General features: G+C 41.4%; 6 protein-coding genes across 12 annotated transcripts; 3 read left to right on the forward strand and 3 right to left on the reverse strand.

The window, feature by feature from the left end:
• Positions 1–11,965: 11,965 nt before the first annotated feature.
• Positions 11,966–18,031, reverse strand: LOC141797459 (heme transporter hrg1-A-like). The gene is made up of 3 exons (XM_074678848.1): positions 17,585–18,031; positions 13,669–13,836; positions 11,966–12,466 (listed from the first exon to the last, which is right to left on the reverse strand). The coding sequence occupies exons 1-3, from the start codon at positions 17,712–17,714 to the stop codon at positions 12,330–12,332; spliced, it is 435 nt and encodes a 144-aa protein (XP_074534949.1). The 5' UTR covers positions 17,715–18,031; the 3' UTR covers positions 11,966–12,329.
• Positions 18,032–19,441: 1,410 nt separating this feature from the next.
• On the reverse strand, positions 19,442–25,162 carry LOC141796938 (uncharacterized). Its single transcript, XM_074678317.1, has 4 exons — positions 24,870–25,162; positions 23,682–24,127; positions 21,788–21,828; positions 19,442–21,694 (listed from the first exon to the last, which is right to left on the reverse strand). Exons 1-4 carry the CDS (start codon positions 25,045–25,047, stop codon positions 20,716–20,718), a joined length of 1,644 nt encoding a protein of 547 aa, XP_074534418.1. The 5' UTR covers positions 25,048–25,162; the 3' UTR covers positions 19,442–20,715.
• A 1,541-nt stretch (positions 25,163–26,703) lies between these two features.
• Positions 26,704–33,024, forward strand: phf13 (PHD finger protein 13). Its single transcript, XM_074669291.1, has 5 exons — positions 26,704–27,153; positions 27,951–28,052; positions 29,578–29,757; positions 29,843–30,263; positions 30,351–33,024. Exons 1-5 carry the CDS (start codon positions 27,109–27,111, stop codon positions 30,581–30,583), a joined length of 981 nt encoding a protein of 326 aa, XP_074525392.1. The 5' UTR covers positions 26,704–27,108; the 3' UTR covers positions 30,584–33,024.
• A 66-nt stretch (positions 33,025–33,090) lies between these two features.
• Positions 33,091–42,025, reverse strand: dnajc11b (DnaJ (Hsp40) homolog, subfamily C, member 11b). Its single transcript, XM_074669278.1, has 16 exons — positions 41,909–42,025; positions 40,398–40,527; positions 40,238–40,311; positions 40,005–40,106; positions 39,724–39,852; positions 39,484–39,606; positions 39,298–39,371; positions 39,010–39,199; positions 38,789–38,874; positions 38,177–38,293; positions 37,909–38,064; positions 37,525–37,594; positions 37,296–37,353; positions 35,433–35,575; positions 35,217–35,346; positions 33,091–35,115 (listed from the first exon to the last, which is right to left on the reverse strand). Exons 1-16 carry the CDS (start codon positions 41,981–41,983, stop codon positions 35,090–35,092), a joined length of 1,683 nt encoding a protein of 560 aa, XP_074525379.1. The 5' UTR covers positions 41,984–42,025; the 3' UTR covers positions 33,091–35,089.
• Positions 42,026–42,063: 38 nt separating this feature from the next.
• Positions 42,064–103,514, forward strand: LOC141789760 (calmodulin-binding transcription activator 1-like). 5 transcript variants are annotated; one of them, XM_074669259.1, is made up of 22 exons: positions 46,743–46,889; positions 48,904–48,999; positions 55,471–55,574; positions 76,069–76,136; positions 80,613–80,748; positions 82,878–82,949; positions 84,787–84,940; positions 86,428–88,307; positions 89,366–89,492; positions 89,902–90,036; positions 93,160–93,308; positions 93,893–94,077; positions 94,152–94,230; positions 94,324–94,591; positions 95,272–95,795; positions 96,131–96,279; positions 96,398–96,644; positions 96,744–96,812; positions 97,926–98,071; positions 98,234–98,305; positions 98,508–98,538; positions 99,053–103,514. In XM_074669259.1, the coding sequence occupies exons 1-22, from the start codon at positions 46,865–46,867 to the stop codon at positions 99,083–99,085; spliced, it is 4,749 nt and encodes a 1,582-aa protein (XP_074525360.1). In that variant the 5' UTR covers positions 46,743–46,864; the 3' UTR covers positions 99,086–103,514. The 5 variants fall into 5 exon arrangements, with proteins under 5 accessions (XP_074525367.1, XP_074525358.1, XP_074525359.1 ...); XM_074669260.1 differs by having other exon boundaries at positions 98,237–98,305; XM_074669266.1 differs by lacking the exons at positions 46,743–46,889; positions 98,508–98,538 and adding an exon at positions 42,064–42,167.
• Positions 103,515–104,792: 1,278 nt separating this feature from the next.
• On the forward strand, positions 104,793–119,636 carry hipk1b (homeodomain interacting protein kinase 1b). Of its 3 annotated transcripts, XM_074669253.1 has the most exons (18): positions 104,793–105,134; positions 107,459–108,189; positions 110,184–110,375; positions 110,458–110,639; positions 110,792–110,915; positions 111,181–111,300; positions 111,495–111,581; positions 111,700–111,884; positions 111,978–112,128; positions 112,218–112,404; positions 112,490–112,608; positions 113,590–113,724; positions 114,706–114,860; positions 115,000–115,071; positions 115,559–115,729; positions 115,917–116,131; positions 116,214–116,326; positions 117,624–119,636. In XM_074669253.1, exons 2-18 carry the CDS (start codon positions 107,461–107,463, stop codon positions 118,080–118,082), a joined length of 3,396 nt encoding a protein of 1,131 aa, XP_074525354.1. In that variant the 5' UTR covers positions 104,793–105,134; positions 107,459–107,460; the 3' UTR covers positions 118,083–119,636. The 3 variants fall into 3 exon arrangements, with proteins under 3 accessions (XP_074525354.1, XP_074525355.1, XP_074525356.1); XM_074669254.1 differs by lacking the exon at positions 113,590–113,724; XM_074669255.1 differs by lacking the exon at positions 113,590–113,724 and having other exon boundaries at positions 114,709–114,860.
• Positions 119,637–121,724: the final 2,088 nt, after the last annotated feature.

Below are 121,724 nucleotides of genomic sequence, written 5' to 3' on the forward strand. Positions count from 1 at the left end.
CATGAGAGGTTCTCTTTACGTAACAGGCTTAGTCAACACCAGGATTAACTTGCATTTGAGTTGGGGGCTTACTGGGAGCTCTGGCGAAGACAGAGGAGGGACAGGAAAGTCATTGTTATGAAGGCTAATCTTGCTAGCTGCCGCTTACCTTTCTGCAAAAGTGTGGCGTCGTGCCACCATCATGGAAAAAATGAGCTAACAAAACGAGTAAGGCCTGCAGGAATGCCGTGGCTTTTGGAGGAACAGAAGGAGAGGGGAAAGAGGGAGAGAATGGGAGAAGAGAAAGAAAAGGGGAAGAAAGGAGAGGGAGAAGAAAAAAGTGAGGCTGTCCAAACAGAACCAGATGCAGGAGTGTGGAGGCTCGTTTGATCTCTGTCCTCATAGGCTGATTGATGTTGCACATTTCATTTCCTTGTCAGAGTCTTGACATAATGTTTCACTAAACACTCAGGCCCTGCTCTCCTCTTCGTTTTATTTCCACAGGGGTTCATTATTAACCTTTTCTGCAGATGAAAATAGATGGTACACATATCAATATATGTTGGTTACAGGTCGTACGCATGCATGGGGGGGTGGGGGCTTGAATATCAAAGAGAGCCGATGTATTGTCTGTTTCTGTCTCTCCAACATGTGGTTCAGTCCTGGAGTACCGCACTGAGGAGCACGCTGAAACTTTTGAAGTCCTCCAGAGGGGAAAAAAAAGGAAAAATTGTTTCTGTTGGTTTAAAACGCAGTCAATTCAATTACCGTCACACACACAGGGGCCGTACTGCAGAGGTGATGTCGTTGGCCAGTAGGAGGGCGGCGGTGGAACCGATCACAAGTGATGTGTTTGGTAAGCGGCGCAGGGCGGACAAAGGGAACTAATCATTGAATTTCTCCTCACCTTCACCCCTGGAGTTTCTTCACCCTCCTCACGGCTCTTATTGATGTTTGCACACTACACCACCAGCACATACCCATCTACTGGCCACGGCTCCATCCCTCCCGAGGAGCCTATAGTGGCACAAAGGCAGACATCTGGGACCCATTTCCCCCCTGGAGAAGTCCTTCCTGTGGGGTATCCATTTAGGGGGTTCTGGAGGAGGGTGGTGGTGAGCAGGAGGGTGAAGGTGTATTATATGTAGGGGGATGGTGGTGATGGGACATGGGTGTAAAGCTGGGAGGGGGGACTCAAAAACTATGTATACAGAGGTAGAAAGGGTGTTTGGTCACTGTGGTGAAAGATTTAACGCATTAAAGTTAAAGATTCATGAAGAGGGCCTGAGCCTACTTTTTCTCATTAATGCCTGGATGAATCAAAGAAAAAGAAAGACACACAGGTTCACTTTTTAACAAGTTTAAGAAGACAACATTTACAGGACTCTTATATCCGTCCATGAAATATGAAGCTGGAGCCAGGAGCTGATCAGCTTAGTTTAGCACAAAGAATGAAAACAAGGCAAGCTACAGCAGCTAGCATAGACACATCTCAAGAAGCAGACACATCTGAAGCTCTCTTTTTAAAAACCTTGTTTCTTCATCCTCATAACTGTGTAAAGCACCCAAGGGGAACTTTTGGTTTGTGTTGATTTCAGATAAAGCATATGCATCTTGAGTCTTTGCTTGCCTTAACTGTACCAGTAGTCATGCTGACAGAGAAATGTGTGTGTTTGCAGAAATTATTCAGTTCATGGTTTGATAAGTTCTAGGGAGATCCATCATTGGGAAGACCTCAAAGTATTTGTGTGCTTCAGGTGAAAAATGTTTAATGAGTGTCAACAAAACTCTGGCAGACAAACATGATGTGATGTCGTTGTGAAAGAAAGAAATGAAACTTGAGTTAAGACTTTTTTAAACAATGTTTATAGGTGCTATTAGCATATGTGTTCTCAAGCATTAAAGTGCACCCCTGCTTTGAACCCCTCCCATCCCCCGCTGCGTGCAAGTCTCTATTATTCTTCTTTAGCTCTGACTTATCTTCTCGTATTAGAGTGTAATTTATCATAATATTTAGTGCTCAAGCTTCCTTCAAATGTTCCTGCTTTCATGTGTAATTTAGCCAATATCCTGCTCTGGCTCTGATTACAGTGTTTAAGTGCTGGGGTTCGTCCATGGCACATTACAAACAGTCCCAGCGGAGCTCACAGCTGAGCCGGGGATACAGCCTGCTGGGCTGGAGTGCGCTCGGCAGCAGGTTATGCCTGGTGAAGATTGGTGTTATCTGTGCCAACTAGAGAGGAAGCAGTGTGTGATGGTTAACGACAAACCCTCACATTTTATAGCTGAATTCATTTAATTTCAGTACTAGATGTTTCTGTCTAACAAAGGTTGTAAAGCTATAAAAAATCCCCATAATACAATAAACAGAAAAAATTCATGGATGCTCTTCTGTTTTGTGGTGTTGTTGCTTAAAGAGTTGGGAAAACCTCACAAAGTGTTTCAAAGTTTAAATCTATACAGCATCTTGGAAATGTGTCTTATCATCAGATGGAGTCAAACTTTCGCTCAGAAGAAAATACAAAGAGTCGATATACTCCTGAAGATTCCAGCTCAGTTTTTGTATTCCTGTGCATCATGTGAGTGTGTCTGTCAGGTTGCTTCACTGTTGCGTCATATCAAGTCCATATGTTCAGGCAGTAGGTCACATGACCTCTGTATTTAGCTTCATGTATTTGAGCAAACAGCATTATAATTTCTATCAAAATCATTAAAGAGAGATCTCTCATCTGATCACTCTGCTGACTCTAATCCCACAGGCGGATAGAAACTAACTGACTGGATTGATCTCTATATTTAGTCAATCATCACATGAAAGTCATTTCCACTGCTGAGTCAGCTTCTCAATGTGTTAGCCTTCTGCTTTCTAAACACTAATATGACTCCCAGTGAGTCAGCAGACATGAGCTGATGGTGGCGAACTTGGCCGGAAATACAGAACAACTGAAATGAGTTTATCGTGGTTTCATTCTGCTGCCGACCGGGGAAACTTTTGACTAAAACTGTGCACCTGAAAGTTGGAACTCAAACATTCATTCATAGTGTAGCAGAGGATAGATCGAAGGGATTGTCCGTCACTTTCTCTTCAATGTGTGCAGGTCATGGATTAATCTGATGTAAAATCATCCATCACGGACAACTCACTCAGTCATCGGGACTGATTAAAGATCACTCCTGTGACAGGAGCCCCAGTGATTTAAAGTCACGTGTAATGGCTCTTTTCAAACAGTTTCTATCAACAGACTGACAGCTCCAACAGCTTGCTTTTCATGCTTTTTATAAATCCAAACTATCACGATATCAAATAGATTGATTGGCCCTTGATACTTTTCAGGCTAGATGCCTGGTTTATACTGTGCTGGAAATCACCCTCTCCTTTTTTTCTGAGCATGGCTCAGGGATGTTATGTGTTATATTAAGATGTAAGAAATGAAAAGTATTAAGAAAAAGATTCCACACCTTAGGGTCTTTCTAAAATGATATTAAGGGACTGCAGGTTCTTGGTTCTTCACAGTTCATGTAAGGTTTCCACTGTTTTCAACTCTGATGTAGTAATACTTTAAGTTCATGCCTAATCATTCGGCTGTTATTCTTTATAATACTACTAATGCTGATTGTCCTTGAACCAGATCATATGTTGCATTTCGTCTTGTGTATGCCTTACATTACACTTGTTTTCCCATAGAACCTCTGCACTTGTCTTACGGTCGAGAAAAAAAGCTGTGAAAAACTACAGCAGAGTTTGGTACAGTAGTTTGGACTTCAATAAAAGAGGGTAGAAACTTTTCTTTTCATTCTTACGCCAGAAATCATAATATTCTCAGACTGGGTCCATGTCACAAATCAAACACTGGGTACTGGCGGAGTCAAACTGGGATCTCCAGGACTGGGCCTTGTCACGCATCCTCCCCCATCAAACATACAGAGGCGCTTTCTCTGTCTGTAAGGTAGAGGAATGCTGTGTTCCTCCAGCAGAGCTATTGCATTAGAAACATCGTCAGAGCCAGCTTCAAAAGGCTACGCCTTCACATTGAATCAATCCCCACTTCCATTAGATTAAATGAATTTAGCAAAGTTACATTGCGCTAACGTTCCTTTATGGTTCCTCAAATCCCTTGCTCTGGTTCTGGTTCCCCCTGTGAAGCCACTTCAAACGGCCTCTGCCATGGCATATCCCTTTGTGCTCTCAAACAGCAAATATGTGTCTCTCTAAAATGTTTCAGATGCGCGCTTGCAGTGGTCCCAGAGGCACAGACAGCATCACACACTGAAACGCAAGAGACAGAGGAGGATGAGGAAAAAAAACAATAGCTGAGTGTAAAGGTAGGGCTGCAGGGAGAGTTTGACTGACTGTTGCATGATGGGAGGAGATGATAAAGACAGATAAATGCAGAGAAAAGAGGAGGAAAAGGAGACTGTGGGAGAAATCCTGCAGCACTAAATCAGTGTGGTAATAGGGAGAGACAGCAGGGGAGGGGGGCAGCAAACATATGTTTCAGTTTGTAAATAAAACAGTAAATTGCTATGGATATTGCTTAAATATCTGTGGGCTTTGTAGCGCGCTTGGCGGAAGTTCCTCGGAAATCATTCTAGGACGGCCTTCTTAAAATGCCAAAGCGGCTTCTTAATGTCAAAGAGGCCATCTGGTTCTTGACCAATTCAAGATGTTTGCTTTTCATTTAGCTTTTTCTTCCCTCCCCATGCTTCTTTTTTTAGATCAAATGCTGCTCTTTTTTTGTTTTATTATTACCATTGTTCATATTTCACAATGGATCCGTGAGTGTGCACGCACGGACACATGTCCAAGCTGTGAGAGCCTTGTAGTGTTTGAGAGTTGCCCAGCACTTTTACCTGAGTATTTTACTTTTACTTTTACTTTTCACTGGCTTTTAGAGCATCTGCTTCAGAGAACCATCAACAAGTATTTCAAACACAGCAGAGAAAATCTATAGTTACGATGAGTATGTAAATGAGTCAGAGCTCCCCTTTAATTTCTGTGGCCTAGGAATATTAGAAATCTTCTCCACTTCATTGTTATTGCTGAAATATAAGGGATAATGTATGGTTAGCAGGTAGTCCATCGAACCCCAACGCTGCATTGTGAGACCCCAGCATGATGAATGCTTTTGTTTTGACGTTAGATATCAGATCACACTGGGGATTGGTGGGACATTGTGAGTTTGCCTAATATCAGTCTTAACTAGTTTTTCCACATTTCATTTTATTTCAAATGGCTTTTATTTTGAAATTCCATATCAGATTGAGTTACTATCAACAGGATCACATTGTGAGGTTGTCTGCGATCTGTCCAAATATATAAATCACTAAATATGTATATTGACATTAACTATAAAATCTTGGTGTGCCCTAAAGAAGAGAGAGAATATGTCACATTTTTATGTCTTAGATTGTTTTGCTGTTGTTGTTGTTGTTGTTGTTGTTGTTGTTGTTGTTGTTGTTGTTGTTGTTTTAAGTTTATATTTGTTTTTTCTATACAGTTATTTACAGTCCCTGTGTGGTGACCCTTCTGTCATACAATTAGTCAGTTGAATCAGACTTTTTTTTCAAACTGTTTTTTTTCTTTCAAATTATTTTTAATTTGAAAATATACCTCAGCATATCCCCCCTATTTTAAACATGGATTTAAAGTAGCAACACTAGCAATGGGTCTATCTAGAAATTAAATCTTCCCAAGATCCTCTCAAGGCTTGCTGAAACAATGAGAAGTTCCTAACTGGCTCATGATATTTTGTAGGGGCAGGTTTCAAACACCAAAGTCTGTCCATAGTTCTGCCCCCAAAATGCCTCTAGAGGGCTGTCCAATCAAAAGGAAGGGGGTCTGTGGAGTGGGGAGCCTTAAAGAGACAGTCGCTAAACTGCAGTGTGACAGACAGAGGTTATAACAATCATTGTATAAAACACTACTGTACTATTTTTTTAGCTTAAGTAAATCATTTGAAGGTACACGGGTATTAGAGGAACAATAAAGTGAAGTGTTGAAAATGAACAACATACTGCCTCTTTAAAGACAGTGGTTCACATTATTTGCAAATTCCATTGTTAGACACTCCTACCATAATCCATATTCTACATGTGTACCACAGAATTCTGTGAAAGCTGCTTTCACAGAGGATAATAGCCAATACTACAGCTACTGCTGAGGTTCACACGACCTGGGTGTTAACATAACAAATACAGATAGCATCTCATAGTGGGGCATGGTTTGATGGTATTTTGATCTTGCAAACAGAGGTAAAGTTATTTGTAGGAGGCTGTGTGCAGTTAAACCACTTCACCAGGGCAATGCCTAACCAGCAGGCAAGCTCACCAGTATAGAGGACCAAAGGCTTATTGTTTTGTAAACAACAGCCACACAGTCTTTTGACATTGCTTTCAACTCTGTGATCTGTTGTGCTATATTTTCACTGCATTTGAAATACTTCTTTGTAGATTGGCTGGGTAGTTAGCATGTATTCTTTCTTTTCTTTCATCAAGAAATTAGGTAAATTAGGAACGTTTCCAGTCTTTGCCCATTTCATTTTATGTAGCCATGTCTACCTTTACCCTTTTTCCTCAGCCCATCCACTCACAGCAGACAGACTTTCAACAAAGATCACTCCGCTCAAAATTTCTGCAGACTAAAGGTAATATTTTTCATGCCACTGATGCTAAATAATGCCACTATCTTGTGTTACTAAGAAATATTTAAGACAGACAGAATGTAGATCTGATGCATGCAGAGGACTTGACTCATGGTTTGGTGGAGGGTAGCAGAAGGATTATTTGATCATTTTGATTCAGCAGTTTTATATCACCAGTAAATATGTCATATGCAAACAGTACTTTAATGATGTAGTTGGTAGAAATATAAAGTATTAATTCTGTCAAGCAGTTTGTTCTTTAATGAAGCATTGTGTCTAAAAAAGGAAAGATAGTGAGCTTATATGCAGCATGTCCCCCTGAGATGAGATACAAAAGAAGTATTAATCGGTCTAAACTGTACCAGAGGAAGGGAAGTAGTTAAAGCTTCTGTGTGTGACTTTGTAGCATCACCTCTGGACAAAGTGGTACCTGAGCCGGTTTAATCCTATATTCACTAAAATATTGTTTTTATTTTCCTGTAAATAAATAAATAAATAAACAAATATAAATAAATAAATAATAGTTGTTATTAATAAATTATATTGTTTTTTTATTGATGATATTTTTAGAAATAAAAAAATCTAATTTTAATAGACAATGTAGCACTTGTGATTACAGGCTGTGAAATAAATTATGCTACTTACCCCTTGCCGTGGTTGCAGGTTGAACTTATATAAAAACTGTCTTGTTTCTGATGGCTTTGTCTTCTTTCGTACCTTTGGAACTTCACATCAACACATTTAATCTTACTTCATTTCATAACTATCTAAAAGTTCCTCAATGGGACTTTCAGTACAGCACATGACAAACAGTACATGCACCAAGTTATTTTCAACCTCTCGCTAAAAGACTTTGAAGACATGAATCTGCTCATTTTACAGTAGTCAGGCGGATACTTGTGTACTTTTAAATACTTTTATTCTAATATAATCTGTGTTAAAGGTGTGTATATGTGTACACGTAGCAATCTAAGGAAATTATTTCCCCTGTAGGTTGTTTGTTAGAGGACAGATTCAGCCGCTGTTGCTCCTTTGTTTCTAATTGTACAGGATGTTTAGGATACTTTTGTTATTTGAATACATAAACTGTTGTTTCCAGTCTCACCGCACTCTGCCAGACTGCCAGTCAACACTTGAGACAACTTCCTTCCTTGATTTGGGTAGAAAGGAGTCCCATAATTGAATAAAACCAGACCCCTCCCTCTCTTTACATACCACCCAACACACACACACACACACACACACACACACACACACACACACACACACACACACACACACACACACACACACACACACACACACACAAGTTTTACAGGCTAGTGTATAAACTTAATAGGACGCATTTGGTTCCAAAGCCCCCAGCTTGCTCAGTGGAAAGTGAGCCGGATTGTTTTTCAGTTTCTTAATGTCGAAGTTTATAACAGCCAGATAAAAAATGTTGCCATGGTGATTTAACCACAACATTGCAATTACCTTGATGCAATGAGACTCTCAGGGCTTACAAACAAACCAGTGTAATGCAATTAAGATATAAGTACCACCAAAAATGTTCTTTAAACACAGAGGACGGATGCAGGAAGGCAGAAAAACAGTGAAATAATGATAGTGGCTTCTCGAGGATCAAAGCTCCTGATGGTTCTTGTAAATAACAAAACACTTTACGCCAGAGTCACTTTCCTTTTTACTTTGAATGAGCAGAGCTCATAACAACTGCAGGGTGGACTCAACAAACCGTCAGATATCATCCTGTAAATGAATATCTTAATGACTTGTAATGCATCAAACCCTGATAACCAAAAAAAAAAAAAAAATTCAGTCACACATTTTTTGAATCAACTTCAAAGTCTTCCATCAGCCTGCTGCCTTAACAAAATCATACACTAAAATTCCTCTGCACCCAACCCCCCAGATCTTCCCTTTGAGGGACAAAATAAAAACGCGGATGGATGAAATAATTGCCTGACTTCAAAGTGCAGGTTATTGACCTGCATTTACTGTTTCTATTGTGTAGCTGGAGGGCATTTTTCCTTCATAAATGTGGCTCAGGGTGGGTGGGAAATGTGGTTTGTTTCTCTTATGGCGCAAATCCCACTTTAATGCCAAACACTGACCCTCCTGACCCAGACTTAGTATGAAGAAGAATGTGTGGCACCATCATCAGCCTCTGTGGCACTTATTTTAGATGGAAGTCACATGGCCTATGGAAAAAAATGATTAGTTGTGTCTTTTTTTGTCATTGATGTTTTTGCCTGTGTCATTCCTTCGGAAAATAAAAGCAACAGGGGAAGAGAAACTGTCAATTTTTTTTTTGTTAGAAGAGGAAAAGTTATTACCTGCGCAAAAACAGATGTATTAATTTGATACTCAGACACATTTATATACAAACACACACTCCTTTATTCAATTGTGTGAATACACAACACCTTATCATTTTTGACATGATAATGTACCGATATGCACATTACAAGAAAACATGGTTGATAATCTCAGTAAGCAACAAATCATGTGTCATAAATGATGCATATGAAGACAAAATAACATAAACCAACAGGCATGCACTTTAGTGACATTACTACTATCATGGATATAAACCATAAACACGGCTTCAGCTCATACTTTCACCCACATTTCATGACGCACGGATAAAAACGTTATAAAAATTATTTTTTGTATAATTATAATGCCCATTTATGGTTGCGAGATATGCTAAACCAGGTGCTTATTTGGAGGCGCACATAAAAAAGCACGTATTGATATGAAAGAGTTTTAAACATTACAACGCTGTTTTCTCTGTGGGATCGTTTCTTTGTGATTCACAGGTGGTATCATATGATCATGTGCTGGGAAAAAAAATGCCTCATTCATTAAACTGTAAAATGACCCTAATGTGTAGATTTTAGTTTGGATGTTGAGCAAAAAATGTGAAAGGCATTCTTTTTACTGATAAAACAATAGCACTCTCCAGTGGCCACAACGTAAAACTGCAGCTGATAACTAGAAAAGCAATTTCTGAAGAAATTGCGCTGTGAATGCAGAATGCTGAAGCAGCTTGCGCTGAACTGCTAATGCAGAATGCTGAACATGGATGACTGAAGATATGTCTGAAAATTGCTAAATGAAGTCTTAAATAACTCATGCTGAAATGCTACAGCAGAAGCTAAACATGAATGACTGAAGATGTGTCTGAAAATGGTTGAATGAAGTCATGCAAGGCTTGCACTAAAATGCTAATGCAGAACGCATAACATGAATGACTGAAGATTTGTCTTAAAATGGTTGAATGAAGTCTTGAAAAGCTTGTGCTCAACTGCTGATGTAGAATGCTGAACATGAATGACTGAGGATATGTCTGAAAATTGTTTTAAGAAGTCCTGTAAAAGCTTGCGCTCAACTGCTAATGCAGAATGCTGAACATGAATGACTGAGGATATGTCTGAAAATTGTTTTAAGAAGTCCTGTAAAAGCTTGCGCTCAACTGCTAATGCAGAATGCTGAATTAGCCTGCCATGAACTCTTGGATGAAAGGAAATGAATGGTCGAATAAATGGAATGGATGAAGAAATTTAAAGTTGAAATGGTTGCGTCTATTCAAAAATTAAAGGAATAAATCAAATTTTAAAGAACATTGATGGAAATAATGACCTGACTGAGGGTAAATGTAAGTCGGCTTTATTAAACCCTGTTAAAATGTAATCCTGTGTGTCCTGTGTGTGAGTTTTTTAACCATGTAAGCCTGTAGGCTGAGGCCCATCTGAAGCCAGATGTTGCCATGGTGATCATTGTTTACCAACTGCCATCAGAGAGCTGGTGGAGTCTGTTTATTCCCAACACATTCCCTTTGAAATCAGGGTGTAAAGGTGCTTGCAATTCTGACAAAAAGAATGAACATGAAGCATGAATCAGTGTAATCTAAAATTGGATTTAAAAGTTTGAATGGCTGAATCAATTCAGAAATTAAAGGAAGGAATTTAAATTTAAAGAAAAAAATCTAGGAAAATAAGGAGCTGACTCAGGGAAATGGAAGTCAAATGCTGTTAAAGTGTGATACTTTCTGCCCTGTGTGTGTGTGTGTGTGTGTGTGTGTGTGTGTGTGTGTGTGTGTGTGTGTGTGTGTGTGTGTGTGTGTGTGTGTGTGTGTGTGTGTGTGTGTGTGTGTGTGTTCAATCATGTAAACCTGTCTGCTGAGGCTAATCTGAAGCCAGATTTTGCATTGGTGATCAATGATAAATTAACACACACATGCTTGTCTTTGTTCCTGAATGTTTTGATGAGTTACTATAAACAGCTGCATGAGATCAAAGGTTACCACGGTGACCAGCTCGTCAAGGGCAGCAGGTGCAGGTGCACAACTTTGCCCTTGTTACTGTAATCTTCTGAAGATTTTGTGGCAAAGCAAGAGTCCGAATCTCCTGTCACCTTGCCAAAACCGTGAGGGCTAGAATAAAAATGAACACACCGTAGGAATCCTGAGACCCAGAGGAAGCTGTCCGTCTAAATTTCATGCATGAAGGTCAAGAAACGAACCCACGAGAGCGATAGATAGATGAGGGAAATTTTACTGATCTCTGAGAAAACCCCTCAGGAATTAACATGGAGGTATATGGGGATTTTTTTGAACTTCTCATGACAGTTGGCCATTTTGTGAAAAAGTGCTCCATCCTTTTGCTTTAAAAACCACTTTTTCAGAAGCAGGACAAGCCCTCCTCCATTTTGATATATAATATGCCTATGTGGAGTGAAAATTGTGACCAAAAGAGCAGTTTACCCAGAAATTTTTCAGGTTTGGTTTCACCCTCTCCCTGCTCTAAGCCGAAACATTCCGTGCAATACACACCAATGTTAAAACGGCTCGAAGAGCTGAAATGCATCATGACCTTTGAAGGGTCATTGTGAAGAAACTATGAATGCTAGGAAACATTTGAAACCAACTGAATGAAGCCAAAAGGTAGCTTAATATTTTAAAGTTTGAATGGAGTTTGTAGCTGAATGTATGACTAAATGAGGAGGGTTTGAAGCAGGCTGAAAAAATGTCCTGAAAGGAGAAAATTTTGAAAATTCCTCATTCATCTCTATGAGACCAAAAAACGCACAAATTCTGAAATATCTCGAAAAGTATTTGTGAAAAGTGTCTGAAGAGTCATAGCCCCCTTGTCCCAACTGAAACACACGTTTTGAAGTTTGAACGGTGAAAATCGGTTGAAGTTTGCCTGAGTTTTAGCGGTCCAAAAAAGCGGGCGGAAGAATGAAGAAGAAGAAGAAGAAGAAGAAGAAGAAGAAGAAGAAATTTTTTTGTCACAGAAGAACATATACTGTGAATGCATTGCTGCATTCACAGCAATTACCTCGGAGTGTGTTGCAACACAGGAGTTCCCTCCACTGTGTCGAAGTTAATAATGATTCAGTTCGTCATGAGAGAACTGTGCGGATGCATGACTAAAGCAGGCTGCTACGGTAGTTAAAATATGAAATCAAACAGGGGTCATATAAAACAGGACTGTGTAAAGTGGCACTGTGGACAACAAATCCCATATACACAATAAAAATGTGAGGTTTCGAAGAAGTTTGGCCAAGCACTAGGGTGCTCATCCGCCACTTGAAGTAATTTAAAATCTCCTCTGATTCCTCTCAAAATGTCCTTCATCACTTCTTGGGAGGCCAGCACAGCAAGTTCTCCTGAAGCCCACGTAGTGCAGGACTGATGTGTTCTTAAAAGTCACTGAGGATGCTGATATCTGCAAACTCTTTGCGGTAGCGGTGGGCGCTCAGAGAGAGCAGGAACGACCACTTGAGGCTCATGAAGCTCCACACACAGGACAGGTAGAGGCTCCTGGGGTCAGTGAGGGCTGTGAGACGGAGACACACAGACCATTATTCACACTCTTTGTATTGGTGGTCTGATGAACAGTAAGTTAAATGTGTTAACCCCTGTTTGTGTCCAAATATTTCAGAAGGAAACCCACATGTCATGAAACTGGTCATTTCAGTTGTACCTGCCAATTTATATCATTTTAACTTTTTGAACCCAGATTTGTCCTGTATCCCTTTTTTTGTATTTTTGTGTCTATTAAGACTTGAACACTGCAACACTGAATAAAACATAAAACTTAGCTTTGTGTATTCATGAGTGGTTGATCTTGTTCTTCCTGTTTCACTTTTTGTTTATTTAACCCACAAATGTAGGTTTACATCAATATTGATGATTCCAGTCTTCATCTGGATGGTACCAAGCGCAAGAGGAACATAACTGGAAAGTTACTCTTCCAACTGAAACCTGAACAAAATAGCTGTATTTGAAAATAAGGATGGATTTTACTCTTCAAAATTGAAATTCTTTTTCTCTAAAATCTCTGGAATATTTTCTTTAACACTTAATAGTACTTTTTTTCACTTTGACCTCACAATGTTTCTCTAGTTTGAATGTTCGCTTCCTAAAAAACAGAGTACACAACTGCTAACTGTTTAACTTTGATATGATGTCTTTTTTTTAAATAAAATTCAAATGTATTCATTTTTAAATACTGCATTGTTTACACCCACATGTACTTGCTTGTTACTTGCAGGACATGCATGTCTAAGATATTAGGATGCTGTATGAAATGTTGATTACAACAGAATTTGATAGTCTGCAAATCATTCAAACCCAGTATTTAAATGAAAATAGTGTTAAGACAACATACCTAATGTTAAAACTAAACATAAACATATTACATCCATGAACAAAAATATACATATAAATGTACACATATGACAAAGGGGACCATGAACCTCACTGCTGTGTTGTTGTTTTTCCTAAATGGTTGTGTATTTATGCTTTGCTAATCTGACAAACTCTTGTTTTTAAAGGTGTTACATATAGTTATTACTATCATAGAATAGAGTAGAATAGAATAGAATAGAATAGAATAGAATAGAAAAGTGGTATTCTTTGCACCATTTACAATTGATAATAGGGTTTAAACGATTTATAAGTCTTCATGTTCTGTACATATTTAACACAGTAATCCAACATTTGGAGACTGCATGACAGACATGAAGAAGAACTCACACTCCTTGTTTTGGATGGCAACAGACAGGAAAGTGATGAACGCTACCACAGCCAGGACAGAGAAGAAAACTCCGATGAAGAGGAAGAACTTGAGGCCTTTCAGCCAGGTCCTCCAGTAGTCCTGCAGGTACATGATGTGGGTGATCAGGGTCCAAAGTGCTAGGACACCTAAAGGTTACAAACAGACCAGGAGTTAGCTTTCAGAAATGTTTTCTGGCAGAAGATAGGGATTGATTTTTTTATCATTATTATTATCTCTGCAAACACTGCATTGTGAAGCATTTATAGAAACAACTTGAATGCTCTGAAGGCAAGAAACAATCTTTGTTATCGCTGTAGATGTTATGACGGCTTGTGAAGCTATTTTGAGACAATGGAAGAGAAAAGGGGTCCCAGGGCTGAAAGAATGGTGCAATGTTAGAACCTATGACTTCTGGATGTATATCTTGCAGAGTAAGTGAGCATCAGGATAAAGGAGGTCTCCACAATTGGTCCTGAAATGACAATGGAAGAGTCCACACTATGACTTATAGGGTATGTATGTAAATGAAAAGTACTTATCTGTCTTGATTTATAGATATTAACTAATCTGTGCAATGTGTTTGTGTCTCATGGACACAGTAACTAACACACTAACAAACAGATACAATAACCTTTGTGACTCTCACAGAATGAGAGTGGCAGTCTGAGGTTTGATTGTGAAACAGACTGCAGGAAGGTAAGGTAAACATAGGGTCAGAGGCAGAGCTCAGCTGCTGACTTAAGTGTTGACAGCCGTGACCTGAAGTGGCCGGCACATCATGACTTAACAAAAGAATAACTGCTGAGTCAGTGAATCACACTTCTTTTAATATTGTTGCTTCCTCTATTTATTTTTTTTTTACAGCTGCTGAGTTATAAGAAAATCATCAACTCATAGCAGTAACTGTTCAACAACTGTTTATAAATCATTTAAAAACCTGATGGAGTCTAAACAGCTGACATGAAGCTGAAAGGAGTTGTTTCTATTTCAGAGTTTCCTGCACTGGTTTGTGTGCACATTGTTCTGTTAGTGCTGGAGAGAGAACACCACAATGTTGGACCAGCTTATACAACAACAATTCCCTTTGTTGTTTAACATAAACATTACTTGTCTTTATTGTAAAAAGTTAAAACCAATCTTGCGGTGATCTTTGTAAGGGAATTCTTAAATCTCAGTAATATTTCAGACTGGTGCCAGTTCAGTCAGGGAGTGGTAATCGTCAGGTCAGGTCAGTTTTCCCCATCATGTATATCATAAAAAAGCTACCTAGGGACATTTTTAACAGCTAATAAAACTGATTGCTGTACATCCTGAGGACAAAAGAATATCGATGCAGAGTCTATGAATCAGCAAACTTCAGACATGGCTCAGAGGTCATCTCCATGAAAACAACACCTAGCATCCTGTATTGCATAATGGTGCATTAAAAGTGGCCTTTTCCTGTCCTTACAAGACAACTGCTAATGTAGGATTGTATAATTTTATTACCACAGCAAAGTTTAATCAACATCTATATTTGTATGAGCCTTCACTCGTGTGCTATTTGTGCCTGCTATGCTTTGTATTTTTTTTTTTTTTTTAGGAAAAATCAGTTTGCAGAAATATGAAATGATTATTAATTCAATGGTTACCCCCCCTAAAAAAATCAGAGTCAAAGGCTGAAACAATAAATGGGTTTTTTAAGATCTTTCAAATATTGTGTATGAGTGTAACCTTGCCCAGGCAAAAGTAAAAAAGACGAAAAAATAAAAAATAAAACAGACTGGGAGCCTTACAGGATTAGGAGAAACATACGCACGGTCTAAAACCGGAAAACCGAAGCAGACTTTTCTTTATAAAAACACAAAACCAGCCAAATAATCCATCCAAAATCTTGATTTTTAAGCTTTAAGTATGTATGGGAAATGACTCATACAAAATTACAGATGAGCCAGAACACTTTATTTTAATGAACGTTTAATAACCTAGGGTTTTATTGGAGTCTTTTTATACTTCCTGACAGGTCAGGTGCTCTTCCTTTAAACTTTGTTCCTGGCCAGAGCCCTCCTTTTTTTTAAAAACATGCCGCAGGTTTTATATCCTCACCTCAAGCATATTTTTAAAAGAAACTTTTCTTTATAACAAACATCATCCCGCATTGTTGGAAGCTGGCTTTTGTTTCCCACTGCCCAAAGGGAGTAAACTCTCAATCTCAAACAACTACAGACAAATCTCTTAAGTTGTCTGTCCTGGTCAAGGTTTAGGTAAGTCAGCGAAAAGAATTCTGTTGCAGTAAAAACATTTTATCTGGCTTTTAGTCTGGTTTTAGAATACAGGACAGCACAACCACAGGAGCTGTGAACGTTTTCAATGATTTTATTGGATTTATAGACAAAAACCAGAAAAAACAATTGGTTGGTTAAACAACTATCTGACAGACTCAGTGTATCTTAGCAGAGGGTTGCACCTCTAGATCTCTGACGTGGGCCAAAGGAGTGCCACAAGGATAAGTACTGGGCCCACTGTTGTAAGTTCTTGATATAAATGATGTTAATCAAAGCTCCTAAAAAGCAGTTTTCATTTCTATGCTGAAGATACTGTGATTTACTGCTTGGCGTCCACTATCGCTAGCCCTCTCCCTGTTACAAACTGCTCTTAACACTCTCCATCAAAATGTTTTTTTGGTTTATGACTGGTTTTTAATTGCAACAAAGAAAGGAGCGAGCTGTTAAATCAATCTCTACCTCTCAGGGTACACATACTGAGTTTGTAACTCGGTATAGATATCTTGGTATTCTAAATGATGAATCTCTCTCTTTTACACTTCATATTGTGCAGCTAGATATCAGACTCAAGCTGCAGCTGGGTTTTAACTCAGAATGTAATGCTGCCTTCAGTCCAAAATGAGAACTTTTCAGTGCTTCCATGATCTTGACTCAGCGTATCATGGAACACTGAGGTTTGGAAAACTATCGGCTTAATGAATTTGTTGGTTGGTCCCCACTGTCAGCATGTAGACGCAAACACTGTTGTGTCCTTATTTCCAAAGCTTTAGTGAATCAGCTTCCTTCATACCTTCTCACCTTTATCACGCAGAAGTGTACAGGGACTTACACTCCATGATCCCACAATCTTTTCTTACTGTATGTGCCAAAGGTCAATGAGCTGGTCTCACTGAGTGAGTTTAAGATAATGTCACAAAGTTTGGAGGCAGACACATCAGACTGCCAGTACTCTGCCTGATGTGCACAAAATAATGAACTAAATAGATTATTGTACTATGTTTGTATGTGGCTGCTCTTTTTCTGTGGGAAACTTTGTAAAATGTACTGATGTCTGCCTCAGCCTGGATGCTCTTTACAAGGAGATTTTTAACCCTATGAGTAATGTCTTGGTTGAATTAAGGACTTTTTTTCTCAAACTACTCATTCACAGGTGTGACTAATTTTGTTTTAGACAGTCTATGGATTAAACTGGAGAAACACTTCTTGAGTCGTTTAAAGTGTTATTGCTAACATTATGAGATTAAACAATAACCTGCTAAAATATGCCACTTGCAAGACAGTGACAGTGATTTTCACACTCTGCACCTTTAGAAGCTTATTAACTTTTTCTTTTGTGGTAATATGTGGTCAGAATGGATCCTTGTACACAGTTTATAATAAAATCCTAAGCAGGGTATTTTAAATTTTTACAAAGTTTTACAATGTCACATGGTTGGCTGACACTGTTTCGTTAATATTTAAGCCTTCTCTGTCTGACTGAAGTCTGAGGAAGGGGTCACAGCAGGAACAGTTCAATATGAAAATAACCGCAAGGATAAGGCAGAGTACATAGCGTTTATCATACACAAACACACAGAGAAGGAGAGAAAAATTGCGACTGTGACAGAGAGATACCATATTGTTTACTTACCTGACAGTCCTCCCATGGCTCCAGTCCACGGCTGCTTGAACACGATGTTCCACGTCAAGAAAGCAGAAAACCCCATCAGCATCCCAAACGAGGCATAGCCGATACTTATATACGTTTTATTAACAGCCATGGTCAAAAAACACTAACGTGTTCGCAAATCAGGGGCACGAGCGCGACAAGACAAGAAGCCCGAGAGTGTTTGTGTAAGCGAGCGCGAGACAGCAGCAAGCTGCTAATTTCAAAACAACGGCATCCGGTTACTCTTCAACACCGCGAGAGGACAAAGTGTTAAACTGCGTGTCCGGATGAGTAAGGATAGCTGACCCATGCAAACAGGGAAAGTGCGAAACATGACAAAGCAGTCTAGAAGTCAAGTGTTTCGGTTTTTTTTTATCATAGGCGGCTACAAAACACATCGCCTCACTCAACGTCATCTGATATATTAACCAAAGAAACCCCGCTTAGTACTGCCCATTGCGCGGCACAGCGCCCCCCACAGGAGCAAACTGAAAACACCGGCCCCACCAATTAAATCACATACCAAATCAACGGCTGTTTTCAGCCAAAGCTTTAATTATTGAACACGTAAGCGGTGTGTCATTCCTCATAATAACAAGGATTAAAGGCTTTGCTATGTATGTTTTGAGCTACATCTGAAGCTACTTATTGAATAAAACAGGTATTTTGGAATCACCCACCAATTATCAGGTACACAATCCTTTGTTTTGAGTGATAAGACCTAAAGCTTCACATCTTGTGAGTATGTTGAGTGGTTTAAAATCAAAGTAAAGGCTGGAAGAAAATTCTTGAATCTTAAAATCAAATTCATTAGACCACCAGTCAGTGAAAGGTGTTCGCCAACACTGCCCTAAATTAACAGTATGCAGATTACAATGTTTTCTAGTGTTTCTGTAATGGTAAATCCTCTAGTTTATGCACTCTTTTAATCTTAACGGCTAAAATATTATTATTGTTTTCATCCATAAATTATAAAAATTAGTTTTACAAAAGGTAGAGAAGCACATTTTTTTGGTTGTCATATTAGAGTTTTTTTTTTTAACTTTAATTCCTGAGCAGGAAAAAGGTTTGATGGCTGAATGTTATTGGGGGGGGGGATCAATACACAATATATCAGGATCTTTTGTTTGACAATATCAAAATCCGGCTTCTTTGTCAATTTTTTTTTTTTTTCAAATTCAAATTCTTCATTTCAGTCTTTTTTTATAAACTAGAGTGGAAAAAGAACTTTTCTCCATCAAAAGGTGAAATGTTTCGCCTTGACTCAGGTGATGGGATTTTTATGGAAAAATATATCTACTGATATAGTCTGTAGACATTGTCATCATCATTTACAACTAAAAAATCATAAAAATCGTGGATTTTAAAGAATCCCAATTTAAATTAAATCAGCACCCCAAAAATTGTAATAAAAGCAAATCATGAGAATATTGTCCCGGCCTTCAAAGTGAATGTGCTGGCTAAAATTTGAGTATAAAAACAGTAATTCAGTTTGAAATTATTCAATTGTTTATAATTGGTGAAGGGTAGGAAACTCACAGAAAAAAGGAATTAAAGAGTTAAAGCTCTTCATGATCCTGGATGGTTTAAAATTGTTAAGCAGTGTAAATTTTGGTCATAAACCACTGGTTCAAACAATGTTACTGTTTCTAAGGGAATACAAAGATTTTAGGGTTTACAAGACCTCAAAGGACAAGAGTGAAGAGAAAACTTGCTTAAGAAAAGTAAAAGTATCCTAGTCAGTTGACATCATTTGCTGGGACATCACTGTTGACCCAGTGGTTAATGTAATTTGAATATCTACAGCTAATTAACCTATTTCAGCTTCGCAAACAGTGATCATATACAAACGTGGCTGGTGACAAGTTGAAAACTGAAGCAGAGTTTTAAGAGGAGAAAAACAAATTTAACTATTTAAACTGTGTAAAATGTTTTATTTTTAAACTTTATGTTTCCCTTAACACCATCAAAAATATAACTGGAGATAAACATTCAGAAAATAGGGTACAGCGGTTAACAGCTACATTGATTTCACTATCATCTCACTTTTATCTCATGTAGCTTTCAGTTTTCCACAAAACTTCCTTTTTCTTTTACAGAGCAGTTTGCAACATGAGACTCAAACATGTTCAGATCAAAAATAAAGCAAACTGTGCTTCTTCAGATATGTCTCCAATACAAACAGCCACTTCCTGGTTCATTACATGCCTAAGAGAAGCATTTGTACACCTGTTTCCAGTGACTCTTAGTTCCAATGTGAATGAGAGTTCACAGAGGCTTTATGCTGGCTTCTTCAGCAGTAAAAAAAAAAACAGTCAAATGAGACACAGAAGCTCAAGATCTGTTTGTAAGACCAGGGTTATAAATGTACCAAAATATTAACAACCATCTGAGATTTTTGATTCAAAATAAAAAAGCAAACTGGATCAGGTCTGCTCCTATAAGAAGAGAAAAGCCCATCATGTATAAAGTGTTTTCTTGTTGAGTAGAGGTTGCAAAAACTTCTGATGGAAACAGGGCAGATGGGAAACTCAAACACTGACTAGCTAGTCAGTGTTTGGGTTTCCCATCTGAAACACTGTGTCAAGTAAATTCACCTCTGGACTTCAAACAGTTGATTAAGCAGCTGCCTATTTTCAACTGACTACCTCAGAAGGAAGCAATGATGTCGTACAGCACATACGGTTTCTCTGCTTTTGCTCTCCACACTTGCTGTTTTTCCTGACTACACCAAAGCCTGTTGATTGGGCGATACTATTAGGAACTATAAATATACCAAAATGCCTGAAAACGTTCATCATTCCTCTGCTCATAGAGTACTCCTTTCAAGTAGAATCTCTCATTGTTTCATACCTCAATTGTCAACCTTTTTCAATGTTTAAGCAGAACAAAACAAAAAAGTCATGGGGGTAATAAAAACATATGAACGACAAAAATTGAACATGAAGCATGACTTGAAGCTTACACCTTTTCTTTACTAAACATATTGCAAATAAAACATAAAGCCCTTTTGTGTTTGACAAAGTAGTGTTCACATTCACCACCATTCAAAATTGCCACAACCCTTCGATGAAAAATCTCAAACACTGTTGATCAGCAGGGTGACATTGGTCTTAGGCCAGACTTGGTAGATAGTTGTAGAAGAAGAAGTTATCCAGCTTCTTCTTCATGATGTTAATGATGCTCTCGTCTCTGTAGATGCGTTGAACCAGCATGTCTTCTTTGGAGAACACCAGCAGATCGCACCAGGACATGCCCGTGACCATCATCTCTCCTTGTATGTGCCAGTACAAAGGATTGGTCTTCTTGAGTTGCAAGACCCCCTGCTTGCAAACCAGAAACCCACACTCAATGAAGCTCCTGAGCTGGATGCATCTAACGTGCACCAGCCCATACCCGGGATTCTCCTTGGGGTCATACACCAACCCATGAGGCAACGCCCCTAGCCACGGGGCATCAGGGTGGATGATAAGGCCACAAGGTGACCAGTTGACAAACACATGGCGACAGTATTCCCGAAGTGCTTCAGATTTCATCTCTTCATCTACCGGTGAGTTCTTGCACTTGCGACCTCCCTTCTGGATCTTGAATACCAGGTGATCAGCATTACTTTTTCCTGATCTGAGTGTGCAGATTTCCCGAAAACGGCTTGTCAGACGCGGCTTTAGCATCTCCGCAGCTAGCGCCTTGTGTCCATGTGGAGGACGTGTAGAGTGTTCCAGACGTTGCGCTTCCTCCCAGGTGATCTGCATAACATTCACATGTTCCTGCTCTCGAACACTAAGGGATGAGGCAGGAAAATCCAGCACTGGCCCCATTGTATGGTGTGACGAGGGAAGCAGTGGGCGCGGCGGAGCATCATCATGGCACTGATAATCTTTATTTGATGGCAGAGGGTACTGGTAGGACAAGGGGGAACCTTTCGGGAGTTTACCAAAAGCACAGTCCACATACTCTACATTCTCTGAGAGGCCCATCTTTGTTATCAGTGGCTTTTTGTCCTCTGGAAAGTCTTTGAAGGCCTCGGTAAGCCTTGACAAAAGGGACAGGCTTTCAGATGGGGTGGGAATAACCATTTTGCAGGGCGTCATCCTGCATAAAAACATTGTCAAGATTATTATCTCCACAGTACAAGAAAATAGGAGGCAGCAAAATTATTACCACATAGAATCTTGATATTCTTACCTTGGTAATTCTAGCACAGTTTTCTGCAGGGAGCGCTTTTTCTGTGTTGAGGCCAGATTTCCAACCAAGAGAAAATACGAGACAAGTCATTTGAAGCTTCAACAAACCAGACTTTTAAATCTAACGAAACAATCAAACAGACAGGTTGGACTATCTGTTTTCAAAATGTTTTTGGACAATAAATTGCAAAATATTGCCATGATATCTTTACAATATGAGCATCTATGCAGTTTTCATTTTACAAAGTAGAAAGTTTGGTTGGTTAAGGCTGACAATAGGCCCAAGCACTATCATAACAGGAAGACACAATGAAAATCAGGTTGTAGCTTGCACTATTCAGTGCTTAAGCAGGAAAGAGCTTTTGCTTTTGTTACAGAGCACACAGCTAATAAATGGCACAGATATTCCAAATTTGTGAATATCACTATTTTACGAAAGTCAGTTGTATTTTTACTGACAGTGTTGTTTTTTTGCGGTTTGATTAAATTCATGTTTCCCTCTGGTGTAAAAATCAAGCCTTCCAAAAAGCATTGATCTGACAGCTTCATATTTAAAGCCTTTCTCAAAACAAAATCCAGTGTTTATGACCAACAACAGATACTCACCTGGGCCCTGTTCTACGAAGCAGGATTACTGCCTAGCGAGGTAGCTTTGAGGATAGGTTCCAGATTCCCTGTTCTACAACACGGGATCACTCCTCAGCGAGGCGAGTCTCCATGGCAACGTACGCTGAACAGCTAACCTGCCTCGGGGCAGGTTAGGTTCCAGATTGAACTCGCGGACAATAAGAACCCCGCCCACTGACCAATGAGCCCTCACGAAAAAATGGCTTGTCTGTTCTTAGAGGATCCTGTGGACATCGGAGCTTGCATTGTCCGAGGAGCACTCTGGCGCGCGAGAGTTTTCAGGGACCGCACCGACCCACTCTCTTTTTCGGATGACCACCTTTATGAAAGTTACCGGTTTTCCAGGGAGGGGTTGGTGGTACATGACACTTTCTACAGGCAGTTAAAGGGAATGAAGAACTCTCATTGCCATAATAAGATCTTCAATGCCAACACTTCTGTTCCATGATGATATTCTATTGCCCGTCTTAAAATTGTGACAGGAATTCATGTAGGGCTCATGTGGGCTACATATCACACAAAAAATGTAAACACGATAGGAATGAACAAATGAATAAATTCATCTAAGAAATAAATTAGGTATGTTGCATGTTACAGTAAAAGTGCATGGTGAACAGTGCTATTTCAGGATGATAATGGCACAAAAGATTTTTTTTTTTTGCACTACACTTACGCATTTAGACTGTCAGAAATTTTCTGCCAGCACTCCTTCTGTGCTTTAGCAGCAAGGAAGGTGTTGCTTTTAACGTTAATTACATGTTTCACATCGTCATACTTCCTCATGATCACCTCCTGCTCCTCCTGTGTGAAGTATGCGGTCCATCTCTCTCCGGCCTGCTCTGACCCTCCAGACTGCTCCATGTTCGCAATTGGTCAGATGCAGCAGGCTCTGTCTTATGTGCGTGCACGCGCTCATTGCCTAGCTGGATCCACTTATGAGGTTGATAACCAGCGTCGTAAAACCATGTAGCGAGACCGCCAGCTACCGCGCTCAGTTCAGCGAGGTAGCTCCAAGGCTATCTCGCTAGGCTGAACTTGCTTCGTAGAACAGGGCCCAGGAAGAAACTAATGATCTTGCTAAAGTCTCTAAAGGACTTGTGAAAGACCCTCAAGATGGTTTATTAGGTTCAACTTTAGAACACTTTACTACAATATCTCCCCCCAGGCCCTGCACAATATTACTGTTTGGGACTTTTTCATTGAAATCTGATAATTGATCAAATGCTTTGTTTGAGGGATTTTTAAACATTTCATAACAACAAACTTACCTTTTCATGTGTCTCTCTTTTGTGGTCTTGAGTATGACTGGTTTCACTCATACTTTCTACACTTCTCCGTGGCTTTGGATAATCTTCAAGTGGATCAAAGTCTACTGAGGAATAGGCATCAGTGTCATCAGTCATATCTTCTTCTGCTGATATTGTGGCAGAAGAGTCTTTACCGACACCCACAACTCCCAGGCTGCGGGAGTCAGTGATGGAAGGCATGCTTGAATTTTCTTCATCTGGGTCACTTTTCACCAAATCTGGAGCAACCAAGTCATTGGTTTTGTCCAGTGCTTGCTGTCCAACTGATACCGAGCTTATATCGAACTCTTCTTGTTCCTCTTTAGGTCTTATTTGCGGTAACTCTATGATTTCAATGTTAAATTCTCTTGTCTGCTCAGGGGGTTGATGTCTAACACCCTGGGGTGCTTTGGTGTGATGTACATCATCTGTAAAGGTGAAGAAGAAAGCAAAATTATAATTCAAACAGTACAGTTTAATGTTTATGAGGAGAATGAAATCTTACTATGAACCAATGCTATCAATTTATGATTCAGTTCTTGTTCCATTGAATGTAGGGCTGAACAATTTTGGAAAATTATATAATTGAGATTTTCTTTAGACCAGTGTTGCGATTGCAATTTAGCATGCAATTTTTTGGGGGGAGGGGACATTTATCTTCTTTATTATTCAGCAAACACAAGCAATAAATCGTTCTATAGTATGACAAACACAACCAGGATACTATAAACATATAAATAATACTTTCCTGCATTTTTTTAATTGAAAAAGAAAAAGTAACTTTGTGAAATTTTTCAGCCCTCCTATTGTCAGTAAGAGTAACACTATACAAAATACATTAAACAAAGGGTGTGGCTCTGTCAGCCTCAATATTTCTATTGTATGTTTCTCTGTAGCTCAGAAAAACCTGCATGTTGACTTTTTCAGGTTTAAGGGGAGACCGATTACAAGTTACTATACTCCCACCAACTTTTTTAAAAATTGCATTCTATTACATAGCAATGTCGGTCTCAATTCGATTAATTGTTCAGCCCCAATTAAATACACAATTATATTGGTAATCATTAAAAAGTCAAGCTCCGCTGGTCAGCTAGCTTATGTGTGCATTACAGTCTACAGTATAGCTCGTTTCACGTTAATGAAGAGACATGATCAAGTCCCATTACATACCTATTCTCAGTAACTTTATCTCGGGGTCGAGAACCATGTGTAGAGCATTCCGTAGACGTTTGTTTTCCTCGAAGTACGCCTCCACGATAGCTTCAACTTCTCCAAAAACTTCCACTGCAAAGGCGGTGAGACGTTCTGTCAAAAAGCTGCGAAACTTCTGGTGACGGGTATTCGACATTTTGGACACTCCAGTCACGTAAAGATTAAAAAGAATGGTTTAATCGAGCGTCAGCCACAGAGTAAATCGCGCGCGAGACCTTACAAACAAACTGCAACGGAAACGAGGGTGTCACTTCCGTTAGTCACATTCCAGAGGTGTGCTCATAGCGCCCTCTTTCGTACAGTGTTTGGCATTTACTTAAAATTTTATTAATTTTATTCACAAAATATCTAATAACAACATTTTTTGAGAGAATGCTGTACGCTACCCTTATTATATATCCCAAAATACTTTTAACGTTTACCTCGGACAAATTGTTTACTTTTGTTCGTTTTTTTTGGATCCACACAAAGGTTAATAGGTAATGTTTGATGTGTAGACCGATTTACTCCATGTACGGTTTAAAGACGCTTTATCAACTACGATTAAACAGCATTTCATCGGCGCTAGTATTTAAGAAAAGGGTTTAACATCAAAATAAATAGATAAATAAAACAGAATGAAAAAAAACAACAACTTTAAAATGAATATTTACGGGGGTTAAGAGTCTAAATGTTCTCTTTTCCCTTTAGACACTTTTTCAGCTATTTATCACTTTTGTCATGTAGCCTAATATTCATTTCTTGCCCAAAATCAGAAAAATATACATTTGAAACCGTGTATTTGTTTATGACAATCGCTTTCAAACAAAAAATTCCAAAAGAGAAATCATACTTGAAAGCTGGATGACGCTCTTCCTGAGAAAATCTTAACATTACCCACAACCAAGGCAAATTTGGCCAATTAATTAACTGACAATCAGTAATCATAGCCTATGTTTAGAGAGAACATATAATAAGTGCATCTGCAGCAATTTAACCCGAACTGAATAAAATGGTTTGCTTTGGTAAATAGTAAATGTGCCTACTGTAGTCAGATACACGTAGGCTTACATCAAGGACTGCTGCTCAAATTTTAATTAACTTAAAACAGGAACCAAATTTGGGAATACTCAATCTGTACTGTGCAAACATTCAATAATATCTTCAGCTTCAGCCCATTATTTTATCCATTTATCCGTTATCCGAATTTGTTGTGTTGGCCGATATTCGACATTTTTTTTAAGCCAACATCGGCTGATACCCACAGCGTACCAATAATATCATGCATCCCTGAAGACAAGATAAGCATGCATTCTCAGACACTCTTTAGACCATTGATTCATTCTATGAAGCAAATCTTTTATTATCAAATTTGGAGTAAAAGACATTTCTCGTGATCCCATTCTTTGTTATTTTGGTGGCAATCATTAAGAATTTGACATCACTCTTATACAACTTTTTTTGGGGTATACAAAGGGAAACAATGGAAAATTCCCAGGACATGCTGTACAGTGGACAAGGAATTCCCCCAAAAGCGCAAAAATCAGACAAAATGATATTGCTGAACAAATTTAAGTGCACAATAGAGGTTGTGATGCCAAAAAATACTGCTGTTTTTTTATGTTGATGCATTTAGGAACTTTGTGTGGCTGACACTTTGAAAAGGTCAATCTTCAATAAACCAAAAATAATTTGTTATCTCAGTGTGAAATCAAAGTTAAAATTAAATTGTCATACATAATGTGAGCGCCGTGTTTGACTCTTTTGCTGATGATGCGCACCAGATGAGGGCGGTATTACACCGTTTCCATCACCAGCCGCCATGAAGAAGATGAAGAAGAACAGTGGGCAGGCAGGCAGCTGGTGACAGCCAAAGTGAACCGCTCCCCCTGCACCGAGTTAACTGGATCAAACGGAGACATTACCGGACAGCTCGGTAGAAAGACAGCAGTAGTGTAGTACGTCGTTTTATCTCCATGGAAGGCACGATTTATTACTTTCAACTGACTCTAAAACTTGTATCGTTACCGTCGTCGCTGATGGCAAACTGATTGAACACTGTTGCTTGGAGTTTTAGCATAAGCATCGTTGACGTTAGCAATAACGATAGGTATCTGGTGAGCATAGCTAGGTAACCTCGGTGTTTACGGTCGCATCGAGTAGCTTGTTTCAGTCTGTCACGGTAACACAACGTCAGGTTGTCGGACACGCAATAAGGATGGGTGACTTTAACCCGACGACATCTAATGCATTTCAGCCAGAGGTAAGTTGTTTTAGACTTATTAGTTTGCAGTCATGGCTAACGGTGTTAGCAAACGTCAACTTGTCACCACACGATGTAGCAGCTGCTGATTAGTTAGCCCTAGCATATGAAGCTAATGTTGACATACTGTTAGCAACTGGTGCAGAAATTAGAGAAGTTTTACACACTTAGCATTTAGACAACAAAAATTTAAACTAACAGTGGTCCTAAATAAAGCTTAAATTGGCGAGGGAATGAGTCGGTTATTGTACTTTGGACATTGCTTTCGAAGATTGTTAGTTACATCGGAGAGAAAACATTCCTTCACCATCGCGGAGCATGCTAACATTAACATTGGCTACCTAAAGCATCTTTATTACGCAATCCGCCTTTATCTGTCAGTTAACAGTTATTAGACATTATGACTATTATAGCTTTCAGTTAATCTCTGGTATATTTGGATTATGTTCTGGTGGTTTTTGTTTACTACATCGTTATTACCATCTACTAGCTTCTTAGAATTAGTTACTTATATGCTGTCTGTTGCTAGCTGTCCTCGCTAACGTTAGCTGCCGTTCGTAGTGGAGTTAATCAGTGGGGGTTGGTAGGGCGATTCACTGACTGTACCAGAAGGAAAGGTGTCCAGTGGTTAATAAAACTATAACCGATGTTACAGTGATTACAGTCGTAATGGCTGTTCGCACAGATTTGTTACGAGCCATAGTCGAGTGACAGTTTGCTTGTGCAGATCATGTCAACGCCATGTCGGGGTGAGTTGGTCCGATGCATCTAACGTCTCTATTGCTTTACTGTTTCAGGGCTTCAGTCCGCCATACAGGAGGAGGAGGACAGTAGAGGATTTTAACAAGTTTTGCACTTTCGTTTTAGCCTATGCCGGCTACATCCCATATCCCCAAGAGGTGAGTAAAGGAGATTAAACAGACGTTACACATGTTTTGTCGGGTTAAATTTAAAACACTTATTTTGCAAAGTCAAACTAACATGAAAAACCTCATCACAAAGAAAACCTTTTAAAACATGGATGGCATTGGTCCATCATTCATCAAGATGCAAAAAAAGAACGCCCTCATTGTGTCCATAGAAGTTAATGTTTTGAATGTACTTTCTTGACCCCTGAGTAAACTATAGGAAGGCTTTAGAAGGAGCTGCTCGTTTAAACTTGAGCATATACTTACAGACCACATCGGTCAGGTAATGAGAACTACACATTTGTTGAAATTAGATTTCAATAGCCTAAACTTCATGTTGCTGTAAGATGCTATCCGACAATATAAAGTGGATCTGTACACATAGTGTCATTTGTAAGCCCCTTTTTGTCTCTCCTTAAACTTTGTTGACTCAGCGCATTGAATACTTAACTGGTAATTCATGTGGCATTGACTTCTCTTATTCTCATTGAACTGCATCAGCTGTTTGCAGACAGGAAAGGAAATGAAGACTGCAAGCTTATCTAAAAGTGATTCTTTTCTTGCCATACTTTCCCTGGATTTGGTTATTCTGGTTTATAAAATATTTCAGCACGAATTGTGGCAACAGTTCTCTGTCCGGTTTGCTGGAATACTACAGTTGCTTGTTAACTGTTTATAGCTTCTTCGGCAGCAGTGCATTTTGCTATCTTCTTACCTGAGCTGTCTGTTCTACAGCATTGTCACATGGTCCATCCATATGCATCCATGTTTCCCCTAAAATATTAAATAAAATAGGGAAATTCACATTTTTTAGATTTTAAACTCTTTTTTTTTTTTAAGAATAGTGATCAAAACAAGGACACTTATTTTCTTTAAATCTTCCATATTCTGTCTTGTTATCAAGGGTGGCTACATCCACAGTGTTTGATCCACACTGTCAAAACATGTAGTGATGCACTCCAGTTCTGCAACTGTGGCAAAGTGTTGCTTGTAAAAGACGTGCTTTGTTCTGTCATCCTTTCTTTAAAGCCACAGACAGCCAAGTGTGACACCTTTTGTCAGTGTATGCATAATATCTCTTGTCAGGACTGCTGTTTGACAAATGTGTGTCTCTTCCCCACCATCAAAGGAAAAACCTTTAAGGCTCTGACTCATTTTGATCAAGTTGTTTTTTTTCTTCAAAGGTTACTCCTTCACTGTTGATGTTCTTTTTCCTCGTGAACACATGGCAGAGTTGTTTTTATTTCTATCCCCCCATGTGCGCATTTTACCACATGGTGTACTCAATGATAGGTGTTGTATGCCAAGTCTTTGCATGAATAGATACAGCAAATTTTTTTCTGGTCAGCATTGGCAGTGTCATCTCTGATCTCTTGCTGTAATTGATTTATAAAACTAGCTATGATGCATTGTCTCACAAGGACATTTCTGACAAAGAAAACCCTTTGTTGTTACTTTGTATCAGTTATTAACCCTGTAGTGTCATTTGTTCTCACTTCTTCATTTCTGTTTCCAGGACTCTCCACTGCGCAGTAGTTCCAGCCCTCCCAACAGTACAGGCAGCACAGCTGACAGTGATGGCTGGACGCCAGGACCCCCAACCTCTTGCCCCCAGCGGTCCCCAAAGGCCCCTCAGGACAGGAGCAGAAAACGTCCACAGCCAGGAGCTGCTCTGTCCAGCCACACCAAGAAAGATGTAAGCCAACTTAATGTCACATCATTTGTCTTGTGTGTTTGCCTTCATCACTTTTGACTCACAATCTTGTTTTTTATTTCTGCAGCACACATTTACGGCCCTGCACCCAGACGACCGCCGGAAAACAGACAAGCTGAAGAAGAAGAAAAGGAGAAAGGAGAGGGAGTATTCGGGTGGGGAAGAAGGCGGGGTCCAGCAGGCCCACTCACCAGTCCCAGATCTGCAGTACCACGTCCCCTATGGTGGCAAAATGATCAAAGAAGAGCCAGAGGATGATATCAGCATTCCCCTCCATCCCCAGCATCTGCACAGCCCCGCCCCCTGCAAAGAGGAGCCCAGTGACGAGCATCCACACTGGGAAGGTCGAGACCTGGAGGAAGGGGTGGTGAAGGTACAGAAGGTGGAGGGATTTTCAGGGAGCAGAACGGTTTTCCGCCAGGGGAAACAGGTAGTGTTCAGAGACGAGGACGGATCAGGAGAGGATGAAGACATAATGGTCGACTCAGGTAAGGACTGTTGGTGCATCTTTAAAGTAAAACGTTTACCAAATTGGAAAAGCAAAACTTATCAAGTGTTCTCTTTTGTTGCTTCAGACGACGACTCGTGGGACCTGGTAACGTGTTTCTGCATGAAGCCCTTTGCAGGCCGGGCCATGATCGAGTGTAACAAGTGCAACACCTGGATCCACCTGTCGTGCGCCAAGATCCGCAAGAGCCATGTGCCAGAGACATATGTGTGCCAGAGCTGCCGAGAGACAGACAGAAATTCAGACACCCGGCGCTCCCACCGCTCTCGAGTAGGCCCACGCAAGCATCTGTTAGACTGACCCCAGGCCAAACCCTGAACTCTGACCCTTTCCACTCCTGCCCCCTCAAACACCTGCTGGACTGACCCCTTCCTCAAATTCAGGTCTTGCACCCTTCAGTCTTTGTCCTTCATGGTCAGCCACATTTTCTATGAACACTCTGGTGGACCTATCTCAAGCCTTGATCCCGTTTGTAAACAGTTGGAGTGCTATTTTAGATTTCCTAAGGTTTGTTTCTGCTTCCCTACAGACTCTGTGCGTAAGGCAATCACTGAATGGATGTTTGTCTGTAGATGACTTTAGAATAGCAGCAAACCGCTTGCAACTAAGGACTTTGTGTCTTGTGAACACTGGAAACATTTGAACTGCCATATGTAGAGAGAGTAACCCTCACAACTGCCACCCCTTATGGTGCATGCTGGGATTTATGGGAAAGACGGTTTGCACTTTTTCCCCCTAATGTTTTGAAACAATTTGACCTTTTGTCACACGGACAGGCATTCTGGCTTTCAGACTAAACTGGATTTGCTTTTGAGTCAATGCCTCCCGTTATTGTTACATAGTTTACCGTTAAATGAAAAAACAAGATAAGCCTTGTCTCTTGCTTCAGATGGTGCTAAAGTATAAAGCTGAGGTATAACCGAATAGAACAAAGATGTAGGAAGAGACCACAGTCTGCATCTGCTTCATCTATTTCCTGTTTTGTTTTGTTATTTAAGGAAATATGGAAAGATATTGTGGCTTAAAGCCTGTACAGTGGAAACAAGCGCTTGTTCTCTCTTCCTTCTACTTAGAACCGTCTTCCAGCCTCGGCTTCTCCTCTGAATCAAGGTGTTGACTTGGCCACACATCGAGCTTATCAAAAACAGTGTTCTTGTTCCACCAATTTTTTTTTTATTTTTGTTATCCTCACACTGAAAAAGCCAGACAAAATAACAGTTCTTAGTCAAGTTGTTTTTTGAATTCTGATACCAGTATGAAAAAAAGGCTTGATACTGCAAATTGTGCAGCATAAAGTATCCACAAATACAACAGTTGTTGCACTGATTTGATCAAATTATTTTTGCCCCCCTCCCACGAAACAAAAACAGAAAGTCAACTTAGTTTTTCTATGAAAAAGTAGCCTACACTACAAGGATTTGCTACCCCTGAAGCTGAGAAGAAGAGCAGGGTTCAGTTATATTCCTGATAACAGCGAACAACAGTTGCATTAATAGTTAGTGCTAGCAAACTGCGAGCAATCAGTGTTTTTACACCAGTAACATAAATGTGTTTGACCTCACTTGTTCTTGGGGGCTACTTTGTATAAAATATTTGTATTGGAATCTCGATCTGGAAGGATAAAACAGTATTGAAGCATCTCTAGTTGTATAAGTTTGTGTTTTCTGTTGTCTGGTCAGCATTGCTGCATTTCATGACAGGAATGAACAGCCTTATCGTTCATGAATATTTCTACTTTTTTAAACTGCTTTTAGTGCTCATGACAAAGTTTTCAGAGACGAGCATATTCACAGAAGGGAACTCATGACCGTCCTGTTGTAGTATCGACAGAATCAAAGCTATTTTGACTGGAATAGTTTTGCTCTGAAAGATTCTGGTGTTTAAAATGATGCATGTGAGTGAGTGTTTGAATGGTTTACACTGTGAGGGTGAAAACAATGCATGTGCTGCTAAGAGTTGTCTCAACTAAGCTCCCTGGTTTTTTGGTCTTTTGTAGGATGAAAAAAAAGGATTTCTGCAAAGTACCTTAGGTAGTGTTTGGGAAAGTTTTAGTCTCTGACGGGTCTGATCAGAAGAACAGATATCTATCACCTCTCACATTTTACAGCAGTATTTAGTTGTTTCTGTATGCAGCAGGTTTGTTGGGAAAAATGTTTTATAAGGCACAAGAAAAAGATCTTAAGCTGTTCTTTCTGTGCCATCTGCTGTTGTTTCTGAGTATATAAAAGCCATACTGTAGAGTGACATGTTTTAGACTCAAAGCCTTGGATAGTGGTCCAGGATGGGATTTAACAGCAGAATCAATGACTTGGACAGGGAACGTGTAACACACACACACTCACACACACAATGAATGTTTGTTTTGTAAAGAACACAAGACTTTTCGGAGAGTTTAAAATGCTTAAGCTCATCTCTGCACTTGTCTTCTGGGATTTACAAATGTTGGATAACTGGTTGATACCCAGCAATCATCCAAGTTGTGGTGATTTGAAGACGTATCAAGTCCCCAATAACTTCTCAGGACATTCGTGTCTTGAGAAGAACCTGAAGTTGTCTTCTGGAACAAGTGTCGAATTTGAGTCTGCGTCTTTAAGACATCGGTGTAATTATTGTTAACAATGCTCATTGTGATACAGTTTATTCTGATCCTGGGTCGTCCTACCCCCTTATTGAGAAAGCGTTGTCTGTTCTGTGGTGCAAACTGTTTCTGTGAAACTATTGTAAACTATTGTAAATAAAGAGTTACCATTTTAACAGCTGTTGTTTGGGCTTCTATCACTTCTTTTTATAAGTGTCATACAACCCACAAGAAAATGACACACAAATACTATGGGCTCATATTTATTGTAGTCTTTACAGGATAGAGAAACAGAGCTATACATGACAATGACATACTAATGTGGGTCAGTTTGAGTGGGGGTCTAGAGTTTGGCAGCTGGATAGCAGTCTTCCTGCTGGCCTCATGGTGGCACCAGAGCAGAAGCAGCCAGCTGACCTTTCAGATACTTACAGCACACTTAAAATAAACAAGTAGTAAAATTGAATCAGTGCAAAATGGCTTCTGTAATAGTGACCCCAACTCGACACTAAAACTGATCTCACTGTGGAGGAAGGTGACGACATGTTTCCGACTGCCGATCTGACACCCTCTGTTCTACAACTGCATTTGTCAAACCAAGACTATCTGAGGAGGAGACCATCGAAAGTAAACCATGGAGTCACTTGAGGTTAGGTTCAGTCAAAGAATTCAGCACCTCCCAATGACCACTAATGGCTTTAACATTAAATATACTGTACATTTTGTGCAAACTCTTACCTTTGTGTTTAATAAAATAACATCTGAGTTCTACATGTATGAGTTTGTGTTTTCAGGTATTGCCTCTCGCCCAAGATAGGATCAACACACCAATGTTTTTTTCACATTTATAACCACATCTTTACTACTATGTGAAGACATATTAAAGTGGTTCATATTTTAATATGAAGGAGATGTTTAAACCAAATAGATCTCTGAGCCATTTAACTTGTTTGTACCTGAAAAGAAAGTGCAGTGACCTCAATGAAATGCCCTTATCTCACCCTCGACACTCTAAAAACAATATAACTACAGCAGAGGCAAACTGGTGTTTGGAACACCACGTCAGAGTTTCCTCTACACATCTCAAACAATGCACTAATGTTTAACAAATTGGTGTTTAAACTCATTTGATGTTTAAATTCTAAAAATTGGGAAATAAATCATAAAATTAAACATATGGCACATAATTCTGTACAAAAGAAACATGATAACATCAATAAATGAAGCCATTTAAATGTGCCAAAATCAGTAAAATGGTTCAAAGTGGCTCAGGTCAGCTCCAGCTACATATTATTGTCAGCAGCAATCACAACCATCTTGGGTCAAAGTGTCAATCAGTGCCCTCTAGTGGACACATCTCAACTATACGCTTATCTGTTCAAATATCAAAACCAATTCAAATCTAAAAATCAAGTCTGGTCTGAGATGTGTATATCTCTATCGATAGTTCAAGCCTGTCTCCCTTCTGTTAGGACAACCATCAAAGCATGCCCTCATCCTTCCCCTCCTGTCCACTCCCTCCTAAACCCTATTCTCCATCCATCACCGATGGAAGTATTGAGCACCAGTTTACAGCTGCTGACAGGCACCCATCATCAGCAGACATGTCACCAAAAGGCAATTAAAAAATTGCTGAGGGTCACTGAGACATGATCCTGCATAGTGTTGCTCTGAACATTTGCATGAGTTAGTGTGATGACTGTTATGTTATAGTATTATTGGATTCAAAACCTAGCAGGGTGACAACACAAGGACTAACACAGGACAAAGACTACAATGATATGGAATAAAACTACAGCGCAGCTCATTTGTATATACTCGACTTAAGAAATGTCAAGAAATACATTTAACTGTGCACTTTGAGCTCAGCATTGACAGGAGGGATCACCAACTGTATGGTGACTATCAGTTCTTCTGTGCAGTGCATATATAAACTATGTACAGGAGTCGGGTGTCCTGTAGCTGGAAGAGATTTCAGTAGACCAGAGACACAAAGGGTGGCACCTTGTAGAAACTCTTGCTGACCTCTGTTCTGTGCTGAACCTCAAAGATGGCCCACAGGAAGGGGACAAGTGTAGGAGCTGGATAAATAGATTCACTAATACCATGACAGAAGAAGACTGGGGGGCAGAAACAGACATATTGTTGATGTGTCCCCTCCAATCTTGGATTCCTCTGATTAGAGAAAGTCTATATTTATCTCTGGTGTTCCAACGTTAGCTGGGCTCCTAAGACTCTGACTCGATTCTGTGAGCTGAAATGTGAAAAAAAATAATTCAGTATGGATGCAAAAACAAAGCACAGACTTCCGTTATTAGAGTGCTTGTACTGTACATCAAAATGATGCATACTGACATTGCTTGGGTATCCGTAGTGGTTCAGTGTCTGCTGAGATGACTTGGTGCATGACTCCTCTGAACTGGTACAGTAATTTAAGACTCTTTTCTTCTCCCACACAGGGGTCATAGAATCCTGGCAGTCCAGCCTGAACACAGAGAGAAAGGAAATGAAGAATATTCTGATTCTATGCATCCACATATTTGGTTAGTCAAATGGGATATGGAAACCCACCTTGGAAGATTCAGTGAGGATGAGTTTAGAGTCTTTGACCAGGCACTGCAAAGGCACAGTGACGTCGATCACCTTTGCTTTCTCCTGCTTCTGGCTGGTGTCAGACACAAACTTCCCATACCAGGCATTCAAGATGATCAGTCCTACACAGAGTGACATTATGGGTGGGAATCACAGAATTACACAGGATACAGATGAAAGGATGCAATATAGTACAATATGAGAAGGTAAATTCTGTAAACACTCTTTTAATTAAAACAACAACTGCTCTGTCCCAGCTATCTTGACTTGTTAGATGGATAAGTTTACCAAGGGGACTCTAATTAAAGATTTTTAAAGTTCTACTTGAGGAGTATGGTAAAACTGAACACATCAATCTCTTGCAAGAGATTTAGATTCAGTCAATTCAATACATCTCTCCAGTGGCATGCACAAGCTTTTTGAAGAGCAGGGGCAAGAAAAAAAAACCATACAGATTATCCTGGCCACTGCACACTTGATGCTCAGTGTTTCAAGCATTAAGTGATCATCAGAGACCCAGTCATAAGTTGACAGCTTTGGGTACTACTGTTACTTTTTTGTTTAATTTAATAGAATCTCTATTTAATATACAATGACAAAATACAAAAGGAAAACATACAACATTTCATCAATGCTAAGATGACAGAACACAGAATCAATACAACACAGAAGAAAAGAACAAATTCAAAGGTTTAGGATGTCCCAGGGTGAAGGACTTTCCTTCTAATAGTTCCTTCTGTATGTCTCCCCAGTTTTAACTCGAGATAAACTACCCCTTCTTTCTCCAATATGCAAACAATCGTGTGGTCTCAATCCATTTTTACAGTCTAAAAATCATCAGCTGATAAAACAGTGTTGAGAAAGTGAAAGACAGAAAATGAAAGAGGAATAAAGAGGATGTGCTAGAGAAAGATCTGCTACAGTTATTTGTTTTATCTCTGAGTATATTAACTACACAGTGGACTGGGGTCTCTTAATTGAAGGGTAAAAATGAACAGAAAGGTCTGTGTGATGTAAGCTCCACTCCTCTGCCAACATCCACATTCTCATTGAACTATATTACTATAAAACATTGAGAAAAGCTTAGGGCTCACATCAGTCATCCCTATCCAGGCACTGTTTTGTCTCTTACACACACCTCGATGCAGAATCATCCAGTACTGAAAAATAAATGAATGTGCCCTTACTTCTATTGTGGGTTGTAAATTCTCTGTATTACAAGCACAGGCCAAAATAATGTCTTTGCAGAAGTTTGAAATTAAATTCAAAATGGGATTAAAGAATTTCAGAACTGAAAAAAAGCATGAAATCAGTCAAATATGACGGGCAAGCGGTGTGTTACTCCGCACCAAAGTGGATAGAGAGAGTAGGCAGTCCTTCGCCGTAGCCCTGTACACATTAGCATAAGCCCAGTTTAGAGCTGCTATCAACATGTCTCCTTAGTGACCTGATCACAGTTTGTCCTCAAAGCATCCTTGGCATGTTTACATCTGTACTTAAGGCTGTCAAGTCATGATCTGATCACCACACAATATTACACAGTGTAATCAGGGCCTATAGTGGGGAACTTATGTTCAGACAAAGAAGTTCTTTGGGCTACAGAGTAATATGCTCTTAAAGCCAGCTATGAAGTATGTGTTTGAACTATGAACACACTTTGGTTAATTTGGCTGTCTGCAAGCTAAAAAAAAGTCTCTATTCCCACTCTGGTGTAGTTTCTGTGAAAGTGTGTGTGTGTGTGTGTGTGTGTGTGTGTGTGTGTGTGTGTGTGTGTGTGTGTGTGTGTGTGTGTGTGTGTGTGTGTGTGTGTGTGTGTGTGTGTGTGTGTGTGTGTTCTCTCACCCATCTTGGATTCCTCGGCTTCTATGATTCTCCTCACAGACTCCTGCATCAGCAGAACCTGCAGAGGAGCCGGGGGAGGAAGAGGAGCAGAAGGAAGAGGGGGGAGGGGTGGTGGAGAACAACATAAAACAGGATGGGAAAAAATAATTTAAAGACATGATGAACCTGGAAAGAATGATCAGTGATCCACTACAAACACCCAATGTAATATGTGCATGCCCGTACTCACAGCTGACTCTGCCTCTTGCTTCTTCTTGGCGATGTCTGTAGCTGAGCTCTTCCTTTGCAGCTCCAGCTCTCTAAAAAGAACAATGAAGCAAAAATCAACAACAACAACAACAATGTCATAATTATTAATAACAATAATAATAGTAATAATAAAAGTAAATAATGAACAATTGACCCACTCATTCACTTTCGATTATATATTTCTTTTAAATGATAGTGTAAGTGCGAAAAAGAGCCCCTTTGGTATATTTCAGTGTCAGATATTAGGAAAAAAAAATAAAGTGGATACAAAAAAAATAAACATAAGTGTTGTTAGTCCTGAGTCCTTTTTGACAAAAATATTCAGTAAAGAAAGACATAATGAAAAGTTGGCATGTGTACTGACTCCTCTTTTTGTGCTCGTGTATATGGAATGATGATCAGTCTGTGAACAGCCATATAGATCATCAGGGGTCCAGCAGTGGCGTAGAAGACAGCGCTGGGCAACAGCTGATCCGTTAGGTGGATTGGAAACAGGTACGTCTGACTGGCACGGGATAACCTAAGTGGAAACAAGACCAAAGTATACACACACACACACATACGTCAGATAATTACGCAGTGAGGCACAGACCCACAGAGGTATGAGCTCATTTTTTGGGTTTGGCCAGTACTTGATCTTGAGTGTGACTCCCTGAGGGACCCCGATGCTGACAGTCCCTGACAGGACACTGTGTCGGCTGATCTTCCTCTCTGCTCCATATTCCACAACAGTGCCAAACCAGCCTGTCCTGGAAAGGGAAGAGCACACAAACAACAACAGTAAGGCAGTGACAATTGGACCCAGCAAATAACATTTAAATTGATTTAGGAATATATATTTGTAGCTTTTTCCAAATGTTAAATTTAATTTATTGAAGAGTTCTTTTTAGATTATTGTCCGTTGGTTAGCCTAACCTCTGTTTTTTCCAAACATGGAGCAGAAGCAGAAAGTGTTTCTCCACTAGCTTTTTTTAGTCTGCACATATAGTGTTTATTAACTCTTTCTAAAATAATATCAAAATAGTAACGTCTGTCTACAAGTTATCTGATGGGAGATTATCAGGTCATGTAATAAATTGGTCCTTAGTTAAGGACATTGAGGTTACATCATAGACTGCTAAAATAAATCCCCACAGAATAATTTCATATCAAGTAGTGTTTACATCTAGCATTGAAATATTTTTCCCAAAAACATTTTTTTTCAAAGTGTACATCCTTTCACACATAAGAGCAGATAAACGTACTTGACTGAGCCTTTAACTTTGGTCTGGTCTTCATCCTGGAACTTGTATTGGTAGCTCATCATCAGGTAGGAGTGAGGCACACCCAGCTGTAAGTGTTGGACAAATAAATACAGGATAAAATTAATCTCAAAGATACAATATATCCAAGACTTTTAAAATCACTTTTACAACAATGGCAGCAAGTATACTACACAAATTGTGAACACAATACATATTTCTACCTGCAGGGCGAGAGTGAAGTGGCTGCTCTTTGTGTCTCGGACCAGACTGGTTGTCATGGCACTGTTAGGCCCCCAGCGCCACTGCAGGTATCCCATGGTGTTCTGGTCCAGGTGGCGTGCTGTCATCAGAGAACAGCTCGGCCGCAAACCTCGAGGAGAGAACTGCAAACCACACTGGGCTGTCAGGAAACTAGAGAGAGAAATGACAGAGAAGGGATGAAAAGAGGAGCTTGTTCACATGTTGAAACAGTTTGTTAATGAAAAATTGATCAAAGAGTGCATCCTTACCAGCGTGGGGTGAGGTTGCGAAACACCTTTAACCCAATGAGAGGTCCAAGTATATCTCCTGCACCAAACTCCACCTACAGAGACAAAAACAAGTGATTGCTGATGGAAGCTTATCAAAAAAGTCCCTAACGTCTGGCACTGAATGTACTCTGTAGTTTGTCTTTAAGTATGTGTTTATGTGCGTACCTCTCCCCAGCCCTTTGCTGATGTTACCCTTCGTATAGTCATGTTAATGTTTCCCCCTCCGTTCCCGTTGTGTGTAGAGAGTGAACCAGACAGAACAGCTGTGTCAGAGTTTGTCAAAGGAGCCTGAAAATTAGAATAGAAAATTACAAACCTAAAACGGGATGTACTGCTGTGACACTGATTGATGAGCAGCTGTGCAGACAGTAACTGCTCAAAGAAAGAGTGTGTCTTCTGTTTCACCTCTATAGACTGAGAAATGTGCATCTTGTTGATTTCAATATGAGGAAACCCTCCACCTGGCATCTCTTCAAAGTCCTCATCGTAGCGGTCGAATAGATCTGTTGCGTCCACACCCACACTGATGGTGCCCTGAATAGTGAGAGTGTAAGAAGGAGATTGCCAGAATTTGAAAAAAAGGGAGATATGAGTAAAGGGACATAGTGAAATGTGTGTGAGAGCCATTCAAAGTCACAATGTGTTTTATTTTATATTGATAAAGGAATATTTGTGACTGAGAAAACCTTCGGGTTAGTTCTTTGCTGCAGTCTCCTCTCTTCTCTTTCTCTCTGAAGCCTTTCATACTCCTCCCGAATTTCCGCTGGTGTTCTCTTTCTTTCCACCACCTACATGTGACCCAAAACAAAAGACAGATGCAATGAATACATGTTTTAACTGTATTCTACTGTATACTTAAGTGTAAAGAAGTAAATGCTTATCTTCAAAATAAAAATGTTATGTTAGACAGAATTCTGACCTCCCAGCCTTCCACCTCCAGCCCTTTCTTCCCGAAGATGTCATAGATAGCTCTGGAGTGTTCGTCACTCAGCACTGAAGATTAAGAGTATGCATTAGTGCTTGGAAATCTGTATGGAGTTTTGTTTGGTGATTTTTTTTATTTGTTTATAAGCTCTTACCCTCATATGCCTGGTGCACTTGATTGAACAGCTGCTCAGCCTGACTTTTCAGCTCAGGGTCTCGATGTTTGTCGGGGTGGTAGAGCATACACAGTCTACGGTATGATGCCTTCAGCTCCTCCAATGTAGCCTGTGACAGTACAGAGAGGGGGCAGCTAAAATTCACCAGAATGTCAACTCTTGAAATAGCATCTCTTTGCTTTAGTGATTCATTTTAACTGTACGTTACACAGACAAACTAAAACTCTTCACATTTTAATCTGAAACCATCAATTTCGAGTCCCACTTTTGCATGAAAAATAGATAATCAATTTGGCCAAATATTTTGCTTGAGGAGTGTTGCAACAGGACACCACTGACCATTTTCACTCCATTGACATGAAACAAGGGCTTTGAAGGGTGTGGAAACAATTGCAGCAAGGTGAGAAAGCTGTTTTAGGACTAACTTCAGGTTATTATATTTAACGTCTAAGTTCGAGTCCAAACTAGACCTTTAAGTCTACCCATTTCTTTTTCCTTCATAAAACTTGTTAATTCCCATTATAATAATGCAAATAAATAAAAAAAGAGGGTGACAACATGACCCTGCAAACATGCAGTTTTCATAGCCTGTCCCTCCCCCGCCCTCCCCTCCCCCATGGGTCTTGTATTTCAAATATACATGCAATCATTAGTTGTAAGTCTAATAAGAATATAGGCAGCTCAAATTAAAAAATATATAAATGATAAACAATAATGGGATCAAACACATGAATATCACAGTGTAGTGGGACAAAATGGGATCACAGTATAAATCTAGCAGGGTGCAAGCCTGTGTTCTGTTTCCTGTTGTTGTCTCCCCTGCTTCAATCTTGCTGCCAGAGCGCTCTTTGGGTTTGGTTAAGATTCTGGTTAAGTTCAGGATAGCAGGTGATGTCATTTGTGGCTTTTCAGTTCCAACTTCTGTAATTTGCTTCCAAAACTTTTGAACAGGACACTCTCACATAATATGCAAGGATGTGCCTACTTGATTTATCTCAGACAAGCGTCAGTGGGGTAAACTATCAATATGCATTCCATAGTTAAATACGTTTGATAAATAAAATAAAATTTTGTTAATTTTGAATTCAGATTTTGTGATAAATTAGATGGTTTTTTCCCCAAACATTTTCCTAGTTTAGGGATGCTCAGAGCAGTATTTGTTCCATTTTGATGCAGTTAAAGCAGTCTACCTTGTCCAATGTAATCTGAGATTTAACATCACAAAAAATCATATCTTTGCACATGCGTTCAATTGTCTTTACTACTTACTGTATGAAAAATGACACTATATTATCTTTTAAAGTAATTTTCCTGCAGAATCAGCCGGTAACAAACTGCAGGGAAGATGGTGCATATGAAGAAGACCGTTATTCATTTGAAGGATGGTGCACCGACTGCACTCCACTTCCCCGATAGAAATACGAAAAACAACACCCACAGCTAATAGTCATGAGCTATTCGGCCTCGCTTGATATTCGAATGGACCTTACCTCTTTCCTGACGTTCAGTAGAGAGTAAAAGTCCTGATTATTAGACTCATAATCATCATCTAAGGACGCCGCCATGTTTGCGTTCTGTCTTGTCCCACCCACTCCTCCGTGCCCTGGAAGCTCATTGGTCAGTCGAACTTGAAGCGGAAGTTCTTGTATCGTCATCTTCTGGTCGGAGGAATCTTCACATCTGAAAAAAAAGAAACACAAACTCAAACTGAAGGAAAGAAGACGGGAAAGGAGTGTGCAATTGTGAAAGGTACTGTATAATTAGCCTCAGTAGTTTTCACAAGCTATTCTCCTGTCTTCCTCTTTCCCTTCTTTTCACTAAAAGCACTTCCAAGCTGTCTGGCCGGACAAGTGCTAAATTACTCATTGTAAACTTTGGTTGGCTGGCAGTTCATTGATACGTTTATGACCTCTTACGAGTGACAGTCTACAATAAATGCACATTATCTTTCATGGAGTAAGAACAGAAAAAACACTAGCTGGAAGGCTTATTCATATGACCAACTTAGTACAGGAGTACATCAATTGCTAGATTTACAGATGTTTTTTTTTTCTGTTGAAATCTCTATTTGAATCGACAAATTTGTAAAATGTGACTGTCCGCAGCAAACGTTGAGATACATAATCTGAAGTTTTGTCATAAAAATCAGTTTATGAGTTTAAGTTGTTATACCTCTCATAGATGACTGAAAACTCTAAGTTGTATGTTATTTTATTAAAATACAGAGTAATTTACAACTGTCCTGAAGTTTCCTGTTAGTCCTATCTGTTTTTATAAAGCACATACCTTTAAGGCTTTAACCCAGAGGACGTGCATTATTTGGATAGATGAGCAGATATTTCAACCCTATTTTTAGATAACTTTTTGAGTGGTCAAGCAATAAAGTCAGGCTATATCCCATTAAAATGTCAGAGAAGAAAAATATTATTTTAAAAAAAGTGTCTAAAAAAGTTAACTAATGGTCCAGTCTTTCATGCACGTATTAGCATGCATGAATATATAATGAGTGATGTTAGGTGAAAGGCTGACTCTCAGGCCCTGTCACATCCAGCTTGTGTCAGGCCCTGTGATACAGGAGTGTGCCAGCTGTATGATTAGGTCCAAATGTAAAGTTTAATTTGAAGAGTAGTAATAGATGTGCATTTCAAAAATGTCAAATGATAAATTAACAATCTTGTATTTCAATTATTTATTTAAGTTGAAATATTATTTCATCTTAAAATATAACAATATAATTTTTAAATTCTTTAAAAATATAGCTAAAAAATAGGTGTTTGGATAGGACATTGTGCCATTCTTACAGTTTAAGAGCCCCTACATATGTCTTTATATTCAGATTATTTAAAAAAAAAATGAAACTAAGACCCTTAGAGATTTTCATTAAAAATATATGTTTCTAGTAGAATGACTAAAGGGCGGGTCACACTGGTCATCTGAACTGGGCCACTCTCAAGCATCCTTCCTGCTGGACCATTGAATACTAAATGAGTTGAATATTTTAAAACTGTGGTCTACACAACAATTTCTAACCGCTTCATATGCCAAGTTATAGGTAATTTTTTGAGTCGCTGGGTCTGCTCTTCACGACTAGTTACCCTTTATTCAATGCTCATTAAGTGTAGTGTCAAAGTGCGTCGCCCCTCACCCTGACCTGTTTGATCTGTTTGGTGCTCCCGAGGCAGTAATAAGCTTTGGGGCCTCTACGGCCCTGTTTCTGACTCCCTCTAGACTTCTGTACAACACTACTGGAATAGTTACCACCCACCCCATGGTGTGTTATTGGAAAACAGATCACACAAATAAACTAGGTATCATGACACCAGCAAACCAATATCTGATGAAATACTGGCGGTCTTACTCTGCAGTCTGTCTCTAAGCCCAGGGTACTGTGCTGTGTTTAAGACAACAGTAAAAACAAGTCAGTGGATCTGGAAAAGGAGAGATACTGTGAGTTGGGGGCACAAACAGAAGTACAAGGGAAATCTATTTATCTCTTTTTTGCCCTCTCCTTTTCTCTACTCTCTTTCCTCATTGGAAAGAGAGGAGTAAGAGGCAAATAGAGTGGACAGCTTCGAACTTGAGCCCTCCCTCAAGGCTTCATAACCTGACTTCTCCTTCCTTGTCCCCTTTCCGGCATCTCCCTTCATGCTCTTGTTTTTGTTGTCTCTACCTCCTTCTCCTTTTCCCTTTTTGGACTGAGGAAGTTGGAACCCCCTGTCACCCCCTGCCCCTCCAGACTCTACTCTTCACTGTGTTTTTAGTTGGAGGGGTGATTAGTGGTGTTGTCACTACTGGGAGCCTGGGTCGATTAAACGAGGCAATGCTGTATGAGTTGTGTTGTTATATAAAGAGGTACTACTCATGGTTATGATGAGAATGACCCATGAAAACCAAAGCAAACTGCTTAGCCTCCCTGGGGTGTCATGGGCCTGACTTAGCATAACACCATCGAAGGTGGGCGAACCCTTGATAGCCCCAGTGACATATTGGTTTTCACTGCCTATCTTTCCCTGTATATGTTGGGTTGTAGGAGACACTGGGAACCATATGGTAGCATTTGTGTCTTATAAATAGAGAATATTTTTGAGAGCATGATGGGACAGGTTTCTTCAAGGAGTTATTCATTCATTCATTCATTCATTCATTCATTCATTCATTCATTCATTCATTCATTCATAAATTCATTCATTTATTCATTCTTATCCTGTTATAAAACACAATTGCCATGTGTTGATTTTGAATTACTCCCATTTAGTTTGTCTGATTGTTATACTTCAAGATTTCTTATTAAGATTTAACCAGCAACACATGTCATATACTGAAGTCTTGCCATGAGATGAACAAACGATGGTTGTTTTTAGGATGAATTCAAGAATGTGCCTGCTCTTCTCATGTGTCAGAGCCTAGATCAGAAACATGACAATACACGGCTGGGGTCACCCAGGAGATATGTCTACTTTTATTACTGAAATTATATTTTGATCATGATCATGATACTTTGAACTTTTGAAATATCTTTAATATATTTATCAAAGGGAAAACTCAGATTTTTTTTTTGTTGAAAACTTGGACCCTGCTTATGGATTTTCTGAGTCTTCTCTGGTAGGAGCTAAGGTCCATAATCTGCTCTGATTATAGCTAATTTGCTCTGAAAAATCTTAGAAAATCTGTACATGGTCTAAAAATGATGATTTTATAGCATGCACAATCTTGTGGAGTTAGAATAGAAAATACTTTATTTATCCCAGAGGGGAAATTCAGGATTTAAGATTATATATATATATATATATATATATATATATATATATATATATATATATATATATATATATATATATATATATATATATATATATATATATATATATATATATATATATATATATAAGATTTTCAGGAGTTAAGAATATGGCTAAAATTTGATTGAGCACTTGTTAGTTAATGTAATAATTAATTCGTTTGAAATATGAAATATCAAATTTCAGATCCTCCAAACTTGTGCTTAAGTACAGTTAGTAATTTTTCTCACCACTCACTCAAATTAATGTTTTTAAGTTTTTTATAATCATAAGATTTTATTTTTCGAATGCTGATTCTGCAAGCCTTTATGATAAACATACACTTTAGTCTACAGATAGATTTTTTCATGAAATGGCCATTGTCGTGTGTTTGCACGTCTTGTACAGCATCATTCTTTCCATTGGACAAAGACACTCAATTCTTGAGGTTTAAATCTATTTCTTGGCAAGATATGTGCACATTTTGTATTGCCAGTCATCTTGCCTGAACTCTGTGGATGCCAAAAATCCCTGAGTGCCTCTGCTCTTACATGCCAAGCATATGTAGCTGAGGAGGAACCATTCAAAACCCCCAGCTAACCGTGAAGCGTGTCTACGGAGACTATTGTCTCTGTCAAACACAAGGCTTTTTGGTGCAAAGGCGATATTCTACCCCGAGGCATTAAGTGACAGTGTGGGCTTGAAACAAGCACATAATAGTCCCGGTTAAGCCGAGCTGTTTGGAAGGGATAGCCTGGTGGAGAGCGGCAGTGTCAGTAAGAATACTATTGTAGGGTATAAACTTCACTTCCTGTTTAGAGAATCCTCGGTTTTCTGCTGGAGCCAACATGTATAACAAGGGGACCGGGTGCCATGTTTTCCCAATGTATTCTCTAAGTTTCCACCTGAACTGTCTCCACTTCAGCTCCAAAACACGACTCAAAGCCAGGCTGTGTAGGCGCGTGAGGAGCTGTCCTTTCAGCACCGTGAGCTTCAGCACCAAAGCCAGTGACAGCAACCGCGAGCCCGTCTAAAAATCTATATCGCGCTTCTATAAAGTCTCTCTCGAGCACTTCTTTGTATTTGCATTCACGAAGGGGTTCATGATTTATGTCGGGACGCGACCTTACATCGCTTTTTTGCAACAGTCCACCGCTTGTGAAGAAATGAGCGCGTGCGTTCGAGTGTGTAATGTATACTTTGTGTACAGGCCTTCGTTGTGTGCGCGAGAGAAAGAGAGAAGACGATGATGAGCATGATGATGATACTGTGGGAGGCTGTCAAGGTGTCCTCGAATACAGACGTCGTTCAGTGACGTGTGAGGGGAGAGAGAGCGGGAGAGAGCGGAGAAGAGTGCGCGTGTACGTCAGGAAGGCGGAGCCAACGTGAAAAACGGAGGGATGGAGAATTCTGCGAGTCACCATCACGGATCCCCGCTGTCAATCCTCACCTTTCGGTCCAATAGTGTCTTCTATCGCGGCAGGCTCGCTCCCCCCTCCCCTTCTTCTCAGCCCCGCCCCCCTCCTTGAGCTGTCCTCCCTGTGCACGCGCGTTGCCCCCCCTCCCTCCCCCCACCACCACCACCTCCACCACCACTAGGTCGAGTCGAGGAGGAGGAGGAGGAGGAAGAGGAGGAGGAGGAGGGATGAGGCGCGCGGCGGAGGGGAAATGGCTGCCGAAAACAAGCCGGAAGGTAAGAGAGAAATAACGGTTTTTATTTGAGGTGGCAGAGTCCCGCTATTCGGGGTTCGGACGAGGCGATATAGGGACGGAGGCATGGAGGGGGACAGAGATAACGGCAGGGCTTTCCCTTTCTGCTAGCCCGTCCCGAAAACACGGACGCTGGTGCTGAACCAGCGACTGTGTGGAGCACGGTTAACCGACAACAAATAAATAACGGAAGGAGAGTTGTCCTGTCGGTAGGCTCTGAACCGGGATAGGGTCGTTTTTCACCGCCCGATACATGCCAACGTTTCCCGCGAGCAGCTGGTTTCTGAGTGCTTTTGAAGCGTTTAGTATAAAAGGGATGAGGATGAGAGAGGATGAGAGTGGTTCACGCTGAAGGAATTCAGATGCTTTCAGTGTGTGTGTATGTGTGAGTGTGTATGTGTTTGCGTGTGTGTTTATCTGTCCCTGAATCTCTCTTTAAGCATAAAATAGACCATTGAATCGTAGATTTCCTTGCCTGACAGGCACGCAACCTCCTAGACCAGCTGTGCTTTTATTTAGTCACAATCTTGTGTGTGTGTGTGTGTGTGTGTGTGTGTGTGTGTGTGTGTGTGTGTGTGTGTGTGTGTGTGTGTGTGTTTATGTTTGTGTATATGTGTGCTTATGGTTGCTAAGGCAGTGAAGGTGAGAATATGACTGCATTTGAGTATGGTGGTAGAGTGTGTGTCAGTTTTAGGTCATATTATTATGTATGAATCCAGTTTAAATTCCCTCTCCTTAACTCTTGCAATTCATTCATTCATGAATGATTTGAGAAGTGACCAAAATCACCATGGTGATATTATTTCATGGTGATGCTGTTGAATTTTTTTAGTTTGTACGCGCTGTTTATAAACATCCCCTGGTTGTTTCTTTGCTCTAGTTATTGCCTTTACGTTCTGGCTGGTTCAAAGTGCTGACCTTACATATAAACACAAAACTGTTTCACAGCGGACAGGCCGTTTCTAAGCTTCTAGGGAGGTAGAATGACATAAAGAGAAGAAATAGTGCCTTCGACATCAGTTTCTCTGATGTGATTCTTCTGATCTCTCATTCCAGCCAAGTGACACTGATTATGACAAGAGGAGACTTTACCCCTCTTCCCACTAGGGAGCGATGCTGAGCAAGAGTTCTACAGGGCAAATTTTGAGATAACTTGAACTACTGAAGAGGTATCCATTCACTTGTGAGGCGTATTTCCAGGAGTGCCTTTCTTATAGTTAGGCAAACACATACATATTTACACGAGTGTGAAGGCAAGCATGCAGAGTTTAGCCAGAGGCAGAGAGAAGGCCCAGGGTTGAGAGTCCCGTTGCGTGAAAAGAGTAGAACTGTAGATGAGACAGATGGCCCATGGGCTGATCAGCATGCACTGAACCACATAAATATAAAACCATCCCCCTGCCCATACTGTGCTTTACCTACACACGCTAACAGAATCACGCATTCACAGCATGAGGAGTTTTGTGTTTATTGAACCCTCAGAGCGTGGATGTGCAGTGAGGATGTAATAATTTACGAGCGTCAGACGTGCTGAATGAAAGCCAAATGAATTGAAGGCAGGAGGCAGTTATCCACTCTTCCTCACAGATGTGCGTGGCACTGATCAGCAGAGCACACTAGTGGGCATAAGAACAACATCCACCATATAGCATGGAAGACCATCTCCCTCTGCGCTGGTTGGTCTACTTTGTATCATAGCAACAGTGGTCAGGGAAACAGAGAAATGATGAGAGAGAAGAGAAACTAAAGCTGGGTACAAGTTAGTCACACACATGGAGGCAGTGTTGCTACTGTGGCCAATCGATCGGGGACACAATGGATGCAAGTTAGTGGATCAGAAAATGGATCAGCCCACATGCATATCACTTGGAGTTTTGTTTCTGGGCTGTAAGCAGAGGAGGAATGAGGTGAAGTGTGCGACCGCCAAGAAACAAAATTCTGAGGTGACTCCTAAATACATCTCTGCCCCTTTTCTCGCTCCTTTATTCTCCTCGTAGGACTGAAGAAGATAAGAAATCCAGAGCGGATGGTCAGGATCGCCGTTGGCTACACAGGACACACCCCTCCCAAGAGTGACGACACTGACGCCAACAGTAAGAGACACACAGACACTCTTCACACTGTTTGTGCATGTGCGCACACATTTGTCTGTAGCACAGGGTGACTCTGGGAGCAAGTATAAAAGCCTTCTGGCAGAATGATGTGATGCGGGAACTGAGGTCTCCTTCTCATCTGCTCTGTTACAGATCACACTTACACATACATTCACACACTAACACACACACACACACACACACACACTCACACACTGACATACACAAAACAAACACACACTCTATCTCTGTGTCTCTCTGCTGAGATGTCATTCCAACTCAGCTCTGTTACACATCATGTTTATTCATGCATGCCAGTACAGTATTAGTGGGTGCACACACACACACACACACATTGCCACACACAGCTATAGAGAAGGCAAAGCTTACTTTGGCTATCAGTAGTTTATTGTCATACCTAATCTGTACACATGGCATTATGTATCTATAATCCTCAATGGGCCTGGTTAAACTAGAAGTGAGATGGAGTGTGTAATCTGGGGTCGCCGCATGGTCGTGTGTGCGTGCCATGGTGTCCCTGGCGTGTGTGTGATTGCTGCTGCTGTGTTAGAAGGACTATAAAGGCAATGATTGCTTTGATTGGTTATTGATTCCAGAGGACGTGGCGCAGATGCATGACTCTGCCTCTGTGTGTGTGTATATGTGTGTGTGACAAATTGAAGGAAAATAAACAGATGTGAGGAGGAGCAGACAGACACGCTGCTTAGTGAGGTGGCAGGGGTTATGGGAAAAGGAGGAGGGGGGGGGTTAGTATGTGGAATCACACACACACACACACAAACACACACACTTACTTAAATAACCTTTTTCATTTCAAAAGGAGCAGATGGCTTCATACCTGCTCCAGACCCTCTTATTTTGTTAAGAGGGATGAGCCAGACTGTCACATAACAGCAAATAAAGAATTAAGAGAGCGTCTGAAAAACAATGGAAGAGAATAGAACAGAGAGTTCTGTTTGGGATGGCTGTTTAATATGAGCTGAGACTTCCCGAGCCTATCCCTGTCTCCTATCTGTTCTCACGTCCCAGCTGGAGGATTACTGGAGGAAAAGTTTATCAGCAGAATGATAAAATTAGCATGCACGCCCATCTCTCTACCCCCCTTCCCTCCACCCATGCCTCCTCTCCTCTCCTTCCCTCTCCCTCTCAGCTCTGCCTCCCTCTTCCTGCACTCTCGCTCATCCCAGGCTATGCTCCCCCCTTTCTTTTCTCCCTGCCCTAGCTCCCTCCTGCCCTCCCTCCCTCCCATCCCTCTATCTGGCTGCTGTGCAATGAGCCTTTCTTACTGTCACATTAATTTCATCCCGAAAAAGGGGGGAAAATGTGAAAATTTCCCCTGACGCCTCCTAATATCAGAAGGGGGGTGAGTTAAGAGTTGCATTTGGAGCATTTTTCTCTCTCTTTACTGAGGAGAGTTTTATAATTAACTGACAGCCATCTCACAAGGGCATTGGCTTGTTTCTGTGTTAAATATGGAGATGACAGTTTTATGAGGTAAAATATTCATCAGTCGAAGGCCGCACTTCTGTGTGATTCCACTCTAAATTATGGTATTTGATAGGCTACTAAAGCAGTGTTTCACTTTAGTCTAACATTTTTACTTTTTAGCACGTATGCCGCTATATGACTTAATGAGCCAGCGGCTCCACATTAGCATTCAGGCTTTGGCTCTCATTTCGACTCTTTTTACAAGATTAGCAAGTGAGTGAGTGATCTTTGAATTTGCAGCTTACTGCTGAGGGACCCACATGAAGCAACGCAGGTATTGAAACAGTTTTATTATTTCAAGTATAAATGAGAACAGCACTGAATTTCCATATTTAGATATGTTTTCTCCCGTGTCTCAGAATGGTTCATTTTCCAGGGTAGCCAGAGAGGAAAGAGAAGTTTTTGCCCCATGTCACACCATGGTACAGCCCCACCGAGAGCCATTTGGAACAGATGGAAAAGACGATTGCGACAGCACCCAGGCTGATTTTTTTTTAAGACAGGGACACATTCTCTGGTTCAGGATTGTTAGAAATACAAGATACAAGCCTTTGGGTGTAAAAGCTCATCAGCATTCAACAAATCTGCAAAGTTGGGTCTTCTGTTCCTCGTCAGCAGGGAGAGTGGGTGTGAGGAGAGGTGAGGACGATGGCCGTGTCCATGAAGGTGTGCTTTGAAAGGGATTTCAGCACCAAGGTCACTGGTGAAAAACGCCTCTCTTGGACAAATACTGTGATGTGCGTTCTTTGATCGGCAAGCCCCTGTGTGTGTGTGTGTGTGTGTGAGTGTGTGTGTGTGTGTGTGTGTGTATGTGTGCGTCTGTTTGCATGTTAGAGTGTGCATGTGTGTGTTCGGGTGTTTGCGTGTGTGCCTATGCATGTGCAACGAACAGGCTTGTTTGATGTGGTGGTTCTGGTATATTTCAAAGGCGAGGCTCTGATGAGAATTCTTCAGAACAGCAGGGGGAGGGGAGGAGGAGTGGGGGTATAGCCAGGAGGGGAGGGGTTTAAACGCTGATTGGCATTCATAGCAGAGCGGCTGGAGTGCTGCTAAAAAAGAAATTAGGCTTTAACTAAGCTGCACCATTCAGCTGTTTAACTAAGCTGCTGCACCGTTCAGCTGTTTGAAATTTTGTCTTCTCAGGCCTTCTATTAATAAATGCATAATTGATTAGGGAGAGCATACGTGCCTGAACACACTTCCTACTGACACAATCACACACATGCTCGGGCACCTACACACACACACGAACAGACCCCCTCTCCTGTCCTGTTACACTACTTTCCTCTTTTTGTGTGTTACCTTGTTCCATCTCTTGTCCTTGTAAATTTCTCACTTTGTAGATCTTCTCTCCCAAACTTTTTTTTCTTCATTAGCTGTCTCTCTCTGGCTCATTGTCTCCCTGCGTCTGTCTGTCTCTCTCTGACCCTCCCTACCCCACCTATCTCTCTCCTTTTTTTCTTGCTCTGTCGTCTGCCCTCAGGTAGAGTATAATTCCTATCTTCCCAGGGGAGTCATGAATGGACGCCCTCTACTCAAATGCTTATCAATAACCTTTGAGTGCTTGCTCTCTTTGACTTCTGAGCCGTACACCCGTTGGGCTTACACTCACAAACAGGCACGCACACACATACACACACCAGGGGCTCTATCTTTGTGTGGACGCTATCCACTGGTGAAGTGGTATTCTCCAGAGGCTCAGGGAGATTTTTGCCTTACCTGCAGCTTTCTCATAGTTTGTTAATTATTTGCACACCACAGTCAAAGGAGACTAATATCTTATCTGTTTAGCAGCATGTACACATGGTGAAATCACTGTCTTATAGCTCCTTACAAAACTCGACACACAGCTATCATTTATGCTCTGCTGTCTGCTGTGTTTGACTTTATTCTGGTAAAACAAAAAAGGAAACTTGTGAGATTTGTGTGACTACAAATTTAATTAAAGACTAAAACAAACAACAAGTTAGTCCATTTTACATTGCTGAAGTATTTCATTGCCCTGTTTGTTACTTTAAGTTTAAATCTTTAAAACACTAAAGAGTTGTTTTTAAACAGCAGAGCACAGGAGGTTTAGTCATGTGTTACCAAAGGATGCAAAAATAGTGCATTTGACAACTGTTCACTGCTGCAGCTTTGGTAAGTCTTTCCAGAAGCAGGACAGTAAATGTGAAAATGACTCAACATTAAAGTGTGAATCTAATCATCTTTGATAAATAAATATTGCAAAATAAGCCAATTTGGGCTTTGGCTTCTTTGCCCAAACAGGTGATACAGACTAGGGTTTGCAAAGGAGTGGAAAAGTTCCAGTAAATTTCAGCTCAGGAATATTGGAAATTTTCAGGGTCTCGTTGCTGTCAATTAAAACTAACTTTTCTAGAAAACCCTGTGACGTTTTAGCTCAGAAATGTTGGAAATTAACATAATTTTGTTCTTGTTACCACATTAAATGTCACCTTTATGACACTAGATAATGACCATTCAGACATCGTGAAAGCATGAACATCATTTGACATTTTCGAAAGGGACTTTTTGGGGTTCTGAGTAGACATGAGGAATATGTCTGGGCTAATGCAAATATCTTAAATGGCTTTTATTTTTTACCACTCATGGTTTTTGTTGTTCTGTGAAAGAAATCAATAAGAACTGATTAGTGTCATCAATAAGTTTTGTGTCAGGCATATTTACATGTATGTTTGCTTATGTTAAGTATTTTTGCCAAACTTCATGATAATTAGACTCAGTTAGGGAAAATTCAAGAAAATTTTCTGAAAATGAATGTATAATGTCAGTTTAAAAAAAACATTGCGTTAGACATGTTTGCATGCATGTCTGCTTATATAAAGACAAAGTGTTTATATTTATGCATGTAAATGACCAGGTAAATGCAGTTAATATAAATTCCCAAAATCTATGTTAATTCCTGTTCATTTCTGAAAATTTCAATGGAAAGTTTCCAACTTTGAAAACTCCTGGAATTTTACAACCCTATCAAATACTTGATTGTAAATAGGAATGCTCAATATATTGGTATCAATATCGGTGTCAGATGATGTTGGTCTTTTTTAACATATCTGCATCAGCTGATGTGTAAAAGTAGGCTGATATATACTTATTAGCTGCCAGCCATTTTCAGAGCATCTTGAACGATCTTTCAAGACCCAAATAATTTTGTTTTCTATGACCATGTAAACACCTAACCTGACATGCCAGACGGACAGTTTCATATATCCGCCACGGAATTATTTCACTTTAAAAAAAATCTGCAGCTGGTGATTGGACGACCATTCTGGTTAACACACTCACCACGGACTAATCCACATCAAGCCACAGTATGACATAGCTTATGTGAGCCGATGCTTCTAAGAAACAATAGATGAACAACTACTGAATCACGAGAAACAGCTGTGAAAAAGGCGTTAGACGACAGCTTCCATTTTTATAAATTGAACTTAAGAATCAAAGGAACGCTGACAAGTACGAAAGTCTGCTGTCGTCACGTCTGCTCCCACAGCTCTCGCCTCTCTTCCCTGATTGGGCCGGTCAGAATTTAGTCGAGTAAAATCGTTGGTTATTGGAGCTCTGCAAGATGGACCAGCAGGAGTTCAGAAACTGAATCAGGCAGGTCCGTCTGCTCTGCAAGGTTAGTAAACACAAAAACTACCTAAGAAGAGTGGAACCTCTTCTTTTATGTCTCTCTTCCTGCTTTTGATCCAAAAAAACAGACAAAACATACTTTTTTGATCGCGTTCATCTCAGGCGCTCCATCCTTTGATCCTCTTTATAGTTGTCTTTTTTCACAATTGCGCCACTCTTTTTCTCTGAATTACCTCTACACATCTTTACCGATGATTTTATTTAATTTTTTTAACCAATGTTCACATCAGTAAATATTGGTTATCGGCCATAACAGGCATATTAATATTACTTATCAGTATCGGCCAAAATTTTCATATCGGTGCATCCCTAATTAAAATGATGGGTGGACTTTATTCTTCAAAGCATCATTCAGTCAGGCTGATGTTATCTGATGATATTTCAACTTGCAGTATCTCTTATCAAAGTTGTACATGATTTTGATCATTATGAGCAGAAACATGTATTTTAGTATCGCCAGAACATCATCCCAGCTTTAAACTGAACAGCACTTGTGTGTATCAATATTTGGTATCTTTATATTTGAACTTGTGCTTCCACACCAGTGTGTCCTCTGGGGGGAAGCTCGTCTTGAGTTTCTGTTCCATTACCAAATTGCCTTGTATTACACTGTGGGGAGAGCGCAGCTTTTAAAGGGGATAAGAGATGCCCAGGTGATCAGCCTCCATTGTTCCCAACCCCAAATGCACTGTTAATGTATGTTAATGGATTCTTCTTAATCCAAACATGTCTCCAGGTGGGCCGCAGGTGCACTGTGCACCTCCACCTGCTGTCCAAAAATAAGCAGTGCTCCCTCCGGCACTGTTCTGTTAACTCTTGACTAACTGTGTACCGTGAACGACAAACTTATCAACCACACTTGTGTATGTCATTATGAGTCATCCATGAGTGAGTAACTTATGAAGAGTCAGCTTACATAAAGATGAGATGGAATTACAAATAGTACACAGTTAATTTGCTGTATTTCTCCTTTTTTTGTTATAATAACCTGTTCATTCCACCACAAAAAAGCCACTGACTCAAATTTTTAAAATATTTTACACTCAGGTCATTCAAAGGCCCAAATTTATCTGTGTAAAATCACTTTCTTATGGTCACATCAAGCCATTAAAAATGTCCCACAACAAACATTTGTTATGATTTATTCTTCAAGCTTACAAAGATGCTATGCTTTTTCGTATTCTTCTCTCACCACGTCTCGGTGTCTGATGAAAAATTTCTCTCCTCTTCCCACTCATCCCTCATTTATCTTCCTTTATCTTCGCCCCCCTGTCCTTCTCCCCCCCACCTCTGATTCTGCCCCAGATGAGCCCGGCCAGCTGAAGATCTACCTTCCTAAGAAACTGCTCGAGTGTCTGCCCAAATGTTCCTCTCTGCCCAAGGAGCGCCATCGCTGGAACACCAACGAGGTGAGAATGAGACACACTCAAGAGGGAAATATCTGTGACAGTGAAACGAACTCAGTGTTTTCTGCTGGTGACTCATCTCTAGCTAATGTCACATTGAGAGATGAAGAGGAGGTAAACAAACACAATGGCAGCTTTTCATTATGGGACACTAAAACTGTGACACCAAGAAATAAAAAAGGAACGAAAAGCCAAAAAATCCCACTGACTGTACATTCCCTCTTTCTCTTTCACTTTGTAATCCAAACAGCTCGGTGTAAAGGCGTAGGAATCAGGGGGGCCAGGGTCTAAAACTATACATGGCTTAGAGGCTGAGAAACAAGAAATGAGGCAACAGATTGAATGTTTCCACTGCTGATTGTTACTGGGTTCAAACACCCTGTGGTCAGTAGGATAAAGATTGTTATCTGAACCTAACATTGTTGCTATGCAACCATAGAAAGCTGTGAAATGTGTGGCACATTTCAGCTCTAGTTGCTTTTTCTGCTTTGTTTGAAAATGAGGCTGGAGTCGAATTGTGTAATGTTGTCCTCCAAAATAAGAAATGGAGAAAAAAGATGATGAAAAGCTGTCTGTGAAGTGTACTCCACAAAAGCAGCGAGCATGCACACAGAGGATTTGATCTTGAAACAGTGACGTTGAAGTAATCCGACAGAGTTTTGTTCACCAATTTACTCAGTGCTGACCGCATTTGAAAACTTTTAGTGGGCTTTGACTTTGAAGGTTTAACACAAGCGTTTGCCAACCACTCATTAATATAGGGCTGAGTTTGCCCTGCTCTGGGCCAAAATTAGCATCGTACTCGCAGCATGAACAATAGATGACTTAAACTGCGCTGGTGGCTAAGTGGTAAGATGTAAAAATGAGGCCAAATAAGGTTGGGACAACCCTTTACTCATGGCCAAAGGTTACCCTGGGCTAAATATTTTTGGGTGTAAAAAGCTTTTCAGAGTCGCATGTTGTTCCAAACTTAAGCTGCTAGCTTAGGGAAGTGTTTGATAGCTGGAAATGGATGCAGGCATTTATCGTCAATAGCTCCTTGTTTATGCATCACACAGCTCTCCACTGGTGGTTTGCTCCATCCATTGTGATGTGGTCGGCCTCTGCTGAGACATTTTCTCCATGTGCAGGCTGTGCACTCCATTATGGATGTGTGTTTGTGTGTTTGTGTTATTGATTACCAAGTCGGGCATTATTATGCAATGCAAAGCTGATTTGGCCTGTGGTTTTTCTCTCAGGAAAGTCATTACATTTTTCATGCAATCCATCTCAATGAAGGTCATTCTGGGAGTTAAGCACAGCGCCTACTGAACAGTGTGCTCCCATGAAGAGTGTTTGTAACCCTGTGTGTGTGTGTGCGTGTGTGTGTGTGCGTGTGTGTGAGTGTGTGTGTATACTGTTAGGAACAACATGACCGCTGCTGGTTAGGGACTTCCAACACATTGGCCTAACCAAGACCAATTGTGCACAAGTGCAGCAACAAGACCGGAGCACCTTGTTGCTGCCCTCTCTGTCTCCTGCTCCGTCTTTTTCTCCATTTGTCTCCCGTCCGGCCTACAATCTCGTCCTCTCTATCCTTATCTTTTCCTCTCCTCCCACTTCTCTCTTTCTCTCTCCATGGCTCTGTCTTCCTGATGAGGAGGTACAGGCTCAGTTCAGGGGGAGGTTGGGTGTCCCTCAGCGGATTCCTTCAAAGCTCCTCTTCCACCCAGGCATAAAGTTTCCTGCATACTTAAACACCCCATTGTGTCTGCCGCTCCTCTCTGCTCTGTGCTTTCATAGGGGGAGCTATGTGTATGCTAGCTGTGCCTCTAGTGCATGTATGTATTTCACTGTGTGTGTGCACTGAAGTAAATCTGTAAGGAATATGCATGACTCCAGATAATTGTATGAGATGTTTTTTTCTTTTTCTTTTTGTTTGTGTTTGTGTTTGTTTATGTCTCTCTGTTACAAACATTTGAAAAAGTTTAGTAGCCCTTATCAGCAGACATGTTACACAGTGAGATCGTAAGTTTTCATCCCCTTGGACATTTTTACTAGGGATGCAGGATATTGGATTTTTGCCGATATCCGATGTGCCGATATATTGATACCCCTTTTGGCCGATACCGATACCGATAATCACAAGTTTGTTTGTTTTTTTCACTGTAAAGAAAGCTAAGTCTATCCTGTACTGGAATTTATATGTTACTCTAATTGTGACGGTCTTATTTGTTTAAGAAACACACATAAAACAAGACAAAAAAAAAACATTTTATTTTACCATAAATAAGAAATGTATTATTTTGTCAAACTCAAGACATTCAGTATTGAAATACAGAAAAATAATTTCTTTAGATCACATGAACTTTAAATGTACAATGCATTTTTAAACATAACCAAGTTGCATTTGATTATTTTAGAGCTACTGTAACAACCTGGTGACAGACACAGAGCTCTGCAGTGCAAATAAATGAAGTGCTACATTTTATTTAAGGAACTTATTTTTCAGATGGAAAATCATAATGATCCTAACTGAATAGCACCTTATCGGCTGTGCTTATCAGCAGAAATTTTCATATCTGCCGCTACCGATAAACGTGTTTTTAAGCTTTTATCAGCCGATACCGATATTGTGCCGATAATATCGTGCATCCCTAATTTTTACCCTTTTGTCGCTTTTATAAATCAATCACTGTCAATAAAATTTGACTTTTTCCACACAAGAATTGATTGAAAAGAACTCTTTGATATCAAAGTGAATTTTTTTTTTCTACAAAGTAATGTCAATGAAATAAAAATATATCACAAAAAATAATTGTTTGTATAATTATCCACCCCTTTAAGTCAGTATTTAGTAGCTGTACCTTTGGCTGCAATCACAGCTCTCAGACTGTGTGGATAAGTCTCAATCAGTCTTGTGCATCTGCAAACTGCAATTTTGCCTCATTCTTCTCTGAAAAACTGCTCAAGCTGTCAGGTTGTGGTCTGGCCTTTTACTCAGCCACTCCTGAACATTAACCTGTTTTTTAACCATTCCTGTGAAGTTTTTGCAGTATGCTTCTGGTCATTGTCTTTTTGGAAAATGAATCTTCTCCCAAGCTGTAGTTCTCTTGCGGACTGAATAAGATTCTCTCCCAGGATTTTGGTGTATTTTGAAGTATTCATTCTGCCCTCGACCTTTGCAAGCCTTCCATGGCCTGCTGCTGAGAAACATCCCCCCAGCATGGTGCTGCCACCACCATGCTTCACAGTGGGGATGGTTTGTTTTTGGTGATGTGCTGTGTTTGGTTTCCCCCAAACATAACGTCTTGTCTCATGGCCAAAAAGCTCAGTTTTGGTCTCATCAGACCTCAGAGCCTTTGTCCACTTGTCTTTTGGCGAACTCTGGTCGAGATCTAATATGAATTTTCTTCGACCGTGGTTTCTCATTGCCGTTCTGCAATGAAGTCACTGGTCTCATACTTGCATGGCCACCCTATCTAGGCAGATTCTAACATGTGCCATATTCCATTTCTTGATGATTGATTTCACTGAACTCCAAGGGATATTCAAAGCCTTAAATTTTTCGAAACCATCCCCTGACGACTTTTCACTAACTCCTCTCACACTCACTACTTCTCAGTAACCCTTTCCTTGAGTTACCTGAAGTGTTCTTGTGTCTCCACGGTGTAATGGTTACCAGGAATACTGATCAGCCAGTCTCTGGACCCTCCAGACAGCTGTTTTATACCTCAATCACTTTAGACACACCCACACCACTCAGTTGATTTTTATTTCACAAATTGTGAGACAGTTGGCACCAATTTGATGGATTTTCATTTTGACGTGAAGGAGTTTCTTTCTATTAAATTTTTGTGAAAAAAATCAAATTTTATTGAACAGGATTGATTGATGAAAGCAATAAAAGGGTAAAAAAATCCAAGGGGGTGAATACTTATAATAGGCACTGTAGCTTGGATGGTAGCAAAAAGGATTTCCATATCCCCTGACTTATAGCTATAACATATACACTCACCGGCCACTTTATAAGGGACACCAGTCAAACTGCTCGTTAATACAAATTTCGAACCAGCTAATCACATGACAGCAACTCAATGCATTTAGGCATGTAGACATGTTTAAGATGATCTGCTGCAGTTCAAACTGAGCATCAGAATGGGGAAGAAAGGTGATTTAAGTGACTTTGAACGTGGCATGGTTGTTGGTGCCAGACGGGCTGGTCTGAGTATTTCAGAAACTGCTGATCTACTGGGATTTTAACCAACAACCATCTCTAGGGTTTACAGAGAATGGTCCAAAAAAGAGAAAATACCCAGTGAGCGGCAGTTCCGTGGGCGAAAATGCCTTGTTGATGCCAGAGGTCAGAGGAGAATGGACAGACTGGTTCAAGCTGATAGAAAGGCAATGGTAACTCAAATAACCACTGGTTACAACAGAGATCTGCAGAAGAGCACCTCTAAACGCACAACACGTCCAACCTTAAGGCAGATGGGCTACAGCAGCAGAAGACCACACTGGGTGCTACTCCCTAAGAACAGGAAATTGGGGCTACAATTCCCACAGGCTCACCAAAACTGGACAATAGAAGATTGGAAAAACGTTGCCTGGTCTGATGAGTCTGGATTTCTGCTGCAACATTCAGATGATAGGGTCAGAATTTGGCATCAACAACATGAAAGCATGGATCCATCCTGCCTTGTATCAACAGTTCAGGCTTGTGGTGGTGTGATGGCGTGAGGGATATTTTCTTGGCCCACTTTGGGCCCCTTAGTACCAACTGAGCATGGTTTTAACGCCATTGTCTACCTGAGTATTGTTGCTGACCATGTCCATCCCTTTATGACCACAGTGTACCCATCTTCTGATGGCTACTTCCAGCAGGATAACGCTCCATGACATAAAGCTGGAATAATCTCAGACTGGTTTCTTGGACATGAAAATGAGTGCACTGTACTCAAATGGCCTCCACAGTCCCCAGATCTCAATCCAATAGAGCTCCTTTGGGATGTGGTGGAACGGGAGACTCTCATCATGGATGTTCAGATGGCAAACCTGCAGCAACTGTGTGATGCTATCATGTCAATATGGACCAAACTCTCTGAGAAATGTTTCCAGTAGCTTGTTGAATCTATGCCACCAAGGATTAAGGCAGTTCTGAAGGTAAAAAAAGGGTCCAACCAGGTGCTAGCAAGGTGTACCTAATAAAGTGGCTGGTGAGTGTAGAGTTGTCAGTGTATTTATTAAGTCTTATCCCCAAAACATGTGAGTGTGTGCTAAATTAAAAAGTTATTCTGGTCAAGATGTGGTTCATGAATTGTTGGTGGGTTATCGATAAAAGGTGAAGCTGAAGCTACCCTGTAATTATTCAGTGTGTGGACACTTTATCTGTGTCGGGTCCATGTTGCTCCCAAAGGATTCGATAGAAATCTTCGTTTCAACATGTTTCATGTATGTTACATGTCCGTATGTAGAGTTATTTTTGGTGTGTGAAAGATGAAGAGATTACCATACTGTGCATGCTCCTGATGAAGTCACTCTCGGTTTTTACGCATGTTTATCTGAGACATCCCCACAATGATTTTTTTTCCTTGGCATACATCTTTACAAGTGTATGGGTATCTGTGTGAGTGTGAGTGTGTGTGTGTGTGTGTGTGTGTGTGCACATGCATGTATGTTTGCTGTCAGATGTGTATGATTGCATATGATCTCCTGATCTCTGTTTTGTCACGCATGGCTCCCCTCCGACACCTTGGCCTCCCACCAGCACTGAGCTGAACTGAGTCCATATAATTTTACCCCGTCCATCCCTCCTCTACCTCCTCCTCTTTGTCCTTTTCTCTCCTCCTTCCCTCTCTCTCTCTTTTGTGTATCTACTGATGTGTGAAATTATTCCGGGATGGAGGGATGGATTCCTCCCTGAAGGGCTGAGCGGAGGCGTGAGCCTTTTGTTCAATAATAGATTGGGGGTGTCTGTGTATCTGTCCATGGTAATAGACTGTAGACTAGTTTTAGATAACAAACCACACTCAGGTGGACAGACTGATGGTAGAGCGTGTTTTATCCACCCATCGGGAATGACTTGTTGTTTGGATTCAGCAAATTCTACGGAGTGCTGTAATAAGGAGGCGATCAAACTTTTTGAAATGTAGACAAAGACAAACTTTAGAGCCTGGGACTCCAGCTCAGGAGAAGATATGATTACTCTTTTGGGGACCCCTGACATCCTGATTCATATTTTTAGAGCCAGGCAGAGTTGAATTCTGGGTAAAATTGGCTTTGCGAGGCTCAAATTAAAAGTAGAAAATATGCACACACATTGTGAATGTGCCCCTCATTGCATGATTCTCATGTGCATTTTAAAGACTCCTACTTCAGAGCAGCTCCCCCACTATGATTCAAATGACGCAACTGTCAAACGGATTGGTACAGACTTCAGAAATCACTCAGACGACAGCCGTCTGTGCCACAATGCCTCTGCATGCAAGTCAGACCCACATATCATCTCTTAAGACGAGGAGAGAATAGGAGATGAAAATATTTTGGTATAAACGTTTTTAGATAATACTATATGAATCACAGTGTTTCCGTGTCACTCTCCTTTCAGAGCATGCAGTAATAAATTGGTATCTGCATACTGTGAAAGCAGCTAGTTAACAGTTCACACACGCTCATGTCTGGCTGTGCTGCTGCAATGACACTAACATGATTGCCTGAATGAGAAGCAGATCAAAAAGCATATACATTTTAGACCACTGCCCCATCTGCCCACTCTGTGTGTGTGCATGAGCATCAAGGGGAGGTGTTGCCAGGGCAACAGATTGGAACTGCGTGTGCGTATGTGTCTGCAGGTGTGCGTGTTCCTGCTAATAGTGTGATCGATGTTGCACGTGTGACACAAACGCCGCTCCTGATTGTTTAGTTCATCAAAAGGTGAAAAGACAGATGTGACACGGTGCGTTCGACTGCTTGTGATGCCGAACATGTACGAGTAAACAAACAAAAATTATATGTGAAGGACAAAAGCTCCAGATATTTCATGTTGTCGTATCAGGTATCCAGTCACACTCACCTGTTCGGCTGTGGCATCTCCGGCCTAAAACAGCTATGTGCGCAGTGTCTGTGTCTATGTTTAATTTATTATTCATGTCATTATTGTTGTTTGGGAGCTATTAAATAGATACATTGAATTAAATATGCATGTTCTCCATCCCTTCGTGTCTGCATGACACTATTTCACATTTTACTCCCTGTAAGTTCAACAGAAGAAGTGTATAAGAGGAAGTTACACAGGAGGGATAATGTTAAATGTCAGACTACATGAAAAAAAAAACTAGAGTGGAGTTAGCAGACAGCCAGTTTCAGGCCCTCTATTCATTTACGCTGTGGCGAGGTGCCCTTGATTTATGAATCTGATTTGTGAATCGCTAATGTCCGGCTCACGCTGGCACGAGTCCAGCAGAGACTGACCCACTCCATTAAGTTTGCTGCGTCAGAACAAAGACAGAAATAAAACACATTTGGAGACTTGCCTGAATTTTCAATTTTGGAGATGCAAAGGGTGTGCCGTTCGTATATTTGTTCGACAACATGTTCACAAGAGAGTTGGTGTGAGCGCCTGTGTGAGTGTCCCAGAGCCTGCCCATGGCGCTAACCTCTCCAGCTGACATTGAGCTTTGCGCTGCTGCCGTTTACCAGAGTAAAGTATGGTTTAATGAGGGGCAGGGAAGACAACACACACTCGCGCATGCACACACATGCTCACAGACATGTATATACACACACAGAAATGCACACACACAAAACCAGAGGGGTGTTTCACAGCTCCTTATATTTGATTCCTATTCTTTTATCTTTAATCATTCCTCTGTCTTTTGGGTTGAGAGATATTTTATGTTTGGAGTGCGCCAAGTTATAATCACTAATTAGTCCTCCAGGCTCTTTCTCCCTCCCTCCCTCTCTTTCTCTCCTCCTATTTGTCTATTTCTCCGTTCCTCTCTGAGCCAAGCCTAGCCCAATTAACACTCCACGTCATCCCGTGACTGTTGTGACTTCCATTTCCGCTCAGACTCTTAACATCCATTCTGTCTTGCTGAACAAACTGGCAATATGAAGCAAATGTGCTGCAATGCAAAGAATTAATTAGAATCTTTCTATTCATAAAATGTAATTTCCTTGTCGATACATGTAATTATCCAGCAGGCCTTTCATTTTAGAACGGGACTGTGCGCAGTAAATTAAACATGTGGAAAGATGCTTCATAGATGCTGTATTTCCGTTGGTTTTAGACATGCAGATATCTCAGCAAACACAAGTTCACAAGAGGCCAGGATTAACCAGGTTTTACAAGTCTAGTCAGGCAAAGCCAGGTGTCTGAGGGAGGAGTTAGTGTTGCCTTGCCTCTCCTCTCCTCTCCTCTCCTCTCCTCTCCTCTCCTCTCCTCTCCTCTCCTCTCCTCTCCTCTCCTCTCCTCTCCTCTCCTCTCCTCTCCTCTCCTCTCCTCTCCTCTCCTCTCCGAGAGCCCCACATTTCCTCCTGTTCTATTTTCTCCCTGTCGTGCAGACCCACTATTTATCTTGCCCACTATAATTTGACACAAAATATTGTTAACTGGAGACACAGAAATATATTAAACAGTGGGAATGTGCGACTGAGATTGTGGGGGTGTTGTGTATGTGCCTGAGCTCGTTAATGTGCGCCCGCCCAGCGTGTGTGCGTGTGTTCGAGTGTGTCTTTTCTGTTAGGTTCTGAGTCCGACCAAAAAGAAGTGAATGACCGGCAGAGTCTGCTGTAATAAGAGCCAGGCTGTGCGGCGGAGACATTACTTTCTGTATCCTTAAATGTTCCCACATAGAACCTCTGTAATATCTGAGTCCTGTGTAAATTAGATTTAATTCACTGGAGACAGATAAAGCATTAAAATGTGGATGTGTGAGCATGTGGGCGCACATATAGGTGGACCTTGCTCTCTTATTTCCAGGGCTTGTTCTGCATGTGTAAGGATTTGTCTGGATAACTTTATAACTCAATTTAACTTTGATTACTCCTTGCTTCTCAGACAAAGAGAGGACTCAAGAGCGAGCATATTTTACACCAGCGCAGGACAATGTTCCTTGTTTACCTCCCTAAATAACTGTGAGATGTCAAGAAAACATCTCAGTGTAAATCAAGAACTGCAGGGGCTGAAACCCTGTCGAGTTGAAGTTTTTCTTAAGCATCTGTTTGTTTTCTTCCTTAATAATATCAGAAACTTTCAACTTAATATTTCTAGAGCAGCAACCATCAGTAACCATCTTAATTCAGACTTTACTGCCTTGCTTACAAGTTTGGTTTGATGCACATAAAGGCCCCACAACTCCACATGTACTATACATTTAAAAGATGCTGATCATGCTCTGCATCTACAGATGATGGTCAGATTTTTCAAAAGGTTTCTTTACAGATGTTTTCCATTGTTGTGTGAGGGTCACAGAGTCTTCCATGGGAGACTGCTGCTGCAAAAGCTTTTACTTCATGGCAAAAATGTCATGTAAATATTTGAACTCTCTCTGACTAACTTAACAGGCCTTTCAGAAAATAAATCTACCAGCCACTGGCACCCTACCAGGAGTCCTTACATATCGATCACTTACTTATAAGTTGAAGACAAGCCCTGAAATTCTTTAACTCATTAAATCAAAATGCACTGGGTTCATTTTTGCATCGATAGCATTCAGCTACTTTACATTTTCTCTGCTTTTTCAGAAAATTTGGCTGATGCCTGCAAAATGTTGACTCAGTCTCCACAGAATTTTCCCACACTGCTTATTTTGAGGGTTTTTAAATTACGGCTCTCTTAGTTCTAAAGCAACATAATAATTATTCTCATGAAATCAGAGAAAACACTTTTCACACAAATAAATAAAGCATGTTTCTCAAATGGGTACACACTTTTATTTCACAAACAATAGTTTGAACTTGGTTTGTGAACTTTGAACAGAGCATCAAACATGGCTGCTCTAGCTTCATGTTATGTTAATCTTTATATAGGACATAGACGTGAAGCTGGTTGCAAACATGTGATGATATAAAGTGCATTATGATCAAGGGTAGGCCTGTCACGATAATCAATAAATCGATTAACTGAACGATAAATAAAAATGTCCTCGTTAAGTTTGCCAGCCTCAATAAACTGACACCTGCATGCATGTTTGTTTTCCTCCTCTCTTTCGACCAAAGAGGCTGAATGAGAAGATGGCTCACTACGTCTATCTCTCCTAACATCGGGGTGCATAGGTTCTATAGCGGATTTTTAGCGGAGTGAGCATCTGTCAAAAATGGGTGAGAAGGAAACACACGCTAATATGAGTGATGGCACGAAAGATACGGTTCTTAAGCCGCCTGCCACAGTCCCAGTGTGGGAATATTTTGTTTTTTATCAGAATGAACAAAGTGTGAGCTCATGAACACCAACGAGCTGATATGTCGCATTTGTTTGAAAATAGTGGCGATGAAGAAGAAGAAGGGGAGGTGCAGCAGAGCCTTGTTCTTTGACAATCCCCTCTTACTGAGGCTTTTGGTCGGCAAAGTAAATAGAAATAAAAGGGCCAAATGGTGGGCGCTCAAAGACAGCTACATTGCTAAAGAAATGCAGCCCTTCAATACGGTTAAAAGCCAGAAATGTTAAAAATGTTTGACAGACAGTACGGATTGACTGGGAAAAAAGTACATGTTACAAACAATTCAGGAACTGTATAAACTCCCTTTTATTTAGGCTATAGTTTTTATTGTTGTTTTTTTTTTTTTTTTGAGTTTCGTTTTTTCTTTAGAGACAGGGTCAATGTTTTATTGTTTTTGATTAGTTATAATTATTTTCATTGACATGTATTTTTTCTCTAAAAGAGAGTCCATTTCATTTTCATTGTATTTTTTTCTGTTTCTTGTTTGTTAAATTTATTATATTTTTTGTTTAATTTATTTAATTTAAAAGATCCTGACCTTTTAATTACAGTTGAATACTCTTAAGAAATTAAAGTTTCTTGCTTTTGATATGGTGTGCTCACTTTATTATCCCATTTATCATAATTACATCTATAAAAAAATGGGTAAAAATCAAAATAATATTGACAATAATATTGTTTATCGGCAATAATATTTTGGAAAATTATCGTCTGGCAAAATTTGTTATCGTGACAGGCCTAATGAAGGGGCTGCAAATCTTATCAGAACACTTTGTTTTCTTAAAAGTTGCACAGATGTTGAATCAACACTTTTGTTTGATGTGTTATTGCGAGGATGAATGTTTTGGCCTTATAGCCTTTAATCCACCAACGGCCGCTTTTTGACTGCAGCTCTATTTTTGATTAAAACCAGTAGGATTATGTGGTAGTGTAACTGCAAAATCAATGTTGTTTAGTACTGAGCAAAAATACAGTATAATCAGCCATTTCTGCTTCAGAGCACTTCCATTTTCACCCACCTGTGATAAACTTACTCTGTATATTTTGTGTGTTAGGGAAACATTTACTAACACACAGATGGAAACTTTTTAACCTTCACATGTAGTATTAGGCAAGTTAAAGCTGTTAATACCTGCTGTTAATGAGTGGAGAAGTTATATTATCATGGGGCTCTCCTGCCGTGTTCACTGCACACTGTGAACACTGTTCATCAACAGCTACTCGGCCTCATGGAGCTTTCTTCCCAAACAAAGACTTTGATTTTGAGGGAGCACTGCTCATGACTACGTTTTTACACATAGATGATACCCAGAAGATGTTTCTTCAAATCTAAAATAAATGGAGCTTGCATTTATTGGTCATAGAACATTAACCGATAATAAAAGTTCACTCTACCTGCTTCTGTCGAGGCATTCAGGCTATAGAATTGAATTACATCGCTTTGGAAGTCATTCATTCCTTATTAAATTTTGATGCAGGTTCAACTTTTGCTGTGAATGAAAAAAAAATAAAAATAAAACATGATTTTTTTCCCCCTCCTTAAATGATAACCATTTTCAATCAGATCTGTGGTGTCTCTCACAGCTCTGTGTATTACAGGAGCGGTAAATTGGCCTTCACTGTGACTCTCTCTTTGCTGCAACTAGCATTTCCACCACCGTTACCCGTATATGAACACATTTACAATATTTACCCAGGGAGGTATATGCTGACTGCTAAATATACCATTTCCAGCATTTCCTGTAATAGACACAGAATCCAATGCCATGTGCACATATGTGTATATTGTGTGTGTGTGTTTCTCCTCCCAAAATGCAGTTCAACCTGACATCACATACTCCTCTGTTCCCCTGTCTCTGCCCTCCTCTTCCTCCAGCCCCTCTCCTCCTCCTCCCTCCTGCTGATGTATGGAATGTCTACTCTCATATGGGGTGTGTTTGTAAAAGTCACAGTAATCAAATTTCACTGATTCCCAGGGGATTAAACAGGGTGGCATTTGTGTGTTTGTGTGAGTGTGTTTGGTGCCTATGCACAGGCAATATTAACTGTGTAGCAAGTTGTGTATTGTAATGCAGCTGTGTCATTAGTCGAAGACCAGCTCAGCTGCTATATATCATCCATCATCTTGTTCTCTGAGGAGGAAACTCTTGTCGGGATACTGATGCTTCATTTGCATACTGACAGTGCATGTATTTAATTGTTTGAATGTATAGTTTATATAAAGTGTTGGTCTAGGGCGTGATTAACACCTTATACACTCCTTATATACTCAGAAACACCTCTCACTTGTTTCTTGGCAAAGTGACAGAGACAGGGTGTTCATTTATGCTTGGTAAAGTTTGTGCTAACATGATCACAGTCTTTTCTGAATCTCCTCTGTAACACATGGAGCAAAACATCTCCATCCCAAAAAAATGTGATCGTTATCCTGTGAAGTGTTAGCTCACCACTCCAAGCAAACAGCAACAAACATGGCAACAACAAGATTCCCCAGCCCAGAAACAGGTATTACCAAGTGTTAAGCCTATAACTGCATGAGTGCCTCTTGTTGGCAGCATGTACTCTGGCTTGAATGTTTTTTATATGCAGCTTGCCAGCTTGCTGGTCTTAACAATCTCCAACACACAACATCAGCATCGCTCTCTCAGTGAGGCTGTAAGCTCCTCTCTCTGCCTGCTCGAAGGTGCTGTTTGCCATGTTGAAGTAGAAAGTCACACACCATTACAGTTTATATGAGGTGGAAAGTTACTAGGACAGCACAGCAGGCGATGACTGATGTCTGTCTCCTCCATCGTCTCTAAAAGTGCATCAAATTAGAACAATTACTAATTAGCTCTGGCAGAAACGACGGTAGTTAGGCAAAGAAAAATATCTCCAGAAGATCAGGATAAGCCAAACCCAATGCAACGAGCTGATGTCCGACTCAAAACAATAAAAAGGATTTGTTACATTTTTTCTTTCCCCTTGTTATCTATTTATATTCATGCATCTTACAGTATGGAGAAGTTTAAAGATAGCTAACATACTACTGCGCCCACTGCATGAGTCACAGTGTTTGCAGAGAGGGTGCTGACACCTTGCACAGTGCATCATCACTGTAAATACACTGTAGCCTCAGTGAAGAGGAGTCCCTTTGGATCTATTGATTCACTATACAGTACACTTATAAACTATTAATGGCATGGATTACGTTTATCAGACGTTAGACTGGAAAGCTGCTCACCGCTCATGTAGTTTTCAGGCTGAGGAATGAGTACAGTCAGTCCTTCATGAGGCGGTTCGGGATGAGTGAAAGAGGAGGAGAGGGTTTTTAAATTGTTAAAGTTAGATTTAAGATGTAGGAATTGGTAATACTTTCTAAAAAAAATGTAATCAAGAACTTCCTGATTCTGCTCAAATTCTGCTGACTTCATTTTATAAAACATTTCACAGTGAATTTAGCGAAAGAAAACAAATCATTTTAACTGAGTGCAGCTGCAGTAAAAGTTTATTCTGAGGGGACTGGACTAGATGAGAGTCTACTTGATTTTCCTGCTTCATGTGCTTTTATTTAATTATCAGTGATCAATGGTAGTTAGCTGACTAAAAGTGCATTGAGTTGTTAGTTTTTAAAGTGAAATTTCTGAGCAATACAGGCTTTTGCTCTCTTGCTTCTTGAAGCAGAAGCTTGCGATCATCAGAATTTAAAACCTATGCATTTGGGAATCTTTTATTAAATCATGTGAAAGGTACATCAAATTTTGCAATACCCTGAAAGAGTGATTGCAAGACCCGCACTAACAGTCTATTCCGGTCGACAGCCTAAGGCTTAATCCTAGGAGGAGACTCATCAAACTCCACAACAGAGGGTTGAAACCTTTAATGTTTACTCTCACTGAGGACTGTTTTAACTCCACCTGCGAGTGCAGCCTCCTGGTCTGAGAATATAAACCCAATATTGCAGACAAATGGTGCATCTTTAAATTGATGCTTGTCTTTGCCAGTTTGTGTTTGAGGCTTGAGGAGAGTTAAATATGTATGACTTCAACATGGGTGGCTCTGAGATTTTCTTCCAAAACAACAAATAAATGACATGAAATCTTTATTTGGCGGAGACAAACAGAATTCTGAATTGATTTTTACAGACAGAGGAGTCCACGTGAGCTGCGGCAGTTAACTAGATTTGTTTGTTTCTTCTGAAATGGAGCTACAGTGATATTTACCGAGAGCATACACACACACACACACACACACACACACACAAACAAACAGGTGCATCACCTCGCATGCCAGCACATGCACACACACACACACACACACACACACACACACACACACACACACACACACACACACACACACACACACACACACACACACACACACACTCACACGCTCTTGTCTTCTGTGTGTAGAGGAGGAGACAAACCTAAAGATCGCCACGGAGACCCATCTTTCAAATTTATTCATTAAACTCCCAAATGCTCCCCTTAACGAATGTAATTAGAATATGGTAATGAGAGAGGGCTGAACCAGGGAGTGTTGTAATACGCTTAGCAGCACAGAGGGAGAGACGGAGAGGGGGAGAGACAGATAGAGACATGGAGGGAAGGAGAGTAGGAGAGTTAAAGGAGAGGGAAATAGAGAGACTGACTGACAGGGTGCCAATTTATGTCTTGTTGTAAACAAGTATTTATGCCAATGAGAGGTGGCACACACTATTTCTTTTCCTCCCTCTCTGCCACTACCTCTGCCTCCCTCTTTCTGTGCATCTTTCTCTCTTTAGCATAGCAAACCTCCTCAACACAATCACACCAAGAATAGCAGAGCGGAGATGAGCCTGGCAGGGCGGAGTGACTCACAGAGCGATGAGGAATCAGGGGTTAACACAACTGCTGGAGAATCCTTCAGTCAGACCTCCACCTGCTCCTCACTCCTGTCTTCTTCCGCCCTCCCACTGGAAAACACACATTCGTCATTAGAGATTGCAAATATACCTCTGTGCGTGTGTGTGTGTGTGTGTGTGTGTGTGTGTGTGTGTGTGTGTGTGTGTGTGTGTGAGTGAGAGTTTCTGTGTGTGTGTGTGGTTACCTGGTTAACTTTGTGGGAGTTTTTGAGGATTCTGACAGGCTTTATCCAAGACGCCCCAGCGCAGCAGGGGTCCTGGCATTGTGTTTGACACCACACACCTGTTGGCGCCTTTGATGTGCTTGCCCCCCTGCTGAGACAGAGGGGGCCGTCTCCACAAATGCAAATACAAGGCGAGGGGAAGAGGACAGGTAGGGTGCGCAACAGAGAGGAAGTCTTAGAAAAAGATGATTGATGTTCCCTCAGTGGATTGGAGCTGACTCGTCCTCACTCTCAGGTCTGTGCTTAAAAAGTTTGTGCTACTTTCTCTACTTGGTGTGGGTATATATATATATTTGTATATATGTGTGCGTGCGTGTGTGTGTGTTGCAACCTTCACCATTTGAACTTCTAGATATTGGTGAAAGAAGAGATGAGAAGGATGGAAAAAAGGGGGAAGTGGGTGAGCTGGGGGAGAAAGTAAAGAGGTCAAACCAAGAAGGGAGGTAGTGGAGGAGGGAAGGAGAGGACAGAGTGACTATTTCATTATAAAGCCGTCACTCAGCCAGGCAGCAGCCAACACACACACACTCCTCTAAGACCAAACCTGTGTGGCTGTGTGTGTGTGTGCACATACACTCATTCATGCCTTTGCAACCCACCATGCATTAGCTTTGACATGTGAGCTATTTCTGTATGTGTACGTTTGAGCGTCAGTGTGTGTGCACATGCATTTGTGTGTGTGAGTGTGTGAATGCACTGAGAATCACAGTGTGACAGAGATGGATGTAACACACACACACACACACGTCTCTCTCCCAAGCAGGTGAAAAGGGGCGAGTACCCTCTGAAGGTCAGACCCTGTCCTCCAATGATAATCCAAGCACTGAATGTGTGTGTGTTCATGTGTGTGTGCTAAACAAGTGGAGAAGACAGTAGAAGCAAGTTTTTCTGTTTATTTATTTATTTACTCCCCACGCAAGCGACTTTGTGTATTAATGGACAACCTATTTGTATGTGTGTGTGTACAAGTCTTCTATGCGTGTGTGTGTGTGTGTGTGTGTGTGTGTGTGTGTGTGTGTGTGTGTGTGTGTGTGTGTGTGTGTTGCCCAGTGTGTGATGAGGTGTTTATATGATAAACATGAGGCAAGCTAGAGAGGAATTCTGATCAGGGGCTTTGCAACAGTTGTTATGGAAACAGCATTAAGCAGTTGTATTAGCCAGTGGAGGTAATATAAAGGCTGTTGAAAGTACCACACAGTGGGGAGTGAAGCAGTTTGGGAATATAATACAAACTACACATTATTGCTCTGGTTTACAATTGACTTGATGGAATTTTATTGTGTGGTTAGAGCAGAACAGAATTATGCTTTGGTACTCATTGTCGGGCTGTGTTTGTGTTGAGAGCCAAACATTTTAATTAGCCAGGTTATAGAAACAAAGTGCAAACAAGACTTTGTTTTCCTGCTTTACAACAGGAATCACATTATTATTTACACAAGCTTAAAGCCAAACACAACAAAGTCCTTCCTTCTATTCATCATCAGTTTTGCTTAAAGCGGCCACAGCTCCATCATATCAGGGATTTTAGAGGTCGCTCAGGACTTTCTTGAGAGCCTGGCCCTGTAACATTTCTGTCAACAACCCTGGATAATAACATCCCTGCAGGCTTTTCTCTATTCTAATGGATTATTGATTATCACAGCTCAAATCAAATTGTGCAACAGTAAAGGTTTTAGCATATGAATGTTATTGTTGTTCTTCATTTACATGATGAGCCCTTGAAGAGGCATGTTTAAAAATAGAGCATGATCAATAACACGTGGGTTGAACAAATGGCTAAGATAGTGCAATGCTCCAGATTGTAATAACAAGCTACAGAGAAGTGAGCAGTCTGCAAAAAAAAAAAAAAAAAACATGAAATAATAAAAAGAAGAGGCAATTTTGGATGGAGTGTCTATCAACGTCAGACACTGACTGAGCTGTTTTGGGAAGGAGAGAGTCAGCGGAGGTGCTCAGGAGCAAATCACAGCATCAGCAGACCTCCCGGGTAAGGCTAATGCAGCTCTATCGCCCATGTATGTACACAGGGCTCACCACGCGTGTGAAGGAAGGCAGGTTCTTTAGTTGAATGGGACACTTGATGTATCTCCCTCCCCTGTACTGCCAAAATAAAGTGTTCGATGCCAAATGATGTCTGCGGTGAGAACCAGAGGCAGCCGTCATTTCAGGCACCGCGAATGGATGTGACAGTTCCAGTTTACAGACAACTCTGTTTTCCCCCAGATCTCTGTCAGGGTGATGCTCATCATTAGACTTCAGATGTGCACACACACACACACACACACACACAAACACACACACACACACACACACACACACACACACACACACACACACACACACACACTCGCACACACTCGCACGCACACATACTAGCCCTTGGCAAGACCCTATAACGGAATCTCCCTGGGGAAAGCTCCTGGATAAGTCTGTTGCAGTGTAGGCGACCTTCCCTACCCCTCCTTCCTTCCTCCCCCTCCCTCCTGTGGAAGCCTCCCTGAGGCCTGTAAGTGTATGTGAATGTGTGTGTGTGTGTGTCTGTCTGCTTTTCTGTACATGCCACCAGTTTCTTGGAGGGAGATGGTCTCAGTGATGCGTGAGTGGGAGGCTGATTTCCCCAACTGCACCGCTTGCTCCAATCTGACTTCCCACTCATGCGCTCTGCTTTGTTAGATATTTCTTAAGTAACTCTGTCTCTCCTTACTACCTCTTTCACACACACAGAGGCAGACAAGAGGAGGTGTGTGTTGAGAAAAGTGTGCGCATGTGTGTGTGTGCATTCATCTAGGCCTGTCGTAATCTATTCTGTAGACTCACACAGACATGCAGAACGTCTGGGTTTCTAGAGTAGATCCCTGGAGAAAGACACTTGTCCCTGTCGCTACGTCTGGCACCGCTAATGCTAACACACACAAACACTCACAGACACAAGCACACACACACACACAGTCAGAGTATTCCTGAAGGGTCAGTGTGTCGCCGAGCATGCTCTAAGCGCTCCATCACTGCTTTCCGCCGGGACAATAACTGTGACTTCCTGAGGATCGACCTTCACCATCTCACTTCTGTCACTCTTCACATGGGCGTGTGTGTATGTGTGTTTGAGGCAGTTAGCGGCAGTGTGTGTCTGCACTGAGAGTGTGTGTGCATGTGGGTGTGTTTTAGAGTGTGTGTCAGGCTGCCATTTCAGCTGACTCTTCTGTTTCTGGCTTTTTAATGGCTCTTATGGGGCAGGCCTTTAATTGCAAGTCTCTCTCCCTCCCTTCCTAATCCTCCCATCCTTCTGTCTCTCCAGCCCCTTGTCTCCTCTCTGCGTCTCCTCTCTCCTCCCGCCTCCCACTGGCTGACAGTCACTAGGGGAGCCCGAGTGCCTGGCCGAGACTGTGGAGGCCGTATAGGATATTGACTTGCTGCGGAGTGGTTTGGGAGGAGGAGAGGAGGAGAGGTGGCTGCCTGTCACAGCTAATGAATAGATGCATAAGTGAATGAGGCACTACTTGTGTGTGAGTGTGAGTATGTGTGTGTGTGTGTGTGTGTGTGTGTGTGTGTGTTTTGTTGTCCCCAGCTATGGCTTAAGCGTTTTATGTGCCTAAGCCAGACAGACATTAACAGTGGCCAGCTTGATAGTGATAATTATTAAGGGTGTGATGACAGAACCTCCCACAAAACACACACATATACACACACACATTTATATGTAAACACATTAAATTCAAAGCCAGGCTGTAGGGGGGTTGGGACGTGACTATCGAATGGAGGATACTAAAAAAAACAATCCAGTTAAGTGCCAGCACCCTCCAGCTGCTCTTCCTTTTCGTCTCTCCTTGCCTTCCTTCCCCTCTCTTCCTCTCTTTGTCCCTCCATCTAGTCTGATCGGTGTGGAGCTAAAGTGCTCTCACACCAAACCGGGACAGATACCTAAAAACACACACACACTCACACACACAGAAAGAGGGGGAGAGGAGGTCTGGAGAGGAGGCTGTTGATCTGAGGGGGCAGATGAAGGAGTGCTGGAGTGTTGATGTCTTCTTCACTGTTGCTTTGTGGCACATTTCAAACACTGATTGCCTTAAGAGGACAATTTACATTTCATAGTCTTTCACAACAAGTGGGTGAGATAGGAGTCAGAGATGGGGAGGGAGAGATGATCTTTCAAGGAGGAAGCGAGGGGTGAAAGAGTTCAGCGAGCAAAGGGAAGGAGGCGCTGTAGCATGAGCAGCTTAAAAGCAGCAGGTATAAACAATAGTTTCTTTCAGCCGCATCTCCTCGTGTCTCTGTCTGCGTGTACGGACGTTTTGTTTTCCCTTGCTCTCGGAAGAATGCACCTGATGATTTGAACTTTCTTCTTTCTCCTTATTGGATTCACGTGAGTGTGAAAGAAGAATGGAAATAGTGTAGAGAGGAGAGGAGAGCCGAGGAGATGAAGAGAGAGCCGCAGGAATTAAGAATGAAGTTAGGAGAAGGCTTTATCTGACGGGAAACTGTGAAACTGCAAAGTACAGGAAAACTTTTCCTATCAGCCAACTCCTTAAGCTAGTGTTTGGGTCTGAACCCCCACTGTGTGTGTGTGTGTGTGTGTGTGTGTGTGTGTGTGTGTGTGTGTGTGTGTGTGTTTACGTGGCCCTTGTCTGTGTATTGAGGAGATAGCTTTTCCTCCCCAGTGAAGAGAGACATTGGTGTGTCGGTGAGCGTGATTGGTTGTTGGCCCTCAGGGTCCGTCCTCTGTATCAGCCTCCTGACTGGCTGCTCTGTAACCAATCAGGCGCCAGCCCCTCGCCGTGGCAATCAGATAGTGACACGCTCTCTGTGGGCATCAGCAGGTCATCTAGAAATACCTGTTATGTTTTATCTCTTTGTGACGCACTCGCACACAAACTCAGGCACCTACACACACACACACACACACACACACACACACACACACACACACATGGCGATGTAACCTTTTTGTCTTTTCTTTGTCTCTCCAGGAGATTGCTGCATATCTCATCACTTTTGAGAAGCACGATGAGTGGCTGACGACATCGCCAAAAACCAGGTGAGGAGATTGCAGATAGAGGTTTCCCCACACGTACGCCCACGTACAAACACGGCATCGCTCAATCAGCCAGTGAGTCACGTTGGTTTAATCTCAATGACTGAGTGCCCGTGTTTGATTAAAACATTAGTGATGTACTTCGACTTTCTCCAAGGGCTCCTGCTGACGGCCTGCTCTACATGTAGAGAGCGCTCCAGAATATGGCCGGACTGTAAAACACCTCGTCAGCTGGAAATGGAGTAATAATGAATGTAAATGTATTAGGATAAGTGATGTATAATTCAGATTCAGCATGGGTGGGGGGTTGTGTACATAAGGGGGAGTGTGAACAAGGATTCACATGGCAGGACTGAATAGTCATCCAGCCCAATGAATTGTAGGTTACTTCTTCTTTATAAAGCAACAAGAAGTAGGGATGGGTACCTTTTCACATTTGGAACTTTTCTGTACCAATGCCTGGTACCTGGCAATCAGTATCATTACTCAATGGTGCATATTTCTGGTACTTTTTTGTGTTTATGTGGTAAAAAAATGTTTCACAATAAAATACATTTTATTTTTAATTTTATTTTATGTAACATATTTATTCTTCAATATTTAACCTTATAATGCTGTGTTCATGTCCAGCTTGGAAAATCACCTACTCTTCCACTCCCTCACAGTCATAAGGATGCATTTAGGTACCTAAACATGGTACCTGTTGATTTTTTGTGAATCAGTACCTGGTATTTTTGGCAGAATTCAGACGGTACCTTTAAGAGTACCTAATTCAGTACCCATTAAGGCTGAACGATTTTAAGAAAAGATTGAATTGCGATTTTTCTGGCAGATATTGTGATTTCAATTCGATTCACAATTTTCTTCTAATCAAGCTTTGGGATATTCACATGTAGGGCTGAACGATTTTAGGAAAAGATCTAATTTTTCTGGCAGATATTGCAATTCACGATTTTTTAATCATCAATAGTGATGATAAATAATCTGTTTTCATCAACTTCTACTCCTAAACAGAGGCTTTGTGTTGTTGAGCTGCTTACCAGCACTTTTAACATATAGATTGTCTACAAATTTGTAAAACAGAATGTGTATAATACTTGACACAACAGATCCTGAGTCAGTCAGGAGTGCTGCAAAAAATTTCTGCTTTGGCGATCTCAAAATTGCATTGTCTAAAATTGCGATTTCGATCTGAAAACGATAAATTGTTCAGCCCTAGTACCCATACTTAAGGAGAAGTTGTTGTTAGGCAGGAGAGACATGGAAGGCAAAAGAAGAGCCAATGCAGAAGAGCGTTTTAAATTATTGATAAATGACCTTATTGACATTTACTTTGATTAACACTGATGTAGCTGTGATAAAGAAGAAAAAAGATAGGAGAGGGAAGAAAAAAGTAAAGCAAGTGAAGAGGTCACCTCCTGGCACTATATCTGATTACTGACACCGCTGAAAGCCCGCGGTGATGCCTGCTCGCTCCCATTGTGCCAGCTGAAGGACTCTTCTCAGGAGCAGCCTGAGGCCAGCTGCACGGTTTATGTTGTGGATGGATTTCTCATTGATTGGTTGTGCTGCCGTACAGCCTCAGCCTCACAGCAGCAGCAGCAGCAGCAGTTATATTGGTGTTATTGAGCAGCAGTTAGATATAATCCCATTTACACATGACACGAGGCACGATTAGAACAGATTACACCTAATCCCATCAGATGGAAAGGAGCTCAGCTAACGGAGCCAATGACATTTATGTGTGGCTGTGCGTGTTTGTGTCTTTTAATCCATCGCACACTTTTGGGGTTCAATATTAAGATAACAATCAATGACCTTCATTTCTCCCTTCTTGTGCCTCATCAATTCAAAATAATGACTGTTACCTCCTCTCTTCTTCAGTTTTCTCCTCCTCCTTTTCTCCTCCCCTTACTGGACTCACTCACTCACTCACTCGCCCACTTCGTCTCTTTATCTGGCCGTCTCTTTTTTTTTTCTTTCCCACTCTCCCTCCCTTGCCTTCTCTGTTTTCGCTCTGCTACAAGGTGGAACGGTGGAAAAGCTTTTTATATCCCACACATCACAGCCCAGTTACAATCAATAGCATTTATGTCTGCTTGAATCGGAGGGTTTGTGAGGAACACGGGCATCGTCCACATGCACAAACACACAAGCACAAAAATTCATGAACGTGCACGTATTTCCCACCCGCCCACACACCCACACACACACACACACACACAGGCACAGGCACACATCTGATCTCATCCATCTTCTCCATAACATAATTAGAATCAGCAGCTCCGAGATGACTCACACCGCTCGAGACAGAGACTAAACTCGGCTTTGATCGGAGGGTGGGGGTCTCCACTCGGCTAAGAAGCTGGCAGGCTCGCCCCAAAACAGAGCAGATTTAAGGTGTCAAAGAAAATCAGCTCAAAGCAAATTCAATTTCACTACACACAGCGTTTTGAGTAGATTGCAATCATCTCAGTCCATATAGACGGGTCTACATCAAATTCCAAGGGGGGAAGAGAGGAGACAAGGAAAGGAAATGAGAGGCGATACAAGTGAAGAGTGGAAACAGAAGTTGAAAAAAGAAAAACAAGATGAGATTAAGTAGAAATAAGTGAAGAATGGAGGGACTGAAGAGGCAGTAAACAGAAAATAGAGATACTTTGATAAGAGGGATAAAGACTGAAGGTTGATGGAGAAGAGAAGGGCAGAGAAAGGAGAGAGGAGTTGTGTAAAGGTGTGTGTGTGTGTGTCTGTGTGTGTGTGTGTGTGCATGCGTGTGAGGGAGAGAGCACTTGTGAGTATGTGTCAGTTTATTGATTGTTAACGGGCCTGTTCTCTTTCTGTTGTCATGAGATAAGGTAGAGAAGCATTTTTCCTCCACCTACACCCGCACACACACACACACACACACACACACACACACACACACACACACACACACACACACACACACACACCCCTACCTGTCCTTAACGCTTTAGAAGTGTAATGATTGATTGCTGAGCAGCAGGTTTGACATTGAGACCGAAGAACACACAGCAGTAGGTCCTGCCAGGTCTGATATCACTGTAGCATCTCGTGTTTAAACATGTATGGTATTTGTATGTGTGTGTGTGTGCTTGTATGTTCCTCCCACCAGGTGTAAATAGAATAGGAGCTTAGAGGCCAACGCTCCTGCTGCGCTGATAAATCACCCTCCTGAAATATTAACATGCAGGAGTGTGAGTCTACATATGAGAGAGGTGGAGCTGTAAACTTGATGGTGGGAGAGTAACGTTGAAACAACAACACGATTCGCCTGTGTCAGATGGTTTTCATGAATGCATGATGTGGAGGAAAGTTTTTCAGCTTTTGGTAATTTGAAATAAAAAAATAAAAGTAATTCTGGTCAGGTTCTGTTATCGGATGCATCAATCCGATTCTGTTATCGGATGTTGGCATCAATCAAAGCTGGATCGGGTATCGATGGGAGAGGATTGGTCCAAACTTGACACTTAAGCCGCGTTTCCACCAAGCAGTCTGGGTCGGTTCAGTACGGTTTGGGACGGTTTGGTACAGTTAAGCCTGACGCCGTTTGCGTTTCCACAGCAAACTGTGCTGTCTTGTGGTGGGCGCCGTGTAAGCCAGATGCCAGAAGCCGCAGCTGTTAAACAATAGCGTGATGCCATAGCAGCTTACCCCGCTATTAAATCCAACAATGAAGAAAAACGCAACATAGTAAACAAAGAGCACGGATGGAAGACATGCAGCATTTCGTCCTCTCTGTGATTGGCATGTAGCGCTCTGTTACAAAGTGCAATCAAGCTTTGTTTCAGAAGAGTCTGTGCCGCCAGGAGAAATGCAGCTGCTGTCGGGGGGTAAGTGACTATTCTTTTAGACCAATCAATGGTCTGCAGTGTGTTGCTCCACCTTCCGAGAGCGGATTGGTTCAGTCTGGCACCCATACAGGAGGGTACCAAAAAAGTAGGCCGGCTCGTCTTGGTTTTTAGGGATCTGTCCCGGGATGAGTCAGTGGAAACACTGCAAAAAGCGTGCCATACCGAGATGAACCGAACCGGTCTGCTTGATGGAAACGCAGCTTAAGGCTAAACTATGTTTTAGTCTACAAGGCATAAAATATTGCAATGAAAAAGTCATTTCTGTACATTCTGGAGTCATTTTTTAACCAAACTGCTGTTTAACATTTAAACACTTATAGTTTAAATAATTATTAACTTCAGTAATTCCATATGTACTCGTTTTTGTCTTTTACTCAAAATATTACCAGTCTTATCTAATAGTAGGGCAAAAAGTTATTATTTAACGCTGGTATCCGATCAGGATTGGGTAGGATATGGGTTGATACCCAAAGCCCAGGTATCAGTATCAGGACCAGAAAGCTGAATCAGTGCATCTCTAGTTCTGTTAAGTTAAATCTTCACTTTAAAAGAAATTATTGCTGTTTATAACATTTGCGTTTATGATGCTTTCCTCCATCAGGCCTCAAAATGGCTCTATGATCCTCTACAACCGTAAGAAGGTGAAGTACAGAAAAGATGGATACTGCTGGAAGAAAAGGAAAGACGGGAAGACCACCAGAGAGGATCACATGAAGCTCAAAGTCCAGGGAGTGGAGGTGAGAGACTGCAGCTGAAAAACAAGTCGATGAACATGCTTGGCGCCGAGTACAGTTTCACTGCCAATCCTGTCCTTAACTTACTCTCCTTCACTCCGAGCAGACACATACGTGCAACACGAATGTGCACACAAACACACATGCTGAGGCCAACGTGTTTTCCTGAGAGTGAGCGCTGCCCCTCTCTCTTTACCTCCCTCGCTGCTTGTGTCCCTGTCTTCCTCTCTCCCTCTCTTTCTGAAGGATAAGAGTGTGTTTGGCCTGAGGCCAGGAATGATGTCAATGCCTCCTTCAGCAGAACAGAGAGGGGTATCGATCCAGTCTCAAGGCAGCGTCTGTGCGTGCGTGTGTGTGTGTGTGTGTGTGTGTGTGTGTGTGTGTGTGTGTGTGTGTGTGTGTGTGTTTGAGTCACATCAGCCAGCTAAAAAATTGATTATTCAGCAGGAATATACCAAGAGGTGAGAGGAGCGAGCATGCATGTCAGAAACAAAAAGAATGAGGGAGAAGAGGGAGTAAAGGTGGGACAGAGGGGAGGCTCACGGATGTTTGCAGAGGGGCAGATCATTTTGCAGCAAAGGTGAGCAGGAGCCCGACGAAAGCGGCTCAGAGGTAGAGGGAATAATTGAGATCAAGTATTCCCATCTGCATCTCTATTATTTACAAGCTCACACTTCCATTGACATTCATCGCACATGCAATATTTCTGCAATCATGGATGAATGCACACACTCAGACATACACACACACACACATGCAAAAGCAAGCGTTCCTCTCTCTGGTAGTTGCTCAGTGATTGTTTGTGTCACGTCTTCCCAGGACCCCCTCAAGCAAGCAAGCGAGCAGTGTGTAGAGCAGGGGACGGGAAAGAGGGAAGAAGCGGAGCACGGAGACTAGCAGAGGGAGAGGCAGGAAGCAGGAGAGAAAAACATAACCCTGGATGGAGAGCCTCCTCATATCGAATGGAAATATATGGAAATGCACTCTGCCTTTGGCAAAGCACACTTTAGATAGAGGGCGGGCTACTTCTGAGAAGAGGCAAAATGGCGAGAAAATACAAGTGTCTACGAGAAAGAAAACAGGAGTTGTAAGCTTTGATTATATATGGACTGATTGCTGAGTGTACCTGTTTCCTCTGCGCAATTTTGTCTTTACACAGCGTGTGTTTGTGCGTGCATGGATGTGTTATCTTTGATTGTAATGCCTGTGAAAAAGTGGCAGTGATGACCTTGATAGGAAACGCTTGTCATCACTTTCCTCTGGGTGTGTCAAACACAACAAACACACTTCATCAAGACTAAATAGTATCAAACCTAAACACTGAGTATCAACAAATATTCTTTTATTGAACAAACTACCCGCAGCTTTCAACTTTTCCTCGCTCAAGAGGTTAAGCTCATTAGCATTGGGTGTTCACTTCATTGATTTTTTTTCAACTTACTTATCCAATCTTTGAAAAAAGTCAAAAATGGAAAAAATGTATTTCTTTGCTTAAGTTCGAAAAAGCACTTGGATTTGGTATTTCCTCTGAAGCATATGTTCTATGCTGCATGATGCATCATCAAACATAAAATACACACACTTCTCTTCAAAACATGACAGCCACTCAAATGTACACTGCCTTGTGTATGGATTTGTGAACTCTGTCTGCTGAATGGAGTCTTCCTCTTCATCGTGTCTGACTACCTCACACTCCACTTCACTCTGTACTTCCCCGCTTTCTCCCCTCCTTTTCGCCCTCTTCACTCTTACTGATCTCTCTTACAGTGTCTGTAAGCTGACAACATTGTGACTTTTTGTGAATTCCAAGTGGCTTGTGTCTAGTCTTGCTGAGGCAGTAAATTTCACCATCTCCTGCGCTGTAATTGTCAACATCAGATTTATGGTATATAAGAAACAACATCAGGGTGGGACAAAAACGCATACAGTGTGTTTGCAGTTTTGCTTTAGCACCGTAATCAATACAACCTAAGTGGGTATAACCTGAGTTCTCCTCTCCTCTTCTCTCGTTTACTTTCCTCTCCTCCTTTTCTACTTTTTTTTTTTTTTTTTACTTTTTGTCTTGCTTCCCCCTTTTTTTTCTTTCCCCTTTGACCCCGGCAATCTCCTCTCCTTCCCTCTCCTCTCTCTAGTGTCTGTATGGCTGCTACGTCCACTCCTCCATCATCCCCACCTTCCATCGTAGATGCTATTGGCTGCTGCAGGTAAGCCAACCCCCCTTCCCCACCTTACCTTTCTTCTTTACGTTTATCACATACAAAACAAGGGTTTGTCTTATTTACTGTCTGTTTGTTACTTATGACATCAAAGTTTCCAGATAAAACCATCCTGCAAGGAAATATGTATAATATCATTGATTTTTCACCTCTTGATTATATTTTCAAAAAGAAAACTAAGCTGAATCATTTACCACAGCCTGCTCATAATTCAAGAGGTAGACTGAGTGAAAATCAGTTTTTGCTTTTATAATGACCTCCACTTTTTAGTGGAGGTCATTATAAAAAGAGGATGTTCGTATACAAGGCTGGGTTTCCCACAAACAGTGTGGCATAATATTTCAGACCCATAGGTCTTTTGAAAGCGTACATACAATGCAGAGCTTGAAAAACATCTCTTTGCAAAAGTAGTCTGTAACTTCTCCAGCACAGCACACTGTGCGATGGAGCTGTGACTCTCCACACTTGTATTGAGCATCAAGGACTCAGACTCTGCTCTCTATGTGGTCTTCTCCCAGAAAACACCCTGGGGCTACAAAAAACACACACAACATGCTCACACAAACACACACATGCACAGGTGTCCCCTGAGTTTAAAAGCATGATGTTTTTCATAGAGATGTTGGATTCACTCTAGTGCCGCTGTGAAAGACGTCTGGGAGAAAGCACTACACACACATGCACACACACACATTTCTCTCTCTCTTAGCCATGCAGTAACTGCTCATCAAGACCTCACCTTCACACAACAGGTTACATGATGAATCTTTAACACGTCTGCACACAGTCGTACTGCCTCTCTTTTCGTTTCTTCCTCTCTCCATTTCAATGCAAATATTGAAAACCCAGCTATGTTCATTTAAAACAGAGCAATGCATACATATTTATGTATTCCTTGCTAGGATTCCTTGCATAATTTGTCACATGAAATTTACAAGGATTTTCCAGCCACTAGCCGTGAATTGAATTTACCCTAACCCAATATATTTTCTTTTTTTCAGCGCGCCCAACCAGTTAGATTCATGCTGTCTAAAATTATAAAAGGAAAGTCTACCTGCTTTATCTGCAAAACTGCCATTTTCTGCTCTTTGCACAGATATCAAAACACATCAGTGAATGTGATCATAAATCAGCCTGTGAGTGCTGTTGCATTGCACAGTGTGGTGCTGTAGCAGCCCACTGTGCCATCCTCTTTTGGAGAGAAAAGTGTTCCACCTCAGCAGGTCCTCCCCCTCACCTGAGTCTGTCTCCTGAATCTTTCATCAAGAGGAGCTCCCCCCCTCCCTTACACACACACACACACACACACACACACACACACACACACACACACACACACACACACACACACACACACACACATGCATTTGAGCTAACCTGTTGAATCATTCATAGGGTAAAAATTCCATAGGTCCACTGGTGGCCTACAGTATAGTGAGAACTACCCCAAGCCTCTCTATCTCTCTCTCTGTACATCACGCACATCAGCGCACACACAAACACAAATGTAGACTCTCCCACAGCCTCTGCAGGGTCAGAGCGAGTGATGAGTGGGCTTGAGCTGTTAAATCTTTTATGGGCAGGTGAGGGAATCTTATCTGACACGCTATGTTCGACCTCCTTCCTAACCTCCACGTTCCCTCCCGTTTTCCTTCCCCATTCCTCCCCTCTCACCTCCCCCTCAGTAAATAGACTCTTATCATTTTATTCTCTTTCTCCCGTATGCTGGGAGAGCATGACTATGAATTAATGAAGACTGCTAAACTGATGCCATGTGCCTGCATGTCTGTGTGTGTGTTTGTTTGTGTGTGTGTGTCTGCTGAAGAACCCAGACATCGTGCTGGTGCACTACCTGAATGTACCAGCAGTGGACGATAGCGGAAAGCCATGTGGTCCTGTCCTCTGCTCCATCAACACAGACAGGAAGGAGTGGGCCAAGTGGAGCAAGGAGGAGCTCATTGGGCAACTCAAACCCATGTGTGAGTTAGATTTACCGTTGTTTTAGCACTCACCTCCCTCCCACACTCTGGCTCTCATGTTTCAGCCCTCACACTTTTCCTAAACCTGGGGCTGTGAGTCACCTTGGGTCAATAACAGTACCTCTTGTCATGGTGCAGTAATGATGAAAAACATGATGACGTTCCCTTGCCAAGCCGCAAGATTAATATGTGGGAACCAGTGTTGTAAAAATAAAATGGATAATTTGGTTCACTGGCTTGCTCGTAGGTTTTGTAAACAACTTGGCAGCAGAATGGGACGCAGTCTGGAGCTGTGCCAGTGTTCCTCAGATGAGACAACACATTACTGCAGTTCAAAGTGTACTAATATTTAATCTCTGAGTGCTAATTATTCAGCAGAAACACATTATTTTATAGATCTCATGGAAATTTGAAACAACAAGACTAAATATGACTCTGAACCTGCCAAAGGTGTGTGCAGCCTTTTTTTTTTATCTTGGGTATTTAAAAATACAGATTTGGGCCAATATTTTTCCTTTTGCCCAGAGATAAAAACACACACATTTCTCAGACTTGAATGGCAGAGTTATTCTTTAAAAGCCGTCTTATAAAGAGACACTCAGCACATACAAATCATTCAACAAGGCTTTATGAATTTTAAGTGTCTTTTTTTGGTTGTTTCTGCATTCAGCACCATGCTGCCACCTAGAGGCAGGTACACATCTTACTGAGAAAGGAAAGGAAAAAAGGAAAGACAGAGGTGCCTGAAATATCCAGCATGTATTATTCATAAACGAGCATCAGGGAGTAGATAACTGAAGTACACTCACCAACATACACACACACACACACACACAAACACAAACGCACACACACACACACAAACGCACACACACACACACAGGCCCACATGCTTCCCCAATCCTACCCATTTTCACCCCTCTTTTGATCTAGTTCAGAGGGGCAAATAAGGACAGCTGCCCAAAACTAAGTGCTTGTTGACTGGAGAAGCACCTCGCTCCTCTCTCCCAGCTGAATCATAATCCCTCCTGGTCCTCTACCTGCCCTAATTTGCTCACACAAACAGTTTTTGCTTTTTTCCTTTCAAAGCAATTCTCTCCTAATCACTCAACTTATCTATGGCCATAAAGGGGTGCCAGGGGCATCAGAATTCAGACACTTTGCTCTTCCTGCCCTCTGAGCATAGTTTAGCTTAATCTCAGACAAAAAAAGACACATCTCTTGAAATGTAAAAATATTCTTCCTGTTTAGAAATCAAAGTGTTTAACAAAAGCAGCATTTCCATCAGTTCTCATCTGTGTTTTAATGGTGCTCTTAAACCCCAAACAGTGCCATGGATTTTAAATGATTCAGTTCAGTATACATCAGGAACACTGGAGGGCGCCATTACACACTGTCAAATATTGGTGGAATTATGCTAAAAGGTTGACCTGGAAAAAAAAAAAGACAGGGTTTACCATCTTCAACTCTTTTGTCTCTTCTTTCAGGTGCTGGAAGCAATCTGCATCAGAAATGTTCCAGTGTCAAGCAGCGCATCATCTCATCCAAGCAGGAGTCAGGGGCAGCAGCCGGAGGAGGCGGAGCAGCAGGGGGTACGGGTGTAGTGGCGGGCCAGAGAGTTGAGGAAGCAGATGGCACAGAAGTCCAGAACAGCGACGTGTCAGAGGGCCAGACAGAGCCCAGTCCTGGAGGAGGAGGCAGAAGCAGAGCGGGCGGGGGAGAACGCAGGAATGGCAGGATAACAAAACCTTCTCTACTCCCACAGAGCAGTATGGAGGTGTCCTCATCTACCTCCACCAACCAGGTGGAGGTCCCTGACACTACCCAGAGCTCCCCGCTGTCAATCACCAGCGACATGGCTGACAGCCCCGCTCTCGCTATCGGTGCTGGCTTGTCACAGAGCACAGCTGTGTTTATGTCTGAGGTCACGACACTGACAGGGGATTCAGTTTACTCTGCTGGCCACACCCACCTGTTGGCATCCACCCATGAGAGCACCACTGCTGGCATCCTGTTGGCTGTTGCCCCTGAAAATCAGAGGTTTGCATCTTTTCCTGGAGGCGTGGGCTTAGGTGAGGGAGGAGAGTTAGTTCTGTCAAGCTCTTTGGATACTGGTGGAGGAGTCAGCCTCCCTGAGACCACCATGACCTTCGACCCTGACTGCTTCCTCAACAATCCCAAGCAGGGTCAGACATACGGAGGAGGTGGAGGGAAAACTGAGGGGTGTAACGGTGACGATGGAGGACTCCACTGTTCCTCTAACGGCTTCGTCTACAACCCCACCCTGGTGAACAACATAAAGACAGAAAATACATCCCTGGAGCAGCCTCTATCCTCTCAGAGCAGCTATGTGGGAGAAGGGACAGGTCTCAGCCCCAGCACCACCTTAGAGCAGATGGATTTCAGTGCTGTGATGTCATCAGCCTGTGTTCCAAGTCTGAGCCAACCTGCACACCACCCCTCCCCAAGCCTTTTCCTCCAGACCTCCCCCCAGGCGAGCCAGCCCTCCCAGCTGCAGACCAACGGTGCTGAGGCAACACAGGAATCCAATGAGGCCCAAGCTTTCATAGGCCTGCCCACAGTGCCAACAGACTCTCCAGTCACCAACGGAGACCCGCATACGCACCTCCACCAAGCCACCTCAGACCAGCAGGGCCTGTGTGGCAGAAATGGACAAGTAGGGGCAGTGGGCTCTTTTCCTTTGACTCCACAGGATACAGCTGCTGACCAGTTGGGCGGCAGAAAACAGCGAGAGTTGGGGGGCTTAGACAAAGCTTCTGAAAATGGAGGAGAGATACTAATCAAGCCTGGAGACCCTCATGAAGCCTACACAAGTGTTGATACAGAGCACTACCTGCAACCCACAGATGACAATGGAGGGGGAGAGGAGGGTGGGGGAGGTGGTGGAGGGGGTGGAGGAGGTGGGGAAAGTGAAATTCTCTGTAATGGTGTAAGTTTGTCAGGAGCGAGTAGCTCAGTGGTGGCCAGTCCTCAGTCTATATCTGCCACTGGAGGTATAGAGGGGCCGCTCTACAGCTCTCCTCTCCCTCAGCAGGGTGGGGGGGTGTCAGCCACAGCCGCTGGGACCGGAGCAGCCATCAGTCTGGAGGGCTTCGAGGCGTCATTTGGGAGCCAGTTCTCTGATCTCATCAATGATTTCATCTCAGTTGAGGGCTCTGGAGGTGGGGTGGGGGCTGCTGTCACAGGGGTTCTGATGCCTCAGGAAGGGGCAGCAGGAGAGGAGCAGGGCCCAGGAGCAGGCCACCTGCAGAACTCCGAGGTGGAGCAGGGAGCTCTTGGACTGCTGCAGGAAACTGGGAGGCTGTTTGGTGTGACAGACTACTCCCCAGAGTGGTCTTATCCAGAGGTTAGTATACCCAACATGATTATCGTTCATTACTTATTCATAGTTGTTCCCTACAGGAAGAAATCAGTCCCTCCATTGCCATGCTGTGATTGACGGTCGCTTGTACTGATCTTAAACGTGCAATTTGTATTAAGATGCCAGGCTGGCTGTGTGGTCATTTGAGGACTGTGAATATCTCAGACTCTGCTGATTAGATTTTGATGAAATTTCAATATTACACTGATTCTTCGTAAGGGCTTCATTCATTAACCCATGTCCCCCTTATGATATCGCACACAAGCTCTGCCATTGAGTGAGGTTTAAACCTGTAGACACACTGATTTTTGCCAGCAATGTTTTTATTCCAAATTCGTAAATCAAATGTGATTGTCAGACACATTGTTTAAATTGTCACATAATCAGCTGATACCATCTGCAACTTTCCTCCTGGATCGTCATTTTCGTATCATGATGATGATCCCGTTGTGGTGTTTCATGGATTTAAAAAGACATCAAACTTTTTCCCACAGGCTTAAAGAATGACATTTTATTTAAACTTAGCTTTAAAGAAACGCTGCAATGGCCAAACAGAAACCACAGCCAAATGTTTTTTGATGTAATTATATCAGATTTTCGATTGTTGGGTACTCCATACCTCATGGTTCCAACATTTTTAAAAAACATGTTGTTTATGATTTATTTTTAGCTCAACTAGAGAAAACATATGCCAGTGTTGTTCAGATGGTTCAAACAGCTTTGTTCTACTTGGATGTAAGGAGTAAAACAGTCTCTTGGGGCTGCTACCAGACCTCCTGGACACACATATCTCTCATTAACAAAATGATACACACTTGCTAAGACACACATAAATGCACCTATCAGTGAAAATTTTTATAATAGAGTCTCAAAGTTTGTGCACACACTCAGTAAGAAGTTATCTTAGAGGTATTATATTGGCACAGACCCTCTTTTCGTTTTGGTTTCTTTACTTGAACCTCTGATCAGAAGCAGTTTTCTTGAGGACAAATGAGCTGGGATGTCTCATTGATATCTGACTGAAGCCTCTGTTTGTGCTGCAGGGTGGAGTGAAGGTGCTGATCACAGGGCCGTGGTTGGAGTCGAGCAGTGAGTACAGCTGTCTGTTTGACCACATCAGTGTCCCTGCTGCCCTCATCCAGCCTGGGGTGCTGCGCTGCTACTGCCCAGGTGACACACACACTCTTAAAGAAACACACACTCCTCACCTAACACAGAAAAACACTTTCCCTTAATTTAATTTTTCATATTTTCCTGACAGCCACTCTGCTTATCCCAATAATAAACAGATTCTATCAGAGCTGTTTTCCTCTGTAGCAAAAAGAGTGTAATATCTGCACATTCTTATCAGGAGATGTTAGTGTTTCACGCAAGAGAATAAGAATGATAAAAATAAGCTTTGGGAGGAGGGAAATGTTTTTGTTTGAGTAAATGATGTGAGTCACATCTTGCTCCACAATGGTCAGGTAGAAAGAAGCATAACAAAACATTCATAGTATGTAGGGTAATGTTTTGTCATGCATCTATTCTTTTACACCTAACCTGACTGTCTTCGTCTCTACCTGCTGTCTGTTTGCAGCCCATGATACAGGTCTGGTGATGCTACAGGTTGCTATGGGTGGTGAAGTTATCTCTTCTTCTGTGGTGTTCGAATACAAGGCCCGTGACCTTCCTGCCCTGCCGTCTTCTCAGCATGACTGGCTGTCCCTTGATGGTAAGAGCACTTGCTCTTTTTAAGCGAAGAAGAATGGGGGGTTGAACTCCTGCTGACTGGTTTTGTTTATTAAAAAGAGGGCATCAACTATAAACAGAAAAAGAAATGTACATATCTGTTTCTTTGTGTCGCATTTATCCATGAAAAGATTCTTTGATATTTTTAAACAGTTAAAAAATGTTGTGCATAATTTCATGTTTTGGCCCAATTTTTTTACATGAACTTTGTGTACAGCCTTCATGAGCCTGTGAGTGTGTGTATAAGGCCGTCATTATGTTGCCTTTATGTTGGAATCAGTGTCATGAGATGTTACATCAAAAGCAACAGATACAGAGTGGTGTCATGGCTCTGTAAAATTTGCCTGATTTTTTTTTTTTTTTTTTTTTTTTAACAGTGTTTGGCTGCAGTTTTTGTCTTTTTTGCTTTCTTGGCATGTTTGCACATTAATTAATTAGAATAACAGACTGTGAAACACTGTCTGCATATGACAGGAGGTGTGTGTGTGTGTGTGTGTGTAAGTGTGTGTGTGTGTGTGTGTGTGTGTGTGTGTGTGTGTGTGTGTGTGTGTGTGTGTAGCTGCTAATTTCACCTTCACAGGAAGTGGACTAGTCAATAAGACAGTCATGCGCCGTAGAGTTCATAGCGGGTGTCTGTATGGTAGAGATAAATCTATTTCATCCATCAAATTATTTTGTTAGAGGCGTAAATGTTCTACTGAGATTACACTGATAGTAAATCAAATTAAAACACACTGTATGAAATGTTAGAGGACAATTAAGTGTTCTTTGAGTCAGCTCTGGGGGATTGCAAACATCCGCGCTGCACCGCGGGGTTAGCTTTTGTGTGCAGATAGATCTCCTGTTGCAACTGAAGCTCGGAAACACACGGGTCTCCTCGGCGAGGCATGTCCTGGGTTACTCTGTGTTCGCCCCCGTCTCTGCGTTGCGCAATGCGGCAATGCGGCTCTACAGTCACAGCAGGCTGGCTGTTTGCTGGAGTGAAGGGCAAGGACACATCGTGGCACAGTCGCCTTGATCCAGTTGACAGTGGAAATGTTGGGCACCTCTGGCAGAGAGCTGTGCTGCCTCGCGGACGCCATATATAGGCTTTGTTTGACATCCAGCGATGATAGCGAGACCTGAATATGTGCCCTGCTTGTTTTCACTCTGTTCCTTTGTTTGGCTTCAAATGGCTCTTTTTTTGTAGGGAAAGGGATACAAATAAATCTGCGCAAATATCCACCAGCGCATGATACTGTCACATGTCATTGTTTCGGTCCAGGTTATGTGCTGTCTGTTGTTGTACCGATGACGAGAGAGCCTCCCGCAGCTCCGAGTCTGGCGGGCCGATTTGAAGCGCGTCTCCAGCTCACCCAGACACAACGTGCGCTCTTTCTCTCTCTGTCTCCCTTCCTCCCTCCCTCCCTCTCTCTCTGCTCTTGGTTGTGTTTTGCTCGCTCGGAGTAGCAATGTGTGAACCGCACACTTCAAACTAAACGCGGTTGAGCTGAAGCGGGAACAAAGAGAGCAGCAGATAGAGAGAGACTCGCTGTTTCGGTTCGTAGCTTATTTGATTTTTAACTGATAACTTCAAAACGCGCTCATTGGGTGGCGTTGACGTGTGTTTTGTCTGTATCTGGGTTGAGTCTATTGTTGTCATGCTACTGTAGATGGCCATGGAAGTGTCTGTATTTCTAAATGTCGACTTTAAAGCTGTTAACTCCTTGGAGCGACTTTTTGGTTTTAGCGTTTGTGTCCAAAAATGTGTAGAGCATGTGGTGCACTGTGTGTGTCGATTTCAGACAAAGGGACAGAGGAAATGCCACAAGTCCTCGTGCTGTTTGCAAGCTAGATGTTTGAACTCAACGCCTGCTTGATGTACACTGCAGCCGTGATGATAGGAAGCTTGTTTTGGCTTGTTGGATGACCTGATTAGTTTCAGCACCACGAGGAGTGGACAGCGCCTCTGAACTCCTGAACAACAAATGAAGGCAGGTTGATCAGGATCCTTTGGAGGCCTAGATAATGACAGGTCCAGAGGTGCAGGCATGTGAGCAACGATATATAAATATAATCTTTTTCATTATACTCTTTGTTCTTGTTTTTGTTGTTGTTGTCATCTTTTGATGTTACTTAACTCTAAAAGCTTCATTGTGATTGGCTCTGGTAGAAACTATAGTTTGTCACAAGAATGTTTTTACTTTTCAGTTATAAACTTAAAGCATATTTTATGCACTCAGCTGCAAATACATGAAAGTTGCACCCAATAAAAAGTGAAATTATATATTTTTTCTTTTAGCTTGAATACTTAGCTTGATGGAAGATGCTAATAATAGTTTAAAACTATAGTAGTACAAGTAGTAGCCTCAAAGCACAAGTTCTGTGGTGTTCTCTTCTGTGGTTTTAAAAATATTTCAAAACCAAATTTGTCTCATACCTCTGTGTGATTGTTATGCCACCTGAGGTTTATTGTTTTCCTGTAAATGGAGGCATGTGTTTTTGAATCTGTTTCTAGTATTGGCCATTGTAAAGAGAGAAAAGCAGCTGCTTTATGACATCTTTGGCAGCTGAAATTGTGTTTTGCTTTCAAAGAAGATGTCTTTCCAAGAAACACTACTCCTCCTCTTATTGGCTGATTAGAGAGGGGAGGGGCTTGAGCTTTTGTGTCACTCACAGCACCACCTTTTCTGCTATGTTTGCTTGCTGCAGACAGCAGAAAGAAAAATAGGAGCGAAATGAGAGAAGAGAAAAATAGAGAGACTGAGTGAGAGAGCAGCAGGTAGGATGACAAAATGTGCACTGCAGCAAAAATGCAGCAGCACTGAAACAAAGGGTCACATTCACTCAAAGCCTTACCATGGCCACACAAAACTCACATCAGTTGCATTTGTCATGACTCCCTTTCACACACATAGGCAAAAATACACACAATTTACTTGGTTCCAAAGTTACAATTGTTGGCAAAGGGATTTATTGGATTGGATTTATTGAGCTCCTCAAAGAAGAGCTTGTCTCTCTAAGCCTCTCTAAGTAGGATTTACTAAAACGTAATATCGATTTGCTTCAATGCAACAAACAACGTGCCATACTTACTGCTCCATGTGTCCCACGTTCATTTCTGTAGATACCCAGTTCAGGATGTCCATTCTGGAGCGTCTGGAGCAGATGGAACAGAGAATGGCTGAGATAACCAATCAGAATCCCAGCCCAGAAACCATGGCAACCAAGGGAGGCGGAGTGGAGGGAGGAGGAGCCAGCGATCAGCAGTCTCAAGTAAGGCAGAAGTGATTTAGTGTGGATGACTTTTTTTCCATACAGTCATTTAATATGAAACATTATCAAGTGAGCGATTTAGTAAACAACACAGTATAAAACAAATTGTCTCAGTTATACGAAATTAATTTAGGCAAGTCTTTAAAACTGTATGAGTCAATGAGATTAAATCTGAATGATGAAGTCCTAATGGCTCAAAATGCTACAGGAGAGAAGGCTCTTCCACTTGTTTATGAATCTAGAATACTTAATAATAACAACTCAATAATAGCAAAACACTTGCAGCACAATGCAATCAATAACAAGCAACCATCAACATCAGATTACGGGAGGTGTAAGATCCACTCTGTTTCGTTTTTTGACATTATTTTGAAATAACTGAATTAGATAGAACGATGTAAGCCTCACAAAGCTGGCTTGTCACAGGACTTCTTCACTTCATTGGAAAGGAGTTGCTATTATTAGGTTACACCCCTGAAAGTGTCAGCCACCTGACTTCATAACAGCTTAAGCCCGATTTAATGAAATGCCTTCTCGCTTGCAAGTCGTTGGAGGCTCATTATGTTTCCTCTTCAATCTTCCAGATTTCTCCTGATCAGGGTTCCTTTGAGGGTCGTGTCGTGGTGGTGTGTGAGAAGATGATGTCTCAGCCATGCTGGGCTTCATCTAATCAGCTTGTCCACAGCAAGAACTCCAGAGGAATGACCTTACTACACCTGGCTGCGGCTCAGGGCTATGCAGGACTCATTCAGACACTTATTCGCTGGCGGTGAGTAACAAACAATTGTTACACTCTTTGTGAAGCACAGACTCAGAGTTAATTCCACTTGTGTGTCTCTGCAGCACAAAACATGCCGACAGCATTGACCTTGAGCTGGAGGTGGATCCTCTCAACGTGGACCACTTTTCCTGCACTCCATTGGTGAGTGATCATTAGTTATGAATGAGATTTTGAGTATATCTGTCTGTCTTTCCAAACTTTTGAGTGATCTTTGTTTTCCCATTGTCCCGTCAGATGTGGGCTTGTGCTCTGGGTCATACTGAGGCAGCACTGGTGCTTTATCAGTGGGACCCAAGAGCTCTGGCTATTCCTGATTCACTGGGACGCCTGCCGCTCAACATCGCCAGATCCCGGGGCCACACGCGATTGGCTGAGCTCTTAGAACAGCTTCAACAGACCCCTCAAGCTCAGGGTCAGCCTGGTGACACATGGATGGACCGGTGGAGAGGTGAGCCACAGACCAGCGGAATAAACAACAGCCCTGCTCCAAACTCTAACACAGGTAAGAAAAACAGCTGTCAGGATTTATCACAAGCAGGAACTTGTTTTGTGAAATAATTTCACTTTTTAAGTATTCACACATGAAATTAGTAAATAGCTGGTAAGTCTAGCCTTTCGAAGAGAGCCAGACTCATTATTTAGAATAACAAAAGTCATCTGTTTTCATTTCATTAAACAAAAGCACAAAAATTACACTTGCCAGCTTGTTGTCTGGAAATTGCTTCTGTTTAAGAAAACATCCAGCACATAATCCTCTTTTTACAGAGAGTAAAACCTGGGTTGGCTGGTCTTGTATTTGTCAGATATTTGTGTCCCCATTCTCCCAATTTTCAGCGTAATGCTAATCCACTTCAACCTGTTAGCTCATCTGTTCAGCTTCACAATGGCATAATATTTTCCAAGCCAGCATGTTTCACAAAGCTTTTGAAGTACCCCATTAAAAGTTATATTTGAAAGACTTCATTCCGTTCTGTATCCAGTTAGACCATCCCACACCTTCCTCTCCAGACTGTCTGAACAGCAAAGACTCAAAGTAACTGCATTGTTATTGCCTGGGTGTAAAAAGGGAAGAGTACATTTTTGTGTATGAGGCAGACAGCCCTTTAATAAGTTAGCTTAGTCTGTGTGGAAGAGTGATACAGTGAGAGTTTCCCTGAGTTTCCACCAACTTTGTCTCCACAGAGCTGAGGAGAGCCAAGACAGAGACCCAGCCAGACAACCAAACCCAGAGCTGGAACCAAACAGGACACAGAGCCCAACAGGGAGAACAGGGAGGCCCACCCCCAGCAAAGAGACTCAAACCAGACCCAGACACCCAGCAGCAGCTTGCTAACATAAACCCTGGCACCCAAACCCTTAACTCCCTCCTTAACTCGCCCCCCAGTCATAGCCCCCAACGATCTATCCTCTCAAACACCCCACAAGCTCAACCCTCCAACCTCAGCTGTCAAAACGCACCTCCTGCCAGCTCTGGCCTTAACCGGCCTCAGCTTTCTAGCAATCCATACTCCCACCTGCAGGCCAGGATAGGGGGGTCTGGAGGGGGCACCAGGTGGAGTCTGAGACAAACCCTGGGGCAGCGTAACCTAGCCAGGAGGATTCTGGGAAAAGAACGACTGGCCATTCACCTGCGCCAAAGAGTGCTGTCTGACAGGGGAGAGGAGACAGAGCTGCTGACCTTTCAAGATAACACTGAGGACCTGCAGGTAAAGGGACCGTCAGAACTTTTTATTTTCTCCTCAGTCAAACCTCAGCTTCTTGCTGAGTCTGAAACCCACAAAAGAACTGCCAGCACTATTACAGTACAGTAAATATATTTCCATAGGATATAACACCAGACCATCAAACTGATAAAATTACTCATAGCTAGCATAAAGAGGAGATAGCATGACTGTAATAAGCTTACTGACATCATTGTGGATATAAAACTAAGTGTCATCAACATATAAATAAACGTAGATACTAATTAAAGATCATTTATCGTTTCAAGAAAAGGGCATGACAAGAATCTGAAGTATCATTTGCTCTCTATGTTTTCCAGATGGACATAACAATGTTAGCTGATCATATCTTGGAGGCTTCGAGTGGCAGGCTAAAGCAGGAGGATATGGAGACAGAAACTGACTCTGGGAGGTCGGTGATCTGCAGTGATGTCAGATTACTGTCTGGTTACCTCGGTGAGGTGGAGAGGTGGGTCTTAGACATTCTAGTTTTCTAGTTGTACTTCACCTTCACCAAGATTCATCAAATAGCATGATACTATAAGGTGAACCGTAGTCAACCTTTTATCTGTTCTTTGCCTTGCCAGGTTTCTAAAGTCCAAGTCCCACGCTCCTAGCCCCAAAACGAAGTCTCTCTCAGGACCTGAGGATCAGCAGCGCCCACAGGTTAGGCAAACCCCCCCTTCCCCCTTTGACTGGAGCTCCTTCCTCTGTGCAGCTATGAAAGAGGAGAGGTTAAAAAGCGACTCTTCTTGTCTCGCAATGACTGAGGTGGAACAGGGAGAGTTGTACGAGACCATCAGGCATGCTCTGCACTCCCTCAGAAAACACAAGGTATGCATGCAGTTTGACTGACGCACATGTGGAGTGTAGGCTGTACTCTTGTTTTGACCGTCTAATTATCTATATTATATTTGTTGTCACTATCTTCAGGGCCCCATTCAGGAACAACGCAAAGAGATTGCAGCGGTGATTCAACGCTGCTATAAGAGATACAAGCAGGTGAGCTATGGCTGCTAGCATCAACTCACTACCTGCCGATGTATCAGGATGAAATATAACCACTGAATCACTTTAAACACAAACAAATATTACTGTCAGGGTTTCTTTAAAAACTGTAATGCCACTAATTTTACAGGTTTGCACTATTTTGTGAATGGTTAGGGTTTATATCTAGTGAGCTGACCCCAATAAAGAGGTTTTTCTATGCTTGACTTGACTTTTTTATCTTCTGATGGCATTATTTGACAATGACCCATACATGTATACTTACTATAACCACAAGGCTTAAAATGTTATTCACTAAATTCACATTATCAATCATCAGAGCTAATCACATCATAGATTCGGTTAATTACTCATCGTACATTTGAGTTTCTGCTTCAGGCAGCTTAGTTTAATCTAAAATGGAAATTAATTGTGTAGGACAAGTAGATTTGTGCACAAACTCTAAAGCTGTGATCAATTCATGGGTCAGGATTTGAGACTGCAGAGGGAAACCCTTCAAAATGAGCTTTTACAAGCTATGCCAAGTTTTTACAGACTCTGGGTCTTGGGAACATTTTGTTGCTTGCAAAATATTCCTACAGCTTTTAAGGAGACACACACATAATTGAGCTTGTGTGAATGATTGACCGTAGAAGTAGCTTTCAGGTCATTTTGTAGTCTATATTTTTTATCCTCTTAAGAGCCAAGCTTTTGTCTGGTGTGCATTTTTTTATTCACCTTGCTATTTGGGATAAGTAAGACCTAATAAGTATAAAAACTAAAATTGGTCTTTGTACGGGATGTTTGAATTTTTTGGGTTATGAGTTCATTATTAGTTGTTTGTTAGTCGTGTTATTGAACATTGTTTTTTTTTACTAAAATGGGTGTAATATTGTGATTTTACCAAAAGATGATGTGGGTATTGTCCTCCAATGAGGCTAATTGGTCAAAGTTTTAAAAAATGAAGTACCATGGGTCTGAGTGGCAGAAATGTACTGTCCACATATGTGGACGCTGGGTTTTAGGGGGATGAAGAATTGCGCCTGAATACCTATTTGTGTAAATGTTTGAACGTTGCTGCCTGGTTTTGGAAGTTTTGATAACCTGGTTTGATCTTGTTTTTCTCAGTATGCACTTTATAAGAGGATGACCCTGGCAGCCATCCTGATTCAGAGCCGTTTCCGGAGTTTCCATGAGCAGAGGAAGTTCCAACAAAGTCGTAGAGCAGCGGTCCTCATTCAGCAATACTACCGCTCTTATAGACACTCCCTCGGGTAAACCACACACATACACACCCACACACACACACACACACACACACACACACACACACACACACACACACACACACACACACACACGCACACACACACACACACAAGCATAATCGGCACAATTATGCAGACATTTTTTCATTCGTATGTCTTTGCCTGCAGCAGCCTCCTAACGAAAAAACAGAACCAGGCTGCTCGTAAGATACTGAGGTTCCTGCTCCGATGCCGCCACAGGTGAGGCATTAAACTCATTGACACGCCTTGCATACACACACACACACACACACACACACACACACACACACACACACACACACACACACATATCAGAACCCACAACCATACATATTACCCACTTAAACTAACAACCCACTGCCACACATGGGCTGGCTGCATTGGTGCTAATAGTTGGTGTTGTTTTACTGTTCCTGTGAAGCCCCTTGATGGACCATAGGCCTCTCAAACGGGTGAGTCTTCTCTCTCTCTCTCTCTCTCTCTCTCTCTGTCTCTCTTCTGTCTCTCCCCCTCTCTTTTTGGCTGATGCCTGTTTGCATGTCAGCAGAAGGAGTGGGAGAGGAGATCTCTGATCATCATCCTCCCCTCCCTCTCTTCTTTTCTTCTTCTATCCCTCTCTGTCTCTCTGTCTCTGTCTCTCCCTGAGGACTGCTGAATGACGTCGGTGCATGACTGAAAGATAGAGAAGCAGTCCCTGCATATGTTCTTCATGAGGGCATGATCTGACTGACATTACTTGGGGACTTTTAAGTGTCTTGCTTGGCCTGCCAGTCTCTTTTTTTGCCTTGAAGGGTGGGGAGGGTAACAGGATGGAGAGTGTGTGCGCACTGGGGCATTTGTTGGATAACTTCCTGTTGCTCTGAGTGCAGCCTTTGGATGTGGAAATGATAAGAAAAAAATATGCACAGCACGATAGATTTTGTCTCTCTCAGAGTGTGTCTTATGTGTGTTTGGTTTTTTTTCCAGGGTCAGAGAGCAGAGAAAGGCCAGGGGTCCTGAGAGCCCACCACCAGGCCCCACACACAGCCCTCTCAGCCTGTGAGCAATCTATAAACCCAGCCCTCTCTCCATCTCTCCTGTCTTTCATCCTTCCAATAACACCTCCCCTCTCCTTCCATCCCTGGGCCCTTCTTCATGCCCTTACCCTTCCCTCTGCTCTCTGCTCCCCATTTCTTTCACCTTCTCTCCCCCCTTTTCTAAAGAGGGACAAAAACTCTTCCCAGACAGACTGAGGACAGGATAGGTGTCCATCATGGCAGCTCAGACAGACAGACTGCTGGGTAGAGCCCAGGGACCTGGCTCTGCCCACAGCACTGATCCTCCTCCACAGTTTCACTGGGAGGCCATCACATTAACCTCATGGCATTCTTTGCACTCTTCATGGGTATGTTTCTTTGCAAGCGAAAGAAGATGAGTCAGACAAGAGGACGCGAGGAAGCACCTAACGCCAACATCCTGCTATTCATGGCAGCGACGGGATGTGCTGAAAGGCTCCGAAGATGAACAGCTGGCTCAAAATGAAGGCTACTCTGACATGCAGAAAAAAAATACAAAACCTTTTTTGTGTTTTGTATCCATGAAAGAAATAAGAAAACATAAACCAAAAAACTCACTTCTATGTTGCATTTGCATGCAAGATTTTTTCGCTTATTCCTCCTCTCCATCATCTTGCAGAGCTATAGTGGCAAATCATTCAGCTAATTCAGTAGATCACAGTTCCACCAACCACCCAGACTCACAGGCTTATGAACCTATTAATCAGTCACCCGACCAAAAGGGGAGGAACTGCACTTGAATGTAAGAGGGGCATTGTTAGATAAGGGGTGGGGTCTGAAAAACGATGTCTTAATTTGTTACATGGACTTTGTATGGAGTCGTTCTCAGAGGCGGCACTTTGCTCGCCCGCTGTGGTGTGTCCGTGTTCGTTCAATTCAATGCATGTGTTTGAGCCACGAGCTCCTGCATGCTTGCCAAACTGCTTTAGTGTTGTTTCTTTTTGTATTTCTATGTGTAGTTGTGTCTCACTTACGTCCTCATCAACTTATCCTTGCCCTGTGTAATGTGAACTGTGTAAGGACAAATGTCTTATTTTGGGTGCTTTTTTTACTTTATTTATTTAAGGGTCTAATTATTTATTTAATTGGCTCAAGAGTGGGTTAAGCTTGAGACTGGTTTTTCCCCCCTTGTGTGGTAAAATATGACATGTTCCAATGGTTAAATGTCTCTGTTAGTTTGTTCTTTGCGTGAACCTCTAAATCCTAACTGTGGTTTTGAGGAGAGAGTCACATACCATTGCCTTGACTTCTTCTTGACTCTGAGAGGTCTCTATGCTTGCTCTGTACAGGACATGGGTCCTATACCTGCCCCTATACAGGGCATTGGTCCCCATATTAGCCCGTATGGGCAGTCAAATCCATATTTTGGACTATTGCATATTCCTGTATATAAACTGACGAGGTAAGGGGATACGAGGACCCTGAAACTTTTTCATAAGAGGACTGTATTTAAGATTATAAATTATTTTACTCCCATAATGAGAACTTAAGACAGAGACCTGGGTACACAGGATGGCTGTATTGCTTGTAAATAATGTAGATATTACAAACGGAGTAATGTGCATGAGATTAAGACAAAGAAACAGCAAAAAGAACATGTTAGTGGCTATGGACTGTGAGAGGATTTTAACTGCTTCACTTTAAGAGTATCCAGTATAAGTGTTACTGAAAAGAACATTTTGTTAAAGCATGCAACTGAAAAATCTAACGTTAGAATTATAAGTGGGAAAACAAAGTTAGCTGAAACAATGATCTTTCAGACAAAACATTTACACTTTGTGCTTTTGTTTCTTGGCTAGCAAAAATTAAACCCTTTTTGCCAGTAGTGCCAATTATTATGAATGCTATTTTGCCTAACAATATGTTATGTTGGGGAAACCAGCACCCAAAAGATATCAGTAAGATCCACAGAGGCAACACACACACACACAAACACACAGACAATAAACAGTAGACAAGATTTAGATCTAGCTCAACAGTAGACCTACTACAAGTTTACGGCAGACTTACAGTATGTGTAGATGAAGGTGATGATGATGATGAAGGTATTGATGCAAGTCTGTAAATGATACTAATGGCGATGAAGGTTGTTTTACTATGAATGCAATGAATGATGATCCAAAAAAGGAAAGAGGGCGCTACATTCTTGACAATGTGGTTGTGCTTCAGCAACATCCTAGCTTTTATTACGACCATTAATCACACCTACAGCGGATCCAGCCTGGCCTCCAGTCAAAGCTCTCCATCTTCTAACAGAATGTCTCCTCCCCACTGTTTTACATATCATTTGATCAAGTCCTTCTTTTCTTCTCATTGTCACTGCCATTACTGTACAACGTGTACTTCTGGAAAGCTCTGTTAAGAAAGTGCCTGCTCAATAACGGAAAGCTAATATCAGGAAATATCTATTGTATGTCCTCCATAAAAAGGTCTCCAGTTACCTGTTTATTTTCCTAAATTGTGTGTAAAATGAACTTGACAGTGTGATCTGAGTCTAAGCTGGAAGCTCTAATTTGTCATTGGTATGAATGAATGCTCATGGCCTGATTGATGCTATGTGTTGCTTTCTGAGACAAACCAGTAATTCTTGCAGTATCACTTCTTGCCCTACTTGTGTGTCAGTCCTGCAGTATTTTAACAAAAGACCTACAGAATTCAGTGTCAGTGTGCAAGAAAGCACTGTCAAAACTAGTCTACTAAGTGTCCTAGTGCCCCTGTTGAGAGGAAGATGTGTTCTTTCTGTCCTTTTTTTGTCTTTCTTAAGAAATGTTCTTGCAGCATTTAAAAGACAAAAGATAGGTTTTCCAGAGGACAACACAGCTGTCATACACACCTTCTTTCTTTCTTTCTTTCTTTCTTTCTTTTGCTCACTCTCTTGGACAGATGTGCAGGTCACCACATACATACCCAAGTCACACACACTCCTACACATCAAGACACAAAAAGGCCACACTCCTTCTCTCTGTGCTTATGTCTTTGGGGAAAATTAAATCTCTCCCTTAGATTTTACTCAGGGTTGAAGAACAGAGAGACACTATGTGGAGTGTGAGGGTGGCTGACACAGAGTTGCACCACTACTTGTGGTGATTGTGTGCATTTGTGTGTGTGCATATGTATGTGTTCACATTTGTGTATGTTAGCGATACTCCGCTATCTTCATATTACTTTTGAGTCATGCTCTTGAGTGAAGCACTTCTTCTTAAAACCCAGTCTCATGTTGTGAAGCAGCAAACGTCATCTGTTTGCTTCATTCAAGCTTTTTGCATCACCTTTTCTACCAGAATGTCCAGTTCCCGTGTTTTATAGGATTTTTTTTAATGTAAACTAAATTCAAAGCAAGTACGGAGTGATGTTTCTATTTATACACTTGCTCTTGTCTTAAACGCACAAGATTCTTAATACAAACGACTCTTAAACAATGCAAAAATAAGCAACGGCCACGTATCACCTCAATTTTCTTATAAAAAAACTTCTAAGAGACAGTTTATTGAAAGATTTGCAATTGGAAGATCTCCTTTATTTGTTTTTGACATTTTTCTGGCATTTCATCACACTGAGAGACAGCCATGGTCAGGACAGTGCTGTCAGGAGCATTAATGTTTGGATTTCACTTGAACCTCCTTCAAAACTGCCCCTCCTCTCGCATCAGCACAACTACAGTCACACAGGACACTTCTTAAAATGTAGTATGCACACACAGACAAAAATGCAAACACTCCAGCATAAAAACGCTTGTGCTTACTTACATACACAGGAAACTAAACACACAGATTTCCAAAACTCATCAGTATGTTCATGATTTTGGAGAGGACGGTGACTGTAAAAAAATAAAACAGTATAGAGTAGATCAGATTTAAAAAAAAAAAAACAGAAAGTATTATTGGTAGACAGCTGGTAGACCTGCGCAGAGATGGCCTCTGTTCTCAGAAGTCCGCCTATAAATGAATGGTATAATCTTTCAGGCCTTGTTTTGAGAGGGCGTGGCCAAACACCACATTGCATGCTAGAATGGTAGACCCTTATAGATAATCTATGGCTAGACCTCTCCTTGCCTTCCTCCTCTCTCTCACCCTGTCTTCCCTTTCTCTCCCTATCTCTCGATCATCTCCTGCTGTATTCCCACCTTGCCTGCCGTTGTGTTCTCCATGCCTATCTCAGTCCTTCATTCCTCTTTTTTTCGTAGCCTAGTTTTTACTTTGTTTGTTTTACAAACGTGCATGCACAAGCATCACTAAATTGTTGATGTTTTTAAAAGAATATTTTGTTGCTGAGGCCATGCAAAGTGTTTTGAATATTGCCCTTATATGTGGAAAATGTCTTCTGAATGCTTTACATAATTTCTGCTGTAAAATGAAATCAGAATAAAAAGAAAATTTGCACTTTAACTTATTTTTTGGCCTGATATTTGATTCTTCTATGATTGTCACATGTCTCTTTTAGATTGAATAAGTTAAGCGTGTCAGAAGTGTGTGTTCCTACAGATATTTCTTAAAGAATTACTTTGAAACAAAATGCATTTTTCTGTTTTGTTTATAATTATTTGTACAGTGTTCTTACATTTTGCGCAGTGCCATAAAACATCTTTTCAACTTTTTATTGTGGATATCAAAATGAACCTGCATGAACTTTATTCTTTAAAGTGATAAAAATTCAATCTATGTGAGTCCACGGAAGTTGATAAGATTTAACAATATGAGTAGATTTGGTGTTGGCTGCTGGATAAAAACACTGAAATATAATCAGCCTGCTATATTAGTGTTTATAAAACATGCCTTTTAATGTCATAATTTTAAATAAATTTTATGAATACCTTATCGTAAGTTTTAAACTTGACACATCACATTTTATATCATTGAATGTGTGTATAATACCAGAACAGAATTTTATTGGCCCATTTAAAATTTTATATATATATATATATATATATATATATATATATATATATATATATATATATATATATATATATATATATATATATATAACTTTAGAATTATAATTTCAATGTTAAACTTTTCTCTTAGAATTTACAATTAAATAAAAAGAATAATAAGGGGTGCCTTACTCAATTAGTCAGACCCATTCTGCACTTTATAAACTTCATAATGTGTGTGACATAATGACACAATGGTCAGTTTTTCCCAACTCTGAGTCACTGGATCTTTCTGTCGTATTCTTGACCTAATATGCTTTCCTTCTCTGTGTTAATCTCCCTTCTCAGTATGCCGGTTTGTGTTTCGGTTTGTGTTTCGGTTTGTCAAAGATTAAATAACCATTTTGAGTAAATTCAGACGAATTGTGCGTGTGGTTTTCCATGCCTATAGGTATTTCAGTCGACAGCTTTCCTCAGAATTCATGGAACATTTTGCTCCTCCTGGAATATTACTGGGACATTCTACCTACGTCACCGAAATGTTTACCGTAAATATGCTGTTTACCATTATCCCTTGTGCAAAAAAACAAGTCCCAACAAAATCTCTCGGTAATTTAGCCATAAAATTATTGTCGACTGCCTCGTTTTCTCTCCTTATTGTCACAACTGTTTCTTAGCTCTTAAAAAAAGACACTTCATTTTCGCTACAAACTGCGACTCTGAAATGCTCAGTATTTACGGTAGTAGGAGGAAATGTCGTAGGTGCAGCTGAGCTGATATAAGGACGTGGTTGTTCCGGTGGAAAGTGGATTTGCTGCCCTCAGACAGGCCATCTTTGAGTTGAATTAATTATGTTTTAAAAAGGAAATGTACATATTTTTTATCCCAAGATGATTTTACTTAAAAATATCATGCTACTGTTGTGTTTTTGTTCTGAAAACGTGGCGCTTTAACGCCTCCTTCTGCTGCCGAGCTCTCCTTCGACTGAAGAAACAATGCAGGCCTAGCTACCATCAACGCTAGCTAGCGGAAGCTAATCGGATAACGTTGCTTCAGCAGACTGCAGTGGGATTTAAACCTTCGACAACCCAGTTTAGAAGCTGTAATCACATCGTATCCGGTAAGACACTGCCGGTTATATGTTTGATAGTGTTTGATTTTGTCTTCGTCACATTCATTAACTTGATTTTTGTGAAATAAACCGCTTTTTATTAAGTGCTGCCTTTTCACAAAGTTAACACGTTAGCATGAGCGGGTTAGGTAATGTTTCCATGTTGATCCTCTGTCAGGAAGGGCACAGAAGTCGATGTCCAACGAAATGACATCTAGACTTGTTGTTTGGTATCCACCTGTAGGTTAAATGGTCACATTTGAAAACAGGCGACCACAGGTTGACGCTCTTGATCGTCTATTACAGTTACAGCCACCCTCCTTTGCTTGTAGCCACACAGTGTTGCTGTACAGTTTCCACTTAGACTTTATTTTCTTCGCTAATAAAAGTTGAAGATTAGATTTCCTTTTTTGTAACGTACATGAAACCATACTATCAAGCTACAGGTTCATCCGATGTGGTGATTCAAGCTCACATTGGGCTGTCACCGGGTTGGCATGCCTTACAGATGGCACTAACACCAGCTCCCCGTGACTGGCACTTGCCTAAAAACTTGTTCAAACACTCTATTATCTGATTGTGAAAAGTATTATATAAATAAGTTAATATTATTATGGTTGGCTACATCGTTTTTCTGAAACAAGGAAAAGTACTCCTGGTTTTCACGAAGCCTCCCCACAGAGCGACTCCCACCTCGCCAAAAGATGTCAACCAAAATACTCCGTAGAAATGAAGATGAGATTAAAAGAGCCAAGATGACTCAGATCACATGGAAATAAAAGTTCTTCCTTCTTTTTTATGCTGACGTACTTATGAGAAACAACCCATGCCACACTGTGAAAAAGTCCTCAATTCATTGCACAACGTTTCAGATGCAGCAACTTCTTCAGGGTAGTTACTACCAGTACGTAAAAGTTAACTGCCTGAATTTTTCAGATGGTTTGTGGGGAATCAAGTGTGAAAATGATGTTGAAGGATGTCAAGTTTTGTATTCTTCAGATGCTAAGGGGAATCCTGGTAAAACCCTTCCTAGCTAAGCACAAAACTTGAAAATGAATCCTTCCTTCATAGGTTCCTCATAATAACTTTAAGTCTTCCTTGATTTTTTCTGTTTTATCTGAAAACGTAAATGTCCTTTACATTACTTTTTTTTTAAAGAGGCTGTGAGGAGTTTTTAAGTGGTCTTGAAAAAGACTTATTCTCGATATATTCCTTTCGTAATTCACACTTTGAAATGAAAACATCAGCACCAATATGGGTTATCTCAAAATGCTACTTCTTAGCTTTCAGATCAGGTCGCACAGGACCAGATTGATTTACGGCAAATCAAAGTCTCTATGACAACACCACACTAGCTGACAAAGTTTGGTTGTGAGAAGAGAGATTTGTGTTTTTCTTGGGTTTCTAGGGTTAATTTTGTGGTGATGGTGGACACATAAGCCTAACTGTCAGGCAGAAAAAGAACAGAAGAGCAGTGAAAACTTAAATGGGAGAGTAATGCATCATGAGCAAAAGGCTGAAATGCAAGTTTGTGATGATGTCCATTTCAACCCACGGTCAGCAGTTATTCTGCAGTGGTCTGTTCAAACTTGAGAGTCTATCAATAAAATAAAGAGTGAGGTTACATTAGCTCTGTTTGGTAGATGAGCGCTGGGAAGACAAAATAAGGATTCACTCACATTACAACAGGCTAGAAGCACCAAATATAGATGGCTACTTAAGTACGGACTTGTGTTTGCTTGTTGTCACATTTCAACAAAGCCATGTAACTTTTGATGAATACATAACCACAATGCATCTGGTAAAAAGTTGTCTTTATACCAGAAAATTTGTTCTGATTTGATCTCCATTCATTTCTAAAACAAACACACACCTTGTTAAAAGTCTTGTATTTAAAACAGTGTGCGTGAGACCCAGGGCTGAAATGTGGCGCTGCAGTCCAATTAAAACAAATCACAGCACTTTCGATGCAAGTATGTTTTAACCAAACTTTTATTCATGTGATTGTGGTTTTTTGGTTCTTCACATCCAACCTACTTAGCTGAGGAAAATTGGCAAAATAAACACTGCTGATGTCAAAACCAAGAACATTTAAAGGATGTTGATCACCACAAAATCAAGAAATGGTGCTTAAGGAAAAGAGTTTGGGTTTTAAACTTTCTTCAACCAAATGGTTATTTTTAAATCTTCAGTTTCAGGCAAAGCCCAGAGCTGTTCTTGATTTTTAGTCTACCTTTTGTGAAATCGCAGTGTACAAACTTAAGATCTAAAGTTTGTTTTAACTTGGGAGATGACAGATGAGATCTAATCTAAACCTCATTCCTCTTTTTCAGCTATGAGCTCCCAGCTGCAGGTCTTCTCTCCCCCCTCCATCTCCTCCAGTGCCTTTTGTCGTGTTAAGAAGCTGAAGGTGGAGAGCAATGTTTGGGATGTGTCCACTACAGAGGCTTACAGCTCCATAGCCGGCCAGTCAGCTTACACATTTACCCCAGCCATGGCTGTGCCACCTTTTGCACCATCCCTGGTCTTCCCTCCTGCGGCGCCCGGCTCCAGAGGCCAAGTGGTGGTGCGGGCAGCTGACAGCACCGGTAGTCTTCCTCGCGGATCCAGCCGACGAGTTACAGAACAGGCAACTTCGTCCTCTTACACGCATGCTGAAACGTCATCTGAAGCGAGGGGACACAGGCATGGGCAGAAGAGAAAGATCGAGGAGGCCAACGAAGGAAGTGGGAGCGGATGTGGCAGTGTGCAAATATTAGAGGAGCTCTCAGCTCCTGCAGCAACTTACTCCACCCGTACTGGAGGGGGAGGAGGAGGGACAGGCCAGTCTATTCCCCACTCTGCTCCAACCACAAAGAGCAGCAGCTCCAACGGGGAAGGAGATTATCAGTTGGTGCAGCACGAGATCCTGTGCTCTGTGTCCTGCAGCTACGAGGTGCTGGAGTTTCTGGGGAGAGGCACGTTTGGACAAGTAGCCAAATGCTGGAAGAGGGGCACGAACGAGATTGTGGCTATCAAGATTCTGAAAAACCATCCTTCTTACGCTCGCCAGGGCCAGATTGAGGTAATAAAAATATTTATAAAAATTGTACTTATTATCTTTTTGGGTAGCTTACTCACATGTTCTGTGGTTTTGCTGATATATTTTGCCAGGCAGAAACGTTTGCATTGTGAGCAAAGTTTGTTTTTGTTGCTAAATTTCAACCATGATGATATGTTGGTCAGGCTTGAAAGATGCACAGTTGAACAAGTTGATTGCGATTAATCTGGATTGACATTATTTTGACTTATATGTTGTCTCAAACTTAATCATGGTATTATAAACCGTGAATTCAAAGTAAGTTAACGTAATTCCTCAGCTCATACATGGTTTGGTAGACACAGTTTTCAGCTGAATCTTGATTGAGGGGCTGTTTACACGACAACAGTTTTAGGGTGAATCACATAAGTTTTGTTTCAGCCTCACGTTTACATGGAAACGGCATTTCAGCCGACCTAAAACGCAAACTTTTGAAAACGTCCTCCAGAGTGGGATGCTCAATCTACTGTATCTGCTGACTTTCTTCATACAAAATGTGCATCTGTTGCTCCACTTTTGCACCTAGTATCCCCCAATACACAACTCTACTTCGGTGGAGATCTCCCAAAAGCTACTTCTGGATGAGACAGTTACAGCGCCACCTGCAGGCCTGGCATGCTTCTACAGCGTTTTTAGTCCCTCTGCGTTTCCGTATAAACGCAAATTTTTTTCACTGCGTTTTTACAGACCCCTCTGCCTCGCGTTTACAGACGAATCGTTGTCGTGTAAACAAGGCCTGAATCACCCAAGAAGTATAAATCTGTTTCCGGTCAGCCCCAGCTGAAGCTTAAGGCAGTGCTGTCACAGGAAGGAGAGGACATGTTACTTTAAAAATGTAGCTTAGATGGTCTTTCTTGAAAGGTGGTCAATGTTGGTGCCAGTGTCTTTAAAACAGGATCACTGATGGCTAGAAAACAATATCCATGTCGTAAAATTCACTGTTTCATGCTCATAATAAACTTGTATGTTTATTTTAGCCAACAACGTGAACAGACAGATATTAAAATAATTCATGAAATCAAAATAATTGGGTATTACAGATACTGCTTAAAATGAGCTGTTCTTTCATTATGAAAGGAGAAATAGTGAGTAGGGCTGGGACAATATGCTATTCCCGCGATTCAATTCTATTACAAATTTTTTTCTTTGATATTTACAATTTTTGCTATTTGTAGTTAGTTTTCTTAACACCAGACCGTGTGAAAAAGTTGAATGATGATGATAATTTCTACAGGCAAGAGCCATATTTTCCCATAAAATGCACATCATGTGTGTCAGAGAGAAACATTTCACCCTCTGCTGGAGAAAAGTGGTAACCTTTTTTTCCAATCCAATTAAAAACAAAGACTGAAATAAAAAAAAAAAACTTTGAATAAAAAAAGCTGTTATTTGACAACGAATCACACTTTTGATATTGCCAAACACAAAAATCAAAATTTATCGTATAATGATTTTTTCTCCCACCCCTAATAGTAGATTGTAGAATGGTGGCAGCAGCCACACTGATGGGGCTGACTGCAGTCTCTGCAGACATTAATTTGTCAATAAGCGAATGCAGATCATTTTAAAATGCTTTAACATAGAAGTGTGAAAATAAATGATAGCAAAACATTTCTAATGAAGGATAAAAAAGACCTTCCAAAGTTATTCAGCCATCTGAAAGCTACTCGATGGAAGCTGCTTCACTTTAACACAAATATACTACTATCCCTTCAGTTGACTGGTCTCTGTGTGTTGTAAATTGTCATCTACACTCCTGCACACTCTTTGAGTTGACCTAAGCGCCACAGTATTAGCTGATACTTTATTGTTGTTGCTCATTTGTGAATGTGTATGGAACAGTTCGATCTGCTGTTGCACTGACACACTGGAATATTAAAAACTCTTCAAGAAAAAGTGTGATTTTATTTTCAAAAATCTCCTGAGAACAGACATTTATCATTGACTCTGATTTGTTTTTTTTTCTTTCCGTTTTTTAGGTGGGCATCCTAAACCGGCTGAGTGCTGAGAATGCAGATGAGTACAACTTTGTGCGTTCTTACGAATGCTTCCAACACAAAGGTCACACCTGCCTGGTGTTTGAGATGCTGGAGCAGAACCTGTACGACTTCCTCAAGCACAGCAAATTCAGCCCCCTCCCTCTGCGTCACATCAGACCAATTCTACAGCAGGTTTGCAGACACTCCTGAAATCTCTGTTATCAATGTGGTATCTTACTCAGAACAATCTAAATAAATGTGTCATTATCTTCAGGTGGCCACAGCGCTGATGAAACTGAAAAGCCTGGGTCTGATTCATGCAGACCTGAAGCCTGAGAACATCATGCTGGTGGACCCCCTCCGACAGCCTTACAGGGTGAAAGTCATCGACTTTGGCTCAGCAAGTCACGTGTCCAAAGCTGTCTGCTCTACCTACTTACAGTCCCGCTACTACAGGTCGGTAGCAAGAAATCCAGCTGCTAATGCATGTTCAGAAATATCCCTCCACTTGATATTAGATGAAAGGTGGTGAAAAAGAAAGTGTACAGCACAACTCTGCAGTTGTATTTCCTCAGAGCAGGCCTTGTAATCTTTTCATTTCTGTCCAGGGCTCCAGAGATCATTTTGGGTCTGCCGTTCTGTGAAGCCATTGACATGTGGTCTTTAGGCTGTGTGATTGCTGAGCTGTTTCTGGGCTGGCCTCTCTACCCTGGAGCCTCTGAGTACGACCAGGTCAGTGCTAATGATAGTGTGTTTGGGGAATGGAAAAATAACTCACATTCATCCAACACGAGATAGACGTTCTCCTAGAATTACAGCTGGTTTTGAATTTTACCAAGAGATGCTACAATCATTAATTATAATATTTCTGATTCTGAAATGTCACCCAACAAGATGCATGTGTAGAAACTCTGTGGTTGTTTTTAGGCAGTTTGGTTTCTTTTTGACAATGATCAGGTCTCACTGATTCCTAACCTGGGGTGCTTTGTATTTGCAGATCCGTTACATTTCTCAAACACAAGGCCTGCCTGCAGAGTATTTGCTGAGCGCTGGCACCAAGACCAGTCGTTTCTTCAACCGGGGCCCTGATTCTAGCTACCCACTCTGGAGGCTTAAGGTATTTACAGCCATCCTTTTACATGTCTGTTTCTCAAGTCGGCTTTCATTGATTGTCAGGAGCATCAGAAATTGGTCAGCTAGGGTTACATATGAAAAAGCTCTTCTGCTCCTCATGGTTTTACAGAAATCTGTCAACATTAATGCTTAAAGTAAAAGTTCTTGAACATTAAACAAACTGGTTCCCTCTTCCAGACCCCATCAGAGCATGAAATGGAAATGGGCATCAAGTCCAAGGAGGCCAGGAAGTACATTTTCAACTGTCTTGATGACATGATGCAGGTATGATGCATTTTTGGAATGTCATGTGTAGTTAAATTGAATTAAGTTATAATTTGTTGAATATTATGATTAAGATGAATTATTTTTTCTTCATTTTCTTTGTTTCGCATTTTTCCAGGTCAATCTGTCTTCTCATCTGGAAGGGACCGACATGTTGGCTGAGAAAGCAGATAGACGAGAGTTCATCGACCTCTTGAAGCGGATGCTGCGCCTGGATGCTGACAAAAGGATCACACCTACAAAGACTCTGGGTCACCCCTTCGTCACAATGAGCCACCTCATGGATTACCCCCACAGCTCCCAGTAAGTGAACGAACGACATGCAGGTGCCATTCAAAGACATACGTTTTGATCGTGATCAACTTCATATTCACTGATGCACTCACTCCTCTGCAGTGTGAAATCCTGTTTCCAGAACATGGAGATCTGCAAGCGCCGCAGCTCCTACGACAACAACAAATCCCTGTACTCCACTAATGCAGTCCCCAGCGCCGCTGCGGGAAACCTCACTGTTACCTTTAGTAGCCAACTCAACCAGCATAACCAGGTTTGACCTACGTCTTCATCACTCACTGTGGCCCGTCTTTGTGTCCCGTTGTTTCCTCTTGTAAGAGCAGGTGGTGTGTTTTTTTTCAGGTGCCTTCTGCGGGGGGAGCGGTGCCTTTGCTAAACTACCAGCCAGCTCTGTACCAGCAGGCGACCATCAACATTCCTGGGCTGACTCAACAGAGTGTCCCAATCCCTACGCGTCCTGCCGGGCTGTGTAGTCAGACAGAACCCTTCCAGCAGACCCTCATTGTCTGCCCACCCTCCACTATTCAAGGTAAACCAAAGTTTCCCTCAGACTGGAAGGAAAACAAAGGGTTGTTTTTCACTCTCAAATTTACTGGTGTGGTGTGTTTTTCCAGGGCTACAGCCATCTAATAAGAGCTCCAGCTTCCCTGTGAGGATGGAGAACTCTGTACCAATAGTACCTCAGAACCAGTCTGCCCAGTCGCTGCAGATACAGCCCAGTATGCTCACACAGGTAAGGGTTTGAAATGTTAATTTCTGTGCCATCTTAAGCAAAGCAAAGATGAGATCATGTGCAACTTCACCTGCAAGTTTCGACTCCGTGTTTTTTGTCTGTTTTGGTTTTTAGCACTTTGTTGAGTGATGAACTGGGACAGTTTTGTCTGAATGAAGTGCAAACGTCTCCACATTGCAAATGTATTTTGTATACACAGAGATAAAACAGGGTAATCTGTTTACAGAAGAGGATGTGTTGAGTAAAATAACTCGATGAGTTAATATTCACTGACATGAAACTGTAACTGAAGAAGCTTCCGGGTGATTTCTTCAATGGGGTCTGCTTGTACACGTTTCAGCCAGCTGACTTTTAGAAGCCTTAACTGTGAGTAGCAGAAAAAAATCTGGCATCATCTTTGAATGATATCATGTAATCAGCAACAAGCTGAAAGCTGTACAGCTCAGTTATGGATACACTGATTGCAAAATGTTGCCCTATTAGGCTGATCCTTTTTGCTGCCAGGAGAGCACAAGATTTGCAGAGACGGAGGGAGAAGTACTTTCAACTTCTTTAAAAATGTCGTTGCTTTCAAAATAGATGCTTACCTAAAAGCATTTATAACCTGGACCTGTGAAATAACATGGTACCTCCATGCTGTTCTTGTTGTTTTTGTTACTGCTGATTGCGTCTCGCCTCGGATCTGCTTCCAGGACTGATTGCACGGCCACTCAGGGCCAGGCCTCTTTTTATCCCCAGCCTCCATTCTGGGATGGAGGCCAGATGTTAAATGCAGGAGACTCATCTGGCTGAATGAGCTAGATTATTACTATTTGCCAAAATTAGGAGCTATGGCGGCACACTACAGAGGTCCCGTGTCCAGATGGCCAGTGGTGTGCAGCTGGTTTGATCCGCTCGGTCCCCTTTTTGTCTGAGCCTTTAAAAGACATTACTTGTTCCCTAACCCCACCCTCCCCTATCCTCCCTCCCTCCCTCCTCCAGGGTTCCTGCACACCCCTGATGGTTGCCACCCTGCACCCACCCTCAGCAGGCATAGCACCGCAGTACTCACTGCCCCTTGGTCTGGGCAGTGGGGTGGGTCGGCCCACCCTCCTGGAGCACACAGCCACAGTGCTGGTAAAGCAATGATGACCTCCCTGAAGATGGACATGCACACGCACACTCCCTCTACCACTAACAATGCCACCTCTCTCATTCCCCACTCCCCCTTTTTCCCTAATTTTTGTTTGTATTTCTCCTGCTCTGTCTGCATTTTATTTCTGCATCACTGTTTTCTCATTTTGCTTTCCTCACATGTGGAATGTTCTCTTATTTTCTTATGAAAAACATTTTTTGGAGGTCTGGAATTGCCATTCTTATTTTTAGAGCATAATTCTTAAAATTCCCCTTTCTACATTATATGAAAACTGCAGTCCATTCCCACTCTAAAGGAGCAACCCTCCCCCACTATCCACACAGTCTTCTCTTTCATCCCCTCCCCCACACTCTCTCCCCATAGGTTATGCTGAGGGCATGGAGCGCATGTGTTGCTGAGTTGGTCTGCGCTTTTGCTTGCAGCTTCTCTTGTCCTTGTCTTTCTTTGGTTTCAGCGAAAAGGAGATTGCAGTTACAAAAGTCGCACTAAAACAGCCCCACTCTCTGACACACAGGTTTTTGTTTCAGCCCCAGAACATGTGGCATGCCTTTTCCTGCAAGGCGGCTAATCTGCAGGCCGACCGGCCCCGGTCAACTAAACATTTTTTCTCCCTCAGTTTTTCTTCTTTAACAGGCACCATGGTTCTGTGTCTACTCGTCTTTTCACCTGACCTGACTGTTGACAGTGCTTCATTGTTCGTGCTTTGCATGGTTTCATCTCGTGCATTTGTTGCAGGGCAATGCTGTCATGAGGGAATGGCTTGGGAAAGGTTGCTCGCTTATCTAGCTTTGTGCTTTGAAACAGACTGGCGTCTTGGTTTGCCTCTTTGTCTTTGAATTTATTTCTCAGCATGGCTTAGTTTGTCTGGCCTGTTGCAGCAATCAAAGAAAAACGTGTTTTACTGACATCTGATCCTTGGTACTGCATGCACTGAAGTGTGAGTTTTTGTTTTTCCCCTTCAGCAGGCCTGGCCTACTGGCACTCAACAGATCCTCATACCATCATCATGGCAGCAGGTTCCAGGTGTGGCTATCCACAGCTCCACCCGTCAGTCCACTGTGACCGAATCTCCACTGGAAACACTCGATGCGTCAACGCAGCAGGGGCACAGCTGGAGGTCAGTTATTCAGATCTTGTGGTTTTCATAAATTTTGTTCACCACAGTTCCAAAAAAGCAACTTCATTATCTTTGCGTTCTGTGTTCTCATTTTACTGCAGCCTTTCACCACTAACTTGTTGTTCTTTGACCCTGACAGGAGCACAGCCCAGGCCAGGGGCCAGCAGGAGAGGAAGAAGGTGAAAGCCAGACGTGCAGAGAACAGAAACAGGTTGGTACAGTGTTGTGTTTTTAGTACCAAAATGCCAGGTAGCTCCAAAGAACCAAAAGCAAAAACTACAAGCTTCAAATTTCCAATTTTTTGCCTTTTTTGTGAGTTTTAGAAGTATCTTTTGTCAAGGAATTTTAAACCGTCTTTTTATTATTTAAGCTTTTGTTCCTAAAAATCTTAACATTTTTACAGGTTATCAGGGTAACAAGATTTCTTTTTTTTTTGAGAAAAAAACAAAACAAAAAATCTTCTCCAAAAAAAACCAAAACAGCTAAAAAAAGACAAAAAAATGTGCATAAATATGCCCAGGTCATTGAAACATAAATAAATACAAAAAAGGGTAAGTATACATGGAAATTAGTTTTTGCAAAGTTAAACCAGTTTTTCATTCTGAGATTTCTTGTAAGTCTTTTTTCTTCACTTGGTTGACACAGCTATAATCATATGTGCTTTAAAGAGCATTTTTATGTATTTTTATTTTGTTTAGGGGTTTATCTACTGCATCACTACTCAGCAGCAATGGTGTGACCCCACCCAGCTCCAGCGCTGTGCTATCCCAGCCAATCATCATCTCTGACACACCCAGCCCGGCTGTCAGCATCATCACTATTCACAGCGACACTGACACGGAGGATGAGCGCAAGTTCCATCCTGCAAGGTGAGGAAGAGCAGGGTACAGGTTCTCATAAACATCTATTCTCTTCTTTTTATGAGCGTGCTGACCTGATGGACCCGCCCTCACCCTGACACACCACAGAACGAGTTTTGACTACCTGCACGATTATGATTGGTCTTGTGAAGGCACTGATTAACAGGCTTTTTTGACTTTTTCTCTGTTTGCACAGCGTTGCTTTGAGTCAGCGTACCAACGTCATTAGCTGTGTGACCGTGCACGACTCAGACTCGTCCACAGCCAGTCCCATGACCCCTCTGCCCCGCACTCTGAACCCAGCCAGCAGCGCGTCATCCCGCCAGGCCAAGTCTTTGGCCGTGGTGGCACCTTCAACCAAAACCCAGGGCTCAGAGAGAGGAGCAGCTTCACGTGGACGCCTCGACACTGGTGAGAGCTAGTTTTCCACTTTAATGACACCAGTGATGCATTTGAGTCAAAGCAGAGAAGTCATGATACCCTCTTGTTACAGTGAACTACATGAAGCCTAAGAGGTCATCCAACAGGCAGCCCTGCAGCTCGGGGGAGAGCATGGAGCGTCACGGACTGGTGCCTAGTCAGTCACACCCTTTGAACCTCAGCCAGGTGAGCGTCTCTTTTGATAAAGTCTTTTCAAACGACACATTTATTTTAATCCAGTGGTTCTATATACTGGCAGACGCAGGAGCTAGACATGATTGCATAACCACAACACAAAGAAGGCAGTAAATACTTTAGTCGCTTAATTAGAGACACTCCTACCAAGCTACTCCATCAGTCAAAGGGATGAAAGTAGCGTGGAACGACACGTGAAGCAGCCACGTGGTGGAGCACCTGTTACTAAACTACAGATTCTTTAGCCAGCCCAGCTGCATTTTTTCACCCCACAAAGAGGAACAGACTCGAGAAATCTATCAACAAATGCACAAACAGCTGAACTTGCATAAGACAACCCTCAATTAACAAAGTCCGCCACATTGTTTTTGTCTTTGAGGCACAGCAAACCAAGTTATTTACCTTTTAGCACAAATATTTTTCAGCAGGCATCAAAGACACAAAGTTTAGCAGTTGTTGGGTTTAAAATTAAACTTTTGTTCCTTTAATCCAAAGTGCTCTCTGCTGGACACACACTGTAGTGATAGATTAAATTGTGAGTGACCCAAACCAACCTTTCATGTGCTGCACTTGCTTTAATGCACCTGCAGATGTTCAGGCAGTCTGCCTGAGTGTGATACTTGTTTGGCAGTGGTCACTCCCAGAGGTGCTTTAATGCACAGACATACAGTCTTCATCCTTAGATAAAAGATCATGGTTACATTTTAAGTCCTTCCACCCCCAACATATAAAACAAAATATCCCATATAAGCTGTTTTAGAAGTCTTGAAGGATTTGCGACCAGAACTCACTACTCTGGAGGTGATCCCAGTCCTTGGCGAAACAATTCATAGGCAGATCATTCACCACCTTCTTCAACCCTCTCAAAAACTGACTCATGACTGACACAGAGCGACAACAGCCGTCTTAAAGTGAAGGGTACAGAGCAGGTGGGGCAGTCTGTTCGAGGTGGGCTCAGTCTTAACAAACTGCTTTAATAAGAGACTCTTTGGATCTTTGACTTTAACGTCATGGCTTTTCTGAGGAAAAAGACAAAAATGTCTTAAAACCATTAATTAAGCCTAAAAGTGATAGTGATAATAGGAAAATGAATAACATAATATACATGCACTTATATTTACAAACAAAGATAAGTTACCGACACAGTTAGCACAAATATAGAGTATTATTATCCATTTATTCATCTGTCAGCTGAATGTCTGTGTCCCACCACAACATTTAAATCAGTAAATGTGAGAAGGTGAATTGAAGCTTCATGTTTTCATATATGACTGTCGTCTCCTCTCAGGTTCAGCCTGTGGTTTCTTCATCTCAGGAGCGCTCTCACAGCGACTCATCCCTGCGTCGCCAGCAGGCGTTCCCCCCGGCCATATCCGCCTCTCACTACAACTTCCCTGAGGTGTCGACCCTGGCCTCAGCCTCAGCTCCGGGCCCCAGCCTTTACACCTACCCTGCCTCCGCCGCCCTCTCCACGGCCTCTCAGGCTATGGAGCAGCTGCTGGGCCGTTCTCACGGCAGCCACGGCCACTCCCCCTCCGCCTATGCAGCAACATACACCTCATCCTCCTCCAGGAGGGACTCAGCCAGTCGGAAGGACTCAGTCAGCAGCCTGCTGCACGGCCTCCCCGCGGCTTACCAGCATCAGTTCGCCACTGGTTCCCCGTACATCAGTGTGACGCCCCGGGCTGAGGCGTACAGTGCCTACCAGCTCAGCCCTCGGCGCCTCACTCAGTACCCGTATCTATAGATGTCTGAACAAAGAAAGAAACGCCCTCTTACCATCACAAAGGGACATTTTCACCGAGTTTGTAGTAGAATAACTGTCGGTCACTTATTTGTTTGCTGCTTTTTACTCAAAGGCAGCATCTCACCTCCAACTCACTCACATGCTCTCTGAATTGTTTTTAGTGATTTTCCAAAGTTCTTTGGTATTATTTGATGTCGTATCAGTTATTTTACCTTTTAAGAAGATTATCATCTGGGGTGCAGGAGTAGCTCAGGCGTTAGCTATCCTGCATGTCATCCCCCACTCTCACCCTGTTTCCTGCTCTGTCCACTGTCCTTTCCTCTTTTAATAACTTTTCCAAAAAGAAAAGAATATTGCCTATAAACCACATTTTATCCCCATCTTACCCAGATGTAGAAATAAGGTTGTGGTAATTGTATTTTCTCCTGTTTATCTTGAGGTTTCGTGCAGAGAGATTCTTCTCCTGACACAAACTGTTTCGACACTTTAGGCAAACTTTTAGTCACAAGACTCACAATGCTAGTGAAGGGCAAAAATCAGCTTTTTCTGAGTCGAGTTACAAAGTTTTCACACTAACCCAATGAGGCCCTGTGTTTTTAGCTCACATTATAATGACTGTACCTTAGCCACAATTATGTTTACTTAACAGTATGTCTTTTACTATGTTTAAATTATGTTTGGTCAGTGTGAGGTGGGAAGAGGAAGGTCCATGACGATGAAAAGAGTGTGGCAAAAAGCTGTGATGGATACGTGTTAATTTAAGTGCACATGTGATAGTCTGTTATTGTAGTGACAGTGTTTAGGCAGGATTCATCATGTCCTTATGCAATGGAAACATTTAAACTGCATCAATAAGTGCTAAATGTATTTTTGAAGTTCAGAGGAGTGGAAACAGCATCCTGACGAGTGACGTGAAAAGCTTTTGTTTCAAAATGTGCAAGAAAAATCCTCTCCTTCAAATAAAAGACAAAGACCTTTACAGTGGATATTAAATCTATCCTTTATGTGTGAATCCTGATCATGTAGGACCTGCTAATCATGAGAATGAATTAATGGCCAGTTATACGTTTTACATGGAAGAAAACAGATTTTTGAGTGTTGTTTAAGATGTTTTAGAACTGCTAACAACCTACCCCGCTTTTCATCAGGGATGACAATTCTTGTGATCATTGGCAGTCATCTTGTCAATTTTTGTTCCAAGACAAAAAAAAAGCTTTTTCCTCCCCCCAAAATATTCAGAAGTGTTTGAAATTTCTTGTTTGATTCCTAAGACTGAAACCCCAAAACTTTAAGTGTTGTTGATTTGGAGGCAGACCAGCACTGTGTCCTGCAAAGATGAATCTAAAGATGGTTTCTGTGGGTTACGAAAGCTTTTTTCACTAAACACTTCCCTGTGTTTGCATCCATTTGTGTTGTACGTATTGTCTGTATATTTAACTGTATTTCATCTTAACATAGTATAGTTAAGAGGTATTTGGTAGAACTAATTCAGGGAAAAAAAAGGTTTCAACTCGATTAATCCACTGTCACTGTTTTCAATAAAATAACCACAAACTCACAATGATTTGTTGTCCTCACTTGTTTCAGAGTTAATTTATGAATTAGTTCTTCCTCACTCCTCGTTCTCACCTGAAGCTAAACTGCTGAGGAATGACATGAATATGTTTTTCTGTCTTTGAGTTATGAGCCGTCAGCTGTTTGAACAGCAGCCGACAGTAAAGACAAAACTGCAGAAAGAGGCGGTGCAGACTCTGAGGTACGTAGACCTGCAATTAGATTATGAGGAGTTTCATGCACAACACAATGTTTACAAGAAGAGACTGTTCTAGAAAACAAGGTCTTAAACAAAACTGAAGCAATTTTAGAGAACTGCATCAACTTCCTCTGATTCACGCGTCCCTCAGACTGCAGACGATACAAAACTACAACTTGACAAGAGTTTACAACAGAAAATAAGAAACACTCTACAACAATTATGAATTTAGGATCGCTTCTATTTACATTAATATGAGTGATTAACAACTATGTGCTCAATTTCTTATCAGGTGTAGTGTTGCTAAAATTTATTCTTAATGCAGCATAAATACAAAAACAATGAGCTAAATACTTGCTTAATTTTTCTAAAATATCTAATCAAGCATTGAAATAACGTAGACATTTGTTTTTGGCATTGATATTTGTTAACCACATAAAATAAATATTCAGAAATGTTTCTCGTTAAAAATTTAACAGAAAAATCAACTTTCAATATTTAAAGATAATATTTCATCAGATTCAGACATATTAAAAAATACATTAGAAAGATAAATAAAAGTAGCTTCAGTTGCAGAAAAAAGGGGGAAAATAATTTGCAGGGATGTGAATAATTTGCCAATAACTGTTGATAGTTTTTGTATTGATTTGAAAAAGTCATCCTCAGATTATCAGTGTTTGAAATATTGCAGAATAAATTTTCGATTTGCGCTCATACGGTGAAAGCCATGATAGAATAATTCTGCGTTGTGAATTTTTAAACTCTTTCTATATCTTTGTTTTCGCTATTCAATTGTAATGGATTAAAAAAGTTTTACATTTCAGATTTTTTAAAGTGGTTATAGGACATGTTTAAACTAAATGCTTTTCGTCTTTTATTCCAGTATTTGCACCATCAGCAGAAAAACTGAATTTTAAAAGAACGTAGATTCGACTTGAAGAAGCAGTCCCGACCTGAGGAGTCTGCTGTTTGTGGCCCTGCAAATTCTGTCCTCAAGCAAACAGCTTTTGTAGCCCCAAAGTATGAATGTACAAGTTTATTATGATATTCATCTGACACAGATGATCAAACTGGAGAAAAAAACATCTCTGTTCAGATGACTCACAGGCAAAGAGAAATTAACACAAAAGATACTTCAATGATTTTTTTTTTTTTATGAAACACGAGCCACCTGGTGACTAAAATATTTACATCTTCAGTAACACATCACTTAAAAGTTCTTCTTATTAACCACTTCAACATTAAAGCATAATAAATAAAAGAAAAAAACAACCAAATTAAAAGAAACTGTGTCCTTCACGTTTGAAATCAGGAGAAAACTTTTGATCCATTAAAGATTTTTCAAGCTGTGATTATATAAACAAATAAAGCACACAAATACTGACAGAAAAAATTTAAATTACATAATTAAGAAACCAAACACCCAGTACACACAAAGGAGACTAAAGCTCTTCACAGTTTAAACCCACAGAGGTAAGAGTTGTTTGTTGGAATGGACTGAAACTCATTTGTTGATCATGGACTCTTATGGTAAAAAAAATAAAAAAATAAAAAAATCACAGATCTGGTTGGTACAGTGTTTTGAAAACATATTCAATTGTTTCTTAATTTGAACTTAAAACACTCACAATGCTCCACAAATGGTGTTTCATGCCCCCGAACCACACGAAGACACCGGCTGTGCTCTGAGCGCCAAGCAACCTGGAACATCCGCCCGCCACACGCCGCTGACCTGCTGCTAGCTGCTGGAGTCTCGTAGGAGTCCAGTAAATCCAGGACACCAGAAAAGAGACACAGTGCATTTAAACTGTCAGCAGCTCTCCATCTCTCCAGCATGAAGCAGCACACAGCTGAACATTTTCTGGAATGCAGACATGACACCAGACTGT

This window comes from Halichoeres trimaculatus, unplaced genomic scaffold (assembly GCF_033239565.1).
Source record: "Halichoeres trimaculatus isolate MK-OKI-2021-1 unplaced genomic scaffold, fHalTri1.1 fHalTri1_scaffold_1, whole genome shotgun sequence".
In the NCBI taxonomy this organism is placed as follows: Eukaryota; Metazoa; Chordata; class Actinopteri; order Labriformes; family Labridae; genus Halichoeres; species Halichoeres trimaculatus.

Coding starts and splice junctions, on each gene's coding strand:
- LOC141797459 (XM_074678848.1), bottom strand. CDS start 17,714: ATGGCTGTTAATAAAACGTATATAAGTATCGGCTATGCCTCGTTTGGG. Junction 13,837..17,584: donor AGCCATGGGAGGACTGTCAG/GTAAGTAAACAA, acceptor TGTAACCTTTAG/GTGTCCTAGCACTTTGGACC. Junction 12,467..13,668: donor TGCCATCCAAAACAAGGAGT/GTGAGTTCTTCT, acceptor TCCGTCTCACAG/CCCTCACTGACCCCAGGAGC.
- hipk1b (XM_074669253.1), top strand. CDS start 107,461: ATGAGCTCCCAGCTGCAGGTCTTCTCTCCCCCCTCCATCTCCTCCAGT. Junction 108,190..110,183: donor CTCGCCAGGGCCAGATTGAG/GTAATAAAAATA, acceptor TCCGTTTTTTAG/GTGGGCATCCTAAACCGGCT. Junction 111,885..111,977: donor GATTACCCCCACAGCTCCCA/GTAAGTGAACGA, acceptor ACTCCTCTGCAG/TGTGAAATCCTGTTTCCAGA.
- phf13 (XM_074669291.1), top strand. CDS start 27,109: ATGGGTGACTTTAACCCGACGACATCTAATGCATTTCAGCCAGAG. Junction 27,154..27,950: donor CTAATGCATTTCAGCCAGAG/GTAAGTTGTTTT, acceptor TTACTGTTTCAG/GGCTTCAGTCCGCCATACAG. Junction 28,053..29,577: donor ACATCCCATATCCCCAAGAG/GTGAGTAAAGGA, acceptor TTCTGTTTCCAG/GACTCTCCACTGCGCAGTAG.
- LOC141789760 (XM_074669257.1), top strand. CDS start 46,865: ATGGCTGCCGAAAACAAGCCGGAAG. Junction 46,890..48,903: donor TGCCGAAAACAAGCCGGAAG/GTAAGAGAGAAA, acceptor TTCTCCTCGTAG/GACTGAAGAAGATAAGAAAT. Junction 55,575..76,068: donor ATCGCTGGAACACCAACGAG/GTGAGAATGAGA, acceptor TTGTCTCTCCAG/GAGATTGCTGCATATCTCAT.
- LOC141796938 (XM_074678317.1), bottom strand. CDS start 25,047: ATGTCGAATACCCGTCACCAGAAGTTTCGCAGCTTTTTGACAGAACGT. Junction 24,128..24,869: donor GATAAAGTTACTGAGAATAG/GTATGTAATGGG, acceptor TCACCTTTACAG/ATGATGTACATCACACCAAA. Junction 21,829..23,681: donor AAAGAGAGACACATGAAAAG/GTAAGTTTGTTG, acceptor GCCTCAACACAG/AAAAAGCGCTCCCTGCAGAA.
- dnajc11b (XM_074669278.1), bottom strand. CDS start 41,983: ATGGCGGCGTCCTTAGATGATGATTATGAGTCTAATAATCAGGACTTT. Junction 40,312..40,397: donor AGTGCACCAGGCATATGAGG/GTAAGAGCTTAT, acceptor CTTAATCTTCAG/TGCTGAGTGACGAACACTCC. Junction 39,607..39,723: donor ACATTTCTCAGTCTATAGAG/GTGAAACAGAAG, acceptor TCTAATTTTCAG/GCTCCTTTGACAAACTCTGA.